The following is a 144,179-nucleotide window of genomic DNA, read 5'->3' as shown; positions in this document are numbered from 1 at the left end:
TCTTGTTTAACCTGTTCCCCTTGTATGAACAATGTCCAGCTCTGTAGTAATTTGCTTGTATATTCCACCCGTCGTATGCCCGGTTTGTATATTGAATTATACTACGGCTCACTGCCACACAGTTAATAGCATAATTAACTCCAAACTGATTACGTCAGAGGAGGTTACAAAGTTGCTTTAGGGGGTGATTAAAGGTTACTATATTTAGAGTCCAAAATGAATAAATTAACTATTGGTAAATGTGAACAGTTGTTCAATCAATGATGTGTACTGGCCTTTGTGCCATAGCCTCTTAATGAGTACTTATCTTATGTATTATAATGTATGTGTGTAGGGTACCAGTATCAATAGATGTGTTGTTATAATGTGTGGAGTCTCTAGTGCAAAGCGGGGTTCTGCAGGCTAACTGTAAACAGGCTGACAGGAGTGATCAGGCCCTACCGACCTCAAACTGCAGGGGAGGAGAGGCAGCCCGTCAGGAAGGGAGGGAGGGAGGGCGGGCGGGCAGCTCAGACACTGGGCCCAAGCAACTGCTGCCCAGACACCAGGCCTAAGCCCAGGATCCTGTTGACCCACCGCAACCATGCGGAAAATGAGAAAGGACTGATAGTTACTGAAAACCTACAGGAATGTATCTATTTATTTGTATTGACAAAGTGCCGACGATGGTGGGAGAAGGGTTTTAAAGGACTCCAGGCTGCTATGTCAACAGTGACCGATGATTGATTTCAGCTCAGGTATAGGGAACCATGGGGTCTGAAAACAACCCAATTTGTCTTCTTCTGATAATAGATTCCACTCCATGCCTTGGCGTGAAGAGAGAACAGATACATGACACCCAGACATACTGTATCTAACCCAATAGTTTATTATCCCCGTTATTCATTCAGTAATCACCCTCTCAACTCTCTCCACCTACACGTATCCTAATGCACTGTGTCATAATGTCAGAAACCATCCGTCCTTAACCTTGTATGGAATGTGGATGGATGCTGCTCACCAAATGGCCAACAAACCTTTCCATTAACTTCACTGTACAAAGGCCCCTTTTCTTACTCCACTTTCACTTTTTTTAAACAACTCCATGCAATTTCGACCACATTCCCTGCCACCATTTCAAGTGGATTAGGATTTCAACCATTACACCCCTCACTTTTACTTTCTTTTGTTTTTCCAGTTCTACAAATATTGTTGAACTATATGAGCTGCATGAGCACAATATTGGAGTTGGACCAGAAGTTCAGATGCATCGAATATTCACCTTCAAGTTGACTGATTGTTGGCAAAATAGTTTTCTGTTCACTTCAACATACTGTTATAGTAGTCTCTCAAATCTGGTTTCACTTGCTGCACTGCCGAAGTTCTCATTTCCTCCCCCACAAAAAAAATCTAACTTATTTTTAAACTCTTGAATTCTTTGTAATCTCCGTCTGTGCGTTGTAGGTGGTTGAATGATTACATTTGAAACGTGACATTTATGACTTTGCCATCTTAAGAAAGATGATTGAGAACATTGGTGACTCAGAATAGTGTTGCTTCCACCTCAATCCCTCCTCGTTTCTCCTCCCTCACTTTCCATTTTAGCTTGGCAACATAATCTTGAGACGCTTTGTTACAAGTAAAATGTATTTATCCATTGAATATTAACGCTACACATATGGGAAATAACTTGTTTTCTTGCCAGCATGAGGGACCATAGAGAAAAATGACAGTCATTAATTCTGCCTGTGTTTTTTTTCTCTTTTCCCATATCCAACTCCCTTGCAAATGCATTTTCAGTTTCACTAAAGCATAATAGGTACAGCACCTTGCTCCAGGCCAAACAAAACCGTAAGTCGAGTTTACAGCTCAGGCGCACAGCCCCCAAGCACTGGCCACATCCCCACCAGTACAACCCTTAAACCACAGCTTCCATCGCTACCTACCTGGCCCAATTGGAAACCCTAATGTATTATGGGCCGACAAGGCATTTCTATTCCAAGTTCATTCAGCCAAAGGTCACTGACGAAGGGCTACTATATGTACATGCCAGTCAGCCACAAATGTCTGCATGTTGTAGTTGAATCAATGTGAAAAGAGCAGGGTGCAAATGCTTTCTCTCCCCAGAGAGCCTGATATGATGCCAATCCATGTTAATGTCAACAACAATGCCATAATGTCAAGCACATTCAATTTGATTTATACTACTGTGAACAGTCATTGGTTACTGGGTTACTCAACATGACAGGGACACGACAGTAGAAATCTTAGAACCGGGGAAGTTAAAGTGTTCTCTCTCGCTCTCCAAGCACTGACTCAATTCTTTCACGGCCTTTCGGCTTGAGAGTGTGGATCCACCTCCTTCCTCCAGGCGAGATGAGCTCTGTCAGGCGAGCCTGGTCCTTAGATGTGACATTCACCAGAGAGCGATTCCCAGGACACTCTCCATCAGAGAACCACATCAGAGGAGATTGCAGGGGAGTCTGGAGAGATGAGACAGCAGACATGCCAAAGGTCTAACATCAAAGTCCTGTTCTAGACTGACATCTGACTGTCTGTTCTTAGGACGGATTCTTGTTGGACAAGTTGGGGGACTTTTAGTCTTTCAGATAGGATTGCAATTTAGACCAGCTCAAATGTTAGGGAGTCTCAGTCCTGCATGCACTGGGTGTGAATGAACACCCACACACACACACATACACGGTCTAAAATGACACGTGTTTTGTTATCCTAGAACAGAAAAGGACAGACACAATACGGTCTGTGATGCACTGTGACTTTGAATAGGAACTCTCACGAAGGAACATGGCATCATGCAGAGTGGTCGAAAGAAAAACATGATTTGATTGCTCTGAGAACAATATGGCAGTGCCGGTTGGTTGGGGGGGGGGGGGGGGGGGGGGGGGTTGGCAGGGCCGTTCAATGAAATAGCAACAGTGCTAATGGGATGAAAGAGACAGTTAATATGCCAGCGGCTAAAAAGCATTTCTCTGGCTTTTCATTGCTGTTTAGCCTCCTAAGCTTTAGCTGCACTCCTCCTTGTCCCCTCTGAGCTTGGTTTAAATGAATCCCAATGTACTCTTCAACAACATGTATTCATGAATATGATTTTCTCACACTTTATCAATGTATACCTTGAATTCCCTTTTACCGTGTTTCAATGTTTGACCCCACTGCTCTTTGGTCATTTCTCCACTAGATAAAGAGGCTATATTTTCAATAACCAAGAAGGTGTACACATTCTACTGTGTTCTAAAGACAACCAAATGATGTATGTCTGTGTTGTCACAATGCACTCCCCAGCTAGCAGGCAGAGTATGGTGGAATTTAACCTGAGATGAATTCTTAATGTGGGGGATTCTATTTTTTTAACAACATTGCACACTTTGGTGTTAGCAATTAACTGCCCACATTAATCCTTTTTCTGGTACTGGAGACATGCATCTCTGATATGCAGCCATGTGGCCATTGCCAAAGGGGGAGAAACTTTAATTATGCATTGATGGAACAAAAGATGCATCAGCCGGCGTACAAAACAAAACCCCCAGCAACTTGTGAACTACTCAAAAATGATATATTTTTTTTACCGAAATATAAAGTTATCCAACTTAAGTCATTATTTGTGAAGATCTGTGACAGACCAAGACGAAAGACCAAGACGAAAGACCTGCAGGGACCTGGGAGGGCCCATTACATGTTTAGAAGTTAATGAGTCAAATCTGGTGGAGTCAGGACGCAAACAAGTTCATGCATCACGTCACTGTATTCCAGTAAAGCCAAATGTACTGTACGTAAACCTTCAGAGAACCACCTTGTATTTGTTTGTCCCAGCTCCTTGCTGAACCATGGACCATGCAGGGGCTCTCATATTTAGTTGTTGTTCTTAGCCCAGGAGGAGTGCACCTACTGTATACAAAGTGGCCTTATTGTGGAGCAAACATAGTAAAGGGCAATGTAGGAGAGCAAACTGTCTTGGACAAAACTACCTGTCAGTTCGACCTACACATTCAAATACTGGAGCGGAAGATATTTTTGGTATCCCAGATTGTTCTGGCAATTCACACATAGGAACTCAATTGATGTTTAACATGCCTTTTACATTTCTATCACAAACAACGTTTCTGAAAATCATAATGAAATTGGCCATTTTAAGCCCTTTTTAGACTTATACATGCCTCCTGTTAGACCCTATGATCGATGAACTGTACATGATACAGACAACCTCTTAGTGTCATTATACTCCTTATAGTGTTTTCTCAAATATGGAGTATGTATAGATTGTGAAATACACTATTTAACATTCATTTAATCAACATAGAAATATGAATATTTCAAAACGACCTTTTTACTTTTATTGCATCCAGCTCATTGTCTACTTCAGAGCCACATGCCTGATTATCAGAGGAGGATGAGACCTTGAGATTGCACTATCGATGAAAATGCGACATCAGACTTGGTTAACATCACAGTGTAGACTGCTGCTGCACGGTCACCACGTCCGGCTGTCCTTACCTACCCCACCACGTCCAATCTCACCACGTCCACTTCAATCAGCACATCACATCCTCTCAGCTGCCCCAACATGGACTGATGGCAGACTGACGGCTGTCTGAGGATGACGTAGAGAGATCCACATTTCACTCTGCCTTGGGCGCTCGTCTCCTGTCTGTCTGACTCAGCAGATCGGTCAACCCTGGGCCCTAAAGGAGGCAATCAACAGTACGTTCCTCCTACCCTCGGGGTAGAGACTGGCCACTGTACGACCCTCAGTGCCTGGGGTATCCACCCTGAGATCAGAGGATGGAACGGTCAGTCAAAGAGCAGACCCCTTACTTATTGGAGAGGCTGGGTCTGGGACTGAGCTGTGGCTGGGGTGGTATTGGGCTCGAAGGCTGGTTAATTCATAGACCACACTGCCCTGTCCTGTTCTCTTCTAGTCATTCATTGTGTCCTGCCTCTTAACATACACAACCAAATTTTAGAGAGGAGAAAAAAATATTTGACTGAGAATTTAATAATACCAGGGCTGGAAGCCTTTTTTGGCAGTGAAAGTTCCACAACAGCTGTGTGGGAAAGTTTCAATGAACTCACTGACATACAGACAGACACAGATACAGACAGGCAGGCAGGCAGAAAGACCGGCAGACTGACAGGCTGAGCCAGGTGCCACAAAGGATGTATGGTATTTACATAGATGTGTGTATAACACGGACCCTATCTATAGGTCGTGATTTTCATTTTTTCAAACAGGTGGGCAGTGGAAATAATGTGCATGAATATGCCTGTATCATTTTTTATCAGATGTAAAACGTTCAATCATCTTTTTGTTCAGATCAGCTTTACATTGTGTTCAAAAGTCTATTCATTGTCATTCGTCTAAGCCGTGGATGCTGAACACAGTATAGCTGACAGCAGATGAGATCAAATTAACTGTGTATGGTTGTAGAATTTGACGCCCACCCACACATCCAAACAGAACGGTTTAAATATGACATTACTTGAAGTGGCAGATTTTCAATGAGTGTATGTAGGCCATTTTGAGAGCAAACAATGGATCCATCCACTAAGTCTTTATCTCTTTGTACTGATGGCCAGAAGTGCTTTTTCTGTGAGGTGAGTAATCAGACTGATTATTAACTATGGTGGATAAGACTTGAGCACACGCTGCTGATAAATGGGTGGTTTGATGCTTGCATAACCTCTCCTCTCAGATATGTAGCTATGTCTCCATAGTGTAGCAGCTGAAAACTGTGGGGTTCTCAATACATATACACTATATATACAAAAGTATGTGAACACCCCTTCAAATTAGTGGATTCGGCCACATCCATTGCTGACAGGTGTATGAAATCAAGCACACAGCCATGCAATCTCTATAGACAAACATTGGCATTAGAATGTTCTTGCTGAAGAGCTCAATGACTTTCAACGTGGTACTGTCATAGGATGCCACCTTTCCAACAAGCCAGTTTGTCAAATTTCTGCCCTGATAGAGCTGCCCCGGTCTAAAGTAAGTGCTGTTATTGTGAAGTCGAAACGTCTAGGAGCAACAATGGCTCAGCTGCGAAACAGTAGGCCAAATAAGCTCACAGAACGAGGCCGCCGAGTGCTGAAGTGCGTTGTGAGTAAAAGTCGTCTGTCCTCGAGTTGCAACACTCACTACCGAGTTCCAAACTGCCTCTGGAAGCAACGTCTGCACAAGAACTGTTCGTCGGGAGCTTCATGAAATGGGTTTCCATGGCCGAGCAGACGCACACAGGCCTAAAGCTCGCCGCTATTGGACTATTGAGCAGTGGAAACGCTTTCTCTGGAGTGATGAATCACGTTTCACCATCTGGCAGTCCGACAAACGAATCTGGGTTTGGCCAGGAGAACGCTACCTGCCCGAATGCATAGGGTCAATTGTAAAGTTTGGTGGAGGAGGAATAATGGTCTGTGGCTGTTTTTCATGGTTCGGGCTAGGCCCCTTAGTTCCAGTGAAGGGAAATCTTAACGCTACAGCATGCAATGACATTCTAGACGATTCTGTACTTCCAACTGTGTGGCAACAGTTTGGGGAAGGCCCTTTCCTGTTTCAGCATGACAATGCCCCCGTGCACAAAGCAAGGTCCATACACAAATGGTTTGTCATGATCGGTGTGGAAGAACTTGACTGGCCTGCACAGAGCCCTGACCTCAACCCCATCGAACATCTTTGGGATGAATTGGAGCATCGACTGAGAGCCAGGCCTAATTGCCCAACATCAGTGCTCGACCTGACTAATGCTCTTGTGGCAGAATAGAAGCAAATCCCCGCAGCAGTGTTCCAACATGTGGTGGAAAGCCTTCCCAGAAGAGTGGAGGCCGTTATAGCAGAAAAGGGGGGACCAACTACATATTAATGCCCATGATTTTGGATTGAGATGTTTGACGAGCAGGTGTCCACATACTTTTGGTCGTGTAGTGTAGATAGTTGTACTCAATGCAAAAAAATACAACATAGAAAGAAATGGAGAGTGCGAGACAGCAAAATAGATGTAGAGAGAGACTGCAAAAGAGATAGGGAAAGAGACAGCAAGAGAGAGGGGGGAGAGAGAGCAAGAGAGAGATAGGATTATAAATAAAAAATATTGCAAGCAAAACTAGTGAGCCAGCAAAAGGGAGAACCACCCTCTCCTGCTGTTGTTAGGCCAGAGACATGTTGTTCTGTGAGCAGGCTGACAGCAGGGACTAGCCAGGGTCAGCTTTAAACCTCCACAGAGACAGGGAAAGGTCAGTGGCCACCCTCTGTCTCTGGCTTGTGGCTGTTCGGTGTTCTGTGGCTGTTTGGTGTGTCATCATGGCATGGAGCATGGAGCGGTCCATACACACACACAGACACACACAGACACACACGCATGTGCACACACACACACACACACACACGCACACGCACACGCAAACTGGTTCTAATTAAACAGAACTGCAAGAACTGGTCCTTGAACCCCTACTGAGGCTTTTCAGCAGGAGTTTAGACATGACTTGACCAGTGCAGTTGGGCGAATCTCGTGTTTTAACTGTTTGTGTTCCTGAGCTAAAGGAAATGGCTGAATTGAGAAATTCATTCTTAGTTTTTGGGGAAGATATTATATTTTGTTTGTATGAAAAGGAATCCTCTCACCTTGTAAGCAGTTCAAATGGCTTGTTTGATTTGAACTCTAACCTGACAAAGATTCATCTGAGGATGCAGGATTAAATGCAGAGTATTCATCTCTCTAATAATCCTTATTCGGCAGCTTTATGGCAGGGGCGAGGTTTCCCAGCACCATTATATAAAATGCAATGGTCTCTGTGAGGAGCAATATCTTGTCTCTCTTGACCATTGGGTAACATTCATTATTTTGGCTACAATGTTCTATCCTTATCCATGCTCAGGAAACAGAATTGGTTTTGAGAAAAAGTGAAATTTGACATCCATTAAAAAAAAATTATAATCTGACTTTTTTTAAATCCATTTTCTCAGACCCACTTAAACTAATCATGTGCGATATTTGACTTGAAGAAGAAAGAAAAAAAAAGACATCACACTGGGTTATTTTAAGGTGAGGTGTTGACACGCGTTCTAAAGGTCAGAACATAATTCAACCCCAACGTCTTCATGTAAACTATAACACTTGATAGTAATGCTCATTTAGGCATCACTAAATAGGCGTCAACAACTTTTTGTGATTTGTGTGATCACACAACCGGATTGTGTGACGATAGTAAGAAGAGAAAAACGGACAAGGAGACACATCTGTGTCGAAGCTAACGTTGCCTTTCACATTGTCACCGTTGTTAATCGACAGTTCTTCAAGGTTCGCCCATTGTTAAAACTCAACATTGATTGTGTTTGCCAAGAATTCCCCATCCTTGGGCTGCATGCCATATGAGAGGAAATATACTGCATTTGGCTCTGCAATTGAAATGCAAGCTGAATAACCCAGCCTGATAGCACATGCGGTAGCTCTAAGAGATTTTAGTGTGAGCCATTCAAGCAGCTGTTGTGAATGCCAGTCACACAAATAATGTGGCTATTCAAGTGTAAATGTATTTCTCATGGACAATTGTGAGAAAATGATTAGCTGCAGTTGCCGGCACGTCCAGGCTATTAACTTTTGACGTGGGTAAAACGTCTGCAAAACCAACATCCTTTCCGAGGATGACACGCTCGCCTCACTGTCCTATACATCACGATGACACCAATTGGACACCTGACGTCAGTCTGCATTGACGCATTACCATTGATTTTCCTCGTGCTTCCCAGTCACATTGTGTAAAGGGACCTACATACAGTAATGTAGCTGTGTCCCCTGGCACATGTGCTGTACAGTACACCGACTGGACGTTTCAATTGTTATTAGTCATATATTGAGTAACCACGTGGTATATACTGTCCAACGAAATGCTTACTTGCAGGTTCCCTCTCGACATTGCAATAACAATAAGAAATCATAAATGAGAAGAATAGATAATAATAATAATATCAAATAAATGGATCAGTAGAATAGAAGACATTTTAGCAAGCTAAAACGAAAGGCACGATTTATAGTACAATATTTACACGTGTATCAGGGGAAGGGGGCAAGTGTTTAAATTGTGCAGTATTAGAAATAGTAAATAGAGTCAATTAGCAGCAATTGTGATGTGTGTGTATCATGAATGAGTGCGTGTGTGTGTGTGTGTGTGTGTGTGTGTGCGTGCGTGTTTGCTAAAGTGCGGAGAGTCAGTGCAGGTGGTCAGTCCAGTTAAAGTGTTCAGCAGTCTAATGGCTTGTAGACAGAAACTTTCTCTGAGCCTGTTGGTATCGGACCTCATGACCTCACGGATACCATGTGACGTATTTGACTGGTTTGTGACCCACTGACACCCACCCCGGTTAGAGGGGAATGAAGCAGCCCAAGAGTTAACATGGGAATGAACATGGGAAGGGTTCTGTAATAATGAAATTGCAATATTTGTTTAACCTTTCTCTCACTAGGCAAGCCAGTTAAGAACAAATTCTTATTTACAATGACGGCCTACAATGGCAGCAATGAATATACACATCTAAGATGCAATGAACAGAACAAAGTAATGAATGAATATGAATGAGCTATACTGTGTAATGGCATAGAACTACAAGAGCATAATAGGAAGAACAGTATCTAATAACCAGGTATTACATAATAATACAGGAATAACGACTAGCAGGATTGCTAACAATATTAACAACGGCAGAGTAAGTGAAAACAAGCTACCTAACACCATACAATGAGGCTATACAAATGGGCACCATAAATAGCAAGTATTACACATAGAAATTACACTAGTGGTAATAATAGCCAATACTAATGTCAACAGTGTATAACATATAAATAGTGTTAGATGAGTTTGTAAACTAGCTTAAACTTTAATATTACAAAAGTAATATTGAATTGTGTTTGGTTGACCATGCAACCAAATATCACCATTTAAAAGAGATACAACTTTCCAATCATTAGATACATCTGAGCCACTGGATCAATCCTATTCTTTAACTGTTCATTTTGGTTTAGTTGGAGTTGTGAATCCAACATATAATTTAACTTGTCCACAAGTTAGTAGGCAATTTACTGTATTGCAAAAGTGAAGTTGAATTGTGTTTGGTTGTCAAAGCAACCACATATCGACATTTGAAGGAGATGTATCTTTTGTGCCGCTGACTTAGTCTGGTTTTAATTCCAGTTTAACTACAAATTACAACTGATATGTTGGATTTAGGTCTCCGTCTCAGCCAAAAATCTAAGTTAAGGAATAGGACTAAATCAAATGAAACGTTATTGAAAGTGCATTTAAAGTGCATGTGAAATCAATCAAAGCTTGAACTCCTAGGCCTATATGTATTGTCTATTTTTAGTTGAACCCTGGGTTGAATTTAAAACTTTGCAAATGCTATATAGGCATTAAAGTATATTTGTTGATATGACTTTAGAGTATGGTTACATTTTGTTTACTTTGTTTGACCTAACCTTCAATAGCAACAGTGGATCTATTGAGTTACCAAGAGATCTCTCAATAATCATTCTCACGATAGCACGTAGTAGTCAGTGGCAAATATCAAAGCTAAGCAGGCTTGGTTAAAACCCTGAACAGGAAACCAAAAGGATAGCTGTAGATAGATTAACTCTTCAGTAGGAGGCACTGCCCAGCCCATTGTTTTTTTTTGTTTTTGATAGTAAATACAACATTGAAGATCTGATGTTGTTTCAAAGGTACAAACTCAACATATTTTATACAAGCTTTGTCTATGTTGAACATTGGTTACCATGGTGACATAATCCCGCAGTTGAAATTTCACCCTCAAAACAACAGTTCACGTTGATTCGTTTAAAGGAAAATCCAACATATTTTCCACGTAGATTCCGCGTCACAATGCATTGACAAATTACGTTGTAACAACGTTGATTCAACCGGTTTGTGCCCAGTGGGTGGTAGGGAACAATCAGAAGGGGCTGATAAAGGGCACTCCGTATACATCCTCGGGGCTCACAAAGGACTGAGACGATTGAGCCGACATACTCTATGGCAGGGGCTTTTAACAACGCAGCCTGAGCCTGGACTTAAATGGGCCCTCCTACAGCCTGCTGGCTATTCTTGCTATACGTCATCACATAAATCACACTAGTCATGTATCGTTAATAAAACAAATCATATGCAACATGTTTATATGATACTTTATATGATGTTTATATGTACTGTATATTCTGCTGCCTTTCTCAACCGCTTAATAATGCTGTACCATGAGATGAATTACTGTGAACCCCAGGGGAATGTACATTAACTTGGTTTTACCACCTGGGATGCATTTGTCACCCTTCTATAGGGTCTCTCCCTAGAAGTCTATTTGTGCAGCTACACACGCACGCACACACACACGCACAGCCAGGCCAATCTCCTGGCCCTCATAGCAGGCAAACTAATAGCCAGTCCTGTGTAAGTAAAGGACTTTGCCTCTTGCCCCAGAGGACCCCGTGCAGTGTGAGTTGTGGCAGGCAGGAATAACCGAAGGTGTCTTCCCCCCATATGCTCACTATCACCATGAGTCACAAAGCTGAAATCTACTCATTTGCATCTGCTGGAGCAGAACAGGTAGCCATCCAGAGATGATTTATCTACCTCAGTCTTTTTCAGAGGGACGTGAGACTGTCCACAGGCATAATGTGTCTTCTTCATTATCTCAACACATAGGAGAATAGTTTGTTTCTTGGTTTGTTAGTCATATTAAAAATGATGCTATTTAAAAAAGTGTGCAGCGCATCAACTCTTCATTCAACCAATCAAATTGTGCCAGCTGAGAAAAAGTTGCTTGTGGCAATGCAGAGGAACGTAAAGACTAAGCTGTATCAACAAAAAATGGATTGCAACTTGCAAAACATGCGGGAAGAAAATGACAGACACAACAACTTCCAACTTTGTTCGACATTTGAAGCTGCACAAAGAATGGTAAGTCGTGGCTAATATAGCCGACCGCTATATCATTCATAACTTTGCTAGTGTAGCATGTTGGCTAACGTAATGTGAAATCAATGAGCCTCCACACAGTCAGTGCGGGAACGTGATCATTGCACCCAAGATTGAGCTACAAATGGCTAGGCAGTTGGTAGCCTAAATCCTGCCTGATGTTACTGCTGTTCCTAAAGCCATTGACATATGTTAGCCTACTGTAACCACACACAGTGTGTGTGTGTGAAGGTTGGGAGATTGTGTACAAGCCTACATCACCCGATTGCGCCCCATAGGGATCCTCAATAGTGGGGAGGGGGTGTGGGGGGGGGGGGGGGGGATCTGTATGAAATATGAAGTGGTATTACATTTGGTGAAGAGCACATTATGACTTGTTCAAACTCAAAGTTTAGAATTTGAGACTTGACTTGAGACTTGACATGGACTTGACTGTCTTGATTTGAGACTTGAGTGCTAAGACTTGAGACTTATTTGTGACTTGTAAAACAATGACTTGTTCCCACCTCTGCTTTTTGGACTACCTGACCAAATTCACAGAGAAATTTAAGTTATAGATCTGTCATTCTCATTGAAAGCAAGTATAAGAATTCGTAGATCTGTTATGTGTGTGCTATTTCTATGCTTCCCATTCTTAAGTTTCGTTTTTGCATCTTTTACTTTCGGTTTTGTACACAAGCTTCAAACAGCTGAAAATACAATATTTTTGGTTAATGAAGATACTATTACAATTTTAGCAACCAGGAAATGGCGTCGTGATTCCTGCATATTGTCCATTTAATTGTCTGATAACAAATACATTAGGCTGATCAATTCATTCCAACCCTAAATAGTCTGATAGGGGGGATTTGGTTTAACAAAGTTGAACTGGGTAGGAAATAGCACTGTGGTCCGGAAGCTAAATCCATCTGACAGTACCGATGCACCAAGTCTGGAATCAACAGGTCCCTGGACAGCTTGTACCCCCAATCCATAAGGTTGATAAACAGTCCGGGTAGCTATTTGGTTAACTATTTCACTATCTGCAATGACCCTTTTTCACAAACTTTTTTGACTCATCATGTATGCTGCTGCTACTGCTTATTGCCTGTCACTTTGTACATATCTACCCCAATTACCTCCTACACCTGCACATCGTCTCTGTACCCCTTGTGTGTAGCTAAGATATCATTACTCGTTGTCTTTCACTTTCTATTATTTTTCTATTTTCTATCTCTCTGCATTGTTGTAAGCATTTCACTGTTAGTCCACACCTGATGTTTATGAAGCATGTGATGAATACAATTTGATTTGATTTCTGCTTGTGCAGAACCCTGATATCACCAGCTCCTTGGGCAAGGCAATAAATCACAATCAAATGACTGAGGTTTGCCAAATGCCAAGGCTAATTTCCCCAGCCAAAGCCCAAGTATGCCTTATTCATGTCGAGATAATTACCAAGGCAGTGGGCGTTAGGTGTTCTTGATTGAGAGGCATATTTCCAAAAGGTGGATGTTTATAGACCTGTTGCCTTCCCCACATCGTTCACAGCCCCTCATTGTGGAAAATGTGTCTTCTCGCTATGTCTCATAAACACCTTATATAATCTTATCTCTCAGTTTAAGGGCAGGTCCCCCCCCCCGAGTCAAGCTCTCATAGTCATGGCAACAGCTCAAGCCGTCACCAGCGAAACCAGTATGATGTGAGATAACCCTAATTTCTCAAATTCAGGGTTATCTCTGAGTTCTTGTGCTAGAAAAAAATGGGTCTTGTAGAGACGATAAACATATATCTCTATAAAGGCAATGGGAGATCAGAAAGGAAATAGATATACCTGGTTCAGGAGAATTGCATTGACGACAACCGTAGAGGTGATTCATAGGCCCCTTATTGGCTTTGGATTTAGGATGCTTTTATGTCTACTCTGGATAGCTATTTAAATTTGATATACTAAAAGGCCCATGAGGCAAAGGGGTTGGTCACAATTCATTCTCACTAACTGCACTTTCATAATATCACTTGTTTCCTTTGGCCTCCCTCTGAAACGGTAAAACATATCCCCATTCCATTTTTTTCAGGGGGAGCAGGCCATTGTGTTTTTCTCTGATGTACTAAAGGTGAGGAATGAAACCAACCTTGGCGAGTTCGAAGACGGATGACTCACAAGAATGCCTCACAAGAATGAAATAAGTTATATCACTTTTCCGTTCATCCTGTGGGAAGAAGGTGTAGATTTCAGTGTGTGGGATCATCCATCTCCAAAAATAATTTGAGGGAATATTATTCTCATTATTTCAAAACAAAGTTATTACTATTTGACAAACATCTGTCAAGGCATGTTATTTTGTCTAAAATGTCAATGGACAACTTCCGGTGAAACTGGAGGGTGCGCAATTCAATTCAATAATCAGAAAAATTATGAATGTTAAACATTTAGGTACATATAAATGTCGTATATCGTCTGAAAGCTTAAATTCTTGGTAAATCTAACTGCACTGTCCGATTTACAGTAGTAATTATAGCAAAAAACATGTAATGCGATTGTTTGATGACGCCGCCCCACATCAAAATATTTTTACACCGGCACAGGTTTCATACATTCACAAATAATGATTAAATATTCACTTACTTTTTGAAAATCTGCCTCTGATTTGTCATCCAAAGGGTCCCAGCTATAACATGTTGTGTCGTTTTGTTAGATAAAATCCTTCTTTACATCCCAAAAAGTCAGTTTAGTTGGCGCCATCGATTTGAGTAATCCACTCGTTCAACATGCAGTGAAAGGAATCCAAAAATCTACCCCTAAACTTTGTTTCAACAAGTCAAAATAAGTTTCTATTTACTCCTCAGATACCCTAAAAGAAGTATGTTCAAAAGGAAACCGATTTTAAGCAGGTGCATCCTGTCTTCATGGCGCACGCTAACACCAATTTCCAGGACTGTGTCCCTGTACTAAAACTGATATTTCTTATTCGTTTTTGCAAGCCTGAAACTTTGAACATAGACGACTGACACCCTGTGGAAACCGTAGGAATTGCATCCAGGGAGCTAATTTTCAATATGACCGTTTACTTGCCTTTCTAAGAAGATGGTCTCTCGAATAAAAAATAATTCAGGTTGGTTTTTCTTTGGATTTTCACCCATCATATCTATTGTGTTATATTGTACTACATTATTTGAACATTTCTACAAACTTCAAAGTGTTTTCTTTCCAATGGTACCAATGGTATATGCATATGCTAACTTCAGAGCCTTAGCAACAGGCAGTTTACTTTGGGCACGTCATTCAGGCGTAAATGGAGAAAAAAGGTGCCAAGCCCTAAGCGGTTTTAACACTCATGAGATCATGCCGGATACTGTAATGGTAAAGGCAGACGTGGTTGTAAGCGTGAACAGTTGCATAACGTTCACTACATTCATTGATTATAGCCAAGTCGTTAGCTCTTGCCCAATAACTTCCACTGAGGCGTGACAGAGGATAATCTCTATCTCAGTCTGGTGTTGGGAGGAATGGAAACCGTTGGACGAATATTGGTCAGCAGGTCCGAACTTCACCAAAAAAGGAGGTTGTTGTCCGGTCCAGTGTGAGGGAGTTAGCTGTGTTGTGTTGACAAACATGCTATGTGAGAGGGGAGATATGGGGGGAGTGAGTTTACAGAGTCTCTACAGAATGGGAGGGATGAACAGCAGAGGCGAGCTGAGGTCAAGCGGTTGATTTCAATCACCTCGGAGAAATCAGTCTTTTTTTATTCAGACGTTCTAAGGTCAGGTATTTCTTTCCTGTGAACTGATGTCATGTCAGTTTAAATGAGGGGAGAGAGAGGAAGAGAGAGAGCGAGAAACAGAAAAACAGAAGGAAAAAAACGTTTTCGAAAAACAACTAAAAAACTCATTTTCTCAAATGATAGAAAGATGACTCACTAGTCAGATACATGGCCGAGGAGGGTGATTGCTCAGAGAGTGTGAGAGAGAGAGCAAGAGAGAAACGGAAGGAAAATTACTTTTCGAAAAACAGACAATTGATTTAACTGAACTAAACTAAAAAACAAATTTTCTCAATGATAGAAAGATGACTCACTAGTCAGAGACGTGGCTGAGGAGGGATATTACTAATTTCACATTGTCACTGGATAGACATGGGCAGAGGACAGGATTATTAAGACAGGGTTTGGGTCAGGTGTCCCTGCACTTGATCATTTTACTACGGTGAGTCATATCCTGCAGGAAGATAGTCAGAGGACATTAACCTTCATGTCACTCCTTAAAGTCACTCTGAATGTCACATAGGACTGATTGTGTCACAAATGGACACACTTACCAAGCATTTACATACACTAGCAGGGCGCGATACCTCTGAAATTGATGGAGGCGACATGACAGTTGAGGAAAAAAGGAACAGTATGCTACCTCACCACCCTCCTGATGTGATCAAAACAACAATAGCAAAGCACACAGCAATTACCTGTCTGAAATTAGATCCGTGTACACCAAGACCCACGCTGACATCAAACGTGTAATCAAAGTTATTCTCACATAAGTGCAGCTCGGAATTAACAATGCCCGCAGAGTTCAGAATTAACCATTTGAATCAGATAGACACAGCTAAAGTCAACCAGCATTAATGAAACGTCGGAACTGGGAAATGCAACGTAATGGCGCTTTATCTGACCACCCTTAGAGTATAAAAATGCAATGCTGTGTGTGGCTTGCAGAATGACGATTCATGACCTTGAACTGGACGCATGATGGGATCATTAACTGGAAAGGAATTGCAGATATGAAACAGCAAAAATAGAGATCCCAAACCTGAACACTCATTATTAACATTTCAGAGAATGCTTTATGGTGGGAAATTGCAAGATTGTTCTAATACTTTTACTGCATCAAATAGTTGTTTTATGGAACAGAATAGAGTATTCTTATAACTATTGTGTGTTCTACTGAGGATGGACCTCTGGGAGATAACACTGACAGGAGATTTACAATGTCTCTTGGGTGATAAAACCTAAAGAGACCGCATTCCAGAGCATGAGGTAGTGTTTCTGTTCTATATGGTACCAGGGTGAGATGACCCTAGGGCCAGACCCTGGTCTGTACACAAAGATGAGTGCAGATACTGTCCGCTATGAATTATAGGTATCTTTCATACAGATCTTAACCTTGTGACCCATTCTATATACTGTATCTGTTGTTCGTCATATAGGTTGAAAGGGGTGTATCTTAGCTCTAAAAGACCTTTGTACTTTTGTGTCGGGGCTCTCAGCTAATTGTCTGAGGTTGATTCATCGACCAGCCATCGCTATTGCAAAGCTCTCACTAATAAATATTTGATTTAAGTATAACTCTGACTTGTGATAAGTTTGTCTCTCCTCGTTTGATAGTAAAGAAATTAACCACCACAGCTTTTGAGCATTTTTACAGAGACTATTGGCAAATAAGATTTGGATCCTCTGTGTAAGAAACGATTAATGGTCTAATTTACCTTGGAGTGGGTGGTCCATTCTGAGTCACACAGCAGGCTTACAGTGCAAGCATCATATAAGGACAAATTATCTCGTTAAAACCAGTAGTTTTGTGGTATAACATTTAATAGTCTTGTCTTTAAATTCTCAAAGTGTTTGGTGACTGTTTTGACAGCGAAAGCCTGATTTCTCTGGATCCAAAACAGATGTATTATTGGGGGTTTGGAATGCGAGTTGGCATCCTATTATCTCTGCTTCACCGAGTTCACAAAATACACTGTATCATTTGGTTATTTTTGGATCAAAGCCAAAGCTTTGCATATGGGCACCTCACATATAGACCTCCACACCAAATATAGACTTGACAAGTCAACAGACAGTTAAGTTGGAGGGTTATTTAACCATTGTGTTTTTCTAATAGGAGCACATGGGTGCAAAGGTTCTAGACTTCTAATTGATCCAGTAATAGGGATGTTAGTATACAGATTAAGACTCCTGCAGACTGATGGATCTACATACAGTGCGCTCACCTCAGATTCCATTTGGCAGTAGTTCATTTGAAGCATCTGGTCTCGGTTCATCCCCTTCCGCACCTTACTTCACAATGTTTGATAGACAAGTGGCGCAGGGGTCTAAGACACTGCATCGCAGTGTTAGAGGCATCACTACAGACCCTGGTTTGATCCCAGGCTGTATTACAACCGGCCGTGATCGGAAGTCCCATTGGGCGGAGCACAATTGGCCCAGCGTCGTCCCGGTTAGGGGAGGATTCGGCCGGGGTAGGCCGTCATTGTAAATAAGAATTTGTTCTTAACTGTCTTGCCTAGTTAAATAAAGGTTCAATAAACAACTAAAAATGAATTGAACAAATAGACACCTCACAGTGTTTGATAACGATTGATCTGAACAAATACACAAATAAATCCTGAACAGAATGTCCTTGTAAAACAGACTTAAACGGGTATGTTACTAAGCTAAGGATCCTGGGACTAGGAAACTATGCAGTATTTTTTTTTTTTTTACCTGTTACTTATTACATTGGTACCCCAGGTAATCTTAGGTTTTATTACATACAGTAGGGAGGAACTACTGGATATAAGAGCAACGTCAACTCACCATCATTACGACCAGGAATACGACTTTCCCGAAGCGGATCCTGTGTTTTGCCCACCACCCGGGACAATGGATCGGATCCCAGCCGGCGAACCAATACAACGATGCCGTAAAAGGGGCAGACGAAGCGGTCTTCTGGTCAGGCTCCGGAGACGGGCACATCGTGCACCACTCCCTAGCATACTACTCGCCAATGTCCAGTCTCTTGACAACATGGTTGATGAAATCCATACATGTATAACATGTAATACTAGCCACTTTAAACAATGCCACTTAATATAATGTTTACATACCCTACATTACTCATCTCATATGTATATACTGCACTCGATACCATCTACTACATCTTGCCTATGCCGTTCTGTACCATCACTCATTCATATATCTTTATGTACATATTCTTAATCCCTTAACACTTGTCTGTATAAGGTAGCTGTTGTGAAAGGTTAAATTACTCGTTGGTTATTACTGTATTGTCAGAACTAGAAGCACAAGCATTTCGCTACACTCGCATTAACATCTGCTAACCATGTGTATGTGACAAATACAATTTGATTTGATGTGAAGAGGGCATGACAAAGCCTATTCCCCCTCAGGAAACTAAAAAGATTTGGCATGGGTCCTGAGATCCTCAAAAGGTTCTACAGCTGCAACATCGAGAGCATCCTGACTGGTTGCATCACTGCCTGGTACGGCAATTGCTCGGCCTCTGACCGCAAGGCACTACGTACGGCCCAGTGCATCACTGGGGCTAAGCTGCCTGCCATCCAGGACCTCTATACCAGGCGGTGTCAGAGGAAGGCCCTAAATATTGTCAAAGACCCCAGCCATAGACTGTTCTCTCTACTACAGCATGGCAAGTGGTACCAAAGTGCCAAGTCTAGGACAAAAAGGCTTCTCAACAGTTTTTAACCCCAAGCCATAAGCCTCCTGAACAGGTAATCAAATGGCTACCCGGACTATTTGAATTGTGTGCCTCCCTCCAACCCCTCTTTTACACTGCTGCTACTCTCTGTATATCATTTATGCATAGTCACTTTAACTATACATTCTTGTACATACTACCTCAATTGGGCCGACCAACCAGTGCTCCCGCACATTGGCTAACCGGGCTATCTGCATTGTGTCCCACCACCCGCCAACCCGTCTTTTACGCTACTGCTACTCTCTGTTCATCATACAGTGGGGCAAAAAAGTATTTAGTCAGCCACCAATTGTGCAAGTCCTCCCACTTAAAAAGATGAGAGAGGCCTGTACTTTTCATCATAGGTACACTTCAACTATGACAGACAAAATTAGAAGAAAAAAAAATCCAGAAAATCACATTGTAGGATTTTTTATTAATTTCTTTGCAAATTATGGTGGAAAATAAGTATTTGGTCACCTACAAACAAGCAAGATTTCTGGTTCTCACAGACCTGTAACTTCTTTAAGAGGCTCCTCTGTCCTCCACTCGTTACCTGTATTAATGGCCCCTGTTTGAACTTGTTATCAGTATAAAAGACACCTGTCCACAACCTCAAACAGTCACACTCCAAACTCCACTATGGCCAAGACCAAAGAGCTGTCAAAGGACACCAGAAACAAAATTGTAGACCTGCACCAGGCTGTCATAGTTGAAGTGTACCTATGATGAAAATTACAGGCCTCTCTCATCTTTTTAAGTGGGAGAACTTGCACAATTGGTGGCTGACTAAATACTTTTTTGCCCCACTGTATATGCATAGTCACTTTAACCATATCTACATGTACATACTATCTCAACCAGCCTGACTAACCGGTGTCTGTATGTTGCCTCACTACTTTTATAGCCTCGCTACTGTAAATAGCCTGTCTTTTTACTGTTGTTTTATTTCTTTACTTACCTATTGTTCACCTAATTGCTTTTTTGCACTATTGGTTAGAGCCTGTAAGTAAGCATTTGGCGCGCGTGACAAATAAACTTTGATTTGATTTGATGTTCCTTTTCTACATTGAAATCTTTGTATCAGCCACTTCATGTTCAACAGTTGTCTTTTGTACTTTCCGGATAGTTATAATATACGAGTACCAGTAAATGGTTGACGACTAGGCAACTATGCATTGTAAAGCACAGCTGTCAATCATCATTTGTTACAGTGCTGATAATGGGTGAAAAACATTGAAAGATCCTGAGTCACTGACCAGACCCCACTGAAGACTTGCCCGTGTTGGATGAATGTCGATGACTTTTCCGGGAAGAAATGTGATGAGCACTAGAACGTTGGAACAAGGCCCTGCTCATAAAATCTATTTTTCATTCTGATTCGAGATCGGGATGTCTGCCACGCTGCTTCTTCAACTTGCTGGAGCTGACCAAGCAGAAGAGCTGATCTTATGGAAAAGGAGGACATGACTGAATTAGGACATCTGATCTGAGGAGCTACTGGGTACTTCTAGGTACTGGTAGGGAGGGAGCTTCTGTCCTTTTTTAGCACCACCCCTAGGGTCATGGCTAGAAAGGAGACTTTTCGTAGCAGGTTAGGAGAATTTACGCAGTAGGTAAGGATGATTAACATAGCAGGTTAATAGAATTAGGTTAAGGTTATGAAAAGAGTTAAGGTTAGGGAAAATGCTGAAAAATGTAACTTTTGCGTTTAATTTGACAAAAGCGGGATCCCTTCTAGCTATCACCCACTACTAGGCCATCATCTCTTCCCCTCTCCTCCATCTTTCTATCTCTTCCCTCCTCTGCAGCTGTTGCATTCGTACCCTAGCCAACAGCATGCCAGCTGGATAGCCCTCCGGTCTCAGAGAGCAGGCAGCGCCTGGCCCGGCTACTATTGGCCATATTTCTCCTCTGGAGGCAGGGCTGGATGGAGGAAGCGCAGGGCTGGGCTATGAGGAGTGTTGCTGGAGGGAGGTTTGGGCTGAAGAGTGCCTCAGATGTGCCCTGTAGAAGAGTCTGGAGGGCCAGGGAGCGAACACTGCCTCTCCCCAGCAGACAGCGGGGGACAGCAGGAGAGGGCAGGCACACAGTGACCCCACACTGGGACATGAACACTGGTTCATCTGTCGACTGAGAATGAAGGGATAAACAACCCACAGCAACAGCATCGGCATCAGTCACAGACATACCAACCAAGGCATCTGGTCTGAATACCCCTCAAAGACTTAACAGGATGGAGAAATAATGTAGCACAGAAAGATGTAAGCAACTTCAGCTCATTCATTATAATATAATACTGTACATGCAAACTTTTATCCAAAGTGACTTGCGGTCATGCGTGCATACGTTGTTTACGTATGGGGGGGTCCCAGGAATCAAATGCTCTACTTCAGTGTTGACTGGGGTGGGTTTAGTTTCGTAATAGCGACTGTTGATAATGAGGGTGTGCACTGCCAATGAAGGCTAAAGAAGCAACGGTAATAAAGTGCCAAGTAGACTTTCTCCTTTGATGAGACTATTACAGAGACAACAGGGAGAGTGACAGGACAACAGTGGGGTTCATTTGGTGCCGTAGGCAATAGCAGCACATCTAGGCTCGGTAGACTCGGCTGACAAGTCAAATAAGAACCATCTGTAAGCTATTACGGCAAATGGCTGCTCTGTTAATGCTGCCCCTGCTGTGAGAGAAATCACTGAGACCACGGTAGAGCTGCCGCTGAGCGGTGGGCCCGGTGCAACGTATTTTTTGGGACCACACATAGTATTATTACAGCATACTTTATGGAGATGCATGATATAAGTATGCTGAGGATATACATTGTCACCCAAGGCTACGATAATGACCAAGCCAGGGCATTTTAACAGAAATTCTCTTAACATTTCACAGAGAAAACTCAAATAAAATCCTACCTTATCTTCTGACCTGAGTTTCTTGGAACCATGACTCACTACAGAATTGTTGGTTTGACCGTCGTTGTGAATAACAGTGCTTTGATTTGAACTTCGCAGTCATCTGCGCCATTCCAATCACACAGTGGTGTTCAGTTAAACAGAATTGCTGATTTCTCTTGTCATAGTAATAAGGGGAAAGGAACCGGATACTGTGTTGTCAGACTAAAGACTGAGTTTCACCTCAGTCTCACCTCAAGGATGGACGTCACATCTTCTTTTCACACGGTCACGGACAGACCCAGGAGAGGAAAGGTCAGGTCACGGTCATATTCATCAGAGCACACCGTAGCCAAACGTTTCTTATTTGACAAGTTCAGGTGATCCCTTCCTGTTTCAGTCCGTTTCCTCTATTTGGTGCCTAAATAGTACGACCCAGAACAGAGCTCTGTTGACAGAGCAGCTCATGACCACTAATCAATTACAATTACACATCATTATAGGGCTCAGTCCCACAGCACCTGCAGGGTAAAATCAATGCGGAGTCCTCAGTCCTGGCCACTCTGCTGGCACTGACACATTAGTCCAGGCTCCCTAATCGGCACAAAGAACCTTCCTCTGCGTCCTCCTCAAAGAGAGGAGAGGGGGGAGGTCGTTGTGTGCCAGGAGTCAGATGAGACTGATGTTCCAGACACCACCACAGGGAGGAGAGGGGGAGAGGGACATTAGCCTGTCCACTGTCATGCCTGCATGCACTCGCTGCTGCTGCTGTCATTGAGAAGTTAAATGCCTGGAAGACATAAATAGTGGTTGGCAGTGCCAAAAGATGAGAGGGGGATACAATACTCCATGACAGCAAACATAAGGTTCTGGTTTCTCTATCTGAACTGACATGATGAAATATAGAAATGTTCCTTCTACAGTTTTAGGATCTTAAAATCCAATGCCCTTTTGGAAGATATTGCTTTGCTTCATCCATCAATTATCTCAATGGAAAACCAAGCTTAAGACGGTGAATTATAGAATTGCTGGGTTCAATTGTGTCATATTTTTGTCTGGGTGTCCATGCCAACATCTGCAGTAAAGAACGGGACGACATACCTGTTTTGTAACGATGTGGAGACAGTCATTCCTTCTTCGCTCGATGAATCCAGATCCACTGTCATTCTTCAGATGAAACACGTCTATTATGGTGGAAGAATGGCTGACAGCTTGAAGTACAAGAAAATAAATGTATGTGATGAGAATGTGATAAAAGCCTCAATACCATCAAATCTGTACTATTTGTGCCTTAGGAAAAGGACACCCACATAAGGTTTCAGCTTTATTTCTCAATAGAATGCAATACACTATTCTACAGTACACTGTTCTATACCGAGTGTTCATTTCAGGACTTGGCCGATTTTATGCATGTAATTTAATATTGTTGTTTGGCAGAAAAAAAACATTGTGAAATGAAGTAAACAAAATTAACTCGGAAAAGTATTAACTGGTGCTTATGGGCCTCTCCATCTTCACATAACTTTTTTTTAAACATTGGAGTCCACATTTCAATGGACTTATTGACCTCATTCACATGTACATATACACCAATATCCAGTTATTATTTGGGAGTATTCTGTTTTTTGAGTTGCCGCATATAAACATCATATTCAGTTTACAATAACCCGAAAAGTCTTGTCTCCGGTAAAGAGAAAGCCTGATAAGATGCCTGGGATGTGCTGTTCTAAAATGCGACACTGTGTCATATAAACATCTTATCCCGTTGACTGTTCTTCTTGCGGTCTGCACAGGTTCACATACCGCGAGTGTTGTGTGAGGATGTTTTCATCTGCTTGTCAAACAAATCACGTCAAAAAGATGGCTACCTGCGCAGTTCCATCCACGATAATGTTTTATGATAATTTACTACTGGCTACTTGCACCTCGAATTTAGACACGTTTCTGCTTATAATTTCAGACATTTTGGTAGGCCATTTGTTTGTTAACTATAGTTTGATACGTGCAGCTTCTCTCTCTTCTGTCGTAACATTTTCTCCAGAAGACTGTAACGGCTTTCTTCCTGGGAAGGAGAGGCGGACCAAAACGCAGCGTGGTTATAGTTCACGTTTTTTAATAAGAAAACTAAACATAATACAAAACAATAAACACGGCAAAAAACCAAACCAGTCCTAACTGGTGCAGAAAACACAAAGACAGGAAACAACCACCCACAAATCCCAACACAAAACAGGCTACCTAAATATGGTTCCCAATCAGAGACAATGACTAACACCTGCCTCTGATTGAGAACCATATCAGGCCAAACATAGAAATAGACAAACTAGACACACAACATAGAATGCCCACCCAGCTCACGTCCTGACCAACACTAAAACAGGGCAAACACAAAATAACTATGGTCAGAACGTGACAAAGACTACATAAATAAAGAACTGGTCACCAGAATAATGTCTTACATGGATAGATTAATGCATTAGTAATCGAGTTAACACCGGTAAAGATGTCTGTTTCGTTTAGTGATGCGGAGAAAACGCAATAACTTCAAAACAGTGGAAAGACTGGTCCTGTGCAAAATGTCCAAATGTCATCGATGAAACACGTTTATGATAAGACTTCAGTTCGTCTTGGCTGCATATTGTATGTGGTTAAATACTGTTTACTTGTATAACAGTGTCAAATATAACACATTACACGCTCATTCACATTATCCCAAGAGACGCTGACAGAAGGAAATTATATTTCTCCACTCCTGTTGCCTAAACAAAATGAACATTTGTGGTATAATTTCACTGCAAGAAATGCATCATTCTGCAGTAGTTAATACTATATTAAGCTACATGGGAGAGGTCAGCATCCATATTTCAGTTACTATTCCATTTAACCCATATACTTAAATGAGGAATATGCAGTTTATTCATGGATACATGGATACTCATGAGTGGGATATCAAAGGTGCATGTAAACAGCTTATCCCCAAATAAGACCTTAACCTGTTCGGAATTTCGGATGACTGACATGCCCAAAGTAAACTGCCTGTTACTCAGGCCCAGAAGCTAGGATATGCATATACTTGGTAGCATTGGATAGAAAACACTCTGAGGTTTCTAAAACTGTTAAAATATTGTCTGTGAGTATAAGTGAGCCACTATTCTGATTACTGTGCGCATGTAAAGGTGGTCACTGATATTTATTAAAGATCCTCATGGATATGCTGCCCTCTCGTGGTGAACATTGGTAGCTCATTCACCACGAGATTGGCGTTACCATAATAAGTATCAAGGTAGTGCCGTGCCCTTGAGTAAAGAGTAGGAAGAACCTACACCCACACGCCAAGTCATTCATTCCTGTCTCGGTTACAACATGCCAGCATATATTAACGTTTAACAGCAAACATGTTTGTAATATTTATCTGTGTATTGTTGGCGCTGCTCACATAAACGATGTATCACAGTTGTAACATTTGTTTGGGTTCGGGAAAGGACTTCCCATGCATTCATCCTATAAGGTTTTTATTTTACCTTTGTTTTGATAGGAAGTCATGCTGAAACCAAAACCAGCGAGAACATTGTTTCCTTGGAAGTTGTGGGATCGTAAGTTTGTGTTTTCCCACATGGTTCTGGATACGAAGCCATACATATCCTGGCCGGTAAACATTTTTTAAACGTACTAAGAACAGAAGAGAAATGTTTGCCTGTTCTGGTCGGGTGAGCTAACGCCGTGGGTCTCACAATGGGGGTAACAAGAAGGTTTCCCCAGGTGAAACTGAATGGAAGAAAAATACTTATTTTAAGAAGCTACATATACCCTACCATTTGTATTTTATATTTATACATTTGCTTAATCGATCTGGTCACTAACATAGACCTATAGCATTGCACCAAATTATAAAAAAAACAAAACATCTAATCTGTTTTTCAGAACCAAAAACGTGCGTGTTTTTTCTATTGACCAATGACCAAAGGCGGGCGCACATATCCAGATTAGTGACCAGAAAGCACAAATTTAATCTTCTACGGTTTCACCTGGCAATTTTTTCCATTTAAATACAGTTTAGCAATATGCTATGGACGCATCTTTGCCTGAACAAAAGCTACCTGGTGACTTCGTTGATAATTTTCATATTTCAGATAGGCCTAGTTTGGTTGGGTTAATTATATAGGCTACCTCAGTGGTCGGTAGGCCAACTAGCTATATGTCTAAAGATAGCTGTAACATCACACTGCCTCCAACACATATGGGATGAAGATATAATATAGTCTGGCAAATTAATTACAATATACAGGGCATTCGGAATTATTCAGACCCTTTGACTTTTTCCATATTTTGTTATGTTACAGCCTTACTCTGAAATGGATAAAATAGTTTTTCCCCCCTTCATCAATCTACTTTTAGACAGTTTTGCAAATGTATTACAAATAAAAAACAAAAATGCCTTATTTACATAAGTATTCAGACCCTTTGCTATGAGACTCGAAATTGAGCTCAGGTGCATCCTGTTTTCATTGATAATCCTTGAGATGTTTCTACAATTTGATTTGAGTCCACCTGTGGTAAATTCAATTGATTGGACATGATTTAGAAAGGCACAAACCTGTCTATATAAGGTCCCACATTTGAAAGTGCATGTCCGTAGAGCTCTGAGACAGGATTGTGTCGAGGCACAGATCTGGGGAAAGGTATGGAAACATTTCTGCAGCATTGAAGGTCCCCAAGAGCACAGTGGCCTCCATTAAATGGAAGAAGTTTGGAACCACCAAGGCTCTTCCTAGAGCTGGCCGCCTGGCCAAACTGAGCAATCGTGGGGGAAGGGCCTTGGTCAGGGAGGTGATGGTCACTTTAGACATATAGCCAGTAGCTCCAGAGTTCCTCTGTGGAGATGGAAGAACCTTCCAGAAGGACAATCTCTGCAGCACTCCACCAATCATGCCTTTATGGCAGGGGCCAGATGGAAGCCACTCCTCAGCAAAAGGCACATGACAGCTCGCTTGGAATTTGCCAAAAGGTACCTAAAGGACTCTGAGAACCATGAGAAGCAAGATTCTCAAGTCTGATGAAACCAAGATTGAACTCTTTGGCCTGAATGCCAAGTGTCACATCTGAAGGAAATATAGCCCCATCCCTATGGTGAAGCATGGTGGTGGCAGCATCATGATGTGGGAAGGTTTTTCAGTGTCAGGGACTGGGAGACTAGTCAGAATAGAAGGAAAGATGAACGAACGGAGCAAGGTACAGAGAGAGAACCTGCTCCAGAGCACTCAGGACCTCAGACTGGGTCAAAAGTTCACCTTCCAACAACGACCCTAAGCACACAGCCACAACAAGGCAGGAGTGGCTTCGGGACAGTCTCTGAATGCCCTTCAGTGGCCCAGCCAGAGCCAGGACTTGAACCCAATCTAACATCTCTGGAGAGATCTGAAAATAGATGTGCATCGACGCTCCCCATGCAACCTGACAGAGTTTGAGAGGATCTGAAGAGAAAAATGGGAGAAACTCCCTGAATACAGTTGTGCCAAGCTTGTTGCGTCATACCCAAGAAGACTCTAGGCTGTAATCGCTGCTAAAGGTGCTTCAACAAAGTACTGAGTAAAGGGTCTGAATACTTACATAAATGTGATATTTCAGGTTTTTAGTTTTTATAAATTAGCAAAAAAAATCTTAAAACCTGTTTTTGCTTTGGCATTATGGGGTATTGTATGTAGATTGATGAGGAAAAAAACTATTTAATTAATTTCAGAATAACAAAATGTGGAAAAAGTCAACGGGTCTGAATACTTTCCGAAGGCACTGTATATAGACAGTAAAAAGTACAGGACCCAGTTATGCAGCAGAGATGATGCTATGACCTGGCCTGAAACCCGATCGATAAACACTTCGTAGCTAGGAAAGATCTAAGCTGAGTTGATTAAAGAGTCAGAAATGTCCGCTAGGCAAGACAGTTTAGAGATCGGGAGATCATTTTTTTAGGTCAGAGGGGTCCCACCTTTGTGAAGACGGAGCACATGGGCCACCTACCAAACCCTGGGTATAGCACTCGAGATCTTCGTCAGATTCAAAATATGTGTCAATCATTCCACAATCAGGGGAGCAGAAAGCTGCAGCTAAAAAAAGGATCAAGTAGATCAGCCCCCGTGGATTTTTTAAAACAAAAATCTAAAGCAAGGCGTTTAGCACATCACAAGCAGAAAGCTGTTGAAACGAAAACAAAGATTCACTGGAAGTTGACAGATCTTACATCAAGCCAACTAGAGCCTGGGAGACGGAAGAGCAGTCGGCTGACAGAGCAGGGGAAATTAATAAACCGCCATATATTTGAAAAAAAGACCCTGCCAAGACAAAATGCTGATTAAAATCATGACTTATCTTATTTTTTCTCAGTAATGATGCCAGAGTCTGAAACAACTTGCTTAGGCAAGGAAGGAGAGGAATTTCCACGCTTCAGTGCATGAACTGTTTTCCAACATTTAGAGGGATCACCAGCAGAGTCTGAGATGGAACTCACGCGGTGTTTGTCTGCCAGAGAGATACAAATAGATGAGAACAATTCTAGGGCAAATTCAGGGTCAGGCATGCTGCTGATAGAAAGCTCAGAATAATACATATAATGAAGCAACCCGTGGGTCTAATTTTTTTTAAAGTATCTTCATAATTATATGTGGATCAGTGTTTTTCTGTTTGGTATCTGCAATAGGACAGTGATCACTGAGATCATTAGCAAAAGACACCACTGGACAAGTACTTGTGGTGACTATATGTCAGAATTAGGTCAATTAGCGAGGAGTTTACATTAATCTGTGTGGTAAATCCCAGCTACAAATTAATATAAATTCATATTTTGGCTTATGGCCACATCTACAACCAACATCTCAAATTTATTAGAACAGTAATATTTAGAGAATATGATCCCATGAATATTGTTTGTACATAAATAGCAACTCTTCCTACTTTTTACAATCTATCACACCTGAAGATATTGTAACCACCAATTTCAATGTTGTATATTTTTTTATTACATAACTATTTATGAGAAATACTCAGACACATTTTTATATTTGCAAAGTATGTGGTCATAACTGTTAATCAATGAAATCAGAATTGTTTGTTGTCACCATTTGGTCTTCATCTCTCTAAACAGGAAGTGGCAATACCAATGCAAAGCTGATTGGGGAGATTCCAAGGATAATAGTTGGGGTTCCCAGGGTTCAGAACTAAATTAAATTATTTAATTTGATTAATTTATGGTACCTTAAATTATGTTTTGAATAGTATTTGTGTCATTTTTAGTCTTGTTGTTTTATTGGATTAACTACAGTAACTACAGTTTGTCTCCGTACGAGGAGCTATGGCTACATAAAGGCTTGAGTAGAGTCCTTCGCGGCACACCATGGGAAACTCTGATGCGTGTAGCACATAAACATAGATAGACATCGCATGATTGTATCTGTCCCATTACGGCGTCTGTGAGAAATCAGGCAGCAACATCTGAGGCCTTCTCCATTTTGAAGTAGTCCATTTTATTCTACTATTTCTGAGATGGCAAAAAAAATGGTTCGGGCGGTATAAAGATTTTCAAACCATCATATAGTTTCTGAGCCAGGTTATACGGTATTACCAGAAGTGCACACCAAGGCATTATTGCCGAAAATATTTTGTTTTGATACACAAAACTATTTGGGCAACAGGGATCTTGATCCAGGTGGGGATTGAATATCTCTGCTGTAACCAAGATACTTGACCTTGACATCTGGCCACTTAGCCAGCAAGTTAGCAAACCAAATGAATAGCTGGAGCCCTGAGCTGGATATAACACACATCTTAAATTTCTTATTTGTTGAGTAGGGTATTGGAGGCTATTTCGTAAATGACATCGCCGAAGTCGAGGATTGGTAGGATGGTCAGTTTTACAAGGGTATGTTTGGCAGCATGAGTGAAGGATGCTTTGTTGCGAAATAGGAAGCCAATTCTAGATTTAACTTTGGATTGGAGATGTTTGATGTGGGTCTGGAAGGAGAGTTTACAGTCTAATTCTAAGTCAGAGCCGTCCAGAGTAGTGATGTTGGACAGGCGGGCAGGTGCAGGCAGTGATCGGTTGAAGAGCATGCATTTAGTTTTACTTGTATTTAAGAGCAATTGGAGACCACGGAAGGAGAGTTGTATGGCATTGAAGCTTGCCTGGAGGGTTGTTAACACAGTGTCCAAAGAAGGGCCAGAAGTATACAGAATGGTGTCGTCTGCGTAGAGGTGGATCAGAGACTGATGTATACAGAGAAGAGAGTCGGTCCATGAATTGAACCCTGTGGCTCCCCCATAGAGACTGCCAGAGGTCCGGACAGCAGACCCTCCGATTTGACACACAGAACTCTATCAGAGAAGTAGTTGGTGAACCAGGCGAAGCAATCATTTGAGAAACCAAGGCTGTCGAGTCTGCCGATGAGGATGTGGTGATTGACAGAGTCGAAAGCCTTGGCCAGATCAATGAATACGGCTGCACAGTAATGTTTCTTATCGATGGCGGTTAAGATATCGTTTAGGACCTTGAGCGTGGCTGAGGTGCACCCATGACCAGCTCTGAAACCAGATTGCATAGCAGAGAGGGTATGGTGAGATTCGAAATGGTCGGTAATCTGTTTGTTGACTTGGCTTTCGAAGACCTTAGAAAGGCAGGGTAGGATAGATATAGGTATATCTATATCAATCTAGATAAGATAATCCATCCACCTGACAAGTGTGGCATATCAAGAAGCCGATTAAACAGCATGATCATTATACTGGTGAACTTTGTGTTGGGGACAATAAAAGGCCACCCTAAAATGTTCAGTCTTGTCACACAACACAATGCCACAGAAGGAGTGTGCAATTAGCATGCTAATTGCAGGAATGTCCACCAGAGCTGCTGCTAGAGAACTGAATGTTGTTCTAGAGAATTTGGTAGTACGTCCAAACAGCCTCATAACCGTAGACCACGTGTATGGCATCGTCTGGGCGAGCAGTTTGCTGATGTCAACGTTGTGAACAGAGTGCCCCATGGTGGCGGTGGGGTTATGGTATGGGCAGACATAAGCTACGGACAATTAACACAATTGCATTTTATCGATGGCATTTTGAATGCACAGAGATACCGTGACGAGATCCTTAGGCCCATTGTCGTGCCATTCATCTGGTGCAATCACCTAATGTTTCAGCATGATCATGCACGGCCCCATGACGCTAGGATCTGTACACACTTCCTGGAAGCTGAAAATGTCCCCGTTTTTCCATGGCCTTCATACTCACTAGACCTGTCACCATTGAGCATGTTTGGGATGCTCTGGATTGACGTTTACGACAATTTAAAGGTATCTGTGACCAACAGATACATATCTCTATTCCAAGTCATGTGAAATCCATAGTCTAGGGCCTAATGAATTTATTTCAATTGACTGATTTCCTTATATCAATTGTAACTCAATAAAATCTTTGAAATTGTTGCATTTATATTTTTGTTCACTATAGTTATAGTTAAATGATAGTTATAAGCAGTGAGGCGGGAGTTAATGGCGCTGCCCAAGCTAAAAATAATTTTTGGGGAGACAAAAGTCCTCTATTTGTTTCTATGGTGTAGCATCAAACATTTGAGTGTGCAACTTTTTAGGGCCAAATGGCCGTTGCCCAAAACCAAGTTCAAATAATTAATCTAATCAAACAAACAAAATATTATCTGGTTGAAAACAGCCTATGTGGCATCGATATGAGCCCCAAAAAGTTATTCTAATGTCAAAATTGATTACAAAGTGTAAATAGGATAATTTTGGTCATAAAGTCAGTCTTGTCCTAAATTGAGATTTGCGAGATAATTAGGAAAAAAGTCACAGAATGAGGGTACGTAACAGTTTTCCTTGGGTTGGGTTTATTTCAATACTGCCAATATGCCCACAGCTGGCAGCACCCAAGTAATCATCATTTCGGAGCGCAGCAGCACGCAACCAGAGAGGAAGAGGCGAAGCAAGAGGGTTTACTCTGCCCAAAATCTGTCCACAAAAATAAGACCATGAAGTGAGGAGTTTTTGTATGGAGGTCAAATAGGAGTTTTGTAATGGTTAGGTTGTTATGAAAGCACTGGTATAATGACTTTATATCGGAGTTGTGCCTGTTGTTCACACGCGTATCTGCCCTCTCATTTGCTAGAATGGTCCCACCTTATCTGTCCTGCCTTCCATCTTTCAGGACATGTATTTCCATTGTTAGAGTGGTCACTCGACCATCTTGTCAATATCATAGATAATCTTTGACAAAACCCGATCATAAGGCCATGGTAAATTTGGTTTGACATTGGATATCCCTTTGGGGCTGGTTAGGGGCCGTTATTTAATGATTACACAATGTACAGTAAATTACACAATGTACATGGGGCAGCGTTTTCACATTTCAATAACTCAACATTTCAATGACTTAAAATCCTCAAACCAACTATTGTAGAAATTGTAGAAATTCATATCCAAATACTGACAGTATTTAAAGAGAAAACTAAAAGGTGTGCAACATGAAAATATTATCCTATTTACATTGTGTAATATATTGACGGTCCCTACCTAGCCCCACAGGTAAGCTATTCATATAAATTTTTCCACAGCCGCACACTGGCCGGCTGAAGCTAATTGGCGAAAGAAGTTGGCTAGCTATCCTAGGTTACTTCCAGACACAAGACCTCATTAGACTGTTTCAAGTTATCTAGAAGAGTGAGTGACTGTAGATGTGTACTGTTTTGGCAGACAATCTACAAACGCTTCCCACGTGCGAAAACACACACAAGAAACACCCACATCAAAGCACGCCTCCAAGACCCAAATCTCATTCTCAGTCGCATTTCCTAATGAGGATTGAAACCGAAGCTAAATCAGTCAGTTCAGCCCTCTTTTAAGTCTAGCCTCATGTTTTTTCAAGTTTATGATTTTTTTTTTGGTGCTGTCTGGACGTCTTTTTTTATAAAATATTTTGTTGTGGTGTGGACCGGCCTTGATTTCAACGTCCACTGTCCAGTTTAGACCTGAACAAATCTAAACCAATCATAGATGTCTATAATTGATTCAGATTTGTTCCAGACCAAATCTGAACCAATCAAGTTTGGACATCACAGTACAACACAGTACAGCAGAGTACAGTACATTACAGTACTTTAAAGAAAAGTTGGATATAGTACACTAGAGTACACTAGAGAACAGTACAGTAAGAAAAGTCAAGTTTAGTTCAGTACACTAGAGTACAGTAGAGTATAGTACAGTATAATATACCCTACTATGCTCTAACGTACTCTAATGAACTAAACTGTACCATACTGTACCTTACTGAACTGTGCTGTACTTGTGAAACATAGCCTAGACGTCTATGATTCTTTCAGATTTGGTCTGGTCCAGATCGACCAAATTTGTACTGGTTTGGAGGCGGAGCTCAATAGAATAATGCCCAGCATGCTTTGTAAGTGTTGTTTATAAAAAAATAAAATTTTATTATACAGTCAGTGCATTCAAATAAGGTAGATAAACAACCACATATCACAGCCATAGCAATAAAAACATATTTATGTAACGGGTGGCAGGTATCCTAGCAGTTAGAACATTGGGCCAGTAACTGAAAGGTTGCTGGGTCGAATCCCCGAGCTGACAAAGTAAAACATCTATTTTTCTGGCACTGAACAAGGCAGTTAACCCACTGCTCCCCAGCAGGCCATTATTGTAAATAAGAATTTGTTCTTAAATAACTTGCTTAGTAAAATAAAGGTTCCTAAAAAAAAACTGTTACTGAGAATATTATTGTAGTGGCTTCATTCTATAGCTAGAGGACTCCTGAGCAGGGCTGTGGTGGTCATGAAATTTTGTCAGCCGGTGATTGTCACGCAAAAACAACTGCCGGTCTCATGGTAATTGACCATTAATGAACATTTAACATATCCTGGCTTCCACGCATCGCCTACAAGCCACTGATGCAGATATTTGGAACATCTACATTTTAAAAAGTCTAATAAATCAATTTAATATAGCCTACACCATCACAATAATTCCATTAATTATTTTAGACAGGTCTAAAGAAAAATGTTATGAACAAAATGTAATCTATTTCAGAAGAAAATAATAGCATACAGTTGTCCTTATGTTAGGACCTGATTTGGCTATGCCATATGGCTGTGGGCTACACTAGTTCAATTTTGCAGACAAGATTTACTTAGAATTCCGTGACATTATATTATAGTATGAAAAGTAAAATTGAACATAGCTGAATAAAATAGAAAGGATATTTTCTCCACAAGATTTCTGAGGGAGTGAGCACATGCTATTCACATGCTGAGGGAGTGAGCACAGCTATTCTGTATTGAGCGGTGAACAAAGACACAGGTTCTCCGACAGTATATGCTTAATTTAAAGTTATTTATGCAACTTTAGTTGTGATACAAAAGTTGGGCTATACAGTGCATTCGGAAAGTATTCAGACCCCTTGATTTTTTCCACATTTTGTTACGTTACAGCCTTATTCTAAAATGGATTTAATGGTTTTTCCCCCCTCATCAATCTACATACAATTCCCAACAATGAAATTGACAGCAGACATTTTTAGAAACCTGTCCATCTCTTCATTTGAATTCCATGCTGTCACTGCCACTTGTTCACTCAAGCTTAACATTATTGTCATCTATCACCCACCAGGTGGCCTTGGACAGTTGAGCTTGACACCTTGATAAGATCATTTCCTGGCGATGGCTCACCACTCTTCATACTTGGCGGCTTCAACCTCACACCGTCTGCCTTCGACTAATTTCTTTCCAACTCTCTCTTTCCCCTAGTTGCCTCTTTTGACCTCCTCCTTTCCCAGTCCCCTCCAACTCACAAGGCAGGCCATACACTTGATCTCATCGTTACTAGATGCTGCTCGCCCACTAATCTCACTACCACCACCTCCAGGTCTCTGATCATTACTTTGTTTCCTTTTCTGTCTTTCTTTCCTCCAACCCTAACCACTCAGCCCCCTACCCAGATCAAATCAAATGTTATGGTCACATACACATGGTTACCAGATGGTCATGTGCCGTCGCAATCTTCTCTCTCTCTCTCCCACTACTCTCTCCTCTTCTATCCTATCATCTCTCCCTTCTGCTAAATCCTTCTCCTGTCTCCTGATTCTGCCTCTTCGACCCTACTGTCCTCCCTTTCCACATCCAATGACTCGCACTGTCCCCTTTCCTCCCGGCAGGCTCGGCCCTTTCCTCCTTCTCCGTGGTTGAGTGACTCATTGTGAGCTTACAGAACTGGGCTGCGGGCAGCTGAGCGAAAATAGAGGAAGACCTATTATTCTTTCACTCCCTCTCACTTTGCATCCGCTGCTAAAGCCACTTTCTACCACTCTAAATTCCAAGCTTCTGCCTCTAACCCTAGGAAACCCCTTTCCACCATCTCCCCCCTCCTTAATCATCCTCCCTCTCCCCTCCCCCATACCTCTCTGCAGACAACTTTGTCAACCACTTTGAAAAGAAGGTGGTAATCTACGCCTTGACCTCTTTCTCCCCTCTCTCTCCAGATGAAATCCTGTGACTAGTGAGGTCTGGTTGCCCGACAACCTGCCCGCTCAACACCATCCCATCCTCCAGACCATTTCTGGAGACCTCCAATTCTGGAGACCTCCCATCAACTCATCCCTGACCACTGGCTGCGTCCCCTCTGACTTCAAAATGGCCCGAGTCGCTCCCCTCAAGAAACCAACACTCAACTCATCTGACGTCAAAAACTATAGACCTGTATACCTTCTTTATTTTCTTTCCAAAACACTTGAGCGTGCTGTCTCTGATCAACTTACTTGTTATCTCACTCAGAACGATCTTCTTGACCCTAACCAGTCAGGCTTCAAGACAGGTCACTCAACCAAGATTGCTCTTGTATGTGTCATGGAGGCTCTCGGCACTTCCAAAGTTGACTCTCTCTCTCCTCTGTTCTCATCCTCCGAGATCTATTCGCCGCCTTCGATACAGTGAACCATCATATCCTTCTCTCCACCCTCCAGGGCTGGGCGTCTCAGTCTCTGCACACTCTTGGATTGCATCCTACCTGGCAGGTTCTAGGCCTTCTCCTCTTCTCTCTATACACCAAATCACTCGGCTCCGAGACCATATAGATGGTCTCCCCTACCTCCTTTATTGCTATGCAGATGACACTCAACTACTTTTCTCCTTCCACCCTTCTGACACCCAGGTGGCGACAAGCATCTCTGCGTGCCTGGCAGATATCTCAACTTGGATGTTGGCCCACCACCTCAAGCTCAACAAGACTGAGCTCCTCTCCCTCCCGGGGAAAGCATGCACACTTAAAGACCGCTCCATCATGGTTGACAACACCACAGTGTCGCCTTCCCAGAGTGAGAACCTTGACGTGACCCTGGACAACCCTAGAAAGCTGCAGCCCGCCTGGTTTTCAACCTTCCCAAGTTCTCTCATATCACACCACTCCTCCGCATACTCCACTGGCTCCACTTGCTCCACGAAGCCCGCATCCACTACAAGATCATGGTGCTTACCTACAGAACAGCAAGAGGACTTGCCCCTCCCTACCTTCAAGCTATGCTCAAACTGTACACCCCAACCCGAGCACTCCATTCTGCCACCTCAGGTCTCTTGGCCCTCCCACCCCCTATGGGAGGGCAGCTCCTACTCAGCCCAGTCCAAACTCTTTTCTGTCCTGGCACCCCAATGGTGGAACCAGCTTCCTCCTGAAGTTAGGACAGCAGAGTCCCTGCACCATATTCCCGAATACGTTTGAAACCCTACCTCTTCAAACAGTATTTTAAATCATATTTGGGGGGGGCTTGCCTGTTTTGCATGTTATTTTGGCATTAATACGTGTCACATATCAATTTGCATTTGGTACCTTGGGTTGAGTGTTAGCACCAACTCACAAAACCCCTGTTTAACAAGTCAAATCACATCAAAAAAACGTAATGGTCATACGCACATATATAGCAGATGTTATTGCGGGTGTAGCAAAATGCTTGTGTTCCTAGGTCCAACAGTGCTGTCTGTCACACCACCGCCTGCCATACCATTCTGCCTGCCCTGACCTCGAGCCTGCATTTCGGTCTCGTCCTGTGTCGTTATAGTACGAACTGGCCCTGAATGACTCAGCAGACTCGGACCAGCTCCGCAACACTGTCTCCCTGCATGGAGCCACATTTGGAAGACATGAAAAGCTACTCCAGAACCTTATGAAAGGACTCCATACTTTGGCAGAATGCCATGACCAGGGTTTGAAATCATTACTGGAACAATTTCGTAGACTATCTATCAGGCAGCATGCCACAACGGAGACCACCCGGATGCTCAGTAATCCCCATACCAGTGGTGATTTTGTCCAGCCTACCCTGGCTTCCCTGGAACCTGCCAGGCGTTTCTTTCCCAGTGCTCCCTCATCTTTGAGCTGCAGCCCTCTTTGTTTCCTTTTGGATCGTTCAAAGATAGCGTATCTCATAACACTGATGTCTGGAAGGGCGCTCACCTGTGCTACGGCGGTTTGGGAGCAACAATCCGCTATTTCCGCTATTAGCAAGATGTCGGTTTCCGTGACGTGGATGGTTTTCCCCTTGCAATCCGTGATTGTCTGTAGACCCTGCCACATACATCTCGTGTCTGAGCTGTTGAATTGAGACTCCACTTTGTCGCTGTTCTGACATTTTGCCTGTTTGATTGCCTTACGGAGGGAATAACTACACTGTTTGTATTCAACCATATTCCCAGTCACCTTGCCATGGTTACATGCTCTGGTTCGCGCTTTCAGTTTAGTGCAAATGCTGCCATCTATCCACAGTTGATGGTTTGGGTAGGTTTTAATAGTCACAGTGGGAACAACATCCCCTATACACTTCCTGATGAACTCAGTCACTGTGTCCATGTATACATCAATGTTATTATCTGAGGCTACCTGGAACATATCCCAGTCCGCGTGATCAAAACAATCTTGAAGCATGGATTCCGATTGGTCAGACCAGTGTTGAATAGACCTTAGCACGGGTACTTTCTGTTTGAGTTTCTGTCTATAGGAATGGAGGAGCAAATTGGAGTTGTGATCTGATTTGCCGAAGGGAGGGTGGGAGTGGGCCTTGTAAGCATCCCGGAAGAGAGAATAGCAGTGGTCGAGTGTTTTCCCAGTGTGAGTACTACAGTCAATGTGTTAGTAGAACTTTGGTAGTGTTTACCTCAAATCCCCAGCTACAATAAATGCGGCCTCAGGATATGTGGTTTCCAGTTTGCATGAAGCCCAGTGTAGTTGCTTGAGGGTCGTCGTGGTATCGGCTTGAGGGGGAATATACACGGTTGTGACTATAACCGAAGAGAATTCTCATGGGAGGTGAAATTGTCTGCATTTGTTTGTGAGGTATTCTAAGTCGGGTGAACAAAATTACTTGAGTTTCTGCACATTAGTGCAATCACACCATGAGTGATTAATCATGAAACATACACCACCACCACTCTTCTTCTCAGAGAGCTCTTTATTCCTGTCTGCGCGTTGTATGGAGAACCCAGCTGGCTGTATGGACGGGGACAGTATATCTGGAGAGAGCCATGACTCCGTGATACAGAGAATGTGAGTCCCTGATGTCTCTCTGGAAGGAGATCCTCACCCTGAGCTCATCTACTTCATTGTCCAGAGACTGAACATTAGCGAGAAATATACTCGGAAGCGGTGCATGGTGTGCCCACCTCCTGAGTCGGACTAGAAGTCCACTCTGAATATCTTTTCTCCGCGGGCAGCGTCTTGGAGCAGCCTCTGGGATAAGTTCAATTGCTCTGGGGGGTGAGAACAAAGGAAAGACGAATTCGGGAAAGTCGTATTCCTGTTTGTAGTGCTGGTGAGTTACTGCCGCTCTGATATCCAAAAGTTATTTCCAACTGTGTGTAATAACACAAAAAACATTCTGGGTTAATAGTATAAGAAATAAAACACAAAAAAAATGAAATGATGCAAAGTTGCTTAGTAGCTTGAAGCAGAGCTGCCATGTATGTCTGCGCCATTTTGCTAGATGTGAGTGAGGATACATTATCTGCGGTGGCAGGTGTGGTGAAGTCCTCTGAACCTCAGCCTGATGGTAATGCAAAGGATAATTCTGGCCCATTGGAAGTGACATTTTTGGAGAAAGTGGATCCCTGCCTTTTGGCTGACCCATATGTAGGCTCAGGCTGTGTAGAAAATAAATTGAGTACTGTTAAATTAGTGGAGTTAGCTCGAAGTGGACTTCTGATTATTTTCTGTGTTTCTTCCTGGGTGGCGTTAAAGGCTGAGGTGGAACAACTGAAATTGAAGTTTCCCTGTATCTGACTCCCGTCGTTTGGCGAGTGTGGTGAAACTGAGAAGACACTGTCTGTCCTTTTGAGGTTTTAAGCTGAGTCTTTACCTGACAAAGTCAGTTCTCCCGTGAGAGCTTTGTGCCAAACCCTCTAAGGTGTTTTAGATGCCAGGCATATGGTCATGTTGCAGCAGTGGTGTAAAACAGGTGTCGTATGCTGAGGCAGTATAGAGAGCAAAGTATGATGGGTGAAGGTTGAGCAGTAGGCCTAGGCCAATACAGAGTGATACGAATTTGTGCTTCATTAATGTTGGCTTCTTAGCATTCATCGCCATGGTTATCAACTGTACTGCAGAAATGGAATGTAAATCACAGAGAATAGATGCTTGGGTGTACAAGGTTTACCTGCAGAAGAGTTAAGGTGTGTTGAACGAAATAATCAGTTAGGGTCAAATAGTGGAATGGGGTGGTGATTCTTTTTATTTTTTTTATTAAATAGTATTAAATAGGTGTAGGGTTAGTTCGTGGTGAATTGTTTTCCTTTCCTTTTGTATCACAAAATGTAACACTCCTGCACAGTAGGTGACGGCATGGACAAAAATGTGGGAACACCATGATACCAAAGAAGGTTTGAACGTCACTGCCAATTTTACCAGGGGAGTGCAGTCAAAAATTAAAAAAGGGGGATACATAGTTGTACAACTGAATGCATTCAACTGAAATGTGTCTTCCGCATTTAACCCAACACCTCTGAATCAGAGAGGTGCGGGGGGATACCTTAAATCGACATCCACGTCATCAGCGCCTGGGGAACAATGGGTTAACTGCTTTGCTCAGGGGCAGAACGACTGATTTTTACCTGGTCAGCTCGGGGATTCGATACAGAAACCTTTCGGTTACTAGCCCAACGCTCCTACCCGCACTACGAGGTCAAAATAAAACAAAAAATGTGAAAATGAAGGTAATGCCCTTTAAGTGAAAAAAACATGCCTGTAATTTCAGCCTGTTCAGGTGGGATGGAGTTTAAGCCCATAGCATGACATCGCAATTTAATCTGATTATTCTGACCGATGACCAGTCATCTTTTATTTGCATATGTCTCCTACTTTGAAGGGGTAGGCGGGGTAGGCTATAGAGCAGGGATCTCCGACACCGTTCCTGCAGAGCTACCCTCCTGTGGATTCACACCAACACTAATCTATGACACCTGATTTTAATAATCAGCTGGTCGAAAAACTGAATGAGTTACAACTGGGGTTGGAGTGAAAACCTACAGGAGGTTAGCTCTCCAAGAATAGGGTTGGAGACCCCTGCTCTGGAGTCTAGACGATCCAATCTGCCAATGTGGGCTTTGTATGTAAATATATTTAAATTGGTAACACGCCAACATAATCATTGAGCATTTCAATGCCAAAAGGAGACTCAGCTAAATAAAAGATACAAAATAAACATGGGGTTAATTTCATGAAATAAAACAGTGATTTATTAGACAGTGATGATTAAAAAAAAGTGATAAAAAGGAGCATGGGGGGCCTTAAAGCTTTTGAAAAAGCCAACAAGACTTATTTTAAGTCTTTTCAACTCAAAATCAAAGAGCAAAAGACTGGTGTACGTAAATACAGGGACAGTCAGAACTTCATAAAACATGATATAACAATCTCAGAGGCACTTGAAAGTACAAGAGGACACTAAACAACAATAAAAACATACATTGAAAATAAAAAATAATAAAGCATTAAGGCATCAAACCCTGAAAGCACAAAAGCTATAGATTTTTTTTTTTTTAAATAAAGCTTTGTTTTTGAACTGGTATCACCAAATCTTTCCGATATAAAACTGAAACGTTCTCAGTAAATTTAAACTTCTGCCATGGCCTAAGCTGGCTGGAGTGGAGGATTCTGAGTGTCACTGAGCAGCAGTCCGGAAGGCTGTAATTGGTCAATGGAGGCATTTTTCACCTTGTCTACCTGACTGCCCTTCACTACTACTCCCATTCAGGGCAGAGGTCACATTGAGTAGCCCTACCGGCCAAATAACTCCTCTTGCAGTACACCCCCCTCAGGACACCTGCCAATCTGTCTGTACACTATAAACTCATCATCTACACAGAAACAAGTGTGTTAGTTTTCTTTATAGTAAAGGGGTATGAGAACTCTGTACTGTGTAAAAAGTACATTTTAATAAGCGAAATCCCTGAATCATGCTTGTAACTAGAGGAGGGCATGGCAGGGCTTTTTAAAATTCATCCCCACACCATCCTTCAAATTCAACACAATAATATGGACGTTGCGAGAATACACACTCCCCTGTAAAGGCTTCAGTAAACATTGGATTTTGCATAGTCATCTAGGTGAGAGAACATCGCAACTCATTGCAATGTTATTCCTGACTGGCTTCAATACATTCATCATTGCACCTATTCATGTATTCCAGGAATTAAAGCATTCAAAGAAAATAGGAAATGGAATGCAATCATAACAGCATATCTGAAAAAGAAAAACAATGACATTGATGTATAGTAATAGCATTATAACGACACAGTATTTTTTGGTTCGTTAATGTGATCAAGAGTACGATCAACATAGTCATCAGCCTGTAAAAATATCTATCTATATATATTACGATCTATGTCAGTGAACTTCTTACAATCTCATTCATCGTGAATGTAAATAGTTTGGTTCCAAAAAGCTAAGACAACACAATATAAATCACTACTTCAACATGTTGCAGGTCAAAAAAACAACCATGTATCATTTCAAAAGCAACATAAGACTGACAATCTTATATGGTATTCAAAACAGACATCTTCAGTGACTATGACCATTCATCTTATTGACGGCAGCTCTATTTCTGCCAGAGTAACAAAGGCTCCCTAGTGGCGCAGCGGCCTAACGCACTTCATCTCAGTGCTAGAGATGTCACTACAGACCCTGGTTTGATTCCAGACTGTATCAAAACTGGCACATGATTTGGAGTCCCATAGGGTGGTGTACAATTGGCCTAGCATTGTCCGGGATAGGGTTTGGCCGGGGTAGGCCGTCATTGTAAATAAGAATTTGTTCTTAACGGACTTGCCTTAATGAATTAAAATGAAAAAGGCTAAACAAATTCAACAACAGTAACATTCCCACTGTTTGCACAAGAACCAAACATGGAGAAATAAATGTGGTGTTAAATCATGGACCATAAACCATCTCAGAACATTGCTATTGTCCTAAAGCATGACAATGGATTATATCTTAGATGAGATTGTAACAGAAAGTTCATTTTTGGTCCACAGTCTGACAATATTTGCTCAAAATGTTACACTGTGTAGCTGTACTGTAAACATGACATTCAACTTTCAAATCAAATAATCTGTAGTCTTGCAAAAAGTGTCTCGAAAAAGGCACAGCATCTTGGATACATTTACACATGTTCCTGTATGGCACAATAACAATATTGGTTGTGTTTTATGTAGTTTGAGATAGATACTGTATATGTACACTGAATAAGACAAAACATTAGGAACAGCTCCCTAATATTGAGTTGTACTTCTATTTTTCCCTCAGAATACGCTACAAGGTGTCGAAAGCATTCGACAGGGATGCTGGCCCATGTTGACTCCAATGCTTCTCACAGTTGTGTCAAGTTGGCTGGATGCCCTTTGGGTGGTGGACCATTCTTGATACACACAGAAACGATTGAGTGAAAAACCCAACAGCGTCGCAGTTCTAGACACATACCATGTTCATACCATGTTCATGTTCAAAGGCACTCAAACCTTTTGTCTTGCCCATTCACCCTCTGAATGGCACACATACACATTCCATAGCTTTGTTCGAATACTCATACTAACATACTGTATACTACATACTTAATGAGTGTATATACTACATACTATTACTTCATTTTAGTATACTGTAAACCAACAGTATCCTTCCAGTTGAGCATACTAGAGATTTGCCTGTCTACCGGAAGTTGATGCTGTTGCTGCAGTCTATAACCACTGAGTGAAAGTTGACTTGATTTGGTAGGAAGATTTTGGTGGCGGTGGTCAACTTCGTCTCTTTCTCAATCTTAGTCCTGCCCTCCTCTCCTGCTGTCATGGCTACTTCTTCCTGTTCCGTCCTCTGTTTCTACAGCTTCCTCTGCTTGGCCTTCTCCTTGACGGGGTTCAGGCCCAGGCAGCGGTACAGGGCCGTCTTGAACAGGCTCTGGTTGGCGTAGTAGATGGGCGCCTCGTAGCGGAAGATGGCCACCCCAGGCTGGGTCTGCAGGCCCTTGAAGGATGCTAGGTCCATGTAAAGCTCCCATTGGCCGGCCTAGCCCAGCTCTAAGGCCTGGGCTCTCTAAGTGCCCCCCAACACACAGAAGGCTGAGACCATCACCCTAACCAGCAGGCCTAGCTCTGTGTTTACTTTTTACAGTAGTGTTCCCCAGGCCCAGTCTAGTGTTGTTACCGCGACTCTCTGTGAGGTACCCTTCCAGGGCCAGCTCCCTGTCCACCACCTGGCCCACCAGCAGGCACAGCACCCGAAGATGCCCACAGAGATGTGGCGTGGGGTGCCAAGCAGGATATAGATGATGCTGGAGTAGGAGGTGTAGAGGCCGTAGATAGAGTCTTGGCCCGCCAGCAGAGAGTAGGCGATGGACTGGGGCACCAGCAGGATGCCCACTATCAACCCAAACATGACGTCAACCAGGATCCAGTCTCTGAGTTGGTAGCCAATTAGGATGGGGATGAACCCCAGAACCTGGGCCTTGGCTTGCTCTGAGTTGCATGTGCACAGCTTTTTTAGTTGGTGTGAAACAGCTGCCTTCCTGTTTTCCTGCTTCTCTTCAGCACTAAAGGGACATGTGGTCCACTCTTCGCTGAGGCACAGCAGTCTTCTTCAGCCATCATATCAGGCCCACCTTGTCCCCTTTTGATAGAAAAAGTCAGTTAAAGTCAAGACCCAGCTAGCACATTTGATCCCTTAGAAGTTGTGGGAACACACATTTTTGGTTTCCTATTGGTTCTGAGAACGAAGCCATGCATTTCCTGACCTGTAAAACTAAACGTTTTTAAAGTGAACAATTCACCTTTATTTTTGGGGGTTTGAGGGAGATACTGAGAACGTTTTACTGTGGTTCCCTGAAAGTTTTCCTGGTAGGTTTTATTAGTGTAAATGAGAACATACATTATAGGTTTCTTGGAGGTTTTCACTGAACGTGGCAATAAGACTGCTACCTTATTTTCTCTTTTGAACTCCAAAACACAGATAGGACATTTGCTTAGGAATTAATCATGCAAACACATTTATTTCCTTATTGTGGCATGGCGTCAGTGAGTTGAACCTATGATCTTTTGCACCTATAATCTTTTTATATTTTCGTAAAAACTACTCCACAGATATGGCTCTTTTGCAACTTGGGGATAAGATGTTTACAGCCCTTGACAATAATGAATACGCTCTTGGCATCTTTTTGGATTTATCCAGTGTTTGACATGATTGATCATGAAATATTACTTTCTAAATTGCATTATTACGGTTTTCATGATCATACATGTAATTGGTTATGTTTATGATAGAGAACAATGTGTTTATGCAAATAGCTGTGCATCTACCAGGGCCAAGCTATCCTGTGGTGTCACAGGGTTGGATAATCTGACCTTTGTTATTCCTAATCTATATCAATGACCTTGCCACTGCATCTTCTACCATACTTCACATGCTCTTTGCTGATAATACCAATTTTATCACACAATCATTTTGATTCGGTAATTTCTGAATGGTCCAGATCATTTGTTTATCTTTAAAATGTTTTTTTTTTTTTATCCAACTTTACTGTATTCACTACTAAGAAATATCTCTCTCTCTCAATTGGTGGGAATGAAATGGAACAAGTCACATCCACTAGATTCCTGAGTTCTAATTGATGAAAACTTATTCTGGAAAAATGATTTACAATTTGTCTGTAGCAAAGTGATGAAAATCGTTTGTATTAGGGTTGCACATTTGGGGGAATATTCAGAGGTGGAAACTTTCCGTGGGACTATATGTAAATGAATACTTACACCATTTAAATGTAGATGTTTTTTTTCATCAAACAACAAAATAAAATATTGAATGATCCCCAGTGATCTATCGCATCTCCCAAAAACGTTTTCAACATACAATTGAAGTCAGAAGATAACATACACTTTAGGTTGGAGTCATTAAAACTTGTTTTTCAACCACTCCACAAATTACTTGTTAACAAACTACAGTTTTGGCAAGACTGTTAGGAGAATGCCGACAGTGTGCAAAGGTGTCATCAAGGCAAAGGGTGGCTACCTTGAAGAATCTCAAATATATTTGGATTTATTTAACACTTCTTTGGTTACTACATGATTCCATATGTTTTATTTCATAGTTTGGATGTCACCACTATTCTACAAATGTAGAAAATAGTAAAAATAAAGAAAACCCCCTTGAATGAATGTAGGCGTGTCCAAACTTTTGACTGGCACTGTATGTTCAAATGTCTCTCCCGTGAAGTAGTGCCGTGCGACATCTGCCTAGCTCCTTGAAACTAGGGTCACGTATACTTCATATGGGGGAGGGATGCTTCTCTGCATCTCTGCTAAAAAATATGGGTAAAAGATTGAAATGTATGGGAGTCTTACTCAGTACATTTAGTTATTGCTTTCTTTTCTGAAGTCTTACCAACCTTGCCACCTAAGATAGAGTAGCTAGCTTGTATAACTAACTTGATTGATAGAATGAAATGGCTTCTTGGTAGCTAGTGATTGAGGTTGGGAGATTGGAAACCTATCGGCTAGCTAAAGCAAACTTCATAAAATTGCTATGTGGCTAGTAGTATTATTATTATTAGTATATTAATTTTAAACAGGACAAATCTGACCCCTATGGGCATGAATCCGCAAGTCCTGCACCAGCATTGCATGTTCTCTCCCAGCTTCATGGTTTGAATGAGGTGCGTAATTCCAGTCCATATAATACAACGTTATTCAGTCCAGTTACGTTATACAGTCCAGTTAAGTTATACAGTCCAGTTAAGTTATACAGTCCAAAATCAAAATGATTAGCCTACTGGAGCTTGTTTCATTTATTTAACCAAGAGAGCATATATAGCTACATCTTTGGCATTTTTATACATTTCTGTTTTGATATGTCTGGTAGCCATATCATAGGCGGTAGCCATATCATAGGCTATGTATTGGATAAAGGAACAATCACTTGGCCTTTTTTTGGTCTTGGGCTCATAAAATGTATTTAATGTAGGGCTCATCAGGTTTAGGTAGAATTGTCGTGTCGATCAAAGCTCCAATCAAATCCAAACATTTTAGTGCGGTTACCCGGGAGAAAAGTTATTTATTCACCGGATGGAACATTTGTAAAATATCGGGAAAATATTAAACCCTAACAGGGTTTTAGAGCACTGGTCTCTATGGCTATGTTAATAGTATGAACTGGTCATGCAAGAAACTGACTAGGAGAGAGGAATACGTGGTATTGCCTAAGTAACCACACAGCTATGCAAAAAGTGCATGTCACATTGACATGCCATCTACTTGGATGTACTTTATACAGTACACTTTTATAACCCTGTAGATCAGGTATTCCCAACATTTTGTGCGCACAATGCCACCGGGGGTATACGCCAAATTAAAATGTGATTCACATTTTTTTTTAAACAACTATTATAATATTTCAAAAGTATATATAATTCTTCACATTTTCAAACAGTCCACTTATAGTTTCCAACGGGGCTGTACATTTGATTGAGGTTCTCTCTCGCCTGAGTAGCCTCGTTTCACTGCCCAAAATAAAATTAAACCATCTAGTGTTTAGCGAAATAACAACCATGTAAAATACAGGTAGCCTAGTCAAATAATTAGCATCCAATCACACTAACCGTTACTCGCGGGAATTCCACTAACTGCTGCTCATTCCGTTTGCTCGAAAACAGATAAATTGTTTTAAAAAAGTAAGGCCCATAGAGACACATACCAGCTCTACTGCTACTACCAGCAGTACTACACCTACACCTGTCGACGACACAAGTTGTTCTGCTTCCACAAGCACATCAGATGCTAGCATCAGTAATTCTACATTTGTTGTTAGCACAGCTAGCATGGACACTGACAGTTGTGAATCTGATGCAGCCTAAGAGCTACTGCCCCTGTACCCGGGAAACCACCGAACAACAGACAGGGACGTTGGAAATTGAGGCTATGATTAAGAAGTTGTACCTCTTCTCTGTCTGCATTAACAAGGACAACGCACAGGTCTTTCCATCACTGTATGATTTTTTGTGGGCGAATGAACTCAAGCTTACGGACAATGTTAAATGTGATATAGTGAAGCACCTGAGTGAGTTATTACGCAGGTACTTTTTACAATTACGCAGGTACTTTCCAGAAACGGATGACACAAACAACTGGATTCCTTACCCCTTTCATGCCCTGCCTCCAGTCCACTTACCGATATTTGAACAAGAGAGACTCATCAAAATTGCAACAAGCGGTTCTGTGAAAATGGAATTTAATCAGAAGCCACTGCCAGACTTCTGAATTGGGCTGCGCTCAAGAGTATCCTGCCTTGGCAAATCACACTGTTAAGACACTGATGCCCTTTACAACCACGTACCTATGTGAGAGTGGATTCACGGCCCTCACGAGCATAAAAACTAAATACAGGCACAGCCTGTGTGGAAAATGATTTAAGACTTGAGACTCTCTCCAATACAACCCAACATCGCAGAGTTATATGCATCCTTTCAAGCACATCCTTCTCATTAACTGGTGGTGAATTATTCACAATTTTCGATGAACAAAAAGTTTTATATGTAAGATGGCTAAATAAAGAGCAAAATTCTTGATTATTATTACATTATTATTTGTGCTCTGGTCCTATAAGAGATTTTGGTCACTTCCCACGAGCAGGGTAGTGACAAAAACTCACACTCATTCTTATGTTTAATAAATGCATCGTATACTGTGTGTGTGTGTGTGTGTGTGTGTGTGTGTGTGTGTGTGTGTGTGTGCGGCAGGCTTACAATGATGGCAACAACAAAAAAACATTTGAGAGTGCGCTGACCCTGATAAAGTGGTACGTGAATAAAAAGTTTGGGAACCACTGCATAACGACTTTAACTTGTTTTAAGAACACATTCAATTAAATCTTTGTAACAAAGTTGTTAGGCTATCAATATCTATATAATAGCTTAAAATATTTGTTGATAACTTTTACAACGGTAAATACAGATTACATTATGTTATGGATGGGGACCATTGTAAACATATTGCCAACGTGTGCACCACCAGGTTACCTCCTGTACTTTGTTGACAGCAGTTTAGACTACGTGCACATTTTAATACGTTACTCACCTGATCTTCGTTTATAGGGTTATTAGTAACAAAACCATTGGATCCTGTATGTATCGTTCTGCCAGGGATTCAGCGTAGCACTCGGCTTGTACGTCATGACATATGAAGCAAAACGCAAACGCCCCCATCACGTGACACACACATTCGAATCAGAAAAAGGGTTGCATTTTATTCTTACCTTATATCTTTCAAGGGAGAAAAACAGTCTGAAGAATCATCCTTAAGAACATCACAACATGAATGTAGTATGTCAGTGTGATTGAGAAATTATACAGTGCTGCAGACGCATTCTCTTTACTGCCCCCAAATGGCATGCAGTGTAACTTTGACATGCTAGACATCCTAAACCAGGGACCCCCAATAGGCAGACCGATTATATTTGGCCCCCCAAAATGGTCATCCCAGTGTAATCAAGGTTCGAAATTATTCTATTTTTGTCAAATTCGATATCTGTTTCAGGTTATTATGGTCAATTTGCAGTGTACAAATCATTTATAACTATGTTCCGGACCCCTGACCATCCACTCAACGAAAAAATCGGCCTGTGGCTGAATGTATTTGGGGACACCTGCCCTAAACCCAACCCATGGATGCATTGGCTTCTATTTCCAGCTCCCCCTGATAGGGTAGTCAAATCTGGGTGCAGATACAGTGCCTTGCGAAAGTATTCGGCCCCCTTGAACTTTGCAACCTTTTGCCACATTTCAGGCTTCAAACATAAAGATATAAAACTGTATTTTTTTGTGAAGAATCAACAACAAGTGGGACACAATCATGAAGTGGAACGACATTTATTGGATATATCAAACTTTTTTAACAAATCAAAAACTGAAAAATTCGGTGTGCAAAATTATTCAGCCCCTTTACTTTCAGTGCAGCAAACTCTCTCCAGAAGTTCAGTGAGGATCTCTGAATGATCCAATGTTGACCTAAATGACTAATGATGATAAATACAATCCACCTGTGTGTAATCAAGTCTCCGTATAAATGCACCTGCACTGTGATAGTCTCAGAGGTCCGTTAAAAGCGCAGAGAGCATCATGAAGAACAAGGAACACACCAGGCAGGTCCGAGATACTGTTGTGAAGAAGTTTAAAGCCGGATTTGGATACAAAAAGATTTCCCAAGCTTTAAACATCCCAAGGAGCACTGTGCAAGCGATAATATTGAAATGGAAGGAGTATCAGACCACTGCAAATCTACCAAGACCTGGCCGTCCCTCTAAACTTTCAGCTCATACAAGGAGAAGACTGATCAGAGATGCAGCCAAGAGGCCCATGATCACTCTGGATGAACTGCAGAGATCTACAGCTGAGGTGGGAGACTCTGTCCATAGGACAACAATCAGTCGTATATTGCACAAATCTGGCATTTATGGAAGAGTGGCAAGAAGAAAGCCATTTCTTAAAGATATCCATAAAAAGTGTTGTTTAAAGTTTGCCACAAGCCACCTGGGAGACACACTAAACATGTGGAAGAAGGTGCTCTGGTCAGATGAAACCAAAATTGAACTTTTTGGCAACAATACAAAACGTTATGTTTGGCGTAAAAGAAACACAGCTGAACACACCATCCCCACTGTCAAACATGGTGGTGGCAGCATCATGGTTTGGGCCTGCTTTTCTTCAGCAGGGACAGGGAAGATGGTTAAAATTGATGGGAAGATAGATGGAGCCAAATACAGGACCATTCTCCTGATGGAGTCTGCAAAAGACCTGAGACTGGGACGGAGATTTGTCTTCCAACAAGACAATGATCCAAAACATAAAGCAAAATCTACAATGGAATGGTTAAAAAATAAACATATCCAGGTGTTAGAATGGCCAAGTCAAAGTCCAGACCTGAATCCAATCGAGAATCTGTGGAAAGAACTGAAAACTGTTGTTCACAAATGCTCTCCATCCAACCTCACTGAGCTCGAGCTGTTTTGCAAGGAGGAATGGGAAGAAAATTCAGTCTCTCGATGTGCAAAACTGATAGAGACATACCCCAAGCGACTTACAGCTGTAATCACAGCAAAAGGTGGCGCTACAAAGTATTAACTTAAGGGGGCTGAATAATTTTGCACGCCCAATTTTTCAGTTTTTGATTTGTTAAAACAGTTTGAAATATCCAATAAATGTCGTTACACTTCATGATTGTGTCCCACTTGTTGTTGATTCTTCACAAAAAAATACAGTTTTATATCTTTATGTTTGAAGCCTGAAATGTGGCAAAAGGTCGCAAAGTTCAAGGGGGCCGAATACTTTCGCAAGGCACTGTACATGGACAAACATAGATCAAAGGCTATACACTACAGCAGGGGTTTTCAAGATTTTCTTGCCCAGGCAAACCAGTGAAAATCTTCCATGAAGCTGTGAGAAAATGTTGCCATTTTTAAACAAATTTCCAGCAATTCTACAAGGTTTGGTATAGAGTTGTCAGACAAGCAAATGTTCTGCAATTCTACGCATTTTTCCAGGGCTAATGCTGTGTTCCTCAGCTCAAACATTATAAGAAAATCAATGGGCATGTGCCATGAATACCTGTTTTTGATTCTCCCTGACTGTCTAGCTTTTATTTGATTTGATCAATACATTTTCTGCATGCTTTCAATCTGGCTTTGGTCATTTAAGTTGACACTCACTGAAAGTACTGTTTTTCCATCCCGAAAATGACCACTTCCTGTACATGCCCTGCCTAATTTTTTATACAGAAAAAAAACCCTGTAATTATGTCCAATTACTGCAATTTCCTTCATATTAAAGCGAGAGTTTTGACAATGAAGCCCTTTATCTACTTCCCCAGAGTCGGCTGAACAGGAACAGCTAGAATGCTAATTGTTCCTGTAGACTTCCAGTCATTGCACTAATACTTCCTTCATACTGGACGCAAGAACATTACAATGGTATCCACAATGGTAATCTCTTACAGCTAATGATATTCATAAAATAATTATTTTCACATAACCCCCCCACCCCCCAAAAAAGTGTCATTCTAAAATAAAACACTACATCCGCTGACACTTGGAGGGCCACGGACTCCAGTTTGAAAACCCCTGCACTACAGTACAGGACATGCAGCCTGCAGGCTGACAGAAAATATAGGTCAGGAGTATTTGATACAAATATTGTCATATTTGTCATTGCCAAAACTCAAGGCTTAGTGTAAGGTTTTCATTAGGCAAGCATGTCACACAGGCTGTAAACTCACACTCTGGGAAATATTTGAACTTAAGAGCTTGGTAGGTCTCACTCCATCTCATTTCAACATTTAATAACATGATTTATTAACTCAGCTGCAGGAGGGTGATACACTAAACCAGTTAAAATCATTCTACCACTGTTTATTGCTTTTAGTGCCATGATCATTTTTCTACTCAGTCTGTGAGTAAAATAGTTATTGGAAAGCACAGTAGGCTACGAATTATTTTCACGACACTTTAAGATATTTACCGTAGCACTTTCTGTACACCCAGTGTCACGCCCTGACCTTAGAGAACCTTTTTATGTCTCTATTTGGTTTGGTCAGGGTGTGATTTGGGTGGGCAAATCACACCCTGATCTGTTTGGCCGGGTATGGTTCTCAATCAGGAACAGCTGTCTATCGTTGTCTCTGATTGGGAATCATACTTAGGCAGCATTTTTCCCTTTTGTCATTGTGGGAGTTATCTTTGTGAGGGGCACTATAGCCCTTGTAAGCTTCACCGTCGTTTTTGTTATTTCTTGTTTTGTTGGCGACATTTTACTAAATAAAATAAAATGTACGCTCACAACGCTGCACCTTGGTCTTCCTTGAACGACGGCCGTGAGAGAACTTCCCACCAACAAAGGACCAAGCAGCGTGGCCAGGAGGAGCATGGATCCTGGGCCCGGGAGAAGAGCGAGTGGAGGACATCTTGGACATGGGAGCAGGTTATGGCAGGGGACAAGACCCTGCCATGGAAACAGGCGGAAGTGGCAAGGGAGGAATGACAACGATACCAGGAGTCACGGCAACGAAGTAGGCACGAGAAGCAGCCCCAAACATTTATGGGGGGGGGGGAACACGGGAGATTGGCTGAGTCAGGTTGGAGACCTGAGTCAACTCTGAAGCGGTACTGGTCAGGCACCGTGTTATGCGGTGGAGCGCACGGTGTCTCCCGTGCGGGTTGTGCAGGCTCTGCGCTCGAGACCTCCAGTGCGCTTCAACGGCCCAGTGTATCCGGTGCCTCCGCCAAGTACCAAGCCTCCAGTATGTCTCCCCAGCCTGGTGTGTCCTGTGACTGCTCCAAGAACCAGGCCTCCTGTATGTCTCCACAGGGCTCACCAGGCTGCCCATACGTCTCCTCTCTCCAGTGATGATCCATGGCAAGAAGCCTCCAGTGATGATCCATGGCACGAAGCCTCCAGAGACTGTCTCCAGTCCGGAGCCTCCAGCGACGGTCTCCAGTCCGGAGCCTCCAGCGACGGCCTCCAGTCCGGAGCCTCTAGCGACGGCCTCCAGTCCGGAGCCTCCAGCGAGAGTCCCCAGTCCGGGGCCTCCAGCGACGGCCTCCAGTCCGGAGCCTCCAGCGACGGCCTCCAGTCCGGAGCCTCCAGCGACGGTCTCCAGTCCGGAGCCTCTAGCAGGAGCCCCTGCTAAGTTCTTCTCAACTACCTGCAGTCAGTTTAGGTACTCTCTGAGGAGAAGGAGGATACACACACCACACACAGCAACTGAGAAATGGCAGCCGTGGACAAAGATGTGGTGGAGAAGTTTCTCGACAGCAACCCTGACTTCGCCAAGCAATACTATGACGCCAAGTTCCGCCCGAAGGTCATCTCTAACCTTTTTCAAGACAACAAGACTTCCCAAGTGAATACCAGCAGCTTCCATGAGCTGAACATGGTGGAAGAGAGTGAGATCATATTTGACATGGTCAGAGACCTGCAGGACAACCACCAGATGGAGAAGGCTTCAATTTCACGAAACATCTCAGCTTCATGTTTTCGGTCAGAGAAGATGAGCTTGTTCATGTACCGGATGCGTAACGGCACGGCTGGCCACGAGACTCTTCAACGTGCACAAGGACGCCACCCTGGAGGAGTGCCTGGTCCAGCCGGATAGTGAGATAGTCTTTCCCATGGACACTGGCATCGTGGGCCATGTGATCACCACTAAGAAGACTGTTAACATTCCAGATGTCTCACAGGTAAACATATAAAACGATAGCTCAATTGTGGAGAAACCTTGCGATTAAAAAAAAATCACATTCCCAATACAGGTAAGAACCTAATCGCCACTTTACAGTTGATCTCCCAGTTTGTGTTATCTTATACAATTGGACATGTTTATTTCTATGAAATGTAGTGAACATGAAGTATTGCATTCCACTGTATAGATGAGAGCATTAGTACTGACAGATTCAGAGGCCTACTTGCCTACTGCCTCTAGATGGCAGCATAAGGCCATCACATTGGTAATACTAATTCCCTCAAAGCCAGGTCAATTTTTATTAGAGCCAATACTTTTAACATTTGAAAATGATTGCCAAGCTTAATTTCATACTTTATATGTTTGTCACGTTACTACTTATCCTCAGTGGACGGCCATCATTGTCCATACCTGTATTAAAATGATTTGTGTTTGCTGTTTTCATATTAAACCATGCAGTGCCTTTGATTACAGATACATTCGTAGTATCCACATCTAGAACCTTGTCATTCACCAACACTCACAGATAATATATCCTTTATCAAATAATAACAAAGTAATACAGCCAAAGTACCATGATTAGACATGTTTTCCTGTCAATAGACCTTCTCAAAGGCAACATTGTTTTGTGAAATAGAGACATATGATTACTCAACTGATATCAAGGATTACAGAGTGTCCAACCCCTGAGAGAGACTGCTCAGTTCACCCTGGTATAGTTGGCAGAATTATTTATGGTAATTAGGGGGAGGATGGTTCGAGCTCTGTCTTCCTTTTCCCTAGTGAAAGACAGAGCCATCATTACTGCGATATGTAAGTGTGGTGTGGGATTGCCACGGCAAGGCAGTCCCCTCCCCCACCAATCGGTTGTGCAGGGAGGCATGGCTGCTGGGTGTTACTGGGCCTGCAGGGGATAAAGCCCGTTAATCTCAGCTGAATTAGAGCGATCCTGGATTATTTCTAAAGGTCATAGCTCAAAGCTATTTTCCCCAAAGTTAGCGTAATTGCAAGAGATCCCACCTTCATTCTATTCAAATGTCCTTTCCTTTTAATTCAGATGTGTTTCATCATGATACATATTCTCCAGTCAAGAATGGCTCACAATGACACTGAGAGAACAAACCGTTCTTATCGTTAGATGATATGACAGTAAATTCATTTATTCTTGGATGAGTCTCCATAAAAGCATATTATGTTTTTAGCAAAGTTTAATAGTGTTATCGAAGTTAGTTTTTACATAATCATATAATAATTTGACTTTTTATTTGACTTTTGCTCTAGGGATTCACTGTGACATGCAAGTTAAATGATCTCAACAATGGATTTCTGATCAAAAGTAACAATTCAATGTAACAAGATGCAGCACATTGACAGATGGTCGTTTATTAGTTCTAAAAACCTTTCTCTGGATTACCCCTCAGAGCAGCCACTACAGTGACTTTGTGGACCAGATCCAAGAATATCAGAACAAAAGTGTCCTGGCTGCCCCCATCATGAGCGGCAAGGATATGGTGGCTGCTATGATAGCCGTGAACAAGATTGGAGCTCCCCACTTCACTAAGCAGGATGAAGAGGTAACCTCTCTAACCCTACCCACTCCCCTCAGCAGCTGCGGACTGGGACCAAAAATTGGCCCTGGCATCTCTAACACACCAGCCCATTATTTTCCTTGAGGCCCCCACACCAGCCCATTTTTTTTTCACGGGGCCCCCACATTGGACCTTTTTTCCCCCCTTGCGGCCTACATTATTAGCCAAATAATTATAATTTTGTGCAAAAAAAACAAGTTAGACAGGCCCACTGGGCAAAGAATGGACCAGCCAGTCTGCCGCTGACCCTCAGCCTGCTTATGTTGACAGATTAAGCTCAGAAATGCATCACTGCTAAAGTAAGACTGAATGTAGATGTTTTTGCACTTTACAGACTCTGTTGAAGTATCTCAACTATGTGAACTTGATCCTAAGAGTGTTCCATCTGAGCTACCGTCACAATTGTGAGACCAGAAGGGGACAGGTAAGACCTCTCCAGATTATATTGATGATGAGGCCTGCTTATATTTCTTTATTACTAAATGATATGCTTTTCCTGCTTGACTCCATAACTACACCTCCTCCCATCCTTATAGGTCCTGCTCTGGTCTGCCAGTAAAGTGTTTGAGGAGATCACAGATATTGAGAGACACTCCTGATGGCAGAGTGAGTGACTAGTGACTAAACAGTACAGTAGACTTTGACTTTACCCACCAAGACCTGTACAGATCGGAGTCCATACACTGCTGTGTCCAATTATGTATTCATACATCAACTCATACAATCTGATTCTAATGACATGCAACTCATTTATCTCCAGGAAGTAAACTTCTACAAAGTGATTGACTACATTTTACATGGAAAAGAGGAGATCAAAGTTATACCGTGAGTAATTTCATCAATGATGTAGAAAATCGAATTATATACCAGGACATTATCTTATCATATTTATGTGCAGCTTTTACACACACAATTACATTTGGGTGCATGTATTAATGAAGTTGATTTGGTACTTTTTTTCTTGGAACTTTGAAGTAATAGTATCATGTTCTTGTCTCCATCTCCCCCGTTCTTGTCAAAAACCCTGCTCCGGACCCCTGGGCTCTTGCCAGTGGCCTGCCCCACCTACGTGTCTAAGGAGGGACTGGTGAGCTGAGAAGCCTTCCCTTACTTACTGAAGAATGAATGCATCCAAAATGGCACCCTGTTCAATATGTAGTGCACTACTTATGACCAGGGGGCATAGGGATGGTAGTGTGCCATTCCCGGATGCAGCCCATGTCTTCTCTTCCCTGTGCATGGTATCCATGGGCACCAGACAACCAGAAAGCCATTATAGTTAATTACGCAGCTGTCAAACTTACACAGCCTGGAAATGAAATGTACTCTTGCACTGAAATGATGGATAATTGCAATTTTGTGGATATTGTAATTAATCGTGCAGTGCTTTTCATCTGAGTGACCATGATCATCCTCTCCTCTCTTTCATATTTCCTCTTCTCCCCTCCAGATCTGTAACATTATGAATGCAGCCCAGGATGACTTCTTCAGCGTCCAAGATCAGATCTCTGTCTGATTAGCTCAGTGCTGTCAAATGCACAAATAATTGCTGTTTTTTGTAACTATTTGTGTTGGTATTTCTTCACAGTTCCAGTGTAAACAATGATTGAAATACAGAATATTGCACATGTGATTTTATACATTCAAATATACCATGTAAAAATGCTTTTTTGAAGGATGTAGGAATGTATATGGCCATACAAGAATATGAAATTCTTAAGTAACCTTTTCATAACAAAACACGTAATAAATTACAACAACAAAGTTTTAAAAACACGGCTAGTCTTCAAAATGAATAGAACAATTCTAATAATAAGTCAGTCTAATATTAAACCCTAACAAAGGTAAATAAATGAAATACAAAACTAGGCTAGGCAGTTTGCAGTGGAGTAGAGGGAAATTGCATTCTCTCTACATAGTTAAAGAAAGGCTGCCACCTTCGGTAGAACCCCGTAGGGTATATCTTCTCCAATTTACTAAAGTGTAAGACATTTTTAATCCACGCAAAATGAGGAGGAGAGGGTGATTTCCCCCGAAGTAAAATCAACCTTCTTGCCAACAAATAATGATGTTATGGCAGTAGGAGCAAAAGGTACCTGTAGTACTTTAGATATGGTATTAAAGATGGCAGACAGATAGTTATGTAGTGAAGGGCAAGACCAAAACATATGTATCAATAAAGCAGTAGCATGCCGACACCTGCCGCAAACAGGGTCGACATCAGATCTTAGAGAGTGAATGTATCAATCAAAACAGATATTATCTCTGCTACTGAAGGGGCTATAGTCCTGTGGCCAAGTGGAGTATCATTGTAGTAGATTGATACTGCTATTTCCAGCACTTGGCAATGACTTATCCATACAAAGTATTTCACATTTTAGTTCCAAGTCATGCATCGCTGAGGACGAACACTGTTCAAAGTCAAGGATGTCAGGTCCAAGTCGTCAAATATTGTTTTTGTACTGCTGTGAACCCGATGCAAAGCCATTGACGTCAGATGGTTCCTGTTTCCTTGTCCTGTTCAGAAAGGGCCTGTAGATACATCTGGCTTGACCATTAAGAAGGTGCTGTCCCAGAAGGAAGAAATAGTTGCAGTGGCCACCTTCGACCTCAGGAAAGATGGGAAACCCTTTGACGAGCAGGATGCAACTTTAATGGAGGTATGCTACTCTCAAGTGTTACTGAGGAGGAAGTAGAGCGAAGATACTGAGTCACCGCTGTATAAATAAACACAGGCCATTGACAGCATCTGCATTATTTATTGGTTGGAGTCAAGCCTCCTCCTCTACTCTCCTCTCCTCTCATCCACTCTTACATTAGGGATAGTGCCAGCTAACGCATAATATAACTTTATAGAGCCTTTGAAATATGAATCAATAACATTGTAAGTTACAGTAATCCATTTTAAAATATAGCTTCCCAATCGTTATTGTACCACATCCCCCTCTCAAATCCCGTTTGATAGTGAATGTGTATACTGATTTTGTGAACCAAGGTCTGAAATACAATAGTCTAACTCTGTCATTGGTCATTGCAGTCTGTTACCCAGTTCCTTTCGCTGGTCTGTGCGCAACACAGACGCCTATGACAAGTGGAACAAGCCGGAGAACAGGAAGGACATCTTCCAGGACATGGTGCTGTACCACATCAAGTGCAGGACGGATGAGACCCAGAATGTCTTGGTGGGTAAAGTCAAGTTATTCACACACAGGTGGTGAAAAACAAATTTATAACATGGTAAATAGCCTGCCATACTAGATACGGGGTAATCAATCAATGGTGGAATGTTAGTTACCATCTGTGAGATTTAGACAGATAACTTTTTACAGAAAAAGAACAGTGGTTTTCAGGGAATCCAGAAATGGATTGATATAGCTTTATGTCATCCTAGGTGAACACTTTTGGTGTTATTTGCTTTTAGAGGGATGGAAAGGAGCCACATGAGTGTGAGGAGGCTGACCTGGAAGCACTCCTGGTAAACAACTATTCCAACTTCCATTTATTTTCTATTTGCCTGGCTGTCTGGCTGACTGGCTGACTGGCTGACTGGCTGGCTGACTGGCTGGCTGGCTAGCTGCCTTGGTAGTCTACATAATGCACTTTGTTTCCCTGTTTCCATACAGTCTGAAGTTCTACCGCCCTCTACTAAGTCGGAGATCTTTGAGTTTCACTTCTGTGACTTTGAGCACAGTCATTTAGACCTGGTCAAGTTAGGCATTAAGATGTACTACGAGTTGGGTGTGGTGGACAAGTTCCACGTCCCCCGCGAGGTGAGACATCTCTGATGAAGAAGCATCTTGGCAAGAGTCTCTTGTTCCTACTGTTACCAAGTCACGTTTCTTCCATTACAGATGCATAGTTCTGCTCAATAATGTGTCATAAAGCAACGCTATACAATTCAGTCGTAACAATTGCATGATTAACATTTAATAACTAAATCATGACAGTTTATGCTGGTTATAGCTAATGATGTTAGCTACCCTGGTTACATTGGCTTTATGATATGTGTTTCTGCTATAACTAGCTGGCCCATAACTATCCCTATGTATGTTCCTCTCAGACCCTCACCAGGTTATGTTACTCCCTGAGTAAGGGCTACAGGCGGGTCACCTACCACAACTGGAGTCGTGGCTTCAACGTGGGCCAGACCATGTTCACTCTGCTCATGGTGAGTACCTCCTCTCATCTACAGCTAACCAGCATTCTATTACAAAAAGTAAGAGTCCCAAATTGCACCCTCTTCCTCAGGTACTTGTATTACTTGTAGTGCACTCTATAGGGAAAAGGGTGCCCTTTGGGACGTATTAAGCCTTACATTACACAAACCCTCAGGGATAAAAACATAACCTACATTACCGTACACGTATACCATGGATGATGATACCGTGACAGTTGATGCATGTAATACATCTTCAAGCTGTGGCGGCCAGGTGTAAGAGTCTATCTTTACTGCGCTGTGATCCTCCTGACACCAATACCCTCCTTCCATGTAATGTAACGAGTCATCCAAGCGTGACCCTTCCTCTCGCTGCAGTGTCCCTATGATGTATCATCACAGTAAATTCCTCAGATATTCATAACTCGCAGAGGGAGGAGGAGCAGAGAGGAGCGTCAGGCTCATTATCAGCGGCCCTGTGTGGCTGTGTAGCTCGGTGGGTCCATGCTTCATTGGTTCTAATGAGGCCTACAGAGCCAGGCGTCTCCATAGGAGCAGGCTGGGAGCGGCGTGGGGGTGGAGAGGGTGTCACTGCAAGGATATTAATAAGAGGCACAGGTGTGGCTCCGTACTGCTTCTGGGGGAAGCTCCATGAATCCTGGCCCTAACCTAATTTCTTGTGTCATTAGACATGTGACCTAACCTAATTTCTTGCGTCATTAGACATGTGACCTAACCTAACTTTCTGTATCTTTGCATTAGACAGGTGACCTGAAGCGTTACTACACAGACCTAGAGACCATGACCATGGCCAACAGCCGGCTTATGCCACGATATCGACCACAGAGGCACAAACAACCTCTACCAGGTGAAGTAATGGAATGACTGTGTTCAAATAGTGTTTGTTGTCCTTCAAATATTCTGAATGTTTGATTTGAGCCTGTCTAGAGTACCAGAGTAAGCTAGAGTAAGTTCAATCAAGCGTAGCTTAAGAATTTGAAGAAAAACCAATACTATTTGAATGCAGGTCTGCTGCCTACAGTGATACATGTACCTGTAAAAGTGTAGAGACAGCAACTGAGAAAGCAATGACTCGTTACTTACCAATGGCTAATCTATCTTTGCAATCGATCTCAATCTTCCTCTCCCTCCTGTGTTTGTCAGGTCTGGAAAACCTCTTGCCAAGCTCCACGGCTCCTCCATCTTGGAGAGACACCATCTGGAGATTGGGAAGACCCTGCTGAGAGATCTTGTGAGTGAGTTTGCCTCCCAAATGGCGCCCTATCTGTACATAGTGCACTAGTTTTGACCAGAGCCCATAGGGCTCCAGTCAAAAGTAGTGCGCTATGTAATGAATAGGATTCTATTTGGGATGCTGCCTGAGCCTCTCTAGGTTCTGACCTGAGAGGGGTAGTTTCTCCCTTGGAGAAGCTAGACTGTGAATGATGCAGTTCTGATGGCACAGAATGTGCCTGGGAGAATCTGCCCACCAGCCATCAGATAATTAGGCAACTTTCAGTGTTCACAACATCACCGAACCATGAACTGTGGCAGGCAGCGGCTTCATACTTCCCTCTAGGAATTGGAATATTTGAATTATCCTCGGGCTTTGTTTGTTATTACTTATTCATACATTTGATATATTATACATATGTGTTGGTATTCCCAGATTCAACAGTACATGTTAAGTTTGAATGTGATAACATAAGTATTATCTTGGTACCTGTTTCAGGCCTTAAATATTTGTCCGAATCTAAGTCGTGCTCAGCATGAGCATGTCATACATCTGATGGACATCGCCACCATCGCCACCGACCTCGCTCTCTACTTCAAGTGAGTGGGTACCGCTGTATTTCTCAAATGTTTTTTAAATGCATGTCCCCATAATACAGACAGTACATACCTGAGAGCAGAGAGAGGGTCTGTTCGTCCCAAATGGCACCCTATTCCCTACATAGTGCACAGAACCCTATTCGCCATGGTCAAAAGTAATGGACTACTGTATATAGGGAATAGATACAGGGAATAGGGTTCCATTTGGGTGGCATCCTGATTCATGGTAAATTAGGATGATTTTCTCCTGTCTGTAGGAAAATAACCATGTTCCAAAAGACGGTGGACAAATCGAAGACCTACGAGAGCTGGGATGATTGGACCAAGTACATGACACAGGAGACCACTCGCAAAGCGATAGTCAAGTAGGTGAATTTCCTAGCTGAGTAGTAGGCCTAGGCACATGAAGGTAGTTGTGCCCTATGGAGGAAACTATGGATGCCTTTGTATTATTTCACTTTTCAAACAAAACAGGGTAGACACTAAGACAAAACAGGGTAGACACTGAGACAAAACAGGGTAGACACTAAGACAAAACAGGGTAGACACTAAGACAAAACAGGGTAGACACTGAGACAAAACAGGGTAGACACTGAGACAAAACAGGGTAGACACTAAGACAAAACAGGGTAGACACTGAGACAAAACAGGGTAGACACTAAGACAAAACAGGGTAGACACTAAGACAAAACAGGGTAGACACTAAGACAAAACAGGGTAGACACTAAGACAAAACAGGGTAGACACTAAGACAAAACAGGGTAGACACTAAGACAAAACAGGGTAGACACTGAGACAAAACAGGGTAGACACTAAGACAAAACAGGGTAGACACTAAGACAAAACAGGGTAGACACTAAGACAAAACAGGGTAGACACTGAGACAAAACAGGGTAGACACTAAGACAAAACAGGGTAGACACTAAGACAAAACAGGGTAGACACTGAGACAAAACAGGGTAGACACTGAGACAAAACAGGGTAGACACTGAGACAAAACAGGGTAGACACTGAGACAAAACAGGGTAGACACTAAGACAAAACAGGGTAGACACTAAGACAAAACAGGGTAGACACTAAGACAAAACAGGGTAGACACTAAGACAAAACAGGGTAGACACTAAGACAAAACAGGGTAGACACTAAGACAAAACAGGGTAGACACTAAGACAAAACAGGGTAGACACTAAGACAAAACAGGGTAGACACTAAGACAAAACAGGGTAGACACAAAGACAAAACAGGGTAGACACAAAGACAAAACAGGGTAGACACTAAGACAAAACAGGGTAGACACTAAGACAAAACAGGGTAGACACTAAGACAAAACAGGGTAGACACTAAGACAAAACAGGGTAGACACTAAGACAAAACAGGGTAGACACTAAGACAAAACAGGGCCGAAACAAAGACAAAACAGGGCCGAAACAAAGACAAAACAGGGCCGAAACAAAGACAAAACAGGGCAGAAACAAAGACAAAACAGGGCAGAAACAAAGACACAACAGGACAGAAACAAAGACACAACAGGACAGAAACAAAGACACAACAGGGCAGAAACAAAGACAAAACAGGGCAGAAACAAAGACAAAACAGGGCAGAAACAAAGACTAAACAGGGCAGAAACAAAGACTAAACAGGGCAGAAACAAAGACTAAACAGGGCCGAAACAAAGACTAAACAGGGCCGAAACAAAGACTAAACAGGGCCGAAACAAAGACTAAACAGGGCCGAAACAAAGACAAAACAGGGCAGAAACAAAGACAAAACAGGGCAGAAACAAAGACAAAACAGGGCAGAAACAAAGACAAAACAGGGCAGAAACAAAGACTAAACAGGGCAGAAACAAAGACTAAACAGGGCAGAAACAAAGACTAAACAGGGCCGAAACAAAGACTAAACAGGGCCGAAACAAAGACTAAACAGGGCCGAAACAAAGACTAAACAGGGCCGAAACAAAGACTAAACAGGGCCGAAACAAAGACTAAACAGGGCCGAAACAAAGACTAAACAGGGCCGAAACAAAGACTAAACAGGGCCGAAACAAAGACTAAACAGGGCAGAAACAAAGACTAAACAGGGCAGAAACAAAGACAAAGATCAACTATGGATGTCTTTGGCTACAGGTCCAAGACCATGTTAGACTTAAAACACAATCCGTCATCAATTATGTTTTCACTAAGGTGAGGAGAAAACAATTGTACAACTGCTTTTCCTACAGACCTTCGAACTGTAACACACTCTATCTGTCCTCTACATACTAAGGGCTATGATGATGACGGCCTGTGATCTGTCTGCTGTCGCCAAACCATGGGAGATCCAGAGCAAGGTAATGCCTCATGTCCACCAAATGCATCAAACTCTTGGTGTTCCGGCAAAAGACTTTCATTGTCAATGGAGTAGTCCCCAAAGCTGCACTGCGCTCTGTGTACTGCATGCGTTCAGTATTTTCCACTCGTGCGTTGCTTTACCTTGAGGTGGTACACACACAGACTCCAACTAGCTAGCTTTTATCTAGTTGAAAAGTGAAGCATATATTTAAAAAATAAAATATTTCACATTTATTTAACCAGGTAGGCAAGTTGAGAACAAGTTCTCATTTACAACTGCGACCTGGCCAAGATAAAGCAAAGCAGTGCGACAAAAACAACAACACAGAGTTGCACATAAACAAACGTACAGTCAATAACACAATAGAAGCATCTATGTACAGTGTGTGCAAATGTAGAAGAGTAGGGAGGTAAGGCAATAAATAGGCCATAGAGGTGAAATAATAGCAATTTAGCATTAACACTGAAGTGATAGATGTTCAGATGATGATGTGCAAGTACAGATACTGAGGTGCAAAAGAGCAAGAGGGTAAGTAATAATATGGAGATGAGGTAGTTGGGTGTGCCATTTACAGATGGACTGTGTACAGCTGCAGTGATCGGTAAGCTGCTCTGACAGCTGATGCTTAAAGTTAGAGAGGGAGATATAAGACACCAGCTTCAGTGATTTTTGCAATTCGTTTCAGTCATTAGCAGCAGAGAACTGGAAGGAAAGGTGGGCAAAGGAAGTGTTGGCTTTGGGGGTGACCAGTGAAATATACCTGCTGGAGTGTGTGCTACAGGTGGGTGTTGCTAGCGTGAGATAAGGAGGGGATTTACCTAGCAAAAACGTATAGATGACCTGAAGCCAGTGGGTTTGATGATGAATATGTAGTGAGGGCCAGCCAACGAGAGCATACATGTCACAGTGGTGGGTGGTACAGTGCCTTGCGAAAGTATTCGGCCCCATTGAACTTTGGGACCTGTTGCCACATTTCAGGCTTCAAACATAAAGATATAAAACTGTATTTTTTTGTGAAGAATCAACAACAAGTGGGACACAATCATGAAGTGGAACGACATTTATTGGATATTTCAAACTTTTTTAACAAATCAAAAACTGAAAAATTGGGCGTGCAAAATTATTCAGCCACCTTAAGTTAATACTTTGTAGCGCCACCTTTTGCTGCGATTACAGCTTTAAGTCACTTGGGGTATGTCTCTATCAGTTTTGCACATCGAGAGACTGACATTTTTTCCCATTCCTCCTTGCAAAACAGCTCGAGCTCAGTGAGGTTGGATGGAGAGCATTTGTGAACAGCAGTTTTCAGTTCTTTCCACAGATTCTCGATTGGATTCAGGTCTGGACTTTGACTTGGCCATTCTAACACCTGGATATGTTTATTTTTGAACCATTCCATTGTAGATTTTGCTTTATGTTTTGGGTCATTGTCTTGTTGGAAGACAAATCTCCGTCCCAGTCTCAGGTCTTTTGCAGACTCCATCAGGTTTTCTTCCAGAATGGTCCTGTATTTGGCTCCATCCATCTTCCCATCAATTTTAACCATCTTCCATGTCCCTGCTGAAGAAAAGCAGGCCCAAACCATGATGCTGCCACCACCATGTTTGACAGTGGGGATGGTGTGTTCAGGGTGATGAGCAGTGTTGCTTTTACGCCAAACATAACGTTTTGCATTGTTGCCAAAAAGTTCAATTTTGGTTTCATCTGACCAGAGCACCTTCTTCCACATGTTTGGTGTGTCTCCCAGGTGGCTTGTGGCAAACTTTAAACAACACTTTTTATGGATATCTTTAAGAAATGGCTTTCTTCTTGCCACTCTTCCATAAAGGCCAGATTTGTGCAATATACGACTGATTGTTGTCCTATGGACAGAGTCTCCCACCTCAGCTGTAGATCTCTGCAGTTCATCCAGAGTGATCATGGGCCTCTTGGCTGCATCTCTGATCAGTCTTCTCCTTGTATGAGCTGAAAGTTTAGAGGGACGGCCAGGTCTTGGTAGATTTGCAGTGGTCTGATACTCCTTCCATTTCAATATTATCGCTTGCACAGTGCTCCTTGGGATGTTTAAAGCTTGGGAAATCTTTTTGTATCCAAATCCGGCTTTAAACTTCTTCACAACAGTATCTCGGACCTGCCTGGTGTGTTCCTTGTTCTTCATGATGCTCTCTGCGCTTTTAACGGACCTTTGAGACTATCACAGTGCAGGTGCATTTATACGGAGACTTGATTACACACAGGTGGATTGTATTTATCATCATTAGTCATTTAGGTCAACATTGGATCATTCAGAGATCCTCACTGAACTTCTGGAGAGAGTTTGCTGCACTGAAAGTAAAGGGGCTGAATCATTTTGCACGCCCAATTTTTCAGTTTTTGATTTGTTAAAAAAGTTTGAAATATCCAATAAATGTTGTTCCACTTCATGATTGTGTCCCACTTGTTGTTGATTCCTCACAAAAAAATACAGTTTTATATCTTTATGTTTGAAGCCTGAAATGTGGCAAAAGGTCGCAAAGTTCAAGGGGGCCGAATACTTTCGCAAGGCACTGTATATACAGAGAAAAGAGTCGGCCTGAGAATTGAACTCTGTTGCACCCCTATAGAGACTGCCAGAGGCCCGGACAACAGGCCCTTCGATTTGACAAACTGAACTCTGCCTGGGAAGTAGTTGGTGAACCAGGCGAGGCAGTCATTTGAGAAGTCAACGCAATTGAGTATGATGATAAGAATGAGGTGATTGACAGAGTCGAAAGCCTTGGCCAGGTTTGTTGAAGACGGCTGCACAGTACTGTCTTTTATCGATGGAGGTTATGATATCGTTTAGGACCTTGAGCATGGCTGAGATGCACCCATGACCAGCTCGGAAACCAGACTGCGTAGTGGAGAAGGTACGGTGGGATTCGGAATGGTCGGTGAACTGTATGTTAACTTGGCTTTCGAAGATTTTAGAAAGGCAGGGCAGGATGGATATAGGTCTATAACAGTTTGGGTCTAGAGTGTCTCCCCCTTTGAAGAGGGGGATGACCGTGGCAGCTTTCCAATCTTTGGGGATCTCAGACGATACGAAAGAGTTTGAACAGGCTAGTAATAGGGGTTGCAACAATTTCAATATTTTTAGAAAAAGAGGGTATAGACTGTATAGCCCAGCTGATTTGCAGCTCTTTTAGAACATCAGCTGTCTGGATTTGGGTGAAGGAGAAGCGGGGTGGCTTGGGCAAGTTGCTGCAGGGGGTTCTGAAATGTTGGCCGGGGTAGGGGTAGCCAGGTGGAAAGCACGGCCAGCCATAGAAAAATGCTTATTGAAATGATAGATTATCGTAGATTTATCGGTGGTGACAGTGTTTCTTATCCTCAGTGCAGTGGGCAGCTGGGAGGAGGTGCTCTTATTCTCCATGGACTTTACAGTGTCCCAAAACTTTTTGGAATTAGTGCTACAGGATGCACATTTCTGTTTGACAAAGCTAGCCTTAGCTTTCCTACGCGTCAAGTACGGAAAATGCAGGCTAGACATCCGGCAAAACAAAACACATATGTCTAGTGGACATGGGGGATTTAACACAGATGTTTGAAGAATGAAGTCCTGCTGCTATTCTCATATGGCAGCATAGTAACTGCAGAACTACTGTACACTGTTGCCCTCAGCAGAGGATGTGAGAGGAATGTGGAATATCCTTTCTGTAATGGCATTTTGCTTGTGAGGTCTGGATTGCATCAGGAGCAGGCCTTTCATACAACAGTATCTATGAAATCTTAATAGAATATTTCCGTACTAACGAGTGCACAAACAAATGCACTCTTGTTGCTATGGACATCATCATACTGTAAGTTTCATAATCAGTGTTGTGTGTGACCATTCCTGTGTGGGCCTGCAGGTAGCGCTGTCTGTGGCTGCAGAGTTCTGGGAGCAGGGTGACCTGGAGAGGACTGTTCTGGAGCAGCAGCCTATTGTAAGAACTGCATGGAGGGAGGGAGAGGGAGAGAGCATTCCCATTGGGCATGTGGTGATGTACTGCCTGTTATGTAGTACACTGAGTCAGAAAGAGCCCAGTCAACTGGACCATATCCTGACTCACACCGTTTTACCCAGCCAGCTCCCTAGGAGTTTAATAGCATTTGTGTCAGAATGGGACATTTTAGTTTAGGTTTATTTGATTGCTTAAGCTGGAGTAAGTAGAGCCCAGTTGTTGTTTCAGTACATTTGCACTATTAATCCCATGATTCATATCTTTCCCCCCAGCTAATGATGGACAGGACCAAATCAGCTGATCTTCCCAAGATGCAGTGTGGTTTCATCGATTTTGTCTGTGCTTTTGTGTACAAGTTGAGTCCCTGCATCTCTATCATGAATCATTAACTACTAGATGGCACTGAAGACCAAGCAAAATATATCTAACTAGTATTTTGAAATGAATGTTTTCCCTCCCTCCTCATCTACTTCCCTCTTGTCTCACACCTCTCCATCTTCCCCTTTTCTCCCCCCGACCCACCTCCTCCCACCTCCTCTAGGAGTTCTCTCGTTTCCAGGTGGAGATCACTCCCATGCTGAACCGCCTGCTGATCAACAGAAGGGAGTGGAATGCTCTGAAGGAGGTGCACGAAGCCAAGCTGGCCGCTCTGGAGGAGGCCAAAGAGGAGGTAGCCGTCACCACCACCGCAGCCAAACAGGGTAAGACACACACAAGGACACACACACAAAGCACCAAGAGACACACAGGCAGACACAGGAAAGACCAGGGATTAAGACTGTTGACATTTATTACACAGTGGAATTTATAACATTGGTGAAGAACCTCACTCATAGTAATGACCATATCATTAAGAGATGCCCCAAACGTCCTCTTCAGACATGGAGGAAACTACTAAGAGCAGCTATTTTGGGGGGAATCCAAACATGGCAGACTATCTCTCAAAAACTTGGACTATCTCTGTTTCAAACAATGTATAGCTTATGCTCTGGGGCTAGTTACATTTAATCAATGTGAGATCAGGGCCCATATTCATAAAGCTTCTCAGAGTAGGAGTGCTGATCTAGGATCAGTTTTAGATCATAATGAATACGAGGAAATGGACAGGGAGGACCTGATCCCAGATCAGCGCTTCTAGTCTGTGACGCTTTGTGAATACGGACCCTGTACTCTAACCCTGTGTTGTTCCATCTCTCACACAGGAAGTGCAGCCGAAGCAGCCCCCCAGTCAAAGACCTGTGTTGTCAACTAGACTAGAGAGTTCCCAGTCATGGACCAAAGTGACTTCTTCTCAGCACCAACTTTCAGTCCCTGTACCCGATATCGATTTACAAGAGCTGGTTAACATTAGCCTAGCATAGCTTTACAGTATGCTGTACACTGGCCTATATATGGAAGGAATTGTATCAGGCTACAGGATCCACAGGATGGAGCAGGGTGTGGACAATGTCAAACAGTCTATTCCTGTGCAATGAATGTGAATACTTAGGCATTTTAGTGGAATTTACAATGAACTGATTGTCCTCGTTGATTAGGCAATATAAAATTGACTTAAAAATATGGTATTCGGTTAGAATGAAGTGGGTGGGTATCATTTCCAATGGCTAAACATACACTGCTCAAAAAAATAAAGGGAACACTTAAACAACACAGTGTAACTCCAAGTCAATCACACTTCTGTGAAATCAAACTGTCCACTTAGGAAGCAACACTGATTGACAATAAATGTCATATGCTGTTGTGCAAATGGAATAGACAACAGGTGGAAATTATAGGCAATTAGCAAGACACCCCCCCAATAAAGGAGTGGTTCTGCAGGTGGTGACCACAGACCACTTCTCAGTTCCTATGCTTCCTGGCTGATGTTTTGGTCACTTTTGAATGCTGGCGGTGCTTTCACTTTAGTGGTAGCATGAAACGGAGTCTACAACCCACACAAGTGGCTCAGGTAGTGCAGCTCATCCAGGATGGCACATCAATGCGAGCTGTGGCAAGAAGGTTTGCTGTGTCTGACAGTGTAGTGTCCAGAGCATGGAGGCGCTACCAGGAGACAGGCCAGTACATCAGGAGACGTGGAGGAGGCTATAGGAGGGCAACAACCCAGCAGCAGGACCGCTACCTCCGCCTTTGTGCAAGGAGGAGCAGGAGGAGCACTGCCAGAGCCCTGCAAAATGACCTCCAGCAGGCCACAAATGTGCATGTGTCTGGTCAAATGGTCAGAAACAGACTCCATGAGGGTGGTATGAGGGCCCGACATCCACAGGTGGGGGTTGTGCTTACAGCCCAACACCGTGCAGGACGTTTGGCATTTGCCAGAGAACACCAAGAATGGCAAATTCGCCACTGGCGCCCTGTGCTCTTCACAGATGAAAGCAGGTTCACACTGAGCACATGTGACAGACGTGACAGAGTCTGGAGACGCCGTGGAGAACGTTCTGCTGCCTGCAACATCCTCCAGCATGACCGGTTTGGCGGTGGGTCAGTCATGGTGTGGGGTGGCATTTCTTTCGGGGCCACACAGCCCTCCATGTGCTCGCCAGAGGTAGCCTGACTGCCATTAGGTACCGAGATGAGATCCTCAGACCCCTTGTGAGACCATATGCTGGTGCGGTTGGCCCTGGGTTCCTCCTAATGCAAGACAATGCTAGACCTCATGTGGCTGTAGTGTGTCAGCAGTTCCTGCAAGAGGAAGGCATTGATGCTATGGACTGGCCCGCCCGTTCCCCAGAATCCAATTGAGCACATCTGGGACATGTCTCGCTCCATCCATCCATGATTTAAAAATGAACAGGGTACTTGAGTGTCCCAGCACAAAAAACATTAACGTCACTATTTTTCTATAAACTCAGCCACACGCAAAGCCTCTAAAGTGACAATTCACATGTTGCACCACAGACTGTCCAGGAGTTGGCGGATGCTTTAGTCCAGGTCTGGGAGGAGATCCCTCAGGAGACCATCCGCCACCTCATCAGGAGCATGCCCAGGCGTTGTAGGGAGGTCATACAGGCACGTGGAGGCCACACACACTACTGAGCCTCATTTTGACTTGTTTTAAGGACATTACATCAAAGTTGGATCAGCCTGTAGTGTGGTTTTCTACTTTAATTTTGAGTGTGACTCCAAATCCAGACATCCATGGGGTGATAAATGTTATTTCCATTGATCATTTTTGTGTGATTTTGTTGTCAGCACATTCAACTATGTAAAGAAAAAAGTATTTAATAAGAATATTTAATTCATTCAGATCTAGGATGTGTTATTATAGTGTTCCCTTTATTTTTTTGAGCAGTGTATATGTAGACATATATATTTGATTTCAACAGTGGTTATCCTATGGTTATTAATAATGTACATAAACCTGTAATTCAACTCTCTGCACTGGGCCCTCACTGCAGAATTAAGTCCACAGCATTAGCATCATACCCTCTGCGATGCCGCATCCTCCCTCGGGATATAGTGTGTGTGTGTGTTAACTGTCCCACTGGGGTCATACATAACAATCTTACAAAACACAGAACGATGCCCGTGAGGGTGGCAACCTAATTGAGCGCGTAGAATGAGAACTGATTGGAAGAGGGGATCAGAAGGCGGGTTTTCCTTTCCTGTAGCGGAGAGCCGTGCGTCACCACTATACACCACACAGCTAGACACGCAGTAGTGAGCACACGCAAGCACTTCGCTAAGCACTGCATTGTAGTGTCGTCACTCGTGATGGTGATGCTGCTGCCTCGCTCTCTGTGTTTCACCAATAGGGGAGAGTTGCAGTCAGGGTTGCCCGTATAGGGCTGTGATGCTCGTAGTGTCTCGTCCTGACACAAGGGCAGCGTAGCCGTATAGAGGCTGAGGCTGCAGAGGAATGAGAGACATCCAGTTAAAGAATATCACACTGATGTGTGACCCACAGGCAAGAAGAGTGGAAAACTGGCCAGTGGCTCCTTAAGATACATGCTAGTCATTTAGCAGACGCCCTTATCCAGAGCAACTAGGTTAAAGTGTCTTGCTCAAGGGCACATTGGCAGATTTTTCACCTAGTGAGCTCTGGGATTTGAACGAACGACCTTTCGATTGCTGGCCCAATGCTCTTAACTGCTGGGCTACCTGTCGCCCTTCATCAGTCAGTGTGTCCGTCCACCTGCTAGGCTAGCTAGATATGTCCCCTTAGCAAGAATAACTGCTCAGTGCTGACAGAGACACTCCAAGGGACCCCACCTCCCCATACAAGCCACTGTATCAAAATAATGAATTATAGAATCATACCAAATATGATTGTGTCAGATGAGATGTTACTCCTTGTAGAAAGCAGGGGGAATGGTAGGCATTGCTCTACTCCCGACATTGCTCATCCTAATATTTATATATTTCCCAAGTATATTATTTTACTTTAGATTGGTGTGTATTGTTGTGAATTGTTAGATGTTACTGTACTGTTGGAGCTAGGAACACAAGCATTTTGCAACAACCGCAATAACATCTTCTAACTATGTGTATGTATTCAATTCATTTGAATTGATTTGCTACGTAAGCCTATTAGCCAGAGAAATACCCTTTTGTTGCTTCCTTGTATTGTAATTACTAGTTGATGCAGGTCAAGTATGCATAGTATGGGTCTAGTATGCATAGTATCAGTGTCAATGCACTTTATGTAATGGCTCTGAATATGCAACACATAAACAAGGACTGTAAAGATATGAATTCAACTATTTGAACTACTGCGATTGTGTGTCGTCTTGTCCTTGTGGTGTAACACCCAATCATAGTAGCACAGGGATACTTCAAGACCTACTCTACTCTATTTGCTCCAGTACGTGTGTACAGTCTCAACCATTGACACATCAATTAATGCCCAACTTGATAGTATAATGTCCAAACCTTCACATGTTGTTCATTAGGATTTTATTTTTTGGAGGCAAATCAATAAAATATGTACTTTTTACAGTATATGAGGAACATTTCTACAGTTTAATAATGTAAACAATCTCTGAAGAGAAATGTATTCAGTTTAAAATGAAGCCATAGTCTTCATTTTGAAACTATTTACATGAATTAAAATATAATTTATAACAGCAGATAATTTCAGTCTATAGATAAATGTAGCTACGAAACTAGATTTTAACAATTCAAAAGTACTGAAATGCATTTTGTCTCCACATTCTGAAGACATCTGAAATCACACAAAACAGGGGAAAAAAACACCATTAAAAGACATCCAAACTAAGTGGCATATAAATAAAAAATAATAAAAGTAAAATAAACCAACAGATGTAAAAATATAAAATCTTACTAGCAGTATTTACCGTTTACCAAAACTACATTAAAAAAGGAAATCATTTTGTGAATTTTGATAGTTATTAGATGTAAATAGACAACAAAAAAATCAATAGCAATGAAAAAATCTAAACAGGAAAAACAAACAATGTATGCCCTTTTATGTCCATTTTTCTTCCACCAAAGACCCGTTCACAGCTAGCTAGATTGTGACAGTTTGCAGCCCCCAAAGTGGCCATTGACATCACATTACCATTATGTTATCAGATGTTTTCTGTGTGTTGACAGAAAGCGCTCTGTCTGTTGGGATACAAAATAATCTTTGATACACACATGGTCATTTTACATCCAGGGTACAGTGAACAATGGTGAGTCAAGGACCAGTATTGCACTTTCTTTCTATAGGGCAAGTTTATTAACATGGTGAGTTTAAAGAGACATTTTCCAATGAAATAAAATCGGAAAACTTAAATATGTATTTGTGTGGACTATGTAGTTGGATAATGACACTTAGAAAATCAATCTGACAAGGCTCTCCGAATTCGATTTAAAGCCAACATCAAATATAGTTTTGGTCAACTTGCCTCAAGTTAATTTCTTGCCATTTTCTGAAATGAAGAATGGGAAGAATTGCATTCTGTTCTGACGGGGGTTACCTTTGGAAGGGGCTCAATTTGGATCATCTCTCAACCTAACAAATCCTAGATTGACAGTAGTTGTTGAAATGTGCCGAAGTGCTCTGAAACACCGAGGAAAATGGTCAACATCAAAGTTTTCTATAAGAAAGTATATAATTTCATCTTAATATCTACACAAACACACAAATATATATTCATATGTATATATATTTATATACCTTTTATAATATGGCTGTATTGAAAAAAGTTGTAATAATAATAATAAAACACATTGGATTTGAAAGGAGATAAAACGGTAATATTAAAAGCTATAGTGATAGCTTAAGTTTCCCCCTATTGTTTTTAAGGCTCTCCTCATGAGAATTTGTTTTGTTGTCATTCAACTCTACTGATGGAAGCACTCCACTGGCATCAAGTAGTCTGAATATTCAACAGGGGCTAAAAAGCGCTGTTTCCTTTCCCTCTCTCCAAAAATTAGTCATACGTGTTCACAAGTTGCCAATCATTATACAAGTGTCCACTGAATTTCAACAAGTTTAACAACCCGTCTACCAACATGTGTCCGTAATAAGCCTAGCTCCTTTCATGGAAAGTTGTGAACAGATATTTCACTATTTGGGGCTTTATGTGCAATGGTATTATTGTTATACATGATTTTTTTTATGTATGGCATGACTGACCACATTATTATTATTAGTCATTTTATATAATATCTTTTTTTAACAGCAGTTCTACAACATACAGTACAGGATCAGTTTTCAAGGATTTATTTTAACAACCAACCACTGAAATAACCACTTCCAATCTTTGAGAAAGGCTGTCTCATAGATATATGTATTGCATCTCAATTGCGTAAAAAAAAGAAAAAATCGTCAAAAATATTGAAATCATTTAAAAAGAAATTCAACTTTCTATAGCATATCTAAAGGGATACTTTATACAACAGTGTTTGACTTGTGTCAAGTCATTTTAAAATAAATTCCCTTCAGTTCAGTTTCTCCCTGTATTGTTCAACCTTGCATCTTTAAACAGTTTATCCTTGCCAGTCTGATTTGCAATGGTGTCCCACCACCTTTATAACGCACATCTACAAATCGCTGTATAGACACAACGATACATTTCATGTTTACACTACGTATAGTGCTATATACACATTATATATATAATATTTATTTTTTTATGTAAACCAGCACATTCTCTCACTTTTTAGTAGTATACATACTAAGCACAAATAGTCATTCAGCTTTTCCTCTTTTGATTAGCAAGTTTTTGTTGTTAGATTTTTATCAGTATGTATAGCACTAAATATTTGTCCTTTTTTTTCCTTTAGTAAACCTACTAGGGTAAGCCACGAAGGCACATCCTGATAGGATACTCTAACACTGAATAAGGCGTCTTTGTACTTAGTGTGCGCTCTAATAAAGTCGAACGAGAATTCAGTGATGTAAACATTCAATTTCATGTGTGTTACAGAGAAGATTAGATAAATGGAGAAGATTAGATAAATGGGGAAGAGAGAGAGAGAGAGAGAGAGACAGGGATAATCTGTTAGAAAAAAAAGGAAGGAGGTTTGCCAAGGCTGGGGCAGCACGAGGCCCCATGCCCACACACAGAAGAGCTAGGCTGTACAGTATTGAGGGGCTGGGGGACCTGGTCTTTGAAGAAAACAAGAAAGAGAGCGGGAGAGAAGAAAATTGGTTTTCAGTCTCCCAGCACACCAGAGGACCACGGGTCCTTCTGGGATCCCCAGCGATGGCAGCGCCAACTCGAACACGAGACAGACAGACAACACACCCAGGTACACATTGGATACACGGTCCAAAAACTGACACGCAAACTATTTTTTAGTTTTTAGCCACGAGGCGAATTATGGGAGTTTTAGTCAGAAAAGCAAGCTGAACTCCTCCACCAATAAGAAAGGATAGCTTGGGAGAAGTAAATGAGTGTTTCAGAGGAGGAAGAGCAAGAGTAAAAAGGGGGAGAGAGCACCCGAGAAGAAGGATCTAAATGAGGTGGAGACGCTTGTCTGATGTGGTACCATCCAGATCTCTGGGAAAATTCAACAGAGTTCAACAGACTTTTGATTTACCATCCCTCTCTCTGGTGTGAATGGTGCGGTGAGCCTTGGACACTCTCTCCCTCAGCTATGCTGCTGGGTGCATCACAAAGAGACAGGCTGCAATGGAGCTCTATTAAAGGAGCACAACTCCAGAGACTTGGATTCGGGTAAGGGCTCTACATTCAGATCAGTGAAGTGTACATTCCATTACTATAGTATAGGTTATATTCTAGAACCTGGAGTAAATGTCTGACTCTGCTCTGTCCTTGGCTGGGTTATGCTTACTGATTGAGATCAGACATGTTCAGATAGTACAAACAGCGCAGAGAATTGGCTGGGATAGATTGTGATTTTGCTCTGGAGAGTGAGTGTGTTTTCATATGGTAAATATGCCTTGAAGTTTACTTCATGACATAATAGCGTTAGTTGTCATAGCCCCATTTATGTGGAGCTGGTAGGATAGGAAGTGACTGCCATCCTAGATCAGCGTAACCAGGTTGTGAGAGTGGCTAGCTTAGCAGCAGTGGGTAGGTAACCTATAGAGTAAAGCAGCCAACAGCATAGCAGTGTTGAGTGGCAGAGTAGGGGAAAGAAGTCAAGTGAGGAAACATGATTACCTCGTTATAGTGCATAGATTAAATCAAGGAAGCACTAAAATGACAAAAAACAAGATTTTTTTTCTTTTCATTTTCGATTTGTAAACTCTAAGCTGTTCGAAAGATTTTTTTGTTTTTGTATTTTATGTCATAACACACACAGTTTGAACATCCACAATTTTGCTAATATTAAGCAGGTTTTGTTATATACCGTACGAACGTAATGGCGGATACAGCTTGCAGTTCCACCAGTAGTGACCAAGGGGGTACAAAAAAACGACACACACACGCAGACACACACACCACAACGACCAACGGAGGGAGCAAGGTTTGCTACAGAGGTCTCGCCCGCCCACACGCCCATCGGCTCTCAACGGGACCACGACGAGTCACAACAAAGTCATGAACACAGACAGGAAGCAGCTTTTTGTGTTCAGATACATTATATGTTGTTTCGTTGCTTTTTTTTCTCCTCCATCCCTCCAACCCCCGCTAGCTTCCTCTGTAGTATCCTCAGCTGAAAGAGACAAGGCCCGTTTCTTATTCCAATGTTAAAAATGTAAACATGACGAGGTGCCTTGGTTGAGGTACTGAGCCGAGTCTGGGGTTGGTATGAGGGTTCTAAGGCGAGGCCCAGCCGAGTCACCGTCAGCGATGCAGGCTCTTCTGGGCCTCCTTCAGCAGGGTGTCAAAGTCCAGGGCGTCATACTTGCTCTTCACCGGCCCTGGTCCAGCTTCGTCTGGAGAGGGAAACACACAGCTTTGTTAGTTAGAACAGTGTCATCATAGCCGTCAACATTACATGGAGATACAACTTGTACAATATCTCAGCGTTGCCTCCATCCAACAGATCATACTCCTTTGGGGCGGCAGGTAGCCTACAGGTTAGAGCGCTGGGCCAGTAACCAAAATGTTGCTGGATCGAATCCCTGAGCTGACAAAGTAAAATTCTGTTGCCTCTGAACAAGGCAGTTAACCCACTGTTCCCCGGTAAGGTGTCATTGTAAATAAGAATGTGTTCTTAACTGACTTGCCTAGTTAAATAAAGGATAAATACAATTAAAAAGGTGCTACACATTTCCTTTGCATTGTAATCCCAGAAAGATGTCCATAATATATCTGCCACTAATAGTGAAATGATAGTTTCACAGCATTACTTTTTACGTGAGAAAACAAGCATCGAATAGTGTAGGGAATCATTGTACCATCTAAATCACTGTGAAATATACTAAATATATTTCACAGCGATTGAGATGGTACAATGATTCCCCACACTATTCACTACATGTTTTCTCACATAAACTGAAACTGAGCGAACATTGTAGAATTTTAGCAAACAGGAAATGAGCCATTTCCACAAGATAACAAAGATAGAACAGCTTTCCCAGTTTGACAACAGTTGCCACTGGGCGGGAGAAATCAATATGAAAATACCACAGCCAATCACAACACTGGTGGGTAATACTGTGAAACACTATCATTCCACTATTAGCGGCAGATATATCATGGACATTTTCTAAAATTACAAGGCAAACATTAGAAGAAATCCAATGAGTAGCACCTTTAACGACTTTCTACATTCATGGTTTGACTGTACTTTGACTGTATCTCTGTTTACCCAGATCTATGTATCTCTTCCTGCTGAGCCTGTGCATGCCACCCCCTCCGTTCTGGAAAAGCGGCTCTCGTCTGTGCCTCTGGATCTGCTGCCCGCTGGGTGCCGGACGGAACTTGATGACTCCACAGCGTTCCCTATGCGCACACATCAACACACACAAAAAGACAGAGAGTTTCGGGCACGTGGTCCCCACCTTCACTGCATTCCGTACTCTGGAAGGTCACAGACAGGCTGATAAAAAAAGGACCTACTCGTGTTTGGTGATGACTTTGCAGTCCTCCGGGTCTCCAAAGGCCTCGAAGCGTTTGCGCAGCATCGTTTGTGTGACGCTGCTTGGCAGGTTGTGTATGTAGAACACTTGGCAGTTGTCCTAGGCAACGACACAATGGCAACCGTCAGAACAAGACACTTGCCGCAGTGGCAAATCATGCCGACTTCACACACACACTGGAAAAACTCATAATAGCAGAACTGGTGTTTACCTCGTCAATTTGAAGCACAGACTTGGAGATGTTGTTTCTCTGCTTGTCTCCGTGGCACGTCTCAGAGTTCTCACAGCTGAGGAGAGAGACACAAAGCAGAGGCAGAATAAGACGGGAGCTAATGGAAGAACCTGAGTCACATGCCAATGAGAGAAGAAATTGGCATGTGACAGTGGTTTATATTCTCACCTGAAGTCGGGCTTGCTGCTAGGCGAGTGGGGCTCGCAGCAGCTGGAGTGGAGAATGGGGGAGGGTGAACGGGAGGAGCGTTCCCCCTCTTCATCTGAGTTGTGGGGGGATAAAGCGCCCCCCTTTCTGTCAGCCCTGTTACCGTTACTCAGGTACTCTGGCACCTTGGAAAAGAGCCTGTCTTCACGCTGCTGTTCCAGCCCCTTGTCCCCTTGGACCCTGCACTCAGCCCTGTCCCCCTCCGGAGAGGAGCGTCCGAACAGCGAGTGGGCCAGCATGGCGGCGGTTCTCTTCCGGCTCTCCCCCAGACTCAGCAGGCAGTAGTCGTGGTCTCCGAACGTCCTGTGGACTTTGGGTTCTGCATCGATGGCCTGGCCCATCTTGCGGAGCTGGGCGTAGAGTTCAGTCTGCTCGGGGAGCTTGCGGGAGTGGGCCCGGCTCAGCCACGAGCCCTTCGGTGTGGATTCTCCTTTCCCCTCTGGCTTGAACAGCTCGTCCTCCACTTGCTTGTGAGGGGGGGTGGTGGGAGGGGTGAGGCCTGAAAACACAGGCCACTCTATTAAGTCACATGTACCTCACAGTGGTGGCATACAGCTCTGTCGGGTTAACATTAGAGAAACGTCAACCGTTCAGACAATTTCACTGGTCTGTCGGGTTAACATTAGAGAAATGTCAACCGTTCAGACAATTTCACTGGTCTGTCGGGTTAACATTAGAGAAACGTCAACCGTTCAGACAATTTCACTGGTCTGTCGGGTTAACATTAGAGAAACGTCAACCGTTCAGACAATTTCACTGGTCTGTCGGGTTAACATTAGAGAAACGTCAACCGTTCAGACAATTTCACTGGTCTGTCGGGTTAACATTAAAGAAACGTCAACCGTTCAGACAATTTCACTGGTCTGTCGGGTTAACATTAGAGAAACGTCAACCGTTCAGACAATTTCACTGGTCTGTTGGGTTAACATTAGAGAAACGTCAACCGTTCAGACAATTACACTGCTCATGTTTAACTGTTACTGGGTGTACTGTCTGTTACTCTGTTTACTTCTATCTGTGTTTCAATGGCTTTCCCAATTCAACAAATTGCTCTGAGGCTGTTATTTTGTAACATTACAGTAACACAGCACCTTGGTACGGCACAAGGCGAGCACACAATCGCATATTTATTTTGACCGAAGTGCGTATTTGACTTTCAGTTGTTATTAACATTACGGCTTTTGAGGAAGATATCAGCGGCAGACACTGTAAAGCATTGTTATATTTGTCTTCTCCGCTTCCCAAGTAGCTATGCAACCAAATTAGCCATGTCAAGATGACATTTACCCAGGAGACAGATCACGTCATTAGACTCCAGTCATGCTCTTCACAACACGATACAAATGCATTCCCCCTCTCCTCTGCTGCTTTGCTACCGAGCTGAGTTAGCAATAGTATATCTCAAAGAGATAAACCAGTCTACAACACAGTATATTTGCTAGCTAGACTTTACTTCCCTCTAGACAAGCTACTTCTGACAGACAAGGATATAGCTCCAAAATGTTGTCTCGTCAAGCCAAGGCGTAAAAGATGTCAAGGTGATCAACACCAACTCAAAGCCCCAACATTACCTGCTGTGCCACACAGGTCCACGCTGAGAGTCTGCTCAAAGGGCCTGTTGGCATACTGTGTGTCTCTGATCATGGGGAAAAGAGAAAGAGAGATTGCAGAGTCATCATCAGGACCAGGGGAAGGGGGTGCAGGGGTAGGGGTAGTGGGGCGACAAAAGGATGTACTGCTCGGTGCTCTGATTTAACTTTTTTTTTTTAAGGATTTATTTTCTTTTGTTGGAGATTGTATTACATTATCATTGTGAACGTGAACTACATGAGAATAGCTTTCCTTTATAGCCGTCTATGATTGGTATTACAGTACAAGCTCCTTCTCCTATTGAGGTCTATTTTTGGATCTGTGTTACCATGAAAGGCTTGTGTGGAGTGCTTTGGGGATATTACAGAGTCCACAAAGCTGCAAAAAAAACTATCTAGGGGGCCAGAGAACAGCACAGTCATTTCACGCACGGAAGACTTCCAGAAGTGTACGTTAAAATAGCTTTGTGAGTCCAGTGGGGCTATGGGCAAGCAGTATATGTATTGTAGTGTATAGGACTATAGTACGGAAAACAAACCCAGTAGATTTGGGAGTCAGCGGCAGACAGAGGCAGGCGCGTTTCTCTGCAATCAGAATGACAGAAAGAGCCATTGGTACCAATGATTAGATACATGGTCAGAGAACACAACAGCAGATTCAGCGGGTATAAAAACAACATTTTACCAGCCGTTTAACAGTGGCACGTGTGTTATTCATTCACATCAAATTGAAGAAAGATACTACATGATGGAGCCATGTGGACTGAAAAATTGGGACAGGCTTTGAGAGCTTGGGGCTTCTGACATCGTCGCCATCTTGCCTTACCGTTTTGACAGCAGAGGTTATCGGGTTCGGCTGCGTCTGCCGTGGTTTGGGAAGTACTGTTGTTATTGGCGGCGGAGTCTTTCTCCGGGTCGTCTCCCGGGGGGTGTTTGACTGCCTTGTCCTCCTCGTCAGGGCGCCGCTCCCCGGACGCAGGCTCCTCCCTCACCCGGCCAGCACGCACCTTCTTGGCGAAGCGGCTGGGGAAAGAGGCGAGCCTGCGGGAGCGGCGGACTGAGAAGGAGGCGTCCTCCAGGTCAGGGCTCAGAGGGACCTCTAGGCCGCGCTCTTTCATAAACTCTGGTTTGGTTGAGCTGGCAGTCGGGCTAGGGGTCTCAGTCTTTCTGTCATGCACTGGCTTGGTGATAGCATCTCTGTTATGGGTGTAGGGGGGGCTGTGGAGTCTGTAAGGCTTGCTCACGTCAAAGGAGTTGACCGCTTTGAGCAGTTCGCGCAGGAGAGAGTTGGCTTTGACCTCCCGTCTGCGGGTAAAGGCGAGGCGCGGCCGAGGGGCGCAGCTCTGGGCCTGGGGGGCAGCCTTGTGACAGTTCGGGTGGATCAGGGTCGTGGGGCACTCGGGCCTGGCCCTGCGTACCTGGCCTGGGCACTCACGCTCCTTGCGCTCCCAGCCAGCCTGCTTGCGCATGGGCAGGCAGTATGTGTGCATATACTTGATGAGCTCCACCACAGATTTTAGTTCTTTCTCCGAGGAGAACTGGGGCTTGGTGGGCTCAAGGGGAGTGGAGCGTTCACTCTCACTGCTCGAGGACTCCTCCTCCTCTTCTTCCTCCTCGGACTCACTGTCCTCATCGTCATCATCTTCCTCCTCGTCCTCCTCATCCTCTGTGTCGGCTGAAGGAGTGTCTTCCGCCTCTTGTGCAGAGGTCAGGTGCCGGTGGAGCTCTGTGCACAGACGTCCTGCTGGTCGCACCGCTCGGGGCTTACGCTCCTGTGTGCTTTCACGCTACAGAAAGAAAGAGTTAGAGTTACTACCTGTAAAATGACCTTGGTGAGCCTCTGTGCACTGTATGGCTCAAAATATTAAGGAATGTCTAGGCCATGAGAACATACAGTGCCGAGGGAACAATTTCAACGTATGAGTAACCAAAACCAGCACAGAGAGCCACAAAGATTCAAAGTTATAAAACATTCCTTCATAATCATACCAACGTTCCCAGTATCATGACTCAGAGAGAGAGAGAGAGAGAGAGAGAGAGAGAGAGAGAGATTCTAGGATGCACTCTATCTTTACGTAACCACCAGCTCATTGCCAGAGCTGCCCTTTCTCCTTGTCGAGACTACATCCATCTGTCACTCCAAAGCCTCAGCACCACTCACTCTAATGCCACAGATGTCAAATGCCTCGGCCACCACCACCGTAAAGGAAAAGCCAGGGCAGGACAGGGGTGATAAATGAGAAAATAGCCTCACGCCATTGATCTACGTGCATGGGCGTGGGTGGAGACGGATTTTTGGAGCAACGGACACCTTATGGTAACATGATCTCCACACCGGTCCCAGTCACAAGAGGGAAATATAAAAATAAAAAACTTTGCTAATTTCAATTTATTAGTAGTAGCTAGCTGACAGCCTGGCTAGCTAGCTTTAGCTTCGCTAAAAACATAGCAAGCTAGCTAGCATTTTTAGCTTTCCACATCTCCATGTGAAATAATCAGATTAAAAATAAAATAAAAAATAAAATATGCCCTGGCAAACATTTGTATACTTCCCGGAGTAGCATAAATCATTATCCCAATTTGATATGCTTGTTTGTGTATTGATTCCGATATCAGATAAAAATAGAACGTCATCATGTTGTGGTCATGAAGGAAAAAAAGCACATGGCTAGCTGGTTATCTATAGCAGGTTCCACCATTTCACAATAGCCTGGAATCACTAGTTATTATTTATAAACAAAATACCTTTTTGAGTGGATTCTTGTTGTTTGGTTTACTGTTTAAACAGTCGCCGAGATTATATTTGGTTATCAATGCAAAATAGGCTACTTTGATGAATAGCCTATAGATCAGATCAAGGAACCAAACAACAAACACTTCTGCGGAAAGAATGATATGGCGCGTCTACATTTAACTGATAATGCCAGAATCGCCGGTGTTTGGAGGATATGTTGGCACGGGTGTTGATAGGCCCGACACAAAATCTCGGGCCGGCAAACCATGCCAATATATCCTCCAAACACTGGCTACGAGGGCATTATCCCTTATATACAAACGGGTCACCAACATATTTAAATAATAATGTACATATTTTCATAAAAAAAAAAAAAAAATCGATGAATTTATTCATACCATTTCATCCTTCCACAACATATAGTCCCGAAACAAATCTAGGGTTGCTACCCGACATATCCAGGGGTTTGCGCTGATTGTACGGACATTGTGACAGCTGGTTAAATGGCGTCCCTTGACAAGGCAACAACAAGATGTATGTCAGGAGAAGTGCAGTACTATCGTAAGGAGAGGTATATTTGGAATACGGAGGAGGAATGGAGGGAAAAGGAGAGGCAGAGGAGGTTTAAGAGAGAGAGGGAGGAAAAGAGCGTGAGTCAGTTAAAAATGGTGGGAAAAGGGCCGATGGTTTGTTAAAGAAGAATGGTAGAAAGTGTAAGCAGAGTGAGCTGAAGGCAGGGGGAGAAATGGAAGTGAATGAGGGTGAGGTATCGGAGGTGGTAGGTGTGGTGAAGTTCTCAAAGCCCAAGGCTTGCACCGAGGGTCAGGATGAAGAGGAGTCTGGAAAAAGTGGACCCTTGCCTTTTGGCTGATCCATTTGTGGGTTCGGGGTGGGTGAAAATAGAGTTGGGTGCTGTGGAATCGGTGAGGGTAAGCAGAAGTGGTCTTGTGATAATAGTTTGTGTTTCTGCTGGTCAGAGGGAGAAGGCGCTCCATGTTAAACGAATTAGGGCAAGAAATTTGAATTATTTTGCTATCAAGAAAAGGGCACCATTGAAAGGAGTGATTACTGGGGTAGCAGTAAATGTAAAAGTTGACCAACTGAAGGGGAAGATTCCCAGTGTTTGTAATGCTCGTCGTTTGGTGCAACGCAGACAGGGTGGCGTGAGTGGTGAAACAGAAGAATCAATGTCTGTTCTTTTGAGTTTTGATGTTGAGGTTTTGCCCCACAAAGTGATGTTAGAATATATAAGCTATCTTCTTTAAGCTTTTGTGCAGAATACATTACGTTGTTACAGGTGTCAAGCTTATGGGCATGTGGCAGCAATGTGTAGGAGGGAGGTTCCTAGGTGTGAGAAGTGTGCAGAATGGCATGAAACAAAGGAATGCATAGCATTGGGGAAAGTTGTGGTATGTGTTAATTGTAGGGGTGCTCATGGGGCTGGGGATCAGAAATGTCCCATGCGAGAGAGGCAGGTTTAAGGTTCCAGGGATAGAGTAGTGCAGAAGTTGTTATATGCTGAGACAGTGAAGAAAGTAGAGGAAGATGGGTCAAGGGGGAGGGATCCTGAGAGGAGTGGTGTGAGTAGTAGATCTGTACCAGTACAGATGCATAGGCCAACAAGTGATACATGTTTCAGTAAGATTGGATTTTTTTTGCATTTATAGCAATGGTTATCAACTTTACTGCAGGGATGGAACATGAGTCACACAGAATTGAGGTTGTGGTGACAGCTGCAGAGAGGCATTTGGGTGTGTGAGACTAGACATCAGAAGAGTTACAGGGTGTATTAAGAGGTGGTCTCACATCCTTTCAGGTTGTTGGCCTGAGGTAGGACTAAATAGATTTAAATAGTGTAGTAGGGTGGTGTTCTTTTTTATTATTTGATTTATTTATGTATTCTTTTTTTTGTGTTAGACGTTGTGTTGTGTTAGACGGTTTTGTTTATTTAAAAAAAAAAATTCAAGCAATGTATAAGGGAGTTGACCTTGGTGGAATGTCTAGATACTTTTTTCAATTGACATTTCTTTGTATATATATATATATACAGTGCCTTGCGAAAGTATTCGGCCCCTTGAACTTTGCGACCTTTTGCCACATTTCAGGCTTCAAACATAAAGATATAAAACTGTATTTTTTTGTGAAGAATCAACAACAAGTGGGACACAATCATGAAGTGGAACGACATTTATTGGATATTTCAAACTTTTTTAACAAATCAAAAACTGAAAAATTGGGCGTGCAAAATTATTCAGCCCCCTTAAGTTAATACTTTGTAGCGCCACCTTTTGCTGCGACTACAGCTGTAAGTCGCTTGGGGTATGTCTCTATCAGTTTTGCACATCGAGAGACTGAATTTTCTTCCCATTCCTCCTTGCAAAACAGCTCGAGCTCAGTGAGGTTGGATGGAGAGCATTTGTGAACAGCAGTTTTCAGTTCTTTCCACAGATTCTTGATTGGATTCAGGTCTGGACTTCGACTTGGCCATTCTAACACCTGGATATGTTTATTTTTGAACCATTCCATTGTAGATTTTGCTTTATGTTTTGGATCATTGTCTTGTTGGAAGACAAATCTCCGTCCGTCTCAGGTCTTTTGCAGACTCCATCAGGTTTTCTTCCAGAATGGTCCTGTATTTGGCTCCATCCATCTTCCCATCAATTTTAACCATCTTCCCTGTCCCTGCTGAAGAAAAGCAGGCCCAAACCATGATGCTGCCACCACCATGTTTGACAGTGGGGATGGCGTGTTCAGGGTGATGAGCTGTGTTGCTTTTACGCCAAACATAACGTTTTGCATTGTTGCCAAAAAGTTCAATTTTGGTTTAATCTGACCAGAGCACCTTCTTCCACATGTTTAGCGTGTCTCCCAGGTGGCTTGTGGCAAACTTTAAACTACACTTTTTATGGATATCTTTAAGAAATGGCTTTCTTCTTGCCACTCTTCCATAAAGGCCAGATTTGTGCAATATACGACTGATTGTTGTCCTATGGACAGAGTCTCCCACCTCAGCTGTAGATCTCTGCAGTTCATCCAGAGTGATCATGGGCCTCTTGGCTGCCTCTGATCAGTCTTCTCCTTGTATGAGCTGAAAGTTTAGAGGGACGGCCAGGTCTTGGTAGATTTGCAGTGGTCTGATACTCCTTCCATTTCAATATTATCGCTTGCACAGTGCTCCTTGGGATGTTTAAAGCTTGGGAAATCTTTTTGTATCCAAATCCGACTTTAAACTTCTTCACAACAGTATCTCGGACCTGCCTGGTGTGTTCCTTGTTCTTCATGATGCTCTCTGCGCTTTTAACGGACCTCTGCGACTATCACAGTGCAGATGCATTTATACGGAGACTTGATTACACACAGGTGGATTGTATTTATCATCATTAGTCATTTAGGTCAACATTGGATCATTCAGATATCCTCACTGAACTTCTGGAGAGAGTTTGCTGCACTGAAAGTAAAGGGGCTGAATAATTTTGCACGCCCAATTTTTCAGTTTTTGATTTGTTAAAAAAGTTTGAAATATCCAATAAATGTCGTTCCACTTCATGATTGTGTCCCACTTGTTGTTGATTCTTCACAAAAAAATACAGTTTTATATCTTTATGTTTGAAGCCTGAAATGTGGCAGAAGGTCGCAAAGTTCAAGGGGGCCGAATACTTTCGCAAGGCACTGTATATATATATCCATAAAAATGATGCTAGCTGATTCATGATTTCGACTAGTTGAGAAACGCTGCCTGCCTCTCTCTCATCCCGATTCCCTACACATTCATTACTATGGGATTTAACAGTTTGAGATGGAATTTGACTATTGAAACAATGTTGCAAATGTCGGAGAGACAGACCGTAAGGTTTATTCTCCGTAGAGCTTGTTGTATGTTTTAGTCTCTGAAAACACTATCATCTAAGCATTACCTTGGTGATTAGGTCCCCTATTCAACCCATATCCTGGATCCGGTGTCAGAGCAGTGAATGAACTAGAAAAGGACTAAGGATCAGAGCTATAGAAAACCTTTCCTGTCGTGGAGCCTATGTATCCGCTCTCCCTCTCTTTAAGTCTCTTGTGTTGCCTTCCCTGCTCTATTCTGAGCTGCTAGACAGCTCTATTCTAGAACACCACACACAGAGCTCCAACTCACTCACCTTAACCAAAGGCCTGACAGGTTTCAGATGCAGGCTCCTGCTGCAATGGCGATGCCCGCTGTTGCTGCTGCCCTCTTTGTGTGATTCCAGGCCCGTGGGCACGTTAGGGGGGGACAGCAGGAGCTTTTTCAGCTGTAGGGGGACATGGGTTGGGACAACTGTAATGTACATGTCTGCCAATAAATCAACCAATCAGCAGAACATACAGTAGCATCAACGTGTATTATCACTCTTGACATGACTCATCCACTCGCAAATCTTTTTCCCCCTCTTTATTCTCCTTTCATCCAGCGTTTGAACAATATAGCACTCAAACCGAAGCTGGCAGGAGGAAGCTGTGTGAATATGAGATCAAACGGAAATGGGATTCTATAGCTCTCCTGCGTACGTTGCAATGGGGTGGTAAGGCTGTCGCATTGCATTTCAAATGGGTATTTTACTTCCTCACATTTCCTTCACTACACTTTGAGGCAGCAGCATCGCATGTGAAATCATCAGATGATAGAAATCTGCTTACAACAACAATCCCCCTAAGCTGCACTGGTTTTGGCACAGCCTGAGGATAGCACCGGAGCGCGCCTACTGTAGATGTGAGGGAATGATGCGGCTGGTTATGTTTGGCTGATAGCTAAATAGTGTCTGGTCCTATATGTCACGTTTAGAGGCTTGTTGAAACAGATGATGAAATAGATGAGTAGAGTGCTAATTGAGTTGCCCATCCCTGTCAGCATGTGCCAACTTGGCATGGGCTTCAATGGTGCCTCTCGGTGTTTCATTGAGGAAGTGAAGGGGCGCTGAAGGTTTCCATCTCTGTGTACAAAATTCTATTGGCACGCCAGGCCCATCCATGCCATGAAAGAATACCCTACTCTGGCCCACTTCCTGGTCTGCCTTGCTCAATGCAGCCCTTGTTCTCTGCCTGCTTACAACCTCATACACGCACACACACTGTCTTGCAAACTCAGGCACGCACGCAATTTTAGAGAACGTTTTAGAGGCCCTTATCTTGGCAGTGTAGAGAAAAGTGTGATTTTTTTTGTTGCCAATTTCCTGCAATTCTACACATTTCTCCATGGAGCCGAGAGACATTTTTTGCAGTTTTAAAGCTAATTTCCTGTGATGCTACACATTTTTTGCATGGAGCTGAGAGAAAAGGTTCCAGTTTTAAAGTGAATTTCCTGCTATTCTACATATTCTGCCATGGAGATGAGAGAAAATATTGCAATTTTAAAGCTAATTTCCTGCAATGGCTAATGCTATGTTATTTTACTCAAACATAATAACAAAATCAATACTGCTAAATCAATTGTTTGGAATCTTCCATTCCCTCTGACTGTCTAGCTTTTATTTGGTGATTATTAGTTCTCAAATATTATATTGTAAAAATATATAGGTCCATTATTTTTCCAACATACTTTATATCTGCTTTTAGTCGTTTAAAAGTTTACACTGAACGCCTTTTTCCATCCCGATTAATGTGGGGTAATTAATTCATTTCCCCCAAAAATTTTTACACTGTTTGGTCTTAGGCGGCCTGAAAAAACACTTAGGCGGCCCACCCAAGGATTTCAATGGCAAAAACACCACACACACACACTGAGATCAGCTGCAATTACAGCTTCTGCCAGCAGAGGGAGTCCTCCTCCACTCACACACCAGTGATGACAACACCAGGGTCACATGCAACTCCTCTAGGCTGTCTCTGGGATGGAAAGGGACTGACGGGCAGGGAGGGAGGAAGGTGGACTGGTACATGTCACCATGTTAAACCACATTTCACCATATGGATGGGCCCTTTTTTTAGTCTAAAAACAGTGCAGAAAGCTATGAACATTATAGTGAAATGGTGGCATCTCATTGGCCATCATTCCACTCTTCTAGCCCATAGGATCTACGTGACTTAGCATGCACAACAACAGTTGCATAATACCAGTTTTTGCTAATTTTGTCTTATTGCTGTTATCAGTGCCAAATCCTATTAAGATTCTTAAGCCACCTAAGGACATCGTGAGGGACATGTAATCAAATTGGGAAGAATGTCCCATCAGTAGGTGTGTGTATATATACCTACTATATATATATATATATATATATATACACTGCTCAAAAAAATACACTAAAATAACACATCCTAGATCTGAATGAATGAAATTCTTATTAAATACTTTTTTCTTTACATAGTTGAATGTGCTGACATCAAAATCACACAAAAATGATCAATGGAAATCAAATTTATCAACCCATGGAGGTCTGGATTTGGAATCACACTCAAAATTAAAGTGGAAAACCACACTACAGGCTGATCCAACTTTGATGTAATGTCCTTAAAACAAGTCAAAATGAGGCTCAGTAGTGTGTGTGGCCTCCACGTGCCTGTATGACCTCCCTACAACGCCTGGGCAGGTTCCAGATGAGGTGGCGGATGGTCTCCTGAGGAATCTCCTCCCAGAACCGGACTAAAGCATCCGCCAACTCCTGGACAGTCTGTGGAGCGAGACATGATGTCCCAGATGTGCTCAATTGGATTCAGGTCTGGGGAACGGACAGGCCAGTCCATAGCATCAATGCCTGCCTCTTGCAGGAACTGCTGACACACTCCAGCCACATGAGGTCTAGCATTGTCTTGCATTAGGAGGAACCCAGGGCCAACCGCACCAGCATATGGTCTCACAAGGGGTCTGAGAATCTCATCTCGGTACCTAATGGCAGTCAGGCTAACTCTGGCGAGCACATGGAGGGCTGTGCGGCCCCCCAAAGAAATGCCACCCCACACCATGACTGACCCACCCCCAAACCGGTCATGAGGATGTTGCAGGCAGCAGAACGTTCTCCACGGCGTTTCCAGACTCTGTCACATGTGCTCAGGGTGAACCTGCTTTCATCTGTGAAGAGCACAGGGCGCCAGTGGCGAATTTGCCAATCTTGGTGTTCTCTGGCAAATGCCAAATGTCCTGCACGGTGTTGGGCTGTAAGCACAACCCCCACCTGTGGACGTCGGGCCCTCATACCACCCTCATGGAGTCTGTTTCTGACCGTTTGAGCAGACACATGCACATTTGTGGCCTGCTGGAGGTCATTTTGCAGGGCTCTGGCAGTGCTCCTCCTTGCACAAAGGCAGAGGTAGCGGTCCTGCTGCTGGGTTGTTGCCCTCCTACGGCCTCCTCCACATCTCCTGATGTACTGGCCTGTCTCTTGGTAGCGCCTCCATGCTCTGGACACTACGCTGACAGACACAGCAAACCTTCTTGCCACAGCTCGCATTGATGTGTCATCCTGGATGAGCTGCACTACCTGAGCCACTTGTGTGGGTTGTAGACTCAGTCTCATGCTACCACTAGAGTGAAAGCACCGCCAGCATTCAAAAGTGACCAAAACATCAGACAGGAAGCATAGGATCTGAGAAGTGGTCTGTGGTCACCACCTGCAGAACCACGCCTTTATTGGGGGTGTCTTGCTAATTGCCTATAATTTCCACCTGTTGTCTATTCCATTTGCACAACAGCATGTGAAATTTATTGTCAATCAGTGTTGCTTCCTAAGTGGACAGTTTGATTTCACAGAAGTGTGATTGACTTGGAGTTACATTGTGTTGTTTAAGTGTTCCCTTTATTTTTGTTGAGCAGTGTATATACAGTATATCACAAAAGTGAGTACACCCCTCACATTTTTGTAAATATTTGCATACATCTTTTCATGTGACAACACTGAAGAAATGACTCTTTGCTACAATGTAAAGTAGTGAGTGTATAGCTTGTATAACAGTGTACATTTGCTGTCCCCTCAAAACACAGCCATTAGTGTCTAAACCGCTGGCAACAAAAGTGAGTACACCCCTAAGTGAAAATGTCCAAATTGGGCCCAATTAAGCCATTTTCCCTCCCCAGTGTCATGTGACTCGTTAGTGTTACAAGGTCTCAGGTGTGAATGGGGAGCAGGTGTGTTAAATTTGGTGTCATCGCTCTCACACTCCCTCATACTGACTGGTCACTGGAAGTTCAACATGCACCTCATAGCAAAGAACTCTCTGCGAGGATCTGAAAAAAAGAATTGTTGCTCTACATAAAGATGGCCTGGGCTATAAGAAGATTGCTAAGACCCTGAAACTGAGCTGCAGCACGGTGGCCAAGACATTACAGAGGTTTAACTGGACAGGTTCCACTCAGAACAGGCGTCGCCATGGTCGACCAAAGAAGTTGAGTGCACGTGCTCAGCATCATATCCAGAAGTTGTCTTTGGGAAATAGACGTATGAGTGCTGCCAGCATTGCTGCAGAGGTTGAAGGGGTGGGGGGTCAACCTGTCAGTGCTCAGACCATACGCCGTACACTGCATCAAATTGGTCTGCATGACTGTCGTCCCAGAAGGAAGCCTCTTCAAAAGATGATGCGCAAGAAAGCCAGCAAACAGTTTGCGGAAGACAAGCAGACTAAGGACATGGATTACTGGAACCATGTCCTGTGGTCTGATGAGACCAAGATAAACTTATGTGGTTCAGATGGTGTCAAGTGTGTGTGGCGGCAACCAGGTGAGGAGTACAAAGACAAGTGTGTCTATCCTACAGTCAAGCATGGTGGTGGGCGTGTCATGGTCCGGGGCTGCATGAGTGCTGCTGGCACTGGGGAGCTACAGTTCATTGAGGGAACCATGAATGCCAACATGTACTGTGACATACTAAAGCAGAGCATGATCCCCTCCCTTCGGAGACTGGGCCGCAGGGCAGTATTCCAACATGATAACGACCCCAAGCACGCCTCCAAGACGACCACTGCCTTGCTAGAAGCTGAGGGTAAAGGTGATGGACTGGCCAAGCATGTCTCCAGACCTAAACCCTATTGAGCATCTGTGGGGCATCCTCAAACGGAAGGTGGATGAGTGCAACGTCTCTAACATCCACCAGCTCCGTGATGTTGTCATGGAGGAGTGGAAGAGGACTCCAGTGGCAACCTGTGAAGCTCTGGTGAACTCCATGCCCAAGAGGGTTAAGGCAGTGCTGGAAAATGACGGTGGCCACACAAAATATTGACACTTTGGGCCCAATTTGGACATTTTCACTTAGGGGTGTACTCACTTTTGTTTCCAGCGGTTTAGACATGAATGCCTGTGTGTTGAGTTATTTTGAGGGGACAGCAAATTTACACTGGTATACAAGCGGTACACTCATTGTAGCAAAGTGTCATTTCTTCAGTGTTGTCACATGAAAAGATGTATGCAAATATTTACAAAAATGTGAGGGGTGTACTCACTTTTGTGATATACTGTGTGTGTGTGTGTGTGTGTGTGTGTGTATATATATATATATATATATATATATATATATATATATATATATATATATATATATAGTCTGCATGTTATCCTGTAATTGCAATGATCTCAGAGACAGAGTGAGTAGTGGAAGTGAGTGAACATGTAGGTATGTACATAGCTTGTTTCTCTCAGAGCTGTAACACAACAAGACCTTTGTAACCCTTGCCTTGATAATGTGAGATCTCTGTGTCTCTTTAAACCCAGTCCAAAGTGTGTGTCTGTTTGAAACTTAAGGAAGTATGTTGGCTTTATTGTGGACAAGAACAATAAGGATGTATTACAGAACAATAAGAGGACATACAGTATATTACACCAGACTTCCTAGTTCACTTGCATGCTCATCCGAGCACACCGAATAGCAGCCAGCCAAATGTTTCTTAACGTAATGAAATCCTATCGTATTCTCTGTAAAAGACAACCCGTTTTCTGTTGCAATCCAGAACAAGCATGAGTAGATAGGGACATCAGTTGAAAAGAAAAACATGTTTTTCCTGGAAGCGTGGTTCTGAGAGGAGAAGGTTGCAGGGGAGAAAGGGGTGGAGGCATCCCGCAGGACAGTGTGAAAAGAGGAGGAGGGGGGAGGGGGGGGGGGGTGTAACGGGGGAGAATGGGGACAAGGGGGGAATAGTGGAAAAGGGAGGGACTGGGTCACAGGGTACTCTGCATCAGGGTTGGCTCCAGTTTAACTGCTGGAGCTATAGGAGGCTGGGCTAGGTCCTAGGAGGCAGACATGGGCACGAGAGTAGTATATTACCCCTTTATGATGGCAAAGGAGTGAGAGAGAAGTAGAACAATGGGGGGGAAGGGGAAAAAAGGAAGATTTAATGAGAGTTGGGGAGGATAGGGGGGGTCAAAAAGAGGTGAGAGCCACAGTTTCTTTAAGAGACCACAGTTGTGGTCCAGCCAGGTTGCCTGCCGGTAAAAAACATTCTTATTAGAAGTAGTGGTTGCTAAAAAGAATGGAAAAGCCCAAAATGAGAAAAATTCAGACCTTTGTTGCCTATCATACCCATGCTGTGGGGTAGTCAGAGCAGAGGCCCATCCAAATCCACCTTAAACAGTGAGGAAGGGTTCTTACTAGAGACGGGTCTTCTGTCTCTGAGCTCAGGGAGCCGTCACTCAGGGAGCCTGAAGGGAAGGGAAGGTCCTCCTCAGACCCCTCCCCCAGCGAGGGAAACACAGACAGCCCCCCCACCTCGTCCTCCACCATGCCGTCCAGGCTGTCTGTGAGAGCAGCCAGCAGCGCCGCATTCTCATCTATCTGGAGGGGGCAGGAGAGAGAGGGCATCAGTGAACGCACCACCCACTTACAACACAGTTCATTCTCATCTTCTATCTGGAGGGGGCAGGAGAGCGAGAGGGCATCAGTGAACGCACTACCCACTTACAACACAGTTCATTCTCATCTTCTATCTGGAGGGGGCAGGAGAGCGAGAGGGCATCAGTGAACGCACTACCCACTTACAACACAGTTCATTCCCCACTTCTAGGGGGCAGGAAGAGGTGGGGGTGTAAGTGAGGATACCACTCACATAGTTCCTTACAACACAGAGTATTTTGCTTATAAAATTCCACTCTTTCCCTGTAGTCTGAGGGGCGCCAACCATCCACACACTGTGTTGTTCATTTCAACAGCAGCCATCTTGCTAAGAAGCATCGAGTCTGGTGGTGGGATGATAGCGGAGCGGAGACAGCCTACGGGAAGTGAGCGAGGTTTCATTTTACACCCCCCACCCTCCCATCTGAAGGTTAAATGAACTAAGCTGGGAGATCAATGGGATTCCACACAGGCATCCAAAACAAGGACCGGGGGGAATCGTCCCAATCCAACTCCTATGTCTCCAAAATCAATCTGAACAAGGAATTATGATCAAGTGGATGGTAAGGTGAAAATAGACCCAGGAACAACAGTGTTGTGTTAGTGGATGATGCTTATGAACACATTATACGAGGTCTGTGCATTAGACAGATTGATAACGATCACAGAGGGGAATTCTAAGATGGGAGTCTACAACCTTATCATAGACTCAGACTGGAGCCTCTTCAGTTTACCACTAATGTAGTCCACTGTGTAGTCTAGTCCTACACCATAGGAGACCTACAGCCATATCTCAGGGCTATTCTAGTCCTAGTCCCTATGTTGGAGTTCCATTACATAGGTGTGGGAGGGGTTGGTCCTGGTGGAATCCTAGCCTGGTAGCCAGATCAGTTTCCAAGACAGCACAAACAGATCTGGGACCAGGCTAGTGGAATCCTGAGGGGGGGGGGGGCGAGTGTCTCACCTCAAAAAACTCAGGGTCTCCTGTGCTGTACTGAATGGAGGCAGCGGAGATGTCTGATTGGTCGTTGCACCAGTGGAGCTCGCTGAGGCAGTTGACTGAGTCAAAGTCGCTGGCGTCCAGCTGAGAGAGGTCAATGTCAGGGAAGTCGGCGTCCAGGCGGTCCGAGCAGACCTCCTCCTCCCCATACTGTAGAGAGAGCGGGAAGGAGGGAGTGGAGAAAGAAGAGGGAGGAAAGGTCACTTTAGACTCTTGTTATATCAAAGGGCGACTCATTAAGAAACACAGTACATTGAAGATATCTTATAAAATATCAAATAGTTTGGAAATTTAATGGGAAAAATCATCAGCATTAGTACGCTCATGTTAATGACACAGTGAGTAAACTACTACAGTACAGAACAGTGTGGTTGTCAATGACACAGAGCCCTCTGAAAGAGACAGTCCCCCCTAATTTCTCTGCACACGCTCATTATAACTGATGGACATAGTGATGAAACATGTGCCACACAAAGTCACGAGACTGAGACCACCGCCTCCTAATGAGCCCTAGTGAAAGATTGAGACCACCGTCTCCTAATGAGCCCTAGTGAAAGAGTGAGACCACCGCCTCCTAATGAGCCCTAGTGAAAGATTGAGACCACCGTCTCCTAATGAGCCCTAGTGAAAGACTGAGACCACCGTCTCCTAATGAGCCCTAGTGAAAGACTGAGACCACCGCCTCCTAATGAGCCCTAGTGAAAGACTGAGACCACCGCCTCCTAATGAGCCCTAGTGAAAGACTGAGACCACCGCCTCCTAATGAGCCCTAGTGAAAGACTGAGACCACCGCCTCCTAATGAGCCCTAGTGAAAGACTGAGACCACCGCCTCCTAATGAGCCCTAGTGAAAGACTGAGACCACCGTCTCCTAATGAGCCCTAGTGAAAGACTGAGACCACCGTCTCCTAATGAGCCCTAGTGAAAGACTGAGACCACCGCCTCCTAATGAGCCCTAGTGAAAGACTGAGACCACCGCCTCCTAATGAGCCCTAGTGAAAGACTGAGACCACTGCCTCCTAATGAGCCCTAGTGAAAGACTGAGACCACCGTCTCCTAATGAGCCCTAGTGAAAGACTGAGACCACCGCCTCCTAATGAGCCCTAGTGAAAGACTGAGACCACCGCCTCCTAATGAGCCCTAGTGAAAGACTGAGACCACCGCCTCCTAATGAGCCCTAGTGAAAGACTGAGACCACCGCCTCCTAATGAGCCCTAGTGAAAGACTGAGACCACCGCCTCCTAATGAGCCCTAGTGAAAGACTGAGACCACCGCCTCCTAATGAGCCCTAGTGAAAGACTGAGACCACTGCCTCCTAATGAGCCCTAGTGAAAGACTGAGACCACCGTCTCCTAATGAGCCCTAGTGAAAGACTGAGACCACCGCCTCCTAATGAGCCCTAGTGAAAGACTGAGACCACCGCCTCCTAATGAGCCCTAGTGAAAGACTGAGACCACCGCCTCCTAATGAGCCCTAGTGAAAGACTGAGACCACCGCCTCCTAATGAGCCCTAGTGAAAGACTGAGACCACCGTCTCCTAATGAGCCCTAGTGAAAGACTGAGACCACCGCCTCCTAATGAGCCCTAGTGAAAGACTGAGACCACCGCCTCCTAATGAGCCCTAGTGAAAGACTGAGACCACCGCCTCCTAATGAGCCCTAGTGAAAGACTGAGACCACCGCCTCCTAATGAGCCCTAGTGAAAGACTGAGACCACCGCCTCCTAATGAGCCCTAGTGAAAGACTGAGACCACCGTCTCCTAATGAGCCCTAGTGAAAGTGTGATATTATATAACACAGTTGACTTGGCGGTCCACGGATAGTAAAAGTATTTTGGGGTATAAGCCAGTGTGAAGGGAAGTGATCCTAGTCACCTCAGGGGAGAGATGGAAACCACATTTCAAGGAGAGAGGGACAGAACAGGAAATAGGCTCTGCCTGTGGAGAGAAGGACATGGAGGAGACTGTACTGTCTGTGTGTGTGTGTGTGTGTGTGTGTGTGTGTGTGTTGCTGGTAGCCTTCTCCACCTGTTGTCTTTGGAATGCCAGAAGAGGGGACACTTGTATACAGGGTGTGCCTGCCTTTGACAATGCAGTTTGCAGGAGGTCCCTAGCGTAGCCTAACCACAACCTGAATATTCTGTGCCACAGAGCCCTAGCTATGCATCTTTGATGAGTGACTAACACTAAATACTCCAGCTCTGTTTCACGTCGCAACCGTCTCCGCTAACCAATCCAATCCAATCCAATTCCACTCATTTCATTAAACTGGCTTTGGGGTCAGCCCGGTTTCAACCAATCATCAGCCATCACTTCCAAAGACACTTTCTGGGGACAATGAGATGGGCGGTCGCATAGACACAAGTAGAACAAGTGTAATTTTGTCCTTTCTAACACATATTACATTTTCAGGACATAGATGTGCCACAAACTATCAGTGCCTCCTTGTCTAGTTAGTGAGATGTACCCAAACCTTATCACAGGAAGGATGTGTGTTCTCTTTGATATAACACCAACACTCAATGACATTTTAGCAACTGTTTGTTGGATCAAAGATTAGGGTGTAATAAATTGATACCATTTATGAGTTCATAAATTGCAGATGTAGAGCAACACAGTTGTAGTGTAATGAACAAATGACTGGTTACTCAAGCAAACTGAATTAAGATGTTCTATGAGAGAGAGAGAGAGAGAGAGAGAGAGAGAGAGAGAGAGAGAGAGAGAGAGAGAGCGAGAGAGAGAGAGAGAGCTGTGGTGGCAGCCTGGCTGGTGTGATATCTCAGAAGTTGACTCATTCCCTCCCCCTAGCTAAGTTTACCCCTCCACCTCCCCCCTCCATCCTCCTTCTCCCCCCCTCTAGTCCCTCTCAGGAAAATAAGAGGCCAGGCTAATCAATTTCAACAAAGTCCGACCGTTCTTTATTTCCAGGCAGGCTTGGTCTTTTTTACCTGTTTTCTCCCCTCCCTTCTCTCCAGTCTCCTTTGCAGACTGCCTGGATATCAATCAATAAAAACATCCTTGGGCTCTGAAGGTTTAAGGTCACAGGCAGAACGGTCAGGCACGCACACACACACACACACACACACACACACACACACACACACAGCTAACGCATTTGCAGTTACTTGAGGGATGTGCCATGGACATGCATAATGACCCATTATCAGGAGCAGTCACAGCAGCCATGCTCTATGTAGCAGAGGACATAAGAGTGGCAGATTGAATCACATACCAGAACCACACCATTGCCTTATTTGAAGTGGATCTGGCCTCCGGAATCATTTAGTCATATCACATGCTGCTCACACACTGACTGTGGGGATAATGGGAGTGAGCATTAGAAGCCACTCCATTCAACTCAAGGGTCTTCTCCTCTGACACTCCACCCACCAATCCACACTGGTGGCCAATCAACTGAACTGAACACCAAGGCCACGTTCAGTAGCCAACCGTTGCAGATAGAAATGCCACAAATAGAGCCGGCGTGATTCCTTATTCTACACGTCAGGAAGGGGTGTTTGTTCTACTTAGCATATATCTATCTGAACGTTCCCAAAACGTTGTGTCCTGCTAAATGTGTCCCAGTTCAGGAATCAAAACGCAGGAATCGTCTAAAGCCACGTCTATGTGCCGTGGTGCGGATTGATGCTAAGTCAAAACAAGGTTTTTAATAATAATCAACGTATCAAACGATGAGTAGATATTTTAGAGTGCCTCTAAAAGGAAAAAATGTGTCACCCGACAAACAAAATAAGCTAGACACTTCGGTGTTCTAAAGTGGCATTAGCCACTTCCAATTAAGACATGAAAACAGTGTTAGCTCAGCCCTGTTAATTTATTTCACCTTTATCTAAGCAAATAAGTCCATTGAGAACCAATTCTTATTTAGAATAACGACATGGCCGAGGGGCATAGCAGGCCCTGTGTTGTGTGGAACTACATACAGAGATAATTATGCTACTGTAGGTAGGCTGCCGCATCGTTGTTAATCCAGCCATAAGATACTATCAAGAACAACAGCACCCTCCTTTCAGCTCTTCTGTTCTTATCTCTGCGTTCTTACTTTTTCTGTCTTCCACCTCATACCTTGTTCTCTCGCTCCCTCGCAGCTGCTATGGGGGACATGTATACCACCACCTCTCAAATATGTGACATCGACAGAAGGCCTAAGGTGACCAGAACACTTGGGGGGGGGCACTCTTTTAGATGTCCCTGTCTGCTTACAACCAACAGCCTTGATATGCTGCATTCAAAATAGGAAGGGAGGGGTGGAGAAAAAAAGAATAGAATCAATGCTTTGTTGAATTTCCATTTGTGTTCGCTTAGGCGACACTTTCCTCTCCGTTCATTCAAAAACGGCAATGACATCTATATCGACTCCCCGTAAAACTAATTACAGACGGCATATGAAGGCTCTCTATAGCGTGCGTTGTGTTACATAAAACGCACACAGTCACAAGTGCAGTCATGTGCTACAAAGTCAGTGGAACGAGTCGCACAGTGCGGGTCACTGCTGCTCGCTCTCTCTCTCCCAAAGCACAACCATACAAGGACAACCTGTAGGCTAGTGAGGACAGGGAGCATTGACTACTGTTACAGCTACTGTTACTAAGACCACTGTGGTGTCTGGATTGTGAATGAACAGACAACTACAGTGCAATGACATCTTTAAAAAAAAAAAGGAAGAGGTCAAGGAGGGTTGTAAGCCAACTGAACTGACAGACAACTGTCCTTCACTTTCAGGTCTTCAAAAGAGAAATAGTAAACCCTTTAGCTTTGAGGTATCTTACTATGCCCATCAAAAGGGCTCAACTCCACATCAGAGAGAAAGAGAGAGGGAGAACGAGCTCCTGTCCTAAACTCCTGACTACCCAGCCTTTGGGAGGAAGAAAGGACCACCCCTTGAGATTCAGCAATACCTACCAAGTCCTGTGATTTAATAAGCAAACGGGTTGCTCATTCATCTCCAGCACTTGCTAGCTAATAGGCTCTTATCTAGGTGCCCTGTTCCCTTTGAGCCCCTTGCTATCTAAGGTATGTTATATATAGCTGTTATCCTCAGTCTTATGACTGGCTCTTACACAAGCTGCTTGTGACGGGCCAGCCAGGCTTTAGATTCTGGCCATGCCAAATGCAGATGGGCTCTGCTCTATTCAGCCTCTCCAGGAAACAGACACACAGACGGCTAGACAGTTAGGAAGCCAGACAGACACGCATACGCACACGACACTCAAGCTGTAACTGTAAATGCAAATGAATGGACAAGATGGGTTCAATCCAACGTCATCTTCAATCGTCTCATTTAACAAATCCACAACAAACAAATAGCCGCCATGTCTATAATACTCCTCTAGGAGTCTCTGTAGTCTTTCCATATGAGGAGTAGTGATGACTTGTAAAGTCTACCTGTGAGGTCAAAGGTCAATGTGCATCCTGTTAGTTTCCCCTGACCCTCGACTACATGACAGCTAGCCTAACGTGACTAATATGACCCATCTCTAGAAACAGATGGACTAACTGAATATTGACGAGAGAGAGAGGCTTTTGATGAATGAAATTCCAGATTGGCAAGCACTTGTCCTGCTTGAATTGTGACTTGTGAGTGGGGGCTATTAGATTTGTTCCTCATGAGAAGCCTCTCTAAAAGAAGGATGTCTCCTCTCTAACCATTTTTATTAACTGCAAACAGTCGGTTAGTAGAAGAAGTAGGTCAGTTAAAGTGGGATCTGGGAGAGCATACACTCAATTACTGATTGTTCCTGTCATGGCCATCATTCAGTGGGATTGATACGTAAGTCTTCCTTACAGGTCCAGTAAGCAGTTTATTACTTTGTTTAGCCTGGGTACAGTGTCCTTATGGCTTAAAAATGGAGTGCCTGAGTGCCCCTCTCGGTCCCATCAGACATTGGCTCACTTTCAGCGCACCTTTTATCTCCCATGAAGCAACAAGACGATTGTTGTAATTAGATATGCATCTTATTGAGCTCTTGTTTGAGGAACCAAGGAGAAGCATCCAGGAGTCCATCTTGCTAAACAATAGAGTTGGCAGTACAGTTGGCTAATATATCCATTGTGCCACTCCAAACTGTCTATTGTTTTGTGTTTTGTTGTGTTTGTTCGCGATGCAGAACTGGGGGTTATTGTCTTGGAAACCTTCTTAACCCCTGTTTATTTTCTAGCGATTGTCGAGATTTAACGTGAATTAGAACAATTGCGGTGTTTGGATTGGGTGCCCTTCCCCTGGCCACTGCTTACTTTTGTAGAATAGATCCTTTACACTCACCTAACCTCTATCCAACCCCTCACTGACAGTCACACTCTGACAGTAACATACTGTAATCTGTTCTCTATCCAGACAGGAACACACGCCCACGACGACACTAAATCTGGACTAAATCAGCCACCGGCTGGTGTGAAGAAGGGCTGATGACGATCGAAGGCCGATTCTGACAGATGACCCAATATTAGCTGTGCTCTGACCTAGAGAAGTTATTACGGGACCCTTGTGTTCCTTGGGTGCCCTCAGCAGTCACCAAACAGTGCAGTGGCCACACCCCTTTTGAATCCCATTTAACTGTTGTCAGATTAGTAGTCAAACTAAGTCTGAGTGGTCCTGGATGAGGCGCGTATCAAGTGCGCGTCAAGGACGTCCACGGTGCGGGGGAAGAGGTGGGCGATGCTGAGATGGAGGAGGGATGGAGGGAGAAGAGCACTGGGCTCTCAGGCACACAATCTCTCTCCACTAGGTAGGACAGTAATGGGATCTGAATGGAAAGCGGATTCAGTGCTTAGAATAAGGGCTTTGATAGTCTACCAGTTCATTCTGGGGGAGATCTTTGCATTAGAAAGGAATGGACAATAGGTTACCAGTTTAAGACTGGGGTTGAAGAGGAACAAGAATGCAGTTACTATAGTAACTCTTCCTAACAGAGTCAAATATCTGGTGCTTGCAGATCAAGTTGTTTCCAGGGACAGTTTGTACTACAGGCTAGTTGCAATACTTGTGATTCATCACCTGTAAATCCGTGTATCTGATGTTCTTTTCAATAACGTCATTATCAATTAGCGCCTGCTGCTTAAACCAACCCCCACTCAAAAAAAAACACTACTTTGTTACTATAGGTAATGTGTCAATCACATTGTGTGTGCGATAGGAACCAACCATGCCAGACAGAATAGGATGGTGTACAGGTGTAGTATAGGCTTATTGAAACCAAGCTCCACTGTAGTAACAGATTGACACTTTCCCCACTCCTCCTCTCTCTACGACACAAACCTCTGGTTGCTGAGACTTTCCTGTCACGTGTCGTCCGAGGCGTGACAGCAATTATTTCGGTCACATTATTTTTTTAACCGATCACTTGGTAATCTAGGGCCCTTAAGGCCCTGTTTGTAAATCCTTAACGAGATTGGAGAGAATGGTGAAGGACCTTATCAGTAAGGGCAGGGCAAGAGATCACAAGGGTTAACAAGTCTCTTAGTCCGTCTGAAAATTGCGGTTTGTATGTGACGACTGGACAGGTTTGTGTTTATATTTACATAGTGTAGTTGCACAGTCTGTATGTCAAGCCCTTGTCATTTACATTAGCTACAGACTATGCAACTATCATAGCCTAGGCTAAATCTCCATTTTGCGTCGAATCAGATGACTGACAACTTCCCTTCTTACGTCATAACTGGCACCTTTCCTCGCTTTGGTTTTAGAGACAGCTCATTCTGAGAAACCTTCCTACACTCACCTGTTCTGACTCTGATCCTACACTGACTACTATACTGGACCAGCTTGCACTCCTTCAGAACCGCAGAACCCCACCACCAATCCCCCGGGAATTGACCCTAAATCCCCCCCCCCCCCCCCCGCCTCTCTACTCCTCTCCTCTCCGGCGACGGTGATGCGCCCTGATTAATTACACTGCCTGTTGAGGCACAAAGGCCGACCACTGCAGAAAGAGATACCGTTGCTGCAGACACTCACCCTCCTATTTTAATAAGCAGTATGTGAGGATACGGGGAGAATAACTGCAATGACCGACTTGGTGAAGTGCAACTTGGAGCCGGAGGTCGTCCTGGGGAGGTAACATGATTCAGTAACACTGGGAGAACATGTTATTCAAATCTGATCATCAATTATTAAAATGAGTATCTAAACATAAGATGGCAAAAGACAGATACAGTACACATAGTAATGGTGTACTCTGTCATATAGGCTGTGAAATCGTACATTTACCTTTTTTCAAACATGCCAAAATCTAGACATCGTTTGCTAAATACTTTAGTCTGACACTGCCGTCATTCAATTTGTTTGTGGTGACGAGGGGCACAAGGCACGTTGTACAAAATAAAGTAATCAGCGGTTGGATCGTCTCTAACCAATCAGAGTATCAAAGCCAATAACACATTTTCAAACCACGCGTTACCATGTGTGTTCTGGCTCTGGCCAAACCCATTGGTTTCTGGACCAATCAGACGGCCCCGAACGTGTTCACATCCGGTGAAGGATCAAGAAGGTACTCAGATCCAGACTCATCGCGGAGAAGAAACTAACAGCTGTGGGCGTGGCGTAGCGTTTGGCTGGAGCTGGGTAGTCAGGCAAGTCAAAATCTTCTTCCACTATCAACTGCATGTCAAACCTTGAAACAGCGCTCAGACGTGGTCACAATAAGACTGACGGCGTTTATAAGAAATACCGCGAGAGGGGAAAGCGTGCCATCCTGTCTTGATACACATTTTTGATGGCTTCTTTTCTACTGGAGGACTCCATTCGTATCCTATGAGAGCGGAGCTTTGTCAAGTGCTGTCGGGGCTGTCTGCAGCGCCAGCCTGGGAGCAGCCAGCCCATCCAACAGGGTAATGAGATGGAGACTGGAGCGACCAGGGGAGTAGACAGAGACAGGCTGGCTGAGACAAATGGGCATGGCAGCATTAGCAATGAGAGCTAATGATCACCCAAAATGCACTCATATTTGTATTCCCAGATAGAAACACAAACAGCTAGCTAGTCTATTGCTTTGCTTACCACAGACACGTGCTCATTTCTGAATCCCTGCTGCTAATCAGCTGAATGTTTGTTAGGTGATATGACGCTAAAACGACAACCCAGACTTCAATTACCCAAAAGGTAATGCATGCCATTAACTGACTGCCTGAGTGGGAGAAGACTGGGTGGGTGGGGGGGGGGGGGGGGGAAGCTGGTATGGGGAGAGAGATAGAGCTGGCTACCAAACGTTGGAAGAGATGAAGGATCTGCAAGAGATATAGAGGGGTAGTCAGCACTTCTGAACTTCCGAGGCCATATCCCATTGCAGTGGAGGAATGAGACGCACGCTTCTCAAATTTCAACACCTTTGTGTAAGTTTGCTGGCAGGTTATTCCGTGTCACATGTTATGTTCTTAACACAACCTAACACAGCACAACGCAGTTACCTAAGGTGTTATTATTACCTGAAGAGGTGATGGAGGGTGGTTTATGTTGGACCAAGCCAGGACTGGGCTCAGCCAAACCAGGCAGATATCATGCCGCCAGGCTAGCTATCACAGTAGGGAATCTTAATGACCTGGTCGCTACATCCTTCATCATACACATCTCTACTCTAACCCTGATTTATGGGCAAAGCAGCCATTCAATTATGATGACGGAGTATGGTGTGTGACAAATCAGGAGCATACTAGTTTTATTAGGGCGCTTCATCAGTGACGGCCAGTTGGGCAGGTAGCAAATGCCTTCCACTAACTGGATTAACATAATGCAGCATAACAAACAGAGGGGAGGATGAGGGAGAGGACAGCCTGAGAGGGCGGGAGGAAGAGAGAGGGAGGGAAAGGAAAAAGACAGGAAACGAGCTTGGCCCTGGTCACCTCACATATCGGTGACTGCGGAGCAGACATATCACGACGCAGGGGCAAATCTGGCTGGGGTCCAGCTCCGTCTAATTCAAATGCAGCAGTCAGCGACTGCCTGATAGCTGATCAGTGAAGACGGCTTGTTCTGTAATCAAATAAAAAAAATGTGTTTTCCTCGGCTGAGTTCTCCAGTCTCGCCTGCGCGACAAGGCAGCAGCAGACACTGTTAGGGATATTACTAGGCTTTCTCAGGTGACCATTCCCCCAATAAGCTGTGAGGGCAATTCATCTTCAGGGCGATGGAGCCAGCCAGACCGCTGTGTCCTTGAGCTATGCTCTGTGAGCCATGTCTCATGCTGTTGAGGAGTGATGTACAGGCAGCAGCAATCTGCAATCAGGGCATGAAGAGCATGGGGAGGAATAGGAATGTGAATTGTAATTCATATCCACTTAAACATAGAGGCGAGGTGTCTGTTCCACAACACCAATACAACCATGTAATGGTGCAAAGCGCACGGCACACAGATCAAAGAGAGTCACGGGGCCCAGCAGGGGCCCTGTCGTCTCTGTCTCGCTTTTAATGGGAGTGAACATTCTTCTCCTCTGGACTGTCCCACAGCAACCCTGGCCTGCTGCATATGTCTCTCAGTTTAAATATGGAAATATTTTCTTGCTCTCTTGCTTTCGGGCTGCCCGTCAGGAAAATGTAATGATGCACCAGAATGGGGAAAAAAATGAATGGCTTCACTTGACCAGCGGTTCCCAAATGCAGTCATCCAAAGAGTTGCATTATGGGTATGGGAACAGTTAGACTAGGGGGAGGAAGGGAAGAAGGGTGAGAGGGTGGGAGGTTTGGCACTAAAACCAAAGTCATGCAGAGTGTCACGGCCACCGGCATAAATCTTCTCAGGTTTCCCCGTCTACTGTTTGATAGTGGCCAAGAAACCGAGGTAGAAAATATCTGCCCCTCTATTTTGGGGTGCCCTGTAAGAACGAATGGGGTTTGTTTTGAAACCCAAGAATTGACTGAAGAGCCGCGCTGATCTTTGCCGCTGGAATTCAAAGGTTGAAAGGACAGCACTGAGACACAGCTGTTCTAGTCTCGCACACATCGTTGGCGGTCGACGGTCAACTCCGAGCAGACCATTTGGCTGTAGAAACACTGAGACACTGTAGAAACTAGAGGTCGGCCGATTAATTGGAATGGCCGATTAATTAGGGCCGATTTCAAGTTTTCATAAAAATCGGAAATCGGTATTTTTGGCGCCGATTTGCCGATTTTTTTTCTACACCTTTATTTAGCTAGACAAGTCAGTTAAGAACACATTCTTATTTTCAATGACGGCCTAGGAACAGTGGGTTAACTGCCTTATCCAGGGGCAGAACGACAGATTTTCACCTTGCCAGCTCGGGGGATCCAATCTTGCAACCTTAACTAGTCCAACGCAATAACGACCTACCTCTCTCTCGTTGCACTCCACAAGGAGTTACGCGAATGCAGTAAGCCAAGGTAAGTTGATAGCTAACATTAAACTTATCTTATAAAAAACAATTAATCATAATCACTAGTTAACTACACATGGTTGATGATATTACTAGATATTATCTAGCGTGTCCTGCGTTGCATATAATCTGACTGAGCATACAAGTATCTGACTGAGCGGTGGTAGGCAGAAGCAGGCACGTAGACATCCATTCAAACAGCCCTTTCGTGCATTTTGCCAGCAGCTCTTTGTTGTGCGTCAAGCATTGCGCTGTTTATGACTTCAAGCCTATCAACTCCCGAGATAAGGCTTGTGTAACCGAAGTGAAATGGCTAGCTAGTTAGTGCGCGTTAATTGTCATTGTGTTGCTGGTTCAAGCCCAGGGAGGAGCGAGGAGAGGGACGGAAGCTATACTGTTACACTGGCAATACTAAAGTGCCTATAAGAACATCCAATAGTCAAAGGTTAATGAAATACAAATGGTATAGAGAGAAATAGTCCTATAATTCCTATAATAACTACAACCGAAAACTTCTTACCTGGGAATATTGAAGACTCATGTTAAAAGGAACCACCAGCTTTCATATGTTCTCATGTTCTGAGCAAGAAACTGAAACGTTAGCTTTCTTACATGGCACATATATTACATTGAACATATTGCACTTTTACTTTCTTCTCCAACAGTTTGTTTTTGCATTATTTAAACCAAATTGAACATGTTTCATTATTTACTTGAGGCTAAATTGATTTTATTGATGTATTATATTAAGTTAAAATAAGTGTTCATTCAGTATTGTTGCAATTGTCATTATTACAAATAAATAAAATCGGCAGATTAATCGGTATCGGCTTTTATGGTCCTCCAATAAATCGGTATCGGCGTTGAAACATCATAATCGGTCGACCTCTAGTAGAAACCTCCAACCTTGTCAGGAGATGTCCGAAGACCTTTCTTTGTTTAAGACCTAGGGCTATATGACCCTGTATTACCAATAGGGCTAAACAGTATGACCCTACAGTATCAGATCCACAATTATGTAAGGTGACCCAGCTAACCATGTATACTGACAACACAGTCAATAAGGTCCTCAGTTTTCAAACTCTAAGAAATTACTTTGACGCTATAAAATACTTGACCCCATGGCATAAATAGAGTTGGATTGACGCAAAACACATTTTGATCCAACATCCTCATGACCAAAAATGCTCTCTGGCATTAAATACAACCTAATAAATGAAATCAGACTGACTGTAGATAATAAAATGCCTGGCAGTGCTAAAGTGGTTACCGTGAACCTCAAAATTCACACTCCTGCTTGGTCTGACATTGCTCATTCTGATATTCCTTCATTCCTTTCTTTGATTTTTTATTGTTGTATTTGTGTGTATTGTTTTGTACGGTTTGGTATAATTGCACTGAAACATAAGCATTTTGCTGCACCTGTGATAACATCCTGCAAAATATGTATATGTGACCAATAAAATAGTATTTTGATTGGCTGCCAGCTGCTCCAAGCAGGTTATTTCAGTGACAGTAGGTTCCAACCTCCCAAACCGGCAGTTTGCCCCTGCACAGACCCATAGGACAAGCTTCACACTCTGTAAATCTGCTTCTCAAACAGATGCAGACAGTATGGTAATCGGTTCTACATAAAACGAGACACAATAAGAAGGCAGACATCATAACCCCTAAGATATCTGCTCTGAAATCTACTCTCTCAGTTCCCCCTCAGCCTGCCTAGCATAGCCTATAGTCTTCAGCAGGAACCTGCATCAACATGAGGTGTTTTCTATGATTCAGCATTTTTTACCATGCAGCCCTTGAGGAAGAAGCCGTCGTTGGGTGAGAAAGAGGTCTATAGGACACTGCTGCACAGGGATTCTTGGCCAGGTGAGCTTTGGAAGTTGGGGGTGACTCATCCTATCTAATGGTCAAGCAGAAGGCTCTGCCATCTGCTAGCCGTCCTTCCTACTGTAGCCATTAGGGGGCTGATATCCAGTAGTAAGTACCTTCACAATGCTCCTTAACAACAACAATCTACTGCGGATCCGCCTATTATCACTGACTCCCTCCTATGCCTAAGGCTGTTGAACTGTCTTCTTTTTAAAATTATGACTAGGTCTGGAATAACAGAGAGATACTGACAGGTATGTATTATTTAAAGCACAGAGCCGTTGGCCTCGGGAAATGGTACACAGGAAGACACTGTACTAACTGAACTCAGTTATAGCCTAAGCTTAATATTGTTTCCTCTGTGTAGAAGTGTGTGTGTGTGTGTGTGGGGGGGGGGGGGGGGGGGGCTTGTTGCCGCGGTGGGCTTGTGCGCCGTTTTCAATAACTCAGTAAACTATCATATTAATTCAGGCTTTTGCTCATTAGACCACACGCAGGACATATAAGGTGTAAACCGGTGCGGCTGGTAGAGGTTTGAGTAGCCTATCTTTGAAGCCTTTATTCAATTCTGGGAATTCTCTCCCTATGGCACTTGTAACTTGAATGCACCTCGAGAGGAATAATTCTCTGGCATAGAACACACAACAACAAGTCGACTAGGTAAATAGATAAACTATTCTACTATGGGTTTGTCAGATATTTCTACTCATCACTCGTTTTGTTTGCGGAGGAAAAGTACATATGGACCGTTTCAGCATCTTCAAAGGGCGCCTCGTGTACCATCTATTTCTCTGTGACGCGGCTGCAGCGGAAAAACTGCTGGGCTAGCTAGGCATGGCTATGATTTAGCCTAGCACTCAACTCAGAGGAGGTTATCAGGCAACCTGTTTTTGGCCACTAATGAATCTTCCAGGCTAAGCCAACAGTTAAGGTCTTTAAGGGGTAATTACTGCAGGGCAAGATTTCTTTTCCACTTCCGTTTTCCTCCTGTCTATGGTAGAGCGGGCTGTCATGTTAAAGACGTTGCACCAGCTTAACATGTGCTGAGCACTGCACCTAGACAGAGGAAGGGACAGAAGGTCGTGACTGCGGACCGGCAGAGCAGGGGGGGTTAGGGGCAGGGGGGGGTTAGTGGGCAGGAGGGTTGTCCTGGCTGTAACCCCGATGATGTACCCCGCTAACGACCAGTTCCCTCTGGGTGAAATGGCACATTCCCCATCAGGGACCCCCTTAATGGAGGGAAAGGGCTAATCAGGTCCTTCCAGCCATCTAAAATCCATGTACATGTATCCTTTTAAACCGCAGGATACATCTCCTGTATGAAATGTACGGCGCACAAATGCCTCACCAAGGTAAGCTAAGCCGTGAATGGGAGCCCCTGTTCCAGTCGTCTGGCATTACTTTCCAGAGTTTAGGAATTGGATCATATCTGATTGGTCTATGGACTAATCCATTCATCAATCAACCCGGCTGTATGTAGGCCTATTAGAGCACAGTTGGATGCCCCCCCCCCCCCAAAAAAAAGTAGCTCCTGTGAACCGCACGTGTCATAAAGCTAACAGACTAATGAGCTTTGTGAAGCAAGGGGTCTGATCTGATAGTCTTTTAGTGTAGATTATGTGTGTACTCCTAGACATGCCATTTCAAAGCCACATGCGTTCCAACCAAATTAATTACATTTTCTGAGAAATTGTGATGAATTCTCTTCTTGGCAGGTGACCAAGACAAATCCTTCTCTGTTTATACTTCAGTGCATTCAGACTACTATGTGTGGAATATGATGGTATTTTCCTAGAGGACAACATTGCAGATGTATTTTCAACACAATTTAACAATAACAAACAGTTTACTCCCTGGAAACTAGTGACAACTGAGCAACTGTAATTCTAAATGTGATTGGAGCACCCATGGAAGTCACTCTGAACTCATGTGATGATGGTCAACCTGCTGCTTGCTTCTGTACCTGCTATTTCACCTCAGAGGGACGGGCTGGTGGGAATACAATGTGCCAGTCCCATCACATCCCTGTGGTGTCTCTCAGCACCTTGCCACTCCAAAAGGTCAGACCTTCGGGGTGCTAAATATCCGGACTCTTGCACAGATGGGTGGAAACAGAGCCCCCCCCTTCTCACCACCAGAGATATTTGAGCATCTGAAACTCGTGAGGAGACGACGGGCGGTGGGGGCCATCGTGTCGTATTCCACACAGTGCACCGCCTCACCTTGGCCTGACTCATTTCTAATTGGAGAGGATCCCCTTTCCCTAGTGAACACAGTAAAGCTACACTAAAAGCTAAGCTACCCGGTAGTAGCCTGCACCCTCTCTCTCTTATGAGCCTGTCCACATTAGGCCATATTCACTGAACTGAGAACAGTGTATATACCTCGATCCATCTAGAGAGCATGCAGACCGAGACAAAACTCAAAAGAGTACCGAGCCCTGGCACAAATCCATTAGTACTAGAGAAAGAGGCCGTGTTTGCGGTGTTGTTCCCTGCATGGCCAGTCCAATAAAAGTGCTGAAGTTTGACGGATAGATTTGGTCCTTTCAAATGGACAGAAGAATACTACAAATACCTCCTATTCACCACAGTGGGTGTAAGCAGAGAAAACATCAGGCACCTTCTCCCTTTAATCATTTATCATGGACCTGGGTTGATGATAAGAATAAAGAATGGACGCCCTTTCACAGTCAACGACTTCTATTGAAATCAGGGTGGGAGGGGGCGACGCAAAGGGCGCCTTGCCTTCCACAAAAAACCTTCCAATTTGCTTTGATTGTGAAGCTTGAACTTGCTTGGCAGCCAGTCATGAGGGAGGGCGGTGGTAGTAGTGCCACTAAAGAGGTCTGTCAGACACATCCAGATAAGCTGTTGAGACTAGGCTACACCTTGACCCATTCTTCCTTCGACGGACTTTCACTCAGGCATTCATTCCATGGTGAAATCAAGGGATGCCTAAACAAAAGCATTGCTAGGAGACAAATACAGTAATAACCCCCCGAAGAGCACCTGTGTGACACATGAAGAGAATATGTAACTTATTATACACATTTTCTTATCTACCATCTACCAGACTGTTTTTATAGGTTAAGCCTTGTTGCACTAAATAGGAGCCTAGTTCAAATAAACATTGAGTAATGAGAAAGAATAGAGATAGAATAGATTCAACTTGAAGTCAGTTCAGGCACGATCAGTGCAGTCACACCTTTCTCTTTAGCCCCTTGCCCCTCCCTTTGAGCCAGATGGAGAAAGTGCCCGTCTGCCCGCTGACTGATAGTTCACACACGTTCTCCACCGTCGCTCCTCTCATTAGCCGAATGAGCTGTGTCTGTCTGTCAGAGGAGGATAGGAGCTGTAGTGGTGAAACAGTGGTTGGTTTGCTGGTTGGTCCGTCACACATGTCTGACTTTACATCTTTTCACTGTCGCTAACCGAGCTGGTCTATTCAGCTGCTTTCATTTCAGCGGCAGAGAAAAAGGAGCCTAGCAGACGCTGCTATCCTTAGCCGAACCACGCACGCGCACCACACATACACACACACGTGACTGCAGTGAGAACTCAAAGCGTGAGAGAGTGAGAGGGAGAGAACCGGAGGGGAAGGGGCAGGCGCTAGTGAGTCAGAGATAGCCGGAGACAGAAAGAGGTAGAGGGAAAGAGGGGAAGGGGCATGTGTGAGTGAGCAAGAGAGAGCAGGACACAGAAAGAGGTAGGAGGGAGAGAGAAAGACGTGGGGTTTCTAAGCAAAAAAAAATGTCTCCACTCCTTTAGCAGCCCCTCTTTCCCTCTCCCTCCAAGCCCGGCAGCATTGTAAAATACATCACGTTTGGTGCTTTTCACAACTCCCTGCTCTTCCTCTTCCTCTCTCTCTCTCTCTCTCTCTCTGTGTCTCTTCATCTATCCCTCTCCCTCAGCTCTGGTAGCAGGGTGCTGTGTCTGTTTCTGTGTCACTGCCAGTGTGTCTGCCGGTATCAAGGGAGGTGTGCTGTAGGAAAAGAACAGACAGACGGGCAGCCACTTCTCTGGCTGCCATAGGTACAGGGATTGGCGCTAAGCGACCGACGCGGTGTTAAACCCCCACGGACGGCCACACCTTTCCTCCGGCCTGTCTGCCCAAATCTGCTGATACGCACAACACAAGCTATGAAGGGCACATTGACAGCGCAGCACACCGGTCCGTCCCTGCCCGGCATCAAGGACACTATGGCAGAGTGGAGTCGTGCGGTGCAGTAGGCAGATCCTATGTCTCCCTTTCCTCCTCCTACACCAAGACTAGGCTACTAGCTACAGTAGGAGCCCTCCTGAGGGAGCTAATTGAAATGCTAAGAAAGTGGTCCTTGTCCCCTAAGGCCTATTACACTTGCCTGGCCCAGATTCACATTCGCTGCTGGATGGACATACAGATGTAGGATCTTAATTTGATCACCCAGTTCTTGCAGGAAATTTCATAGCGTATTCAAGGTTTAAAAGGCTTCTAAAGTTGTACTTTCCACATTTCAGACTTGATTTGCAATAAAAAAATATGTATCAACCCCTACAAAAAATGTCCATTTCCATTTGCTGTAGGATTATTTTCCTGCTGTGAGAAACTGGTTGAATTAAGATCCTACATCTGTATGCTGGTACGTTGGTGACCAGATCTGTAGCACCTTTACAGGGTACTAATGTGCAGATCGCTGAGTAGAAACAGGCTCTAGCGTTAGTCCCTGCTGTGGTATGGTCAGGATGGCCCCTTTACAGTACTTTACAATCTCCTACCTTCTCCCCTAATGATTATGAAGCCCTTTGAAATGTGTCATTGGCCTTCACGAGTTTCTTACCTGTGTTCAGGTTTACCAGACAGGCGAGGACTTGGTTCTACATTTCACATTACATTTTAGTCACTTAGCAGGCAATCTTATCCAGAGCAATTTACAGGAGCAAATAGGATTAAGTGCCTTGCTCAAGGGCACATCGACAGATTTTTCACCTAGACGGCTCTTGGATTTGAACAAGGGACCCTTTCGGTTACTGGCCCAATACTCTAAACCACTATGCTAACTGCCACCGCTCTATGATCAGTGACCTCACATAGGGACTTTTACTATGTCGGCTAGTTCCATAAACAAAAGACAAGGTCCAGGATGATGCAAAGCATGACGGCATTACAGGGATTTTAGGCACTCTCTCTCTCTCTCCCTCACACACACACACAGATACGGAGGGAGCATGTGTGTGCCTGGGGTGTAATAAATCCAGAGGGAGGGATGTTGGGGGGAGCTGTGAGGTCACAGCAGATGTCATTCTCTCTTTCGCAGTCTGTCCAATCTATCACTGTCAAGGTCCGGCTCACTGACAGAGGCAGAACAGGCGGCTGGAGCTGGATCGTCTCCATGCTCCCTAGACCCCAACCAACACCACCCTAGACCCTCTCACAGCCCCCCTGCTGTGAACAATCACCAGTGTCACTCAGAGTACCACCAGCCTTAATCACTAAGCCTTTCTGCAAACCCTAAAAATTACAATTTAATTCAGGGACTCATGTGAGTTTGTCTCAAATCAGTGATCATTAGCTATTATGCGGTAGGTAATTATCAGAGCTGCTAGTGCATTAAAGGTGACTTTTGGCCTGATGTTGACGAGATTCCGCTACACAATTACAAGGCTGCTAGTGTGTTTGTGTGCAGAGAGAGAAAGAGAGAGAGACATAATAAAGGGTTATTATTTTACTGGTAACATACTCTGGTTATAGAGTGCATGCTTAAAGTGGCAATCAGCAGTTGAAACAATCGAAAAGCGTTCTCCACGCCACTGTTTCGGTAAAAATCTGAGGAATGGGGCTGGGGAAATGCAACCACTCTCAAATGAATAGACAGAGCTATGGATGCAAGGACTGACCATCCTTGATATCGAAACTATAGCTTTAGCCATGTTTTGAGGCTATAAAGAGTTGTAAATTTACTTTTACAAACATCGGAGTAAAACAAGCTTATATTTTGGGTTCCTATTGGGTACAACAGTTGAACTAAGCTCACGAGGCACTTACTGCATAAGTTATATTCTTTAAGAATCAATGGGTACATATCATGAATGTAAGTCCACGCTAACCTGAATCACACTCTGGTGTATTCCAAGAAATGCCCCTGGCGGATTAAGGTTGCACACTAAGCGATGTTTCAGATGAGTGTTCAGATATCGGTCACAACCCCAGCGACCTCACAACGACTGGTGTGCCCCTACCTCCCCTCCTCCTCCAAACCCCACCCCTGTGCCTTTGCTGGCCCACTGCCAATATAATCAGCATTGCTGTCCTTGAGCGCCAAACACTGGGTGAGGGATGTCTCTGTGACACATCATCACCGCACTTCCACCCCATTACTCACCTCTCTCCACTCTGCTCTCATCAACCAGCCCCCTGCTGAATCACCCCCACTGCCCCATACCCCACACGACAACAGTCAACAATGAACCAAGACTTCCTCAATCTGATATTGACAGGGACATGGTCAACGTAAATAAATCAGGGCAGATTTACACCATGCAGCCACGTCTGGGTTACTGCCTGAAGATCACCGATCCCTGTCCCAGGCACGATTCCATGACAGTGTGTGTGTGTGTGTGTGTGTGTGTGATATTTGTTTTGCCATTGAAATCCTTAGGTGGGCCGCCTAAGTGTTTTTTCAGGCCCCCTAAGACCAAACAGTGAAAAAACAAAATGGGGGGGGTTAATTAATTAATTACCCCAAATAATCGGGATGGAAAAAGGCATTCAGTGTAAACTTTTGAACGACTAAAAGCAGATATAAAGTATGTAGGAAAGATATGCCATGGAAAAATGCATAGAATTGCAGGAAATTAACTTTATGGAGCTGAGAGAAAATGTTGCAGTTTTAGAGTGTGTTTGTGTGTGTGTGTTTATGTGTGTGTCTGTGCGCCTGTGTGTAAGCCATGTGCGTGGCATGCTGTGATAAGGGATGGTGGCGAGGTGCATGACAGTTTGACTGTGTGTGTGTCTGCCTCAGGACGTCGTCGTGACGCCATCTGCACCACAGAGCGCCACGTGCTGCTGTGTGCATCCCTTTATTATCTCCGCAAATGGCTGACTTTTTATCACGGCGCGAGACTTGGAGTAACGCTCCCTCTCTCTCAGAGATTCAGAGCGCCACGGATGCCTGAAGGGGGATGGGGAAGGCAAACCACAAGGCAGCCATTTCCTCCTGTTCACCTCACCTCAGACAACCGAGAAAGGATTTCCTTCAGCGCTCATCATCACGACTCACTCTGGACACATTGGGTGTTCCTCAAAATTCATACTAGCAAACCGGAGCGAGCGAGGGTCGGAGTATGAGTCCAAATCAAAGTATGCAAAATGGACACAGCGGGCACTTCTTGAATGCGTACTCCTTTTGTACATATTTTGAAGCATGCGGCGATGCAAGCTTCAACAGAAAGTATACAAAGAAATATGACGCAACCATGTAAAAAATTGCGCAAAAGATTTTGAAATCAATGGCGGCCATTATTTGAGCTGAAGCAAGAGAAAATAGACTCCAACTTTGGAATGAAATGTTGCCTATTCACATCTCATAATCTCCAATATTTTATTTGATACGTTAATAAATACATGCTGTGATAATTTTGGCATGTTTACCTGCCTACGTACCGTAGATCACAAGCCCATAATAAGTCAATAGGGCTCACTGGCTAGCTACTAGTACTGTTAGCTAGCCAGATAGCCACAAAGAAATGTGAGCTCGCTACCCACAAAGAACTGACATATATCTTGCATAATATTGGTATTTCTTTGCATGTTAAACTATCTGGTTAACTACATTATTACGATTCACATATAGCTAGCTGATTGTTATGAAGTAAAACAGTTGCTTTGTGTATATCTTGTTTTGTCTCCATTGCCATGGTTGTCCTGCTTGGAAGATGGTTCAGTGAATGGGTCAGTCCATAGTAAGTCAATAGGACTAAATGGCTAGCTAGCTACGAAGAATTGGTAATTGCCTACAAAAAATGTATGTCTACCTTGCAACACATTAGCTTTAGGTCATTATTGCCTGTTTAAATAGCTGGCTAGCTAGATTATTAAGATTCACATGTCTAGCTGATAATTATGAAGTAAAACATATGCTTTGTTCCCATTGTCCTGGCTGGAAGAAGGTTCAGTGAATGGGGAGGTGAAGCGTGAGTTAATACAGTAGTGGGGAGTGGGAGTGCTGCTCAAATGTATTGTTTTATGCATTCTCCACACTCTCGCCCTCACAAGAAAAGTACCCAAGAGAACGTGGTCGGAGAACGAACTTGGGCGCATGAGAGTGTGGAGCATGGTAGTATGCATATTGGGAAACATCAATTGGCTTTAGCCTTAGCAGCACTGACTGACAGCCTGCCTAACAGTAGCACGTCTTGCCAAATTAGCCTCTTAAATTCCACACATTCACACAGAAAGACAGAATAGTACTAGAGACCGGGCAGCGTCGTTGGACTGTCCAGCCCGGGAGACTCGCTGGCTGCTATCTTTCCTCCATTACCATTTTGGGTGCCTGGGTGAAGTAGGCAAAAGGGCAGGTGCTGTCAATCAGAATAGCTGTTGTGGGAGGGAGCTTAACTGAATGTGAGGAGATAACTGAATGTGAGAAGATAACTGGGCTTAGTGGTTTAGCTATTACTGTTCTAAGGGTTAAAAGAATGTTAGGAATTACACTACTGTAATGGTTTTTAAGTCCACTGCTGTTTGCTTGTATTTGCAGGGTCTTATAGGCTTTCTTCTGTCTAATTGAGTTATAGAGAAAAACATCACACAGAAATGGACGTTCACATTTAACATTTAGTTGACAGATGGCAGACAGTCTCAGCTCTGCCTTGACACAACAACCCTAAAAAAGATCCTCCTAGCTTGACTAAATACATTTTAAAAAGCTTAAAAGCTTACAGAGTTGGCTATTTTTCCCTTTGGAGACGAGACTTTAGTGGAGAAATCGGTGAACTCTAACATTATTTCACCATGATACAGTTACAACATTTATAGTGTGAGTAAATCATCATGAGCAGATCTGACATTGGTGTTGTGTTGGTTAGCGGTACATTTTTTTCCAAGAAAATGATTGGAAGAGATTAGAGGTGCACACTTGTTTACCCAGTGGAATAACCCTGTTGAAACACTGTTGAAACAACAGGGACTATGAGAACCACGTCAGTGAACTGTGAGGCTCTAGCAGCATGTGACTCCCCAGCTCCACTGCCATATTTGGTAGAAAAACCTCATCTGAGTAAAACAGTGACAGAGAAAAGCGTCTGCAGATTCTGCACTAAACCCAGCTAGGCTGCTTGACTTCCTCAATCAATCACCAAATACAGTCAACTCAAGACAAGCCCACTGACTGGCTAAAAATAATAGTTACACAAATCTGGCTTTCGTTAACTTGGCCATTTCTTTTTGTAAAATGGTGTGTGTGTGTCATCGGTGCAGCCTATCTTATCAGAGAGAACAGCAGCTCCGGTTAAAAAGGACATGGGCGACTACAAAAGGACACGCGTTCTCTCATCAGACAAGGCGCTAGTTCTTTGAACTTCACAGCTGTCCGATCAAAGAGCATCTTCCTTTGAGATTTCCACAAACAGCCTGGTCTCTGCCAGTCCCGCTATCGCACAGATCCATGGCAATCACACAACACAAGCCTACGTCCCCAAAAGCAAAGACCCCAGCCCAAACACATGTAAAAATCACTTGCTTCACAAAGGTAACAATCAAGACTATTCTATTCATCTCTCTTATTACACTTCGCAAAAAGGTGATTATACATGAATTCAAACAAACAGACCCAGTGGAGGAATAATGTGGACCAAATGACTCCACTCTCCATCAATCTCTCTCTTTCTCAGAGCAAGGCCTATAGGCCACCATGGGGCTGCTTCATTTTCCCCAGCTCTACTGTAAACCTTAAGCCATGCAGGTTCAAACTGTCTCAGACCCCCTCGTATGGGGCCGCTGTATCCAGGCAGGCAGGCAGGCAGCACTATACGCTTGTTTGCTGAGGCAGTAATAGTAGTAAATAATACATGGCTGTGAAGCTCGTTCTCCCGTCCAGTTCACTTCATCTCACGAGTGACCTTGTGATTCCAGACTCTGAAGGCCTATCCCGGCCCCATGTTTCTTCCCTGTAGAGGGGAGGGATGTGGACACGCTACACTGGTGTCACCCTCAGGATGGAGCGGGTGACCTCGAGCAGTGGAGCTCTTTATGGCACCATGGTGACCTTCACGCCAGAAGTCCCACAGAACACCCTGTGATTGGTTAGGCTTGTCTTTATTTGATTCTTCTTCCTAACTATGTGTAACCACTCTTGCTAATTGTGATACACTATATAAGTGTTTGAAATGTATCAATAAGGGTCATGGGTTTAGGAGCTAAACTAAAGTAGAGCAAACAAGTGCAGGCGTGTGAAGCGTGTTGCAATTGTTTTGGTGATTGTTCTGAGGCAGAGCAGAACCCTAACCCCTGGTACTGTTAATCACTGCATCATGTTCCTGCTGTTGACTGACTGTGTGACACTGTGTCCTCTCCAAGAAGATAGGAGAGGTAGAGGAGGGAAACAGTGAAAGAGGGATTGTGAAAGAGGTCCTCTTAGGACTTTGTGCCGTACGTGGTGATCAGTGGAAAGAGACACCAGGTGATCCATCTCGAGGCCCCTCTCCCCTCTTGGGTCCAGTCCCACCTCCTCCCATCTCACCTCATGTCATCAGGAAGTGTCCACCCACTGACTAGGTGTCCCCCGTGACAGTCCACAGAGGAGAGGAGAGAGGGCTGGCATTGGTGTAGGAAGGGAGGAATTGGGGCGAAAGAAAGGAATGTCCCCTTCACAGCTCAGTACCCCTGCGGGACACCAGAAGACGGGGGGGGTGCTCTGCGCTGTTGACGCTCCGCTGTCATCCACGCTACTCCACTAATGGAAGCCCCTGGCAGTGGCACACACACACGATTCACCAGTGACGGATGTGCACCTTTGATGAAAGTGCCCCAGTACGTTTCCAACTAGTGTCGCAAGAGATCGTTAGCTAGCCCTGAACAGTCCACAACATCAAGGCTAGTGGTTTAATTATTAATGCCAGTGATATAGAGAGAAAATAGCCCTCTGGACCCGCCGGACAAATACCTGAGGTATCGTGTGCTGAAAATTCCCTGGTGTTTTGTAAGTGGTGCCGTAGAATATTTCAGGACAGGTGTCGGTGTCAGTCGGCAGCACAGCACAGGGTGAATTCACTGCTAGACGAGAGGACAAAATGACTTACTAATTTCACCAACATTCACATTTCCCTCACATCCCTGGAGTCTTTTGCTAATCCTACAGAAACGTCACACGACTGGCCTCACATTCATGGTAACGGATTGTGAACCGTGAAAAGTTACTACCCTTCCATGCAGATGTAGTAACTTGCCCCTTCACCTACTTATTCAAGGGTTTATCTTTATTTTTACTATTTTCTACATTGTAGAATAATAGTGAAGACATCACAACTATGAAATAACACATGGAATTACAGTGCCTTGCGAAAGTATTCGGCCCCCTTGAACTTTGCGACCTTTTGCCACATTTCAGGCTTCAAACATAAAGATATAAAACTGTATTTTTTTGTGAGGAATCAACAACAAGTGGGACACAATCATGAAGTGGAACGACATTTATTGGATATTTCAAACTTTTTTAACAAATCAAAAACTGAAAAATTGGGCGTGCAAAATTATTCAGCCCCCTTAAGTTAATACTTTGTAGCGCCACCTTTTGCTGCGATTACAGCTGTAAGTCGCTTGGGGTTTGTCTCTATCAGTTTTGCACATCGAGAGACTGAATTTTTTTCCCATTCCTCCTTGCAAAACAGCTCAAGCTCAGTGAGGTTGGATGGAGAGCATTTGTGAACAGCAGTTTTCAGTTCATTAAACAGATTCTCGATTGGATTCAGGTCTGGACTTTGACTTGGCCATTCTAACACCTGGATATGTTTATTTTTGAACCATTCCATTGTTGATTTTGCTTTATATTTTGGATCATTGTCTTGTTGGAAGACAAATCTCCGTCCCAGTCTCAGGTCTTTTGCAGACTCCATCAGGTTCTCTTCCAGAATGGTCCTGTATTTCGCTCCATCCATCTTCCCATCAATTTTAACCATCTTCCCTGTCCCTGCTGAAGAAAAGCAGGCCCAAACCATGATGCTGCCACCACCATGTTTGACAGTGGGGATGGTGTGTTCAGCTGTGTTGCTTTTACGCCAAACATAACGTTTTGCATTGTTGCCAAAAAGTTCATTTTTGGTTTCATCTGACCAGAGCACCTTCTTCCACATGTTTGGTGTGTCTTCCAGGTGTCTTGTGGCAAACTTTAAACAACACTTTTTATGGATATCTTTAAGAAATGGCTTTCTTCTTGCCACTCTTCCATAAAGGCCATATTTGTGCAATATACGACTGATTGTTGTCCTATGGACAGAGTCTCCCACCTCAGCTGTAGATCTCTGCAGTTCATCCAGAGTGATCATGGGCCTCTTGGCTGAATCTCTCATCAGTCTTCTCCTTGTATGAGCTGAAAGTTTAGAGGGACGGCCAGGTCTTGGTAGATTTGCAGTGGTCTGATACTCCTTCCATTTCAATATTATCGCTTGCACAGTGCTCCTTGGGATGTTTAAAGCTTGGGAAATCGTTTTGTATCCAAATCCGGCTTTAAACTTCTTCACAACAGTATCTCGGACCTGCCTGGTGTGTTCCTTGTTCTTCATGATGCTCTCTGCGCTTTTAACGGACCTCTGCGACTATCACAGTGCAGATGCATTTATACGGAGACTTGATTACATACAGGTGGATTGTATTTATCATCATTAGTCATTTAGGTCAACATTGGATCATTCAGAGATCCTCACTGAACTTCTGGAGAGAGTTTGCTGCACTGAAAGTAAAGGGGCTGAATAATTTTGCACGCCCAATTTTTCAGTTTTTGATTTGTTAAAAAAGTTTGAAATATCCAATAAATGTCGTTCCACTTCATGATTGTGTCCCACTTGTTGTTGATTCCTCACAAAAAAATACAGTTTTATATCTTTATGTTTGAAGCCTGAAATGTGGCAAAAGGTCGCAAAGTTCAAGGGGGCCGAATACTTTCGCAAGGCACTGTATCTAGTAACCAAAAAAGTGTAAAACAAATCAAAATATATTTTCTATTTTTATATTTGTTATTCTTCAAAGTAGCCACCCTTTGCCTTGATGACAGCTTTGCACATTCTTGGCATTCTCTCAACCAGCTTCATGAGGTCAGTCAATCCAGAACATTTTAAGTCACACTTGAAGAAACCATGGCTCTCAACCATGGCTCTCATGAGGACCGCCACAGGAAAGGAAGACCCAGAGTTACCTCTGCTGCAGAGGATAAGTTCATTAGAGAGTTACCAGTCTCAGAAATTGCAGCCCAAATAAATGCTTCACAGAGTTCAAGTAACAGACATCTCAACATCAACTGTTCAGAGGAGACTGTGTGAATCAGGCCTTCATGGTCGAATTGCTTCAAAGAAACCACCATTAAAAGACACCAATAAGAATAAGAGACTTGCTTGGGCCAAGAAACACGAGCGTAAATCTGTCCTTTGGTCTGATGAGTCCAAATTTGAGATTTTGGTTCCAACCAACGTTCCTTTGTGAGAGAGTAGGTGAACGGATGATCTCCGCATGTGTGGTTCCCACCGTGAAGCTTGGAGGAGGAGGTGTGGGTGTGCTTTGCTGGTGACACTGTCAGTGATTTATTTTGAATTCAAGGCACACTTAACCAGCATGGCTACCACAGCATTCTGCAGCGATACACCATCCCATCTGGTTTGCGCTTAGTGGGACTATCATTTGTTTTTCAACAGGACAATGACCCAACACACCTCCAGGCTATGTAAGGGCCATTAGACCAACAAGGAGAGTGATGGAGTGCTGCATCAGATGACCTGGCCTTCACAATCACCTGACCTCAACCCAATTGAGATGGTTTGGGATGATTTGGACCAAAGAATCAAGGAAAAGCAGCCAACAAGTGCTCAGCATGTGGGAACTCCTTCAAGACTGTTGGAAAATCATTCCAGGTGAAGCTGGTTGAGAGAATGCCAAGAGTGTGCAAAGCTGTCATCAAGGCAACTTTTAATAATTTGTTTAACAGTTTTTGGTTACTACATGATTCCGTATGTTATTTCACTATTATTATACAATGCAGAAAATAGTAAATAAGAATTTGTTCTTAACTGACTTGCATAGTTAAATAAAAGGTTACACACACACACAAAAAGTTTTTGGCATTTACAAATGTCCCCATTACCAGTAAAACATAATCAAAAACGATTTATTTCACTTACTTGCTGTGCTGTTTCATTGTTCATTTCTTCAATCAATCTTTTGTGGGTTTGATTACAGGCTCTAAATGGCCAGAAACAAAGAACTTTCTTCTGAAACTCATCACTCTATTCTTGTTCTGAGAAATGAAGGCTATTCCATGTGAGAAATTGCCAAGAAACTTAGGATCGGGTACAACGCTGTGTACTACTCCCGTCATAGAACAGTGCAAACGGGCGCTAAACAGAATAGAAAGAGGAGTGGGAGGCCCCGGCGCACAACTGAGCAAGAGGATAAGAACATTAGAGTGTTTAGTTTGAGAAACAGACGCCTCACGAGACCTTAACTGACAGCTTCATGAAATAGTACCAGCAAAACACCAGTCTCAATTTCAACAGTGAAGAGGGTCAACTCTGGGATGCTGGACTTCTAGGCAGAGTTCCTCGGTCCAGTGTCTGTGTTCTTTTGCCCATCTTAATCTTTTATTTTTATTGGCCAGTCTGAGATATGGCTTTTCTTTGCAACTCTGCCAAAAGGCCAGCATCCCGAAGTTGCCTCTTCACTGTTGACGTTGAGACTGGTGTTTTGCGGGTACTATTTAATGAATCTGCCAGTTGGGGGATGAATACTTTTGCAAGGCACTGTATGTCACAATGATTCATCGATACGTATGCTATGATGCTGGTAAAGTTGTCTCGCGCACCTACAGTGCTGGTCATTAAAAAAAAAGCTAGCTAGCTCATGGATGCAAACAATGTTCTTCCCCAAAAACATAGCAAAACGACAATCTGTTTCAGTAGCTATAGTTAGCTAGCTAACTATATAGCTAGGTGTCATCATCTAAAATAACCCTAATTTATAAGACGGTTCTTATTTGATGAATGGTGGTCGGACACATCTGTGTGAAGCTAGCCACAATAAGGATTAGCCACAATAGTGGACTTTGCGGTTAGTCTTCAAAATAAAATTATGGCATAATTCTACTATTTGTATTCATTTGCATCACTGTCAATGACATACTTTTATTTTGAAGGCAAACCGCAAAGTCCACTATTGTGCCTAATCCTTATTGTGGCTAGCTTCACAACACATAACCCGGTCCGGTCGAGCCTCACTAGCCAAATGAAGCTAACTCGCTGCTTATAACGTTAGCTTTGGGCAACTGGGTTAAGTAGCTGGCTAGCTATTTATTTTCATGAACTGAAGTTCAATTACAATAGGTGAACAACAAGTGGCAACCTAGCTAATACTTAGTCACAATGATTCCTAAATCATTGCTAAGAATAATGAAAATTACTGCAGTTTCTATTAGTCATTGTTTTCAGGCGGGATGTATTGGTGCTAGCTAGGTACCAAGCTAAAGCTAACTACCCCAGAAGTTGCGGTCGAACAAATGATGTTTTATTACCAACGCGGTATTGAAAACACATTGTTCGTGGCCGGTGTTTACAGACTTTTTTGTACAGCTTTGACAGTGCTACTGTACCTTTTTTGACACGCAAAGACCCAAACGGCATTCCATAGTATGTATGTCATGAAGCTGTGTAAATCCGGTATAGCAACATCTGAAAAATAGCACACTTGGTAGTGTGTACCGGTGCTCGACCAGTCAACCAGAAAGCCAATATCACCCATGACAGAGAATGGTTGATTGTCAAGGGCAATGAACTCAATTATCTTGGCTTTAATGGATTTCGCCTTTGAGTTGTCTCGCAGAAATGTTCTTACTCTTTCAAATGACTGCTCGACTTGTTGACTACTCGATCCACAAATGAGACATTGTAGGCTAGGTTAGGGATGCTGTGTTGCACGTGCAGAGCAAAATTGTACGTGGCGTCATCACGTCACATAGGTATGCACGGCAGCTTTGACATCAGTTTTTAACATCGCTGTTAAACTAGACTTCGGGCTGATACCGATGTTGGCATCTTTAGCTAATATCGTCCGATTCCGATATATCGTGCATCCCTAGTTGTAACGTATTTAAATCTGTGTTGCTGGTATGTCTTATTCCTTCAGCTCGGCTGCATTGCTAAGAACATGGTGCTAGAACATTCTAGAAAAACTTACTCCACAGGTTCTTAACAATTCCAGCTCTATTCAGACTTGTTTTGTACCAACCTTGCGGTTTAATAGCATGAAACAAATGGCCCAATGTGCCTCTCGCATTCTAATGACCCTTCAGATAGAGACAGAGAGACCCCTCTGAAAGCATTCAGTCCTCACTATGGCCCACCACCATCAACAGACAATCATGGTGACACCACCCAAACACTGCCATGTACCCCAACATAAAAGGACAACTTCAGCAGCCTCCACATGACCCGACTCCTAATTAGGCAGGATTGTATTGTCAGTGATACCGCAGCTTGGCAGAAGCCTCTAAAACATGTGCTTGGCCTTTAGAGTCCCTGATGAGCTGTCTGAGACCAGAGCATGATGCATTCCCTTTCCACTGCACAGTGCCATACTCTCTCCAAACAGAGTGGGGCTTTTTTGTTGTTGTTATTTAGCAGACCGTCTTATCCAGAGCGATTTATAGGAGTGAGTGCATACATTTTTTTTAACTGGTCCACCATGGCAATTGAACCCACAACTCTGGCATTGCAAGCGCCATGCTCTACCAACTGAGCCACACGGAACATTTTGGGACAATGTACTAATGAAACAGATCCCTAAAGATTGTTTTTGAGTGGAATTTGAAGAAAAATCATCAGGCTGCTGGGGAGATCCAGCTCAGTCTTGTGACTTCAGCATAGCACCTTCAGCAGAGAGAGAGAGACAGCAGAGAAACATTTGATCTAGTTACAGACAAAAGGAAAACCCAAAATGGCTTAGCACAAGTACAAATCTTCCCAGACAGACATATCTTCTGCATTTCTAGACTCGCAGCCAACCACAGACCTTCCCCCTTGGCCACGTTATCTAAATAGAGTATAGAGAAAAGCAGAAACAGTCCCTTGAGAAAGCGTCCGGAAAGTGGGCAGAGTGGGAATCTGTGCAAATCGTTTTCCATATCTTTCCTAAAATCACCTCAAGACAAATACCTGCAGAGAAATCAATGAGTCATCAGGGCCAGAGAGCATCCCCATGTCAACTCCGTTCACTGTTTGCCTTCCTCATCCAGGCGTCTGCCCAGGTGACTGACACTTTTACTAGATACATGATAAATAAAAATGGGGATAACGCCTACAGTCTCTGCTAATAGGTGTTCCTGTGTTTGTGTGTGTGTGTGTGTGTGTGTGTGTGTGTGTGTGTGTGTGTGTGTGTGTTTTCACCTGTCTGCGTCAAACAATCCATTCTGTATCGAACCTGATGATGCACTGATATCATCAGGTTCGAATAATTTATTCAAAGAATAACATGCAAATGAATCTGCAGTCGTCCCAATGAGTTGGCTCTTGCTTCCTTGTGTTGACGAATACGGAGAAAGGCTGAAAATAAGGTCAGGCTAGGCAGCAGTGAAGCAGTGAAAAGCACAAATAGCGCTGAGAGAGTACATGAAAGGACTAATGCAGGGGGAGAGAGAGAACGAGAAAGAAAAAGCATTTTGTGGAGTGGGCAGAATTCAAGGCTTTGACAAGGAATAGAACTGACTCCGGAACATTCTTTGGTGATTGCAAAAAATGTGCCCATTGGCATTGAACAACAACGAGGGCCCAGAGTAGACCTTGTCTAAAGGACTTAACTCACTCTTCCCTCGGTGGTTGAAGACAAGGGCTTTCGAGGACCGAGACAGTCAGTCCTTTATCGCAGGAACACACCACTTTCTTCCATGAAGTTAGAAAGGTTTAACTTAGGCTACTTATACCTAGTTTCTAGTGGGGCAGAAGCAGCAACAGTCAAATGCAGCGAGTAGGAGATGTCACTGGGCTCCGTCAGGTTCCATATCAGTCAAACCTAAGACATAGAGCTACAATATCATCCCAAGATATGTCCAGCAAAAGGAGAGAGAGAGAGAGTCATCTTCAATTTGATTTCTCTCTGTGCAAGTCAAGGTTGGGAATCCACAATTATACCAATATTTTCTCTTAGTATTTTTATGATCCTATTTGGGAGATGTAGCCTACCATTCTAATATGCATGTTGGAAGGAACTCAACGTGTGGAAACCGGTTTTAAAGGTAACAGCCTTCACTGAGGATTGTAAGAGTTACCTGTATTGCATCATGGCACACCGTATTTCAACAGACTGAATCTGGTATGTTTCGAGTGGGAGGAAATACTATGATATGGGTTGGTATTCTTAGTTGTAATCATGTGCAGACACAGGACAAGCCAACACTAGTTTGAACAAAATTGTACAAATCCCAGCTGAAGAGACCATCTAGCCAATACAAAGTTATCTTACAAAACAAGGTAATAAAGTGTTGTATCCAGGCCCTTCACCACCTGTGCATTAGACAGTCAGCAGAGAAATGGTCTCTTATTAGAACAGCAAGAAAGCCTAAGGGTGGGGTGGGGGAGCAGTGTAGGGGGTGGTTGGGAGGGGTGGGGTGTGAGAAGGACATTTATGGCGCAGGGCGGCAGCAGGGGTCAGAGGGTTGCTGTGAGTAAAGCCAGTCAAGCTCCCAAGTCAAAAACCAGCTTCAGCCCCCAAGCTCCAGTCACGCAACCAACACCTAAGCCTGCCAAGCAAAAGGTTCACTGTTGAACTAGGTCAGTGGCGGGGGGGGGGTAGAAGGGGTGATTCTACCTACTGTTCACCTGCGACGCTGGGTGCCATAATGGTGAACCAGCCATTGCTGTTGCCAAACCGCCTGAACAGGGATAATGGAAATGTACAGGTTTTGAGCAGCCTGGCTGGCTGGAGGCCACTGTCAGGGAATCACGATCCCTCCCCTGCTCCTGTAGTTTCCCTAGCCAACACACCGTGTGGTGGAACACTGTGTTGCCTTGTTGACGCGGGAGGGCACTGTGCTGGTCACTGAACACCGTTACCAGTAGACTGCTAGCCTCTCGCATCCCTGTACTGTTGAGCGGAGCCCTTTTCTTCTCCGTGAGTGGAATGTTTTTTTTTACACGTGTGTGGGTAGTGGCTTGCAGTGCACCCCATCACTCACTCACCAGTTTCATACTGTGTAACATTTACACCCTCCACGGCAGTAGCAGCCCTCAGCAACATGTTTACTACCTACCTACCTACCAGGGTTTCCATGAGGAAAATGTGACTGGGAAGATTTGTATTTATTTATTTCATTTGATACATTTACCAAATCCATATTCATTGGGTGCATAACCCATTAGGGCATCCACCCACCGTGCTCAGAATGACACAAATCACATTTTGATTATGGTAATACATCTTAACAGAACATGCAACTAATGTAATGAAGCAGCCAATAAAATGTCATTTTCAAACATTTGCCAAAATGTAATTTGCAGGAAAACACCATTTTAAACAGCGCACCTGGGAAAACACTATTCTAAACAGCACAACTGATAGCAGTTCCACAAGTGACAGGAAAATCTCTGTTAGAAACTTAGAAAGAGGGGGAATCTAAAGATGCAACAACTGGGATGGGTTGCTAACACGACTAGGATTGTGCCTTTGGCTTCTGGACAACGAAAGAAAGTTCATATGAAAACCAATAGAACAGGAGAGAAATGGCATGGCATTGGGTCCAATAGGGAAGTAAATGGAAATACATTTGCCAAAATGATATAATTACACCTGCCTAAACAGAAAAAAATGAAATCATTAAAAATACTTCACCAGAAAGCATGACTTAGCCACAGAGGAATCAAGGATCATTAGCTTCTATTTTTTTTTAAATAGCTGTGGATTGTTTCAAATCACAAGCTCGTAGGCCTATGCCTATTTGGGAATAAGCCTAGCTGATTATTGAGTTGCGGCTGTCAGTGAAAAGCATCTGAAATATGTGTGAAGATAATGAGTCTTGAGTGAAATTTTAAATCTTGAGGCAAGAAAAGGGGAGGGATGTGTGGCAAAGATATAGGGTCTCTTTCCGGAATGGCTCAGCTGTCTCCCACCAATTCTTACTCATTCATTATTTATTTATTTTGGTGCGGCATGTAGCCTAGTGGTTAGAGCGTGGAACTAGTGACCGAAAGGTTGCAAGATCGAATCCCAGAGCTGAAAAAAATATCTGTCGTTCTGCCCCTGAACAAGGCAGTTCCTAGGCTGTCATTGAAAATAAGAATTTGTTCTTATCTGACTTCCCTAGTTATTAAATAAAAAATAAATTTAAAAAATTGTATCAATTCCCCACCAGTAGTAAATGTACCGTTAATCCACGTCATTTGGTTACATATTTCTGTTAATGCATGTATTAATTACAGTCATTTACCGTTGTTTGCAAAGTTCACAAACTGTTATACAGTTTTAGTTTATTTCATAACCATTATTTCTGAGATTTGTAAAATAATACCCTAGCCTTGTAAAAAAAATTATATTTATATATATATATATATATATATATATATATATATATGATTTGAAATGGTCCATGTGAGCAATAAGCAAGTGTCTGGTTTCTCTGCCCTGATAATGTTGAGGGAGCGCACGCGCCTGAGCACGCATTGAACTACCTGGCCTGCTGCACAGAAATGTAGGAAAGTGTTTTTTAACATCCATTGCGAATGATAATAAATTAAAACCATAGTTCTTCACAGTAAACTATTAGAAAAATCTTTCCTACAACCACCCCCCTTGATAATCACCAATTCTCATGTGAAAGAACAATGGAGGTTATACTGTAGGCCTACTGCTGCATTGGCCTATAGGCTATGAGTTCCATATGCTAATTTTCGTAGCGGCCAATGGATTACTGTGTATCAATATGTCCATATGGCAGAGGCTGGTGATCTAGCATTAGTTTACTTTTAACTTTTAGATTGTTATCATTTTAATTCAGACTTATATTTAACCATGCAACAATGATTTTGAGAAATTAAAACTTTATTATTGAAATTGTTCCACGAAAATGCACATTTGAAAATCATAACTGGCACACAGAATGGTCGAAATGGTAGGATCAATTGCAAGCTTCCCGAAACTTGAAATTCACGCGCTGCCTATGAAGTCTTTATAAAATAATTACCTCCAAGTTTCCATGGTGGGATTTTGCAATAGGCTACTATGAAGCAAGGTAAGCCGTGCCTCATAATAGGAAATAAAACATTCAGGTTTCAAACAATTAAGTATGTTTTAAAAATGCATACTGCCTCCAGCTCACATTCTAAAGTGTTGGGTGACGCGCTGATACAACTTGAATGGTGAATGGGAGGCGCTCTTCAATTACCAATTGAGAAATAAAAATAGTAGCTCTTTTTAATGGTGCAACAAAACTGTTTAACACGCAATTGCATTTAGAATTGTTGCGCAATGAATGGGCTTATAAAAGCATGTATTACTCCAGCACCAACCAACTGAGGTGCAGGAGAAATCCTGCTCAAATAGGCTCTGTGTGCAGTGCATGTGTGATAGTGGGGGGCGGCAGGGTAGCCTAGTGGTTAGAGCGTTGGACTGGAAGGTTGCAAGTTCAAACCCCCGAGCTGACAAGGTACAAATCTGTCGTTCTGCCCCTGAACAGGCAGTTAACCCACTGTTCCTAGGCCATCATTGAAAATAAGAATTTGTTCTTAACTGACTTGCCTAGTTAAATAAAGGTAAAATAAAAATTTAAAAAAATAGTGGTGTTGGATAACTAAGATGCACGATGACTAACGAAAATACACAAAAGCCAATTGAATGCCCCCAAATTATGCTAATTAACCTATAGACCTATAAGCATGTATTTCCATCGACTGGTATTTCCATTAGTAAATAACTGGGTTTTGGCCAATAAAAAAAATGAAAAGCTGATAAATAAAACTGTTGCCGGCGAAAATGACCGGGAGAAGAAAAATGTTTTTCTCCCTGTCATTTTCGCTGGCGACAGTTTAATTTATCGGCCAAAACCCAGCAATTGTCAGCTAACGGAAACAACCCTGCTACCTACATACCTTCTGCCGTCAGGTCCTCAGGCCCTGTACTGGCACCATTCCCCAAGGTGTGGCACCACAACACAACACAGGTGAAGTTTTAAAAGTGGGTGCCAGGCGTCCATGAAAAGGTCACCATCATGGTTAAAGTGTTCTACTCATAACTCCGAGGTTAAGTTAACAGTCAGATCATGATGATAGTGATGGCCTGCACTCATGACGTTACATGGGTCAGATCAATTGTCCGGTCCATTTCCACAGGGCAGGTTCGTGTTTACCCTTTCATAACTGGTTACTACATCACAGAGCAGTGAGGATCAGATAGGCCACTCTGGATAGTGCAGATGGGAGATCATATAGAAAGACAACCAGGCAGTAACTCTTACTCTATCTTGTGTTCAGGTTGCAGTAAGGAGAGTAGTTGTAAGGAGTCGTAATCCCCCAGAGAGCTTGATGATGATTAGACGGCATCATGACTTCACACGGTCAGGTCATCTAACCTGACAACACATCATGCAGATGCAGAAATGTGCCACTGCCATGGCAGCTATTTATAAACTGCACCTTCATTTGAGCAGCAGAAATACAAGGAATCGTGCTGATAAGAATAGTAATACCCTAGCCTTTAAAGAAATGCAGGATTTCTGTTCACTTCACTTACTGTCAGCCGGTCCTAGGCTCTGTATACCTGGCTGTGTCATTAGTAGTGATTGATGCAGCTACATATCCCAATATTATTTTGGCCGATATTATAGCGATACAAAACAATACTTGGAGTCAAAGTAAGAACTTTTTTTTTTTTAAGTGTGTTAGCTTGCGCTAGTCGGCTGAACCTGCACCTGTTTTTCAACCTAGAGCTTGTTCTCCATCTTTTAAATAGTGAGCCGTCATGTTTTCAGCACTTCTATTCCATGACTGACAAAAACTACTTTTGCTTTCTCTTGTCTCTCTGCAGCAGTCATATGGTGAGCAATAGGTTTGGAACATCAAATCGCAATAAAAATCGCAGTATCGAATCACAATACATATAGAATCGTGAGAATCACAATACATATAGAATCGTGAGATTCACAATACATATAGAATCGTGAGAATCACAATACATATAGAATCGTGAGAATCACAATACATATAGAATCGTGAGAATCACAATACATATAGAATCGTGAGAATCACAATACATATAGAATCGTGAGAATCACAATACATATAGAATTGTGAGAATCGCAATACATATAGAATCGTGAGAATCACAATACATATAGAATCGTGAGAATCGCAATACATATCGTATTGCCTAGGTATTGTGATAATATCATATCGTGAGGTCCCTGGCAATTCCCTGCCCTAGTCATTAGCGACCAGTTTTTTTAAGAACAGTGTTATAGCCATGAGCTGTGTGTTCAACTGCCAACAGAGGAACAGTACATGAGAGATGTCTGACACAAGGTTATTGGGTTCTGATTGGGCATGTGATATACATCACTAATATCCAGCCTGGAGAATAAATAACCGAGTAGGCTATAGCTGCAGGTCAAGCACTACATACCACCTGTGCCTGGCCACCAAGTTGACATAATAACAGATTAGGCATTTACTGTCACCCGGTGAGTTCTAAACTTGTTAAACTAAAGAACAGGAAGTCAACGTCCATTCCTGCTCTGAACATGAACAATACACACCACTACTTAATGAGCAGGTTATGACATTGAGTTGAGCTGCCATCCACAACCCAGACGGTGTTAGGAGGTAAGCCCTTGCCAGTCTGAGCTTGCCCTCCCCAGTCCCATGTGCTGAGTTACCATGGCAGGGCTGGTACACGGCGAAACCGTACAGTACTGCCCTATCAGGACCTTGGAATTTTCCTTTAACCTTTCCGTGGTTTACAATCACACCCGAGAGAGAGAGAGAGAGAGAGAGAGAGAGAGAGAGAGAGAGAGAGAGAGGAGCCCACATCTCAGTGATGTCGTCGCTGAACGCTTTCTGACCCTGGCCACGTCCTCTGGCTACTCAGGCCACCAGGCTATTTAGAGTGCACATGACTTTACTACAAAGAGTGGAGGTCATTTAGTATGAGGCAGGCTTCCGCCTCAACCGGTTGGTCCGCCAACAGTGAGGGTTTGTTGTGGAAAAGTCATGCATTTATCACCCAGATCATCAGATGGATGGGCTTTAGGGATAAATAAATAACAACATAATAACAACAGTATGTACATGCACATGTAAAGTGCTGCCTCGGACATTATTAACTGGGTGGTTCAAGCCCTGAATGCTGATTGGCTGAAAGCCGTATGACAAAAAAAAAAATGTATTTGTACTGCTTTAATTACGTTGGTAAAAAATAATAGCAATAAGACACCTAGGATGTTTGTAGTACGCCGCGTTGCGTCGTACCCTAAGAACAACCCCTAGACGTGGCATATTGGCCATGTACCACACCCCCTCATGCCTTATTGCTTAATTATATTCAATTAATCTATTCATATCTACATCTAATGGTTCTCCTGACACACTGAATTAGTGAGCAATGCCGATCAGACTGGCTATTTAAACCTCAGGGTTTAAGTATCTCAATCCATATTCCACACGCACGCACTGGCGCATACACACACTCTCCACGCCTTTGACAGAAGAGGAGTCTGTACTCTGTTGCCCTAGCATGTACTGTATATGATCAAGCAAGACCACTCTTTGGGCTGTGAAGTGTTATCTGCTAGAGAATGTGTTCATTTACCATGGCTCAGGGCTGATGAAGACTTGGACCGTTGCCCACTCAACCTGACCAGACTTGAATTTACAACTGAACCAACTGCAACCCTCTCGCTCTCTCATTAATCACTGTTTTACAAACTTCTACTACAAACTGTCCCGAAAAGATGGTAGGGGAAACGGTGCCATTGTAGGGGAATCCGCCCCACGGCCGTTGTTATTATTATTGTTATTGTTTGTTGATGAAGCGGAGGTAAAGAGCATCACATAACATGGTAAAAGTATATATTACTCTGTTCTATCGCCTGTACAATGAAAAAATATATTTATTTGTTTTTTGCAGTAACTCCTTTCTTGTTGTACTGTCGCAAACAGACGTGGCAGTTTGACCATTAAGGATTCCAGCTTTAAATCATCTAAATGATTATGAACGTTCATCTTATGTTTTTTCAGGAAAGAAATCTTCAGGCCCATTTCGTCTTAACACAATACACTGAGTGTACAAAATACTAGGAACAACTTCCTAATATTCAGTTGAACCCCCTTTTGTCCTCAGAACAGCCTCAATTCATCGGGGCATGGACAAAACAAGGTGTCGAAAGCGTTCCACTGGGATGCTGGCCCAATGCTTCCAAAAGTTGTGTCAAGTTGGCCGGATGTTCTTTGGGTGGTGGACCATTCTTGATACACAAGGGAAACTGTTGAGTGTGAAAACCCCAGCAGCGTTGCAGTTCTTGACACACTCAAACCGTGCGCCTAGGACCTACTACCATACCCTGTTCAAAAGGCACTGAAATCTTTTGTCTTGCCCAATCACCCTCTGTATGGCACACATACACAATCCATGTCTCAACTGTCTCAAGGCTTAAAAATTATTCTTGACCTGTCTCCTCCCCTTCATCTACAATGATTGATGTCACCCTTTCAATCCACTTCAATAAGGGACCATAACTTTCACCTAGATTCACCTGGTCAGTCTGTTCAGGTGTTCCTAATGTTTTATACACACCATAAAAAACTAACTTCAAAAACTAACTTGCAAGCCTGTTGACCCTACATTCACACAATCTGTCTCCTAATCCATCAACAATACCTGCAGATCCATTGTTTGCCTGTGGTACAGTACAATGACCGGGAGGATGCTGACTACGGCCAAATGCCTGATTGCACATTTAAATAGTAAAGCAGGTGGTGGTGAATATCATCAGGGGACGGGCACACCTGGCAACCCAGTTCCAACTTCTCTTTGCATAAGTCAGCCTCATCAGACAGTCTGCTGCTGTCCTGGCCTCTGCAGCATATGATGACCTGTCTCAACAGTCATTTGCTTTAGTGGCCAGGAAAAGCAAACACACACGGCAGACTACAAAGTGAAGCAGCTGCCTGTGCTCCTAACTTTTCCAGGGTAAATTTGTGCATCCCAAATGGCCCCCTATTCCCTATATAGTGCACTACTTTTAACTATGGGTGCTGAATCTGCGTTTCGACCTTTCTCAGCTCTAACGTGTCATTTACTCCCATAGGCATAATGTTAAAGCCCTTGATGTATTTCCCCAAGCAAGGTACAGAATATGAAACAGCCTCATGATGGTGTTGTCAATATCATTAGAGTTGTTGTGATGAATACAAAACACTTGGATAATAATTCATTAAGGACATAACTCAATCTTAATCTTAAAGGCAAAACAGTAAGGCTTGACTATACATAACCCATTCTTTCATAATATCATATTTCTAGACGAGTTTAAAAACCACGGCTAATTTCAAAAAGAAAATGCAAAAAGATACGACATTTGCATGTTGGCACAGCAAAAGATGAGTCATAGGACAAGAGACAATAAAAACACAATAAAAAGCAAAAACATTTTCTCCTTATTGACTTAGAAGGACACAGCCTGAATATGTAGACAACCAACTGCGTGATGTAGTCTGTGTGTGCCTCACGAGTCCATGCAAAAGCTAACCTTTGATGCCAGTTGTGCAATCAGCCGAAGACGTATTAGTCTGCATCAATTATTGATATCTAATCACCTGTTTCATAGTTGCTGCAGCAAATTGGCTCAAATTAAGATCCTGCGTATGTACTTTTGAGCAGAGCTCATCAGGGCAAAGGTAGTGCACTATGAAAGGGAATAGGGTGCCATTTGGGAAGCACATAGAGGCTCAGAGCGAAGGGGAGGGGAGCGGTACAGTGATCCGTGACAGTGCATCCTCAGGCCTCCCTGAGGAGAAGCCTCAGAGCTTTAAAGCCTCAGCCGGATGATGGATCTCTGGGGCTTTGGGAGAGGAAGCAACCATTCACATCCTCAGTGACAAACCACACAGCCAGGCAGTGACACACGCAAAACCTCCCAGTAACACTTCTGGGAGATTAGACTCCTTAATCCTTATTTGATTTGATCATTTTGAGTGATGAACAAATTGAAACATGAAAATATTGAATATGTTCCAAATGGATATGGGTAATGAACATTAAAGGGTGGGTGGTATCTTTCAGGATGACCCTCATGATAATGTGAGCAAATTTTAAAATATAGGGGAAATGCTACTCCGAGATCAACATTATGTTAACATTAGCTCCACCAATTGGTCAAAACTGGTTGAATCAACGTTGTTTCCACGTCATTTTAATTAACAACAACAAAATGTATATTCGATGACTTTGAATCATGGTGAAAAACTGATTGGGTTTGCAGAAACTCGTCAAGGTAAGGAACTTCTCTCTTTTTCACTCAACGTTGAACCTAAATCCAATGACAAGGTGCATTTTTTGTTGATTTCACGTTGAACTCACATTAGTTGACAACTCAAACAAATGTAAATTAAAACCAGACATCGAAATGATGTCTGTGCCCAGTGGGTTGTATATTATGATAATCCACTCAAATCCATTTAAAAACATAAGAGGTAAAGAAAGAAGCACCCTTATCAGTGATAAGAATCATCTCTGTAACAGTTTCATTGATTGGTTTCCCAGATTAGCACCATTTAAAATAGGGCTAAAAGATACAGTAATGTCACAGTGAACATCCAAACACATAAGCCACTGTCTGACACTTCTCTTCAAAGTGTCCTGTGGATCGTGCCCAGTTTAAACCAGCATCGAACCCCCCTGAGCAAAAACAAAGGCCAGTGTTATCCATCATCTTCAGTCAATCAGTACACAGCATAACCAAAGCTAATTTAATTTATTCCATCTGAGAGACAGGGAGGGGTACGGTAGGAAGTCCTCATTTCATAGACATAGCCTAACGCATTTGCTCTAGTTACAGAATAGGTCTGCACTTTAGGGCTGACAGGTGACTCAGCCCATATCACGGAAGCTGAACACATAACACTGCAGTATTCCATCACGACAGGACAGCTCTGTGTCTGTGTAATAATACACAGCATTTCATTGCAGAGAGAGAGACTGCTGAGCAAAGTGAGGACTCTGCCTGGTGCAGTGGGCTATATTGTTTCTCTGTCTGACTAAATCTGGGAACATAAGACTTCCGTTTCGAAGCTGATATGACCATAATACATTTGACGACTGAGCCAGGAGTCCTTTTGGACAACAACTCTCTCAGCAACCAGAATCAAATGAACCACTGACTGACAGCCGTTAAAACCACATTCTGTATGATGGAGGCTATGATGAAACAAACGACACAAATTAATTTGCTATGTATGTATCTCATTAATATTAGGGGAAGAACATAACTGGGCTACATAATAGCACAGGCTTTTAAATATTTACATCAAAATGGATAATTACATTTGATGAAGCATTTCCCCAAAAAAGTAATAAAAATGGATTGAGATGGATCTGCAAATACTACAGGACATAAGATCCAGCATGATCAATTTCAAAACTGGAACTATGTGGTTCAAGCAGGGTTGTGTGTAAGTAGGCCTGATCTTTAGATCCTCTTGACTGGACAAGACTTGAGTAGACCAGGTGAAGTGGGAAGGTGGTAATTACCAGTTGTAAAGTCGTAAAAACCAGTTGGATGCTTTCACGTGCTTTGAACTTGTTGAGTAAGGCTGATTGGCCAATGGCCAACAAGCCGCTTCCAACATAAACTAAAAGTACAGCTAACATGCTTGTAAACAAATTATATTGTTTAAAAAACATATTAATAGATTGCTTCTAATAAATCATGTTTTGTTGTTTCCATTTAACTATAGAAAATGATGTTATCGAGGTAATTTCCTTAGTAGGTGACGGCAGAGGTCATCATGTGGGATGAATCAGACCTCACTGATGATAAACGAGTTTCCCACTTATTACCAGTTGGAGGGGCGTTCAAGATATTTTCCCCAGTCGTATGTGGTAAATACCACCTTCCCACATCGTTGTGAACGCAGCATAAGTCGTGATCTAGGCTGCTTAGAAGCAGCAGCAGTGGCGGCAGTAGGAGTCACATGATGCAACCAAAAGAAGGGAGTGTAGCTGTCGCTCATGCACGTCACTGGAACCGCCTCCGTACTACTACGCATAACTGCAGAAAGCACATGACTGCAGCAACTACGTGTTCTATAATTCTGGTCACGAGAATCGAGTACTATTACAATGACCATATAGCACTGTCAACCCAACAACCCGACTAAATGAACGTGCAACAGTATGTAACACCGCAACGAATCTAATTATACAATGCTAATATCACTAATGCGAATCAGATCCAGAATGTTTCACCCGAATTATTTTGTTACACTACGACAGACACTTTTGGGAACTACCGGTAACAAGGTTTTGTAACAATAGCTCGGTGCTTACGCAAACGATTAGCTACGAATACATAATCGCATTAATTTTTCACAGACGGGCACAATATTACGCATTTGTCAATCTCATCGTCATTCTTGCAGCACCTGAAACTCCAAGGACGTCGACTATCATTCTCGTTGCATTGAAGTTGCTAAACTTTGAACCGTGAGAGGCGTACTATACAGAAACAGCAGCCTACCGGTCTAGTTGACATATCTTTCGTTTTCAGATGGCTGGTGATGGTAAAACAGTAGGCTAGTCAACACAAGCAAATTGTATTGTTTTGCAATAACAAAAACATGAATCAAAACATAACCTTGCTTCGTCCCGTAACGACCCATTGCTTATAGATTGTTGGCTATTAACGTAGATAGGATGGGGGGAAATTGCATTGTAGTAGTAGAACCAACATAACAAATGTATCAATATTTCTAGATAACGTTAGTCAAACCTTTGTATAAAAAATATTGCCAACATATCCGTATTTTACAGTTATTTCAATATCAAATGTTTAAAGAGCCACAAGTCACATTCATTAGTACTAACGTTAGTCTCTGATTTGGCACGACTGACGTTAGTAAAACAATTGTAAGAAGGAGTAAAAGTAGAGTAAACGTTTTAAAAGCCACATATACATTGTTATGTCGCTGTTAAAACCAAAATCATTCAGCACAAACAAAACTATTCAACTAAATGTTTTATGACGTCCTATCACCACGTTGTATGCGCTAATGACATTTCCTTAAAACTCCACGTGAAGCCCAGGCGTCAAGGTTTGAAGACGCCGGTTAGCTATCGAGAGCGGTGATGCTTACAGCCAGAGCACACATGAAGATGAAATTACGCATGCTTCTGCGAATAACATGCAAACATGAAACCCCGGGAATGTAGTCCTGACCCTGCACATATAGAATATGAACATCCCTTACCTGGCTCCCGGAGTTTTCTGTCAGGTAATTGAAGACAAAGGAAGTGAGCTCCTCATCTAACAGTGAAGCGCAGTCCGCCATTTTCTAGAGAATGAGAGCGGAGAAGTCAGAGAGCGGAGTATACAGGCAAAGACTGTATGTAGTACAGTGTGATACAGGTCTGTTCACATGCAGTTGCAGCTAGTCGCCGGTTGAGGGCGTTGTTATAGACTGCATAGACTGAATACAGAGATACTATTACCGAGCCTAGTAAGTAATGATGTCATAACACTGTTTGAATAAGCAAATTAGACACATTTACCCACGAAAGGTGCAAATCAATCAAATCAATCAATATGCCTATGTGTAGGCATATTGACCTTGACATAAGTAATGCTTGGAAAAACAACATTGATATGAGCAAAATATGAATTTCTGCCAGGCTAGAATGGACTCAGAATGCGTGTGGTGACTACGACGATGACTCATTTACAAGTTAAACACGCAAAGCAACTAATCTGTTTACACAACAAGCCTAACAATTTAAAGTACTGCATATCTATAACTCATATTTAAACATACTTTTCAATTTTCATTTTGTTCTATTTTGACACTCCTGTAATCCATAAAGTGCACAGAATTCAGGGCATCTGCCACCACTCCAACAGTGTGCCTTTTCTAACACCCATGTTGAGGTCTGGTTAGGTTTGGCAACCCCCCCCCCCCCCCCCCAAAAAAAAAAAATTGTGGTCAAAATCTAAATATAATAAATGGACATTTGTCATTCCTTGCTATTATGCCTACAATATCCCTATTGACAGCAGGTAAGGATATATGGTTTGCTCATTTGGCCCACCTTTGCCCCTCCTGATTGCATATCAGTTGGATCATGTTTCAGGGACAAGTGTAAGCTAGGCTACTACATTGTGGTTCCTCCATCTACTCCCCAATGCCCCACTTCATTTATTTACCATTCACAACTCAACACAGGCAGCTAGTGATGCTTATTGTTGACTTAGCTATCTTATGAAGGTTATGAATTGTACAATTGCCCTAGCAAGGTTTACACGTGATTAGCTAACTAATTGGTTTGCTCGCCACACACAAACGCGCACAAACACAGTCCTTTATGCTTTCGTATGCAGCTGATGCCAGCATGTCACACCACTGGACAGTAGGGCTTTGAACATGACAAGGCCAGGGACAATTGCTGTTACGTCTTCACTCTGTTATGCCACTGTCTAAGAAATCATATACCGGTACTCTCATTCCTATTTTTAGGTCCCTTAACCCTTTTCTATGACGTGTCTTCATCATGTTGTGTTGGACATTTGGTTTAAATAAATTAATCTAAGGATGTTCCAAAAAGAACCCACATAGGCTGGCATTAATGTTCGCCTGTAATCTTCCTGTCATCTTGGCCAAGTCTTCCAGCAATACAGATGAATGTGGGCCAAGCATGTTGCACAGTATATCAAAGAAGCATAATGCATTTGTCATTTCATTAGAATTTGATTTGTTCTAATATGCTCTTTTTGATTGACAGTATGATTGATGCTCTGTATGTACATTTTAGGTTCTTGAGATGAATTTGCTGGTGGTTGGTTGTGTGTCTTGAACTCGAGGTTGAATGTATCCCTGTGCTGACCTAATAGAAGTCCTTGGAAAATAAATAATCAGCTCTGATTTTCAAGGCAAATAATTAATTGAAATATGTCTTTAGGATGTCATTTCTTGGTTGGTCAATTCCCTAATTCCTAGCCCTTGATCCTAACTGATAAGTCATTCACAAAGACTACACCTCAATGGAGACAATATCACTCAGATTGGGGTGATATCTAAGGAAGTCTCAGGGTTTTGCTCGCCTGTGGTAGAGTATCTCATGATAAGCTGTAGACCACGCTATCTACCTAGAGAGATTTCATCTGTATTTTTCGTAGCTGTCTACATACCACAACAGACCGAAGCTGGCACTAAAACCGCACTCAATGAGCTGTATTCCTACAATAAGCAAACAGGAAAACGCTCATCCAGAGGCGGCGCTCCTAGTGGCCGGAGACTTTAATGCAGGGAAACTTAAATGTGCAACCAGAGGGAGAAAAAAAATTCTAGACCACCTGTACGCCACACACAAAGACGCGTACAAAGCTCTCCCTCGCCCTCTATTTGGCAAATCTGACCATGACTCTATCCTCCTGATTCCTGCTTACAAGCTAAAATTAAAGCAGGAAGCACCAGTGACTCAGTCAATAAAAAAGTGGTCAGATGAAGCAGATGCTAAACTACAGGACTGTTTTGCAAGCACAGACTGGAATATGTTCCGGGATTCTTCCGATGGCATTGAGGAGTACACCACATCAGTCACTGGCTTTATCAATAAGTGCATCGAGTATGTCGTCCCCACAGTGACTGTATGTACATACCCCAACCAGAAGCCATGGATTACAGGCAACATTTGCACTGAGCTAAAGGGTAGAGCTGCTGCTTTCAAAGAGCGGGACTCTAACACAGAAGCTTATAAGAAATCCCGCTATGCCCTCCGACGAACCATCACACGGGCAACGGGTCAATGTAGGACTAAGATCGAATAGTACTACACCGGCTCCTACGCTCGTCGGATGTGGCAGGGCTTGCAAACTATTACAGACTACAAAGGGAAGCACAGCCGAGAGCTGCCCAGTGACACGAGCCTACAAGACGAACTAAATTACTTCTATGCTCGCTTCAAGGCAAGTATCACTGAAACATGCGTGAGAGCATCAGCTGTTCCGGGTGACTGTGTGATCACTCTCTCTGCAGCCGATGTGAGTAAGACCTTTAAACAGGTCAACATTAACAAGGCCGCTGGGGCAGACGGATTACCAGGACGTGTACTTTGAGCATGCGCTGACCAACTGGCAAGTGTCTTCACTGACATTTTCAACCTCTCCCTGTGTGAGTCTGTAATACCAGCATGTTTAAAGCAGACCACCATAGTCCCTGTGCCCAAGAACACTAAGGTAATCTGCCTAAATGACTACCAACCTGTAGCACTCACATCTGTAGCCATGAAATACTTTGAAAGGCTGGTTATGGCTCACATCAACACCATTATCCCAGAAACCCTAGACCCACTCCAATTTGCATACTGTACCAACAGATCCACAGATGATGCAATCTCTATTGCACATCACACTGCCCTTTCCCACCTGGACAAAAGGAACACCTATGTGAGAATGCTATTTATTGACTACAGCTCGGCGTTCAACAACATAGTGCCCTCAAAGCTCATCACTAAGCTAAGGACCCGGGGACTAAATACCTCCTTCTGCAACTGGATCCTGGACTTCCTGACAGGCCGCCGGCAGGTGGTAAGGGTAGGTAACAACACATCCACCACGCTGATCTTTAACACGGGGGCCCCTCAGTGGTGCGTGCTCATTCCCTTCCTGTACTCCCTGTTCACTCATGTCTGTACAGCCAGGCACGACTCCAACACCATCATTAAGTTTGCTGACGACACAACAGTGGTAGGCCTGATCACCGACAATGATGAGACAGCCTATGGGGAGGAAGTCAGAGACCTGACCGTGTGGTACAAGGACAACAACCTCTCCCTCAACATGATCAAGACAAAGGAGATGATTGTGGACTACATGAAAAGGAGGACCGAGCACACCCCTACTCTCATCGACGGGGCTGTAGTGGAGCAGGTTAAGAGTTTCAAGTTCCTTGGCGTCCACATCACCAACAAACTAACATGGTCCAAGCACACCTAGACAGTCGTGAAGAGGGCACGACAAAACCTATTCCCCCTCAGGAGACTGAAAAGATTTGGCATGGGTCCTCAGATCCTGAAAAGGTGATACAGCTGCACCATCGAGAGCATTCTGACGGGTTGCATCACTTCCTGGTATGGCAATTGCTCGGCCTCCGACCGCAAGGCACTACAGAGGGTAGTGCGTACGGACCAGTACATCACCGGGCCCAAGCAAATTTTTTGCAGACATGTTTTGGTACCCTTCCCCAGAGCTGTGCCTCAACACAATCCTGTCTCGAAGCTCTACGGACATTTCCTTTGACCTCATGGGTTGGTTTTTGATCTAACATGCACGGTCAACTGTGGAACCTATAAACAGGTGTGTGCCTTTCCAAATCATGTCCAATCAATTGAATTTAACACAGGTGGACTCCAATCAAGTTGTAAAAACATCTCAAGTGTGATCAATGGTAACGGGATGCACCTGAGCTCAATTTTGAGTCTCATCGCAAAGGGTTTTAAAACCAGCTTTTGCATCTTGCCTATGCCGCTCGGTCATTTCTCATCCATATATTTATATGTACATATTCTTATTCCATCCCTTTACTTAGTTTTGTGTGTGTTAGGTAGTTGTCGTGGAATTGTTCGATTACTTGTTGATATTGCTGCCCTGTCGTAACTAGAAGCACAAGCATTTCGCTACACTCGCAATAACATCTGCTAACCATGTGTATGTGACCAATCAAATTTGATTTGATTTTGAAACCACACAGTTTATTAGGCTACAGATGTTATAAATTCTGATAAACTTCACAGGGTGGTGAAAGTGCGTGGTGATCTTGATGCTCCTTTCCAATAAATATCGAGGGTCTTATTCTGGTGACATGAATAATGCTTGACTACCATAATAATCTCATCAGGTTGACTAGCATACCTGCATAGCCTACCTGCACTGTATCTGCGAGCTGTTGGCTTGCTAAAGCGCACATGCTAAAATCAGAATAGTCACATTTGCTATTTAATGCAGTTTTTGAGACAAAATTATCGGTAGAGGTATCGGGTACATGAAAACTTAAGCACAGATTTTTGTCCACAACAAGTCAATTTGGTGGAGAAACACCACTGGTGGGAAAATGCGCATATTTTCTTAATGCCGATTCTAGAATATTACCATAAAAATCTGTCGCCAATTGTATGGAAACCTGGTTAGTGTTAGGAATGTTTGTCACCTTACCTATATTTCAGCACTGAACAGGTCATTTGATTCTTGTCATCTTTTCAATTGCGTGGTGTTGTTGTTACTCAACTGTATTGAGTTCATTTCAGTTAACTCTCAGCGTGAAAAAGACATGGGAGGAGGGCCTCATTATAATTTTTCCTGGTATGCTTTGTTGCAGGTTTATGTTTAGAATAGTTTGTTTTAATATCTATGTTTCCTCATGCACATTGATTGATTAATTTATCTTATACAAAGATAAATAACATTTTTCTAAACTATTCCAATCTGTAAGGGGTTGGACTTACTGCACATGGTTTAGGTAGTGTTTTTTATTGAGACCTTCACCTTAGCAGTCATTCTTAGTACAGGTTGGGAGTGATGAAATATTCAAA

General features: G+C 43.3%; 1 protein-coding gene, 2 long non-coding RNA genes and 1 pseudogene across 8 annotated transcripts; 1 reads left to right on the top strand and 3 right to left on the bottom strand.

Annotated features, from left to right (window-relative positions):
- Positions 1-21,686: 21,686 nt before the first annotated feature.
- LOC110489462 (uncharacterized) lies at positions 21,687-23,519 on the bottom strand. The gene is made up of 2 exons (XR_016486199.1): positions 23,410-23,519; positions 21,687-23,098 (listed from the first exon to the last, which is right to left on the bottom strand). It is a non-coding gene; the product is annotated as an uncharacterized LOC110489462 (long non-coding RNA).
- Positions 23,520-41,056: 17,537 nt separating this feature from the next.
- LOC110488580 (uncharacterized) lies at positions 41,057-49,062 on the bottom strand. Its single transcript, XR_016486198.1, has 2 exons — positions 48,959-49,062; positions 41,057-44,504 (listed from the first exon to the last, which is right to left on the bottom strand). It is a non-coding gene; the product is annotated as an uncharacterized LOC110488580 (long non-coding RNA).
- A 4,496-nt stretch (positions 49,063-53,558) lies between these two features.
- Positions 53,559-76,340, top strand: LOC110489461 (rod cGMP-specific 3',5'-cyclic phosphodiesterase subunit alpha-like; annotated as a pseudogene). Its single transcript, XR_016486238.1, has 22 exons — positions 53,559-54,110; positions 55,534-55,686; positions 56,036-56,125; positions 56,238-56,334; positions 56,370-56,526; positions 56,721-56,788; positions 57,152-57,193; positions 58,083-58,088; positions 58,227-58,361; positions 58,739-58,897; positions 59,125-59,176; positions 59,325-59,471; positions 59,762-59,869; positions 60,620-60,730; positions 61,022-61,109; positions 61,590-61,690; positions 61,948-62,055; positions 63,956-64,019; positions 67,894-67,968; positions 68,259-68,340; positions 68,526-68,687; positions 69,189-76,340. The product of XR_016486238.1 is annotated as a rod cGMP-specific 3',5'-cyclic phosphodiesterase subunit alpha-like (transcript).
- LOC110488579 (peroxisome proliferator-activated receptor gamma coactivator 1-beta) lies at positions 72,863-139,023 on the bottom strand. 5 transcript variants are annotated; one of them, XM_090198176.1, is made up of 13 exons: positions 138,851-138,994; positions 119,317-119,423; positions 94,926-95,111; positions 93,722-93,904; positions 87,338-87,469; positions 81,288-82,248; positions 81,001-81,046; positions 80,444-80,508; positions 78,834-79,371; positions 78,645-78,720; positions 78,414-78,532; positions 78,163-78,296; positions 72,863-77,284 (listed from the first exon to the last, which is right to left on the bottom strand). In XM_090198176.1, exons 4-13 carry the CDS (start codon positions 93,851-93,853, stop codon positions 77,193-77,195), a joined length of 2,295 nt encoding a protein of 764 aa, XP_090054302.1. In that variant the 5' UTR covers positions 93,854-93,904; positions 94,926-95,111; positions 119,317-119,423; positions 138,851-138,994; the 3' UTR covers positions 72,863-77,192. The 5 variants fall into 5 exon arrangements, with proteins under 5 accessions (XP_090054302.1, XP_090054303.1, XP_090054305.1 ...); XM_090198177.1 differs by having other exon boundaries at positions 119,317-119,426; positions 138,851-138,970; XM_090198179.1 differs by having other exon boundaries at positions 93,635-93,904; positions 138,851-138,943.
- Positions 139,024-144,179: the final 5,156 nt, after the last annotated feature.

The sequence above is a fragment of the Oncorhynchus mykiss genome, chromosome 14 (genome assembly GCF_057628025.1).
Source record: "Oncorhynchus mykiss isolate SJ-2025 chromosome 14, ASM5762802v1, whole genome shotgun sequence".
NCBI lineage: Eukaryota > Metazoa > Chordata > Actinopteri > Salmoniformes > Salmonidae > Oncorhynchus > Oncorhynchus mykiss.
This window is presented reverse-complemented; position numbering and strand designations above follow the sequence as displayed.

Excerpts from the sequence above, each read along its gene's own strand:
- LOC110488579 (XM_021560848.3), bottom strand. The coding sequence starts at position 138,931 with ATGGCGGACTGCGCTTCACTGTTAGATGAGGAGCTCACTTCCTTTGTC. Across the intron at positions 95,112-138,850 it reads CAGAAAACTCCGGGAGCCAG|TATGGGGAGGAGGAGGTCTG; the intron begins GTAAGGGATGTT and ends CTCTCTCTACAG. Across the intron at positions 87,470-93,721 it reads AGACAGAAGACCCGTCTCTA|CTGAAAAAGCTCCTGCTGTC; the intron begins GTAAGAACCCTT and ends GTCCCCCTACAG.